This window comes from Passer domesticus, chromosome 1 (assembly GCF_036417665.1).
Source record: "Passer domesticus isolate bPasDom1 chromosome 1, bPasDom1.hap1, whole genome shotgun sequence".
Classification (NCBI taxonomy): domain Eukaryota; kingdom Metazoa; phylum Chordata; class Aves; order Passeriformes; family Passeridae; genus Passer; species Passer domesticus.
Window position 1 is genome coordinate 110,355,990 of NC_087474.1, and position 119,495 is coordinate 110,475,484.

Below are 119,495 nucleotides of genomic sequence, written 5' to 3' on the forward strand. Positions count from 1 at the left end.
GTAACAGTGGTCTAGTTCCTCACTCCATTCTCCATCCTGGCTCCACTGGAGTTTCAGAGTTGCCTCTGCCTAACCTGAAGAACCAGCACCAGAAGAATATTCTGTGCTCGTGGTGGGATGATTTCAGGGTAACTAACTCCTCTTGGAGAAACCAGAAACCCTGGTAGTGGGAGTAGCTAAATAAACCAGTTCTGGTTCTGGGAGCTGGCAGGGGCTAAGTGGTGCTTGTGAGAGGGTGTCCATATCAAGTGGAGGTTCTCCCAATTCTTCATGGAGGATTGATGTTGGTCAGAGGGGCTGCTGGTCACCTTAACCAGGCCTGCTCACCAAGAGTTCAGGCAGACTCTTCTAAGTGGGGAAATTCTAAGTGCTAAATTATTTAGCTCTGTGCTAGGAAGATGCACTAATTATTGGCTGAATAAAAATAACCCACCTACCCGAGGAGGTGTTATCCCATAGTGCTGCAGTTTCTAAATAATTTTGCTTCTGTTCTTGATGTGAAAAATGTTGCATAATTCAGGGAATAATGTCCCACCATATCTCCTCCACTGAGTGTCACTGTGTTCTTCAGGCTTGGCAAGTCAGTCTGTCCTGCTGAAGACTCTGGGGCTTTTTGAGATAATCACAGCACAGTGCAGCTCATCAGCTGGAGTTTTCCTGTCACTCAAACGTGGACTGCTGCTGAGAGATGCTGTCAGCATTATAGATAGGCAAGGTTTGTCCCTTTGTGTGTCCTCCCATGAAAGTGACACCACTCAAGGTTTGCTAAAGCCAAGGCACAAGTCCGGGGCTGCTCTCCAGGAAATCAGAATGAGACTCATTATTTCCCAAATGCAGTTCAGGGTGTTGGTTTCCAGGGCTCTGTCTTTCCCAACTTCTTATTGCTGTTTTCCTTCCAACTATTTAATGGTCCTATTGCTCAAAAATAAAAAAGTCTTTTGTTCGAATATGCATCAGAACCTACTTGTAATACATCTAAGATGCCTGTGCAACATATTTAACTTACATTTTTATGTGTACATTATGAAACAGAGGTGTTGTTTGTCAGAAGCATCCCAGACTAAGAGGAACACAGATAATTTGTGAAGCCAGGGCTTTGTTTTTTGTTTGGAATGTGATTTCCATGACAAACCACAGTGACATTGTAGTAAGAAAACTCCCTCTCAAAAGTCTTCAGTTTTGTCATGGAAATAGCTGTGACAAAATCATGGCCTTTATTGTTCTTCCTCTCATTCATATATGCAAAGTGGATTTTTTTCAGTCCTGACAAGGCAGAGTGCAGAAAATGCAATGAGGAACAACACAATACATGTCTTCTCCCAGAAAACATCAGGAATTGAGGCTATATTTTAAAGAAAAACACACTGAAGCGGCAATCAAGGATTTGTGATAAAAGTTCTTCCAATGTCTTAAGCTGCATAATTTTCTTCCCTGAGCAGAAAATCAAGGAGATTTATGTTCTAAATTGCTAAGCACTTAATATTGCAATTCTTAATAGCTAAAATGTAGGGACTGCTCATCTCCTATTTTAAAGGGGGAATTTTTTCAACCTTAGAATGATATCCTATTCCATTATGGCAGGGCTTGATATTTTTGAGCCAGGTGGGTTCCAACCAGCTCCGTGAGAAAGAGGTACCTGCTGAGCAAAGCCTGTGGGATGAGCCTATCCATTTGCACACAGCTCTTTCTTTCCTCTGCAGGCTAATCCAGACGGATCACAGTGGGAGACAGGAGCAGGAGGAGGATTAGGACAGTACCTGAGTCCATGACATTTTTGTGTGTAAATGTATTCTAAAGTCTTACTGTAGAAATTATAAAACACAATTAAGATATATTAAAAAAACCCAAACCCCAAACAAACCACCTAGAGATTTAAAAGGACAAACCAAAATTTGCTATTTGCTGTTGTTGAAATTTAATAGGATTCACATTTCATAGCCTAACAGCACTCTTCCCTTTTAGTGCAGTATCTGCTTACATTGCTCAGCCAGGCTTGTTCCCATCTAGAGAATCATATAAAACTCAATATCCAAACCACCTTCTTTCTTCTCCTCATTGAGATATCCATCTACTTGCAGCTGCCAAGTACACTGACTTTTTCTTTTTCTAAGTCCTTCTCTCCTCAGATCTCAGACTACCACCCTGGGCTCCCTGGCTGTGTCCCCAGAAGGGGAACATTCTGCCATGCACCTCTTGACCTCCTGCAGCTCTAACCTGCAAGTGGTGGCTGTCAAATCAGGGGCTTGGCTGTCAAATCAGGGGCTTGGCTGCCAAACCAGGGACTTCTGAGGAGCTACTTTGGACCTGTGCAGCCTCAGCCCCAGCTTTGCCTCCAAACACTTGCTCAATATGGAGCATCACCTTTCTTCACGCCAGCTTCAGGATGAAGGTCTGCAATGCCTTTGCTGAGCAGCCCATTGATCCCTCCTTCAATGGTGGAATCCTTCCCAAATCTCCAAGTGCTCTCAGGATTTCTCACATGTTTTTTCGGAGGATGACAATAGTGGCCTCCAGAAAGTGTTGGTATGCCAAAAAAAAGAAGATTGAATAATGACAGAAGTCCTAAATCTGCTCTGATAGGGAATAAAAAATGATTTTCAGCAACAGGTGTTAGTCTTTTATTCTAGAGACATCTATAGCAAGGCAGTAACATATTTCACCCAAATCTGAAGGCACAAAGTCTCATATTCCCACAAAATGGATAAGGGGATGATAACAGGGAAGGGAAGCAGACTTTGCTCAAAGCTATTAAGCCTCTCTGTGAAGCAGGCTGGGCTGTGTGGAGACTGAAGACATTAACTGTCATTTTGTATGAAAATTATATGTACTCAGCAGCTTAATAATATGCCAGCAGGTTACAATGATTTACATATAACAAAGTAAAAACTGGGGAACAGGGAGTGAGAGAGAAATGGGATACCTCAGAGAGATCATGGAGGAGCTTGGGGGTTCAGATACTCAGGAAAGGAAGGGATGAGGGGAAAATTCATACTTTGGGGTAATGTATGGTCATGGAGATTCCCTCTGTGCAGAGGAGGATGTGAAAGGAAAAGGGTAATGGGGTAGGATGGTCCAGGATTGGTCATTTTCCAGGCACTGAGGCACAACACAGGTGAGGTGTTGCCAGGTTGTCCTATTTTGGGTATTTCCTTATGAGCTTGGGTCGGTGAGTTAAGAGGCTGTACACCATTGCCACTGGTATTTTGATATTTATCCACTGGTATTGTCTCCCTGGCCTGCAGAGCAGAGGGCAGCGTGCCATGAGCAGGTGACTGTGAACAGGCAGGAAGTAAAGTGGGAGAAAGGGGGGACTTCTCCTCATGGTACCCACACAGACACAGCAGTGTTGTAACATGAGGGATACCTCATCATCTTGGGGTGCCACAGCCACCTCGAAAGCTGTCTGGACTGGGAGGGATGCCACAGGTCACAGTCCTGCTCCTGATATCATATCAGGTGATATCCCAAGGCCATTGTCTCTGGCACCACAACCCCCTGGGTGAAATCCAGCTATTTCAGCCTTACCAAAAAAAGCTGTGACACATGTATTCACATCTCCTTACACTAACTTGTGTGCTAATCTGTGAGGCTTCTCTTGCCCTGATTATTCATGAGGCAATAATTCAGATCCCCCATAGACACTGAGCTGCAGACTTTCTAAAAAGGCTTTTTATTTTCTCTCAGATTGTAAAAGGACTTCAGATGGACTAGAGACTTGTCATTTGTTTTATGATTTATGTAAGCAATTATGGAGCATGATGGAATAATGTGAAGGTGGGTAGGAATGTCCCAAACCCACCAGTAGCTGTATTGGAAGAGAAAAACCCTGTTGTTTCCAAAGAGCCAGTAGAAACATGGGATATTTCTCGATGTCACTGTATTCACTAATTAGACTAGAAAGAAGATTATGTTTAATTAATGTCGTTCTTTTTAAGATTGCCCACAGAATCTCTATTTGTGCTTAACCGTCTCCTTCTTTCTATTACTTGCTCTCTCACTTTTGTTTCAGTGATTCCTGCTGTTTCAGAAGCACTTTACCTGTCAAACCACAGGCAGCTGCTTATCCTCATGGATCTTCAGGATGGCCAGCAGCTATTTCAGCAAACTGGGGCATCCTTGACTTGGAAGGCAAATACCATCCTCTGGCATCAAAGTAAGAGATTAGTACCCTGAATTTTCTGGTGCATAATTAACAAAAAATTACAGCTGTCACAAGAAACAGAACATAATTTTTACTTGCTGGTTGTCAACATTGCTAATTCATTTGCAACTTGCAATTGCTTCATGAAGGAGAAATAGCTTTTAAGAAAGCAGTAAACTTCACCTTATGCCTGCAAAGTTACTATGAAAACAAACAAGGATTTTTCAGTTGTGGCTTAGTCTTCTCCAATAATCATTGTGACTCTTGTGGTTCAACTTCAAAACACTTTTTGCATGTACTTCTCCTTCCACTCCCAAACCAAAATTAGTGCAACAATTCAGCAATGTGTTGCACGAGGAAGATTTTCAAGCAAACAGGGTGGCCACCACGGACAATTTTAGGTATTCAGACTTGGGGATTACATTTAACTAATGAAAAAGGCTACACTGAGGCTTTGAGACAGCTGGGAAGGCAGCTATCACTAACATGGCTATTGCTGCTCCTCACTGGCACTGGACACCCCTTGCTCTGTGACTGTGACTGTGTCACCAGAGAGCCATCAGAGAGCAGCACTGTTCAGTCACTGCCCATTTGGTAAGTGGCCATTTTTGTATGATGCCCCACAGGTGGACATTTTGACCCCAGGTCAATAGCCACAGCCCTACCTGATATGGGAGTAATCAGAACTAAATTGGCTGAGATTTGGGATACAGGGAGTTTGTTCTTAACCAACAGCTGAATTAAACTTCCTAGAAAGCCGGCTGTGACACAGCAGGACAGGATGTGAAGGGCTTATTTCTTGACAGAGCTAACCAGGAAGGCTTCTAGGGAGCCCAGATGGTGCTCTTCAACAAATGAGCCTCAGAAAACCTCAGCTAAGGAAACAGAATAGGAATGAGCCAGTTCAGCAATGGGATAACTAGTCTGAGCAGTTCTGAGGCTCCAGAGGAAGCACGTGGCCAAACAGATGGTCCCAGGCAAAGTAGCTTGAGAGGTTTCTACCTCTCAGAAGTGTGAACTTTTGGCTGCATTTACTTCTCACTGTTAGCCTTCAGTTTTACGAAAGCCCCGTTTATTGGTCTCTGTGTGTAATGCAAATGGTTCATAAGCTCAGATTAATACTGGACATGTCATATTTCTGGTGCTCCATTTAGCTGGCTGGTTTTCACTCCCATGAGTGAGAAAACAACAAGCCATAGGGCCTCAGAGAAACTAAGAAGATGGGTCCTACAATCCGTGTGAGCAGATGTGGAGTTCAGGGAGGGAATTTAGAAAGCTTCCCATGGTCTGATCCAGTGTTCACAGGAGTCCGTGGAGCACAGCATAATAGTTGGTTTTGCTGTGATTTATATCATATAAGGAAGTTTTTTCTTCCCTTATGAATAAAGGAGGAGCTCAGGGGCTTTTATGTCCCCCAGTTAAATGAACCTGGGAAGTACCATCATAAAAAAAACATTATGAAGCACTCGAGCAGCTTGTAAATACTGAGGGTTTTATTTCCACTTCACATGGTCTCAAACAGACTCTTCAACAAGACCAGTTACAATTTAGTATGCCCAGAGATTTCCATGGTTTTTCCAAAACAAAGGAAGTTCTCAGTAAACACTGTACATAGCCAGTTGAACTGCTAACAATAATTTAAAAACTCTTTTTTGTATAGTCAATGCAAGAATACCAACAATAAAAGTACAGTACAGGTAAATTCACAACAATATTACAGTGAAACAGATCGACTCACATTTATGTGATGGTACAGTAGCAGTATGTACATGCACTAAAGTGCGAGGACCCAGAGGCATGCAAGTCAAGTATTGTAGGTGTATTTTACAGCTAACTCTGTAAGACTTTCTGAGGCATTCTTTTCTTTTTTTTTTACACATTTACTTGTGTTTACCTGTATTCCCCTCCATCTCAATTAATTACTAGTGAACGAGCTTAATGGCTTTCTTCACTACTTAAAAGGTATCGCTTCAGACAGTTGAAGCATCTTTAAGAACCTTACCTTTAAAAACTGATAACACTGACATTAAAATAGAATAAAATTAACTTAAGACCCTAGTTTTACATGAAATTAAAAAAAAATACCAACCCAAAATACCCAAAACCAAAACTGAAAACGTAACAGTGCAAATATAACCAAAAGGCAGTCAGTATTTGGAGAGAGCGCGAGCACGTATTCAAATTCCCTTAAAACTTAATTTACATTTTATTTTAAATCTTACTTTATATCATTTTAACCCCTTTTTTTTGTTGTTTTTGTTAATATACTGTATGTAGAAAAGATGGAGACAAAAATAGTTTTCTCAGCTATGAAAAAAATTAAGTTATTACAGGCACATTAACTGTTTCATTCCAGAAACACCTCTGTTTCCCAGGTTGCACATTCAGCAGCTGTGTCTGAGAACATTCTTTGACCTCTCCAAGGGGGCCTCCCTCCTTCGTGGCAGAGACGGCTGGCGGGCGACCTGGCGGAGGCGAGCAGTGGCCCGCCCTGTTCCTGCGCGGAGTCAGGCCGGCTCGCCGCCCTGGCTGGGGGTCTCTGCCAGCAGCTCCTTGCTTCCGCACTCCTCTGAGGAAGTCAGGTCTCCGGTGGACTGCGACTGTGAGGCAGTAGGGGAATGTGAGGCCCATCGTGACGGTGGGCGCCGGTTCGCTGGTCTCTCTGGCCGGGAGAAGCAGGGTTGGAGGGACGGGGCTAGTGCAGAACAAGGCAGTTCCTTGGCAGCCAAGAGAGCAAAACAGCGGTTAGTGACTTGCGTTAGAGACCGTCGGGATGCGCGAGGAATTAAGAAACAAAACCGCCAAACTAAAGCTAAGCGTGTGTCAAAAGCAAGCAGCGAACACCCGGCTGCGTGAGGGCTCCAGGTATCTGCGTGTGTGCCCATGATTTATGGAACAGGTAAGGAGACAATGAAAGAAAGAGGGTGAGCTGGAGTAGCTGACACACTTTCAACTGCTATTTTTCCTTGTGCTAGAAAGAGAAGAGCTGAAAAGTACATTTGAATAATAATTCAGGAAAATCCACTATTCAACACTTAGTACTCTAAGAGCTGACCTGGCAAAAAAGGCTAGGTTTGGCATTTGCAAGACAGGTGAAATATCAACCACTGTCTCCTTTTTTTCTCCTTCAGAATTCAGACTTGACATGCAGGAGACCAGGGCACAGGATAATGACTGCAGGGGTAGTTATGATCTCCAGCTGGGTTAAAGATGAGGCTTAGCTACAGATTTCATTTTCTGGAACACCACTGTTAACTGCCAGCTGCTGAAGCCTGAATTACAGGATTCAGAAGTACTCTGTGTTAAAGGCAACATTCACAGAAACTGAAAAAATTGGAAATTTTATTCCCTCACCAAATTTCCACTGCTCTGGCTTGGTTAGCTTGCCGTTGCAATTAGAAACAATCGGCAGTTGTGATTTTTCACCCTGTCACTAAGTTGATAATGCCTCTAATATCCATGGACTTTGCTCAAAGTACAGTTGTGCTTCCTGCCTTGCTCTGAATGCTCCCTACATCAAGATGAGTGACTGTGGAACCCAGTCTGTCTCATAGGGCCAAAGCCAAACTTCTGAATTTCACTACATACTTTGAAATTTATAAAAGCAAATCAGAGCAGTTTGCCAACATCTAGCAATGTGTACACCAAGCAGCAGTCACTGGAATGGAGTTAAAAAAAAACAGAGTCAGAATGTAAACCAGTGATAAATGAAGAGAGAGACCAGAAATGATTCAATGCAAAGGAAAAGCTGTGGCACAGTAAGACGCAGGGACACCAAGGCAGCAGGGAAGCCAGGATTCAGCACACTGTTTCTCATGGAAAAGGAGAATAGTCACTAAAGGTGAAGAAAATCGGAGTAGGTAACATGATGTGATTGACAGTGAACAAACAAGGTAATACGACATTGAACTTCCCAATTGCAGTGGAAGACCAAACATGAATGTCATAGAACAGAAGGACCAATTTTGAAGACACAGAGCTGAGGTATGAGAAATGGAGCTGGTGACATCTGTTTTGGAGAGAGTGCATTGTTGGACTTGGGGAAGCCTCGGTGAAGGGTCAACCCAGGTGCTTTTGGGCAGCATGCAGCCAGTGGGGTGATCTAGAGCTGTGCACCAGTGCTTGAGGAAGAGCCATGACCAGCTGCCCTCAGCACTCACAGAGCACCTCAGCCTGCACCCCCTCCTCTCTGCATCCTCACTCCCCACCCCATCGTTGTGCCATTAACTTCACAACCCTTGCTAAAACAGCAGTAAGGCTGAAATGGAAATTGGTGCTAACAAAAAGATTGACTGTGTGTCCTTACTTCACCTTATCCCATAGTGCCTGGGGCAGCATATGGTGTGTGAAAGCTGCCACTAGACTCAGATTTGTTGAGAAATCCATCTGCACAGCAACAGTCATGGGCAGCACAACACATTGAATTGAGGCTATGAGATTTGTGGGTTTTGTCTTAGCCTCTTTCAAAAAGGAGGCTTAAAATGATATCTTTATAGTGCTGCTTGCTCCGGGCTTCTTTATCCTAGTTTCAGAGCAGTAAATCAGAGTTAGGACAGCAATAACAAAATTTATTTCCACTGCTGCCTCCCCATTCAAAAGCCTCTCTCCAGCATGCCTGCAGATGTTGGTCAGCTTTTACCAAACAGAAAGGTTAAGCTCATCTTATCTGTGATGTACACATGCCCAGCAGCACACAAGGCTGTGCTGGTGATGGATGTTGCTCCAGGGCCAAAAGTGACTGGCAGCATAATCTTATAAAGTGCTGGCTGTTGAGTCAGTCACCCCCACCTGCAGCATGGAAATCCAGCCATGACAAGGAAACTCTGCAGAATGGTTTGTGAAAACCCCTCCTCCCTTACTACATGTAGCTGTCATAGCTAGAAATGTTTTTTTTTTCTAAATAAATAACCTGTGGATAATTTAGTTTGGTAGTTGCTCAGGAGTGTGGGTGGATAGGCAGCATTTCTTAGCCTGAGCACTGGAAATGAGAAAGATGATTTCAGCTTCAGTTTCTAGCTATTTCCTAAAACAGGCTGTCAGCCACCATGGCTATGTCTACATTAATAAATAAAGAAAACAATTTTCTCTTCTCTCTGAGGCAGAATGGATGGTCACAGCTTATGTCTGCAGTGTCTTCCCTCTACTGTGACAACTGCACCCACTGGACAGAACTGGGCCCAGAACTGCTTAATGAGCAAAGGTGACTTTAACCTTTATCCCCAGGCTGGTGCTGAAGCCCCTTCCCAGCCCTCTCCACCTGCTGCTGAGCCAGAACTTGAGGGAAGGCATTCTGGGGCAGCCAGAAGCCCTGTGCAGTGCTGTGCATTTGTCAAAAAAAAAAAAAAAAAAGAAAGAAAAAAAAATTAAAAAAATTTTTTTAAAAGTTTGTCACAAATCTGAATCCCTCCCCAGCATTTTTGCATACCTTTGTGTTGGTCTTAAATTTTGCTAATTTTTAAAAGCTTAGCAAAAAATCCCAACAGCACAAATTTTGACTTAAGTCTGTGCTGCTGCAGGACACAGCAGATGAGCTCCTGTCCTGACCTCTTCCTGACTGCCCCATACAAAGAACCCCACAGGGATGTCAGGTGCGTGCCTCTGGATACCTCTGGAGCTGTGGTCATTTATTTCCCTCTGTTAACGCACGTGTTCAAGAATGACCGGTTTCGGAAAGCTCTGGAAACAAGGTAGAAAGGACTTACAGCAGTGAGGCAGGCAGGGTTAGAGTCCCCAGGGGGTAGTTAATAAGACAGTTTGGTTCTGGACAGAACAGACAGAAAAGAAAAAGAGAGCAAGTAGGTTGGAAAGAACTGTTTTAATTGATTATTTGTTTAAAGTGAAGATTTCATGTCAGCAAGGAAGAAGTCTTCTCATGTTACTACTCATTCAGATCATGTTACCAGTGTTATCACAGGGAAACTAATAATCAAAAATAAAAGCCAAGCCACTGGAAGAAAAAGACTTAGAAAGAAAGGAAGCAAACAAACCAACCTTTTATAATCCTAGCACAGTTTCAGAAGTGGACATAGCAATAAACAAATCAAACATTTCTACTCAGCAGAGAAAGATATCTGTTTTTCTTTGCCAACCTTGACTGGGGCTAGGGAAAAACCACATTACTATGAGAGGAATAAAGCTGTATTTTTTTCCCCTTCATTTGATTTCAGGAGAGAGTTTCTGCTTAGGAAATCTTTAACAAGCAAGAAAATGGCTATTATTGTTTGTTGCTTACACTTCTATTGCTCAGGTTTAATGACAACTTTAATGCCTCACCTTTCTCCGTTGTTTCTCTTCAGCGGTGAGGCTGGATGGGAAACTCTAACTTAACCAAAAGCCCTTTAATTCTGTCAATCCCTTCTCTGATTTTCAACATTGCTCCTCCCGTGCTGAATGGTTCAGTGACAAGCCTGTGGCAATTGCTTTGTCCTGGCGAGCAGAGGGTGCAGCACCTGCTCTCTCATCTGTGAGTCTGTGTGGATGGTCCTTTCACAGTGTTGTCTCCAGAAATGAGTCTGACTCCCAGTCCACGAGTGTTGTGTAACCTCCAAGATCTACACCCTTGCTAGTCATAACAACAAAAATGTTCCTAAAGCTCTTATGTTGTTACTTAGGTGATGCTAATGTGCATTTTAAAAAGTAAAATGTATAAATCCTATGATACACACCTAAGATAGGGGTTTAGTGAATTAGCAGGATAAGACACTAGGAGGCCATACTCTGAGGATATGAATTTGCCTGTAAGCAGCTCTGGGCAAGTCAGAAAACACAAAGTTATTGCTGCTCTGTATGCATATACACTGACATGCACATGCACTTGTACATAAATAGATAAATATATGAACTAGATTTCATATTTGCAGCAGGAATATAGAAGGAAATAATGTAACTAAACAATTCAGAAGCTCAAATTGAGGAAAAGTCACCAACAGGTGCTGCATGCAGATTTAAAAGTCATTAATATGCCATGGCTGCAGAACCCAGAAGGCGTTTGGTGGTAAGAAGGGCACTTGTCTTGGCCAGAAACCCACAGGTCAGAGGGAAGCAGAGCAGGGATCTACTGGAGGGTGGAAGCATTGTGTCAGTGCTGCCCCAAGCACAAACCTGCCTCCGTCAAGATCATAATTCCCTGAACAGCTGTGTCTGGCTTTGTACAAAATGTGCTAAGAGAATTTGTACAAAGTGTAATTTGTGTGGTCAGGGTAATCCACAAATAACCCAAGGCACCTGCAGAGTCTAAACTTATTTGTGGGTGTTTTTTTTCAGCAGTAAACCCACACTTCCCTTGAGTACATCTTCCAGAGCACCACCACAGTTAGGAAAAGATAAGCTCATTGTGTGAATGCCCACCAGTTTCCTTTTCGATCCACATTCCTGAGAAATGCCAGGCGCAGCCAAAGAACAAAACCTGTGCATCTAGACTACAGTCATAACAGTCATGTAGGAGGTTCAAGGAGAAACAAGTCTTAGCTCTAAGGCTCATAACTCAAAAAATTAGACAAAAGATACTGAGAATTCACAAAAAGGAGCAATTTTTCTGCCAGTTTGATGGCCAATGGCTTTTTGTTAAATAGCATTGACCCAAATCTCTCTGTGCATCAAACTCAGGTACTGTTGCTAGTTTGTGTTTTGCCAGCAGCAATTTGTGATATCTACCTATATTTGAAACCTACTGAGGCATTTAAAAGATACAGGAGGAAATCAAGAGTTTCCAGGGTTACCTTGAAGGCAAAGCTGAATTGAACTAGTTAGAGTACAACACACTCCCTTATACATACCAGTAGTGTATTCCCAGTATTTCAAATTAAGGACAAAATACAGAAATAGCTGAAAAAAAGTCAAATTAATGAGGCTACTTCCCACCTTTATTCACTCTGAGGTTTGTGCACAAAGACCATTTTCACTCACTGGTATTTATAATGTGCATGTGGTTTCTTTTCTTTTCCTATTTTAATTGAAAAATTTCCCTGGTTATATCTGTTTAAACTGCACATAGGGAATAAATCCTTAGGTTTGGATTGTCTGTCAGGAAAAAAAGATCACATCCTCTGAGCAATAACTACAAAAAAGGAACTGACTGTACATTGAGAACCACCCACTAGGGCAAGGTGAGCTGCAGACCAAAGGTTTCAGCACTCAGGTCCTTCATGCCAAATGTTGAGTTAGAAAACAGGGTTTGAACCTTCCCTGTTGAGGTATCTGAGGCAGGGGTAGTAGGAGTCTGCCCAGTGAAGGCAAGGTGGATGCATGGGGTGTGCAGGGGTGTATGAGGTGTACAGGGGTCACAGAGCTGCTTCCCTGGAGCTAAGACTCACCACCAGGCCAGGATGCTAAAGGGGCAGCAGAGAGGATGAGAAATGCTCACCTCTGCCCTGGGGACTGTCACCAACCCGCAGTCCACACCCCTTTTCATGGCTGCACCAGAAAGGCAACCTATGCATGTAAGAGCTGGGCATAATTCAGCTTTTCTGGGCTTCTTAAGAGTAAGAGTCTCAAGTGCTCTCAAAGGTTCACCAGAAACAGGAGGTTTAAATACTGGTAACTGAAAGCTTTCATCCATCATTACACCTTCTTTTTCTGTTGATTGCTGTTGCACCTGAGACTGACCCCCAACATCTGGGCACACTTGCCGAGACTGGACAAAATATCAGCAAGGAGTTCTTAAACACAAAAGAGGGATGTGTCTAGATTAGTTGATTATATGTGTGTTTTTTGCTTTTTGTTATTTTTGTGAGGCAGCAGCAGTCAGTACCAAACATCATGCCATTCAATCACATTCACAGACCTGAGCCAAACTTAATCAGATACATTCAGAAAAGATATGCTGAAGGCCCTGGAATTTTGCTCCAGGGTACTGTAGAGACTATTTTTCACACAAACTCGTTAAGACCCATTCTTGTGTAGGAGAAAGAATCTGTCTTTCCATCCAGCTTAAAAATTTATTCAAACCTAGTATCCCTAGAGCATCTGTAACATGTTGTGTATTTTGTGACAGAAAACCCTTATCCCAGCCGTTCAGGGAAGAACCATATTTTATCCCATAAAGGATAAAAACTCTTCAGATGGTTTCAAGCCAAATAAGCTGCCAGGATAGAAATTCAATTCTTTCATGCATTCTTCAGGGACTAATCCAAAGTTTCATGACTGGAAATTGCTGGTGGTACCTGGACAGGACTAGGATATTCACTGTAAATACTCAGTAGGACTGCAAGAGATCTCATAATACATTTGCTCAAAGAAGAGTGCACTTAGCTATAGGAGGAAAAACAAGCAAATTCATTACCTCTATGGACCCTGGATCTACTTTGACAATTTCTCCTGTGCTGTTGTCATTGCTAAGATTTGGTGGGCTGTGTGAAGGTAGCCTTCTCTCTTCCTTTAAGGCATGCTCCAAAAGTTTCTTATTCAAGATCCTGGCAGCATTTTCTGCAAGTGTGTACCCTGGAGGAGCAGATAAGTCCTGCCTGATACTTGTCACCTCAGATCCTTCTTCCTTTTGTGTCTCTGTCCCCAGACGGAGAGGACTAGGTGATCTGCCACGGGCATTTGTACATGGCTCCTGCAACGTGCCCAGTTCCGGTCTGGGTTCGGCTGACCTGGACCGGCTGCCAGATCTGGGGCATTTTTGGAAGGTCTCATGAAAGATGGGGCTATGGTCAATGATGTTGAACAAACTGGACAGGCCATCGTTGATAGTGGTGTGGACAGGACTCTCCCGTGTGGTAGTTGATCGAGCCCAAGCGGACTCACTGAATCCTTTCTGAGGTGTGCCAGGCAAAGTCCGGTTATTTGGCTGGTCAGATTTGGGAAGGGCTTTTCTTTGCAGCTTTGGAGAGCCGTATTTGGGGGAGCAGCATGTGCGTTCAAACTTAGCCTGGACCTTTTCAATGACGGGGGTCACCTGCCTGCTTCTGAGGCTTCTGGATGGTGAAGAGACAGGCGTGGACCCCCCCTTTGGTGTCAGACACTTGTGTGGACTGCTGGTGATACTGCGCAGGGTTTCCGTCTGCAAGCCGACGCTGATGGTCTGGGTGGTCTGCGTCCCTGTCGTTCTCATGCCGTTGGTTTGGCACGCCGTGTCCTTGAACTGAGGCTCCGTGGAGTTGGAGCGTATTGCGTTCCGCACAGAGAAAGCGACCTCCTTCATGTCATCACTCATGTTCTTGGACATCTCCAAGCTGTGCAAGGGTGAGGCAAAGCCCACAGTAGTGCAAATAGGACGTTCAATGGGATGAAGACCGTTCTCCAGAAAATCTTTGTGGTGTTTGGCCAGGTCACAAGACCACCTTCCAAACATGTCCGAGGAAGCACCTTTTGTCTCAGTGACATTCCCCATAGCTTTGGTCACAGAAAACAGGAAGTCTGGCTCAGTCTGGTTTTTCCCTTCACTGCCAGCTATCACTGAGTTATCAAACCTACGGACAACGGGTGGGCTGTGAAATACCCGCACTCCCATTTTGTCAGTAACACTGTGACTCCTCGTTGGCTGCTTTTGGCAGTGCTCTGGGCTGGTCATAGTGTTGGTGGTCATAGTGACACTGGTGGTGAGGTACCATGAGGATGCCTGGAATGGATCTGAAGCAGGATCATTGCCGGCTTTTCCAATTTCTGTCCTTTCTGCCCAACCCTCTGCAGGCTTCTCAGTTGCCCCACCATGGTTCCTAGTGTTACTGTAATCCCAGTTTTTGTTGAACTCCTCAATGTATTTCAGATCATCAGGAGACAAGGGAGGTGTTATATCATCTTTGCTGTCAGATGAAGGCAAATTTTTTTCTGGTAGAAATGGAGAAATATCCATCAGGCGCTGAAATTCGGACATGGAAGAAACGGACATTGCCCTGGAGAGAGGAACATAAGAGAGTCACTCATGTGCCTGGAAGTTGTTGCAGAGTAACTTATTTTCACCAGCAAATTCTGGAAACCCAAAAATCACCATCTGTTTACATATAAAACCACTTCAATAATTGAATTGTGGACTGTCCTGAGTTGGAAGGGACCCACAAGGATCATCCAAGTCTTGCTCCTGCACAGGATACCCCAAAAATGACACCATGTGCCTGAAAGAATAGTCCAAACACTTTCTGAACTCTGACAGGCTTGACATCATGACCACTTCCCTGGGGAGCCTGTGCCCAAGTACCCTCTGTGTGAAAAACCTTTTTGTAATTTTCTACAAAGCCCTTTCTTTTATTTAAGTCCCCTTTTATTATCTCTGAAATAGCTGTGAACACAAACATCTGTGATGTGCCATTAAAAGTACCAAATGGTTCAGCAGAGGTTCTTAATTTACTGCTTTCTCATGGATTACTGCTAGGCAAATATCTGTAATGTGGAGCAGTAGGATGCATCTCAGAATTATACCATTCACAAGAAATTAGTGTTTGACAACACAAGCCACCCTGTTCAAAGCAAGTGTAGAGTATTTCTGACCTGCTGGGAAATCATCAAGTCCACCCCCACTCCTGAGACTGCCCAGGCTGCACAGCTGGCGTGCAGTGATGTGGGATATCCAGCAGAAATGCTGCTACATTGAACTGGCTTGGCGAGTTGAGCTCATGCTGAAATTTAACCAAGGGAATCTCTCTAAGTGATAATGCTGAATTCTTGGCTCTCCCACATTTCACTATGTTGTGCAAATCACAGGCATTCAGATGAATTATCCTACTGCTTTATTTTAAGGGAAAAAAATTTTGAATGGGACTAAATAAAAATGCAAGTGAGCGTAGTTATCAGAGTTAGTTAATGAGGTAACTCGTTGAGAAGTCAGCAAGCAGTGGTTTTCATGGATCAGTGATCCAAAGGATACAGCCAAGTCACACTGTGAGTTTTTAATCAAGAGCTCCTGCTGGAGTTTGGGTGTGTCTCTGTTAGGGATTCGGGTGAGTATGGTTTCTAAATGGATCTCCTAGTCACATGCTCTGGTTTGCATCAGGAGGGCAATCTCAGAGAGCACAGGCTTTGTTCCTTTGGGATGAAAATGAGCTGGAAGATGCTCTCCACAAGCACAACTAATGCATTCTAGGGTTAGGTGGGTATTCAACCCATGGGATAAGACCAGAACCAGTCCAAAGCTAAATATCCCTGACATGCAGCAGCATAGCAGGTCCTCAGCACTGAGTGTTTTCCCTTATATATGGATGTCTGCAGTGTGTACTGCACTGCTTGCTAAGGCAGGCATAGATTTCACTGTAAGCTGCAGCTTCATGTACTTTCATAGAGTTTGATCTTTGTGCATGATAGCTGAATGTGGCCCAGGTGAATCAGAGTAGAACTGAAGCATATTGAGACAAATTAATGCCTGGGTGAATCCATTAATCTGGTTTGCAGCTGTTTAGGAGGTGGCATGGCTATGTCCTGGGCTTGTGGCTTGGATGCAGAGTCATACTTCCAGCAAGTATTTGCTGGGCTTTCCCCTGTAAGTTTTACTCACCTTTGAAGATTTCCTTTATGTGTTTCTTCCTCCTGAATGAAAACAGAAACAAGCAGGATAAGTTATTTCTAAAGGTGTTGGTGGCATTAGCTTATGGGTGTTTTGTCATTCACTTCCCATTAGTTGCACCAGGTATGTTTGTCTCTAAAAAGTGTCTGATCTTCTCTCTGATATAGATTCTTAAAGTGCCAGTGGGAATATTCTTCACTTTGTACATAGGCAGGAGAGTGGGCAATCCCATCAGGATAACATACTGCACAGGTAAAGCCTGTATGCAAAATCTACAACAGCTTTGAACTTTTATATTCCCATGCAATCACAAATAGAAGTAGGCCAAAAAAGGCTTTTCCCCCCCAATATTTTGTTTCAGACTATATATTATTGAATGACTTTTTTCTGTGAAGGCAATCTACTTTATGCTAGAGGCATAGCTGTGCTGAAATAAAAGATAAACTGAGTTTCTTTGACATAATATTTCATTATACATTTTCTAGGACCCAACAAGTGTGGCACCAGTTGAAATTCCTTAAGCTTGATATATTGTGTGGGAAGACTTGCTTGTTTCATAGGCAGAATACCTACAGCTTGCTAACAGCATTAAGATGTTTTTATGGCAGTTATTTCCCTGTGACAATTCCCGTAATGAGTTGGGGTTTTAAATAGCTACTTCTGAAGCATTTGCTCTACAGTTATTCTAATATTTACTTATATTTCTAAGTAAACTACAGGGAACACAAAATAGGATTGGGGGAAAAAAAGGGCATTGGTACCATACATATTTTATTTGACCTTGTGAAATCAAGAGCATTACCAAAAGTGCATTTCAAATTGGGACTGTTTAAGAACAGCAGTGCTTAACTCAGCAAATACCTTTCTGGTATTTAGCCCAGGTCAGGGAAAAAAATAGTAGTAAACTGATCCTCCTTGCATTCACTGTGGTAGAATTCTAGAATAGCATTGGTAACTTCAGTGGAGTTTACTGCAGAGTAAATCTGACCTAACTGAATGCATAATCAGGGTGAAGGCTGGATTGACTTCTACTGCAGTTAGTACCAAAAAGAAAATAGAGTGGAAGGTAGAGTCAGCAAGCTGCAGTTGCCTCTGTGCATCCTCAGTTAAGCTACTCATTAAACTACAATCAGTCTCGCTTCAGCAAACCTTCTGAGGGGAAAATTACTTTGCCCAGGTTTCCCCAAAACATGCTTTGAAGGAAAGAAGCTATGCAAATATCACCAAGGACAAATTTTGCTGCCCACCCTTTTGTTAATGGTGGTAATATCTGAAAAACAGAAGAGGGAAGAGAGATTTTCTCTGAAAATCAGACTGAATTTGAAGGAATGGGAAGGGCAATCAAAATTAAGCACAAAACTTAATTCCCTGATAGTGTTACCAACATTCTTCGCTGAGCGCTTGGACATGTAGGAAAAAAAGGCTAAGAAATAATAAATATGGGATCCCACACTGCCAGCAATACACTTATGGCACTGAGGGAAGAAAATCTAACTGGAACACATAGCTACCTACAGCTATGTAACAAGGACAGTCACATTTTTTTCCTCTGTAAATCTTTTTTTCTCTTCTTCCTCTCAAAGAACTTGATTTCTCAATTCTTTAGTTTTTATACCAGCATCTGGGGACAGGGATGCTTGGTTTCATTCAGAAACAATATAAACAAATTGTGAAGATCTGGATTGATGAAACTAAGCCTGCCATGGTGGAGGACACAGACTTCATTCACCATTTCCTGCTGTCATCTTTTAGCGCTGTGTTTCATATCTTTATAGCTTGATGGTGTGACTTCAGGGTAAGTACTTTGCTGATGAATAATATTATTTTTTAAATGTCTCACTTACTCATGCTGGTCTGTTCAGAAGGAACCACAGCAGAACAATCAGAAGTGCCTCTCTACAGCACTTACCGCTTTACTAACAAAGTAAAGCCTATGTTTCTTCATAAATATGTATCTACTTATAACTGGAAAAGATTTAAGACCTTCAAAGCCAATATGTGGTGTCAAATATAGTTCTCATACATAACATAAATGGCCACAAGATGAAGTAATCTTTGGGACCTTCAGGCTGGCTCCCAGTTTCTCAGGTGACTGACGCTGGTCTAATCAGCTTACAAGAAGGAATGAAAACTCGTCCATACCAAATTTACCACTGGGTAACTGTAAGCAGTGTCTGTGACACAGTATCTCACTTCCTACAGCAGGGAAGCTGCACTGATCCTGACAGGAGAGATACCATGACAGCATGATAAAATACAGAAGAGCTCATACTTCTGTTAGTCCAGTCAAGAATTTCTCCCTCTCCAGCTGCCGAGAGCGATGCTCATCAGGCTCGTCGGGGGAGTCGAGGGACAGCGATTCCAGAAAGAGGTTTTCCGTGGCGCTGCACCGGTCGCTCTCCTTCAGCTTGGACAGCGAGCGCTCATCAAACTGAATGGTGTCGGAGTCAGAGTAGGACCTGGACCCCATGGAACGGGGCACGCGGAGGCTCCCCTGCGGCGTAAACGGCCGGCGGCTGCTCTCGCCCTGGTCACACATCAAACCGCCTCCTCTCCGTGGGCTCGCTTCCTTCTGGAGCTGGAGACCAGGCAGATCAAAAGGAACAGCAATTACTTCTGTGGTGTATGGCATTTGGCAGAACTCATCCTTCCCCAGAAGCAAGGCACCCATGCCCTGGGGATTACAGCCCTGCCCCAGGGGTGCACCTCCAAGGGACACTGGCCTTGCTCTACTGGTCATTCCACAAAGGGAGACTTCTCCAGAACTTTGATCCCATTACTCATTGGATTTTGAGTGAGGAAATGTGTATACGCACAGTTTTGCTTATTTACATATGTATGTATACATATATACACACTGAGTATATTCATATATACAAAATAATGCATCTGACTGTAATCTGGTTTTTAAAGAAACAAATCAACACAAACTGTTATTTAAAAGCAATCTCGATAGCAATACAAGTGGAAGCTGATGCAAGGGTGAGTGAATTGCCTTCTCATCAAAACAAAGACATTTTTCTTCTGGTCAGCAACACAAAGATTGTGCTTTTATGTATATCACTTGTTTCCAGAGGTGGAAAATTATGCTTAAAAAACCACAAAAGCTTTATTTTATAAATGCTCTAGCCTGAATGCATGGCTGGAATGCTGAGTACAGAACAACATTGTCAAAGGGATGAATTACGCATGCAGAATATGTTCAAAGAAAATGTGTATTTAGAGAAGGGGCATCAAAGCCATTTACTCTACACTTTTCAAAAACTGGTGAAGAGAGGGTGAACCATTAGTGAAATTGCCAATATTAAAATTAGATTATGTGATCAGATTCCCTTTTAATTATAAATACAACAGGATAGATTAAGTAAGTGAGCATTTCAAACATGATAAATGTCCACAGGAATCTGATAAGAACTCTGATGTTTTGCTAGAGCAGCATGTTAAGATTAGTGACAATAAAATGAAAATGCAAGTCATTCCCTAGGGCCTTGAAAACTGAGAACTACAAAATATATTCATCTTGCTGCTTGTGTTTGGAGAAATAAACAGACATTGTATGGCTTAATTTAGACCAAACCATATTAGGCCCCAAATGATTAAATTTACACTTGAGCTGAAAACAGTGAGATTTTTTCTTGATTTTTTCTTGATTCTACAAAAAGGGAAATGCATCTTCAGTGTTTTGGTCATGATATACAAAACCTGAAAGTTTTATTATAAGGAGGTGTCCTATAAAGGCAGGGGCTGGAAGGTATATATCAAGAAATTATGGAGACCATTCCTGAACATATGAGCAAGATTCAAAGTAAGGAGAAAGAGCAACTACATGCTTTCTTTATAGATAGCTCCAATTACAAGCCCTTCAGAGTTTTAGGGATCCTATAAGGATAACGTTCTGGAAACCTTTATGAGAGAACAGTACTGATACTGTCCTACTCTCTGAACCTCAGAGAGCTGACCGGAGAATTAAAGTGACAAATACTGTCCTAACTTTTTAATAATGGCTAATAATTTTGAGTCCCCATGTGTTTATACCTTTAAATACACAACTTTTCATACAGGTGATCTTGTGGGTTGAAATGTTTGTCAGTGTGCTCTGTGCACAATTAGCTTTAGGAGCACAGGGGAGGGAGATTCTCTAAGGGAAAATGAAGTGACAGAGTACTTAAAAAGAAAAAACAACTGTGAGCTCTGAAGAAAGTAGGTCATCATGTTTTTTTCTATGCGAGCAGTATTCCCATCACCATCCAGAGTAAAGTACTTTATATATTTTATACATTGGTGTGACTTCCCTCTTATCATACATGTATTATTCAGGAGCTGTGTGAAAGCAGACTGGCATAAAGCATTAGAATGAAACGTGGCACACACTCTTCTGCTATCTCTTGGACTTTGTTTCAAACATATACAGTGCTGTAGTCTCCTCATCCTCAGTGTATTGCCATACATGGAATACACACACCAAAACCCTGGAGAGTAGGACTTCAGAGATATACTAATTGTTTCCATATAAAGCAGGGCATGACTGCAATCTGAGAGGATATTCAACTAAAAGCTTGCAAATATTTGGAAGTTTTCTGTCACACAGGGAAATGTTTGATTATAAGCAAAGATGGAGTTATGAAGTTTTGTAGGCAGGTAGCCAAGACTTCAAATGCTTTTTCTCGTCATTTAGTCCTCTGAAGTTAGCTTGATATAATATTTTTTATTTCCTCTATTTGTTGCCAATTCTGTGTACAACTCTGTTGGCACAGTAAATATATAGTTAAAGCCCAGAGGTTTCAGAAACATAACAAAGGAATCAGTTCCAGCACTAGCTAAGAGCTATTTTGTAGGGTCTCCTGGGATGACACTGAGAGGTTATGTTAGGTTTAAGAGAATTAAAAGCTAGGTAACATTAACAGGGATTTCTCTGTGGCTTCCTTCAATGTGCCCCATTCCCAGGGAATGGAAAAAGCAGTCTTTAACCAGTTTAAGTTCCTCAAGCTATTGAGGATATACCTAAAACCCCACAATTAAGGACAGGAAAAGAAACATACAAAGAGATACCAGTGTCTCTCCATTTCTGTCTATGTCCTTAGGATACTGGAAAATTTTCTGAGGGTTATTTAATTCCCATTGTGCATGAAGAATCCATAGGAGGTAGTTTGGCCACTACAACCCAATGGTCAGAAACCAGCCCAGTCAAGCCATGGAGAACTAAGCACCTTCTGCCACTGAACTCTGCAAGTTAGGAACTTGTCATGATGAGCTTTGCTATAAGGCTCACAGGCTCTGATGATTTTAACTTAGGAGATTAACTTAGGTTTTAACTTAGCACTACTGTGTTGCATTATAAAGACTAGCTCAAAAAGCTGCATGAAATACACACAAAACCCCTCAGATATATAGGAGATTAAAAAATCAGAATAGAGTTTGTTGATATTTTGAAATTTAGAAGCTCAAAAATCACCTTTCTTGGTCTATAAAACCTTCATGTTTGACACTGTCTACCCAGGCCTACACTTTTAGCATTGATTTTTGAAATACCCACATGAGCTTTGGATTTTCCTAAGTGCTTCTCTGTGGGTTTAATAGCCACAGCAAGGTTTAGTCTTGTACTCATAATGTTTCCAGCCTAGTCTCTTTTCTTTAACTTCTTGTTGCAGCCCTGACATGGGAACATGAGACGCAGGCAATGAATCCTTTTCAAAAATTGGTCATGAAGTTACACTGGGCTTTCATTGATTTTAACCTGTGAGGCCATTCTGTGCTTTTCTCAAGTATAATGCTCTCTAAAGAGCATGCACAGGTCTGGGGTGGTTCCATTTCTGATGTCCTAAGGACAGAAAGCATTCAGTTAGTTGGGGACCCAGAATTTCAGTTCTTTCTCTAGCTTTTCCTGGAATGCATGACTCAGAGCTGAACAATGTTCAATCAAAAGAGGTGTTTTAACTCCCCCTCATAAAATTTCATTTTTTGTGCTGCTTCCAGACTAATAATAAATTTCTTAGGTATTATTTGTCTCTAGTACTAAGCAGATGAAAATACAGATAGGCATGAAAACAAGAGGGTAGGTATGCTTTTCCAAAATTTGCAAATGATAACATAGGTTTGCACAAAATTCATGTGGCCAATATTCATCTGAATATTTAGTACTGATGACTGTGTTTGTTATCAGTTAGGGCTCTTCAAGTTAACCCCTGTGCTCCTTTGCCAGAGAAAAAGAATCCAGTTAAGACTGAATAGTTGCCGCAGCTGCATCTTTGGTGGCTAAATCGCAGCTGAACAGCCCCCTTCAGCAAGAAGCTGTATACCAAACCCCGAGTAACTCTGTGGGTTGAGTGTTCTAGCACAGGGATGCACTAAAGCTTTCAAACAGAATGTGACCATGCTTGTCCAGGGTAATTGAAATGACCTCTAACCTAGAGCTGATTTCTCATAAGTGGTCTTTTATAGGGATTATGGGCCTTTTCCTTTTACTCCCTTGTGTATATAAATTGTTTCATAACATGAGAAACATTGATGTAGCTGAGGAAGAAAGATCATTCCTGCGCTGCTTCTTAATGCTGTCCCTTGAGCTTGGCCTGAGTGTAGTAATGGTGCAATGGCCTCATTCTTTCAGACAGGCACTGCTCACCCAGGATGACTCCTTACCTGACGGCTCCTTACCTGCTCTATCCGCCTGAGCAGCTCCTTCTTTTGACGGTCCCATTCCCGCCGGTCTCTGTCAAGCCTGTCCAAGAGCTCCACCTTCTCCCGGTTCCAGTTCTTCTCACTGTGCTGGATTTGCCAGCGGAGGTCCATCACCACACTGTGACTGTCAGCCAGAAGCTTCTTGTGCTCCTCTCTTTCCCTTTTAAAAGCTCCCTTTGCATCTGAACTGAGACCTGTTTCTCCAGAGGTGTTCTCACTCTTCCCTTCCAGCTGGCAATAAAGTGAAATGATACTAGGATGTTAAACTTGCTGCAATAAAAACCCATGCCTGACAATAGATTAGAGTCAAAGACCTAACTTTACAAAGGTAATGGCAGAATAATAACAATTATTACATCTTAGGACCTCAATAAATGATCAAATATGTTCAGAGTGGAAAAAGTTTTAAAATCAAGACAGTGAAAACTACAGGACGTAACTTCTCAAGCTCTACCAGTTCATGATCTTAAGGCACCAGTTATGGTCTTTCTGATGGGAATATGGGTACCAGTAATGAAGGAAACATGGAGATAAACTCCAACCTCATCATTATCTCTGAGACAATTTTCAGGACAATGTCCTCAGCTACTGCTCTGCTTTTGTGCTTTTGCTCAGTGCACCTGAATCCTAAGGAGAATGAATTAATCTTCTGAAGAAGCCTATCTCACAACAACCCTCAGCAGTGGTGCTCTTGTATGACTCTCCTGCCTTCCAAAAAGAGAAGTTGCTAGCAGCAGCAGCAGCAGATGCACCAAGATCATCCCCCTCATCTCTGAAGTTCTGGACTCTGAACTGATTTCAAGGGCAATTATCTGATGCCACTTTCCCATCCTTCAATTTCATGGTCAGGGGTTAGCTTAAACAGATCAGAAGAGCTGGCCCAAGGTAATAGATTCATAGGAAAATATAAGCTTCGTGGGGTGTCAGGAAGTCTCTTGTTGAACCCTCTCCTTCCAGCATGGTACACTCTGAGGTCTCAATGGGTTGTACAGGACTTTGTTCAGTTGGAAACTGAAAAACCTCCAAGTGCAGAGATTGTACAACCTCTGTGGTCAAGCTGGGCCAGTGCTGGACTGTCAGAAGGAAAAAGTGCTCAATGGTTTTGTGTAAGTTCAAGTGAGTGAAGAATTTATCCTTGGAATCTGACCTTCTGTTGACAGTTCAGTAGATGTGTGTGTGACTCAGAATGGGATACATCTCCATCCCCTAGCTCTGCAGGTGAAATGGAGTGAAAAGCAGCAAAAACTCATTTCCATCTCTGGAGGATGTTGAGACGTTGTTTTTGAGACGTTGTCCTCAAAAATGAGAGGCAGCAGGTCTGCTGGGAAGCATATTCCTCTAGCAGGAGAGAAGGACAACACCTTCACCTCGCCCTACGTGGAAAATAAGCCCAAACTTTCTGAGCAAAAAAATTTCACACTGAGTTCAGGAGTGATGCTTGACTAGTTTCTGGAACAGCCTCCCCAAACAATTGACTGAGAGATTATTGCCTGAGTTACTTAAATTGTACTGAGCTGCAGAGAACATCCTGTTACACCCACTTGCAGTGACAGGGAAATCTTAAAAACACCAGCATCTTCTACCACTAATTTTCAGAGTCCAGTTGTTTTCTTTGAAATGACCAAACAACCAAACAAGAAAAAAAAAATCAATTTTGAAAGAGGAGCATCCTATTTTAACGAAGTGTACATGATATAATCTTTCTCACACCTGTGTACCACATGATATGATATATGACATAATATATTATATTTCCCCCAGGCATCCTGAAGCTGGACCATTGGTCAGAGTCCTGGTGAGGGACTCCCATATCCTTAATGGGTCCCATGTCCTCAATGCAAATTCTCAAAGCATATGCAGGGCTTGGCCCCTAACACTAACTCCCTAACAAGAAACACCCATTGCCCAGACATTACCTAATGTTGTATATGATTTCCAGTGTAGCAGTGGAGGTAGCAAAGAGCCTCATAAATGCCCCAGAAGGAGGGGTGGAAACCCGTAAGCTGGAGTGGCAGCAGTGTCCTGGTGCCAAACACCAGTCAAAGTGGCAGCCTGGAAGTTTATTGCCCATGCAAAGGCAAAGTAGGAAAGCTTGGCAGTTCTGTGGTCAAAATTTCTCCAAGTTTCACTCTTTGTTGCCATCTTGAGCTTAAGGTAAATCTGTGAGCAAGATTTTTTAGAAGGAGCCAAAAACAGGAACTGATTTTGTTTCCTTTTTCAAGTGATGCAGTGTTCAGAAACACTGGTGCACTGAGAAGCAGTGGAACTAAGAATTTGAATCTTCTGGGGGAAGACTGTACTAAGAATGAAAGCTGCCTCCTTCATTCTGGGAAAGCAGCCCGCAGTACCTGGGCAGGAAAAGCAGTGCTCACATCTCAGCTCTGTGTGTCACAGTGAGTCTCTAAAATTTAGTACATCCTTCTAAATGTAACACCCTTCCAACAGTGAATATTTTTATTATATTTTACTTCTGCAGAGAAGCTCTAGGATTTTTCTCAAGATCTGAATGTACTAATTCTCCCACCCCTTCCCTCTTCAATGTGTAAAATAAGAGCTTTTATGCTGTCAGCTTTGGAAATAAATTCTTGTGGGTTTTTTGCTGATTTCTTTTCATGCTGCTCCAGAGACAGTACATATTCTATGAACTGCCATACATGACACTGAAGCACCTGGCACCAGGTTTTATACAAATACTTCTAACAGTATCCCATGGCAGGTAGCAAGAGCTTTCTCTTCCATCACTAACCAGCAGCTTTGAATGGCTGGTTTTATATCAATATATTGATCTATGACTTCAGTGTTGTTGAATCACTCTTTTCTCTGCTCTAAATCAAATACTGCAGCTGTTACATACCAAGGCACAGTGATGAACTAATTGTGAGCATGCCAACCACAAGACATTTTTCTCTCCAATAAATACAGACACCCACATGTCTCATTACCACAGCTGATACATCACCACCCTACTCTGCTGAGAAAATACAGCAAGAAGTTCAGCTCCTTTGTTCTCACCTACGAGACATGGTGCCCACTGCATGGGCCCTTGTGCTGGGACAACTGGAAATCCAAGAGGTAACTCAAAGGGCAAAGCTTTGATCAGGCTTCAGGGGAGGGCTTTCAGACACCAGGATAAAATGCATGAATGAAGTCCCTTTTCATTTTGTCGTAAATTTCCTGTTTCATCAAGCACCTCAGCTGTTCTTTACAGGTGTTGGACTCAGGGCATGTTACCTGTTGGAGGCGACACTTGAGTTCAGTGACCTCCACCTCCCAGGCTGCCTTGTGCAGGGCGTACTGCTGCTGGAGCCCCTGGCGCTCGCGCTCCTCGTCCCGCAGCTCCGAGCGGAACTCATCCAGCAAACCCTTCAGAGCATTCAGCAGCTTCCGGTTTTCACTTGCCTGACACGACAAAGCAGACAAAATGCTGTCATTGATGCTGACTTTAATCCCCAGTTTCATTTTTAGAACAAAAGATGACTGTGTGTCCACTGCACGGAAGAGAAAGTGCCTGGGTTAACTCTTGCATGAGAAAACTAAGAATAGCAATGTCTTAGCTCTGTCTACAGGCTGCTCAGGAAGTGGTTGAGTCACCATCCCTGGAGGTATTTAAATGATGTGTGGATGTGACACTTTGGTATGTGGTTTAGTGGTGGAATTGGCAGTGTTATGTTTATGGTTGGACTCGATGATCTTGAAGGTCTTTTCCAACATAAAAGATTCTATGATTCTGCTTCTCATTAGCCCTAGTGCTGATGCTTCCTGAAAGCCAAAGGTACTTAAGTTACTCTGAAAAAGGCACTAAGCATCTTTCTGGACTGAGGACATCATTAATAACTTTTTTTTTTAATACTGTAAACCAAAGCTAGAGTATCATTCCTGAGGTTTGTTGGGTAGTTACATGTCTGTCTCACACATACAGTCATTGCTCTGTATCAAATGCCAAATATTTGTAAACTACATAAAAAGAAAGGGGATAACTTTTTAATGCTTTTACATTATCAGATAAAATTGTTTTGGGAAATACAGTGAGGCTTTGAGCTGAGTATCTCTGCTGAGGTGTTTCAGTAGTCTGTACTTCACATTCCTGCTCCACGCCAGGCAGCTGCACCCAGGTTAGCTGTGCAGCAGCACCCTTCTGGGTACCAAAGGCTTGAAGGGCAGGGAGGCCACCTTCCCCCTTGCAGAGGGGATCAAAGAGCAAAGCCCCATTCATGTCTTGTTGAGAGTGTCATGGCCATGCTGAAAATGTCAGAGCTCTTGTGGTAGCCAGAAGTCAAGAGCAGAGCTAAATTGAAAATCTAGTCCAGAGGTGACATCACATATTCTTACTCAAATCTTATTTCTTTTCCCTTACTTTTGGCGTTTTCCTTCTGCACATTCTCTGGGCATTTGCAAAACTTGCCATTTTTATGTCAAATATAAAAAAGCATTTTCTAAATACTCATTTTGGATTAGTAAAAGAAAAGGTTTCCCACAATTTTTTGCAGTTATTGAATCAGAAAACAAAAATATATGATTCATTTGTCCAAAATTTAAATAAAATATTCCCAATGAGCCTCTCAAGCACCAGGGGGTAGCCAGAGATTGTATCTGACAAGTTATCCTAACTAGAAAATACTTTTATGAAAATTATACTTGACTAGCAGACACAGCAAGGGGTAGAAAAATAGGAAAACTTACTCAAAAAATTCAGCATTTAATTACCTGGTTCTCAGGAATGCATTAACTCCATTGGGAAGGCCTAACTCAAATTAGTTGTCTCCATCCTTGCATGATACTCTAATCAATTTTTTTAAAAATTTGTTTTCTCAAGAGAAGGCTTCCTGCATTCCCTCTTATCTGGTATTTAATGAACTAACTACATGGAGGCTTCTTTGAAGACAAGTCAAGTGAACAGAAGTACACAAAAATCTAAATATTTGTCATGTGCTTTTTCCAATGACAACACTTATAAAATTTTATGCAGACAACTAAGCTGACTTCATATGCTCATCAGATTTTTGGCATCACTGAACCCACCTCACCCATTTTTGTAATCACTAATTATACTTGCTAAGGTGCCTTTTTTCTTTAAAAAACAAACAAATGTGGTCTACTTTTTCCAAGACATTTGATGCATCAGCAAAAATATGCTAGATGTAGGGAAATGACTGCAGGTGCTCACTGACTGACCTATCATCTTGGGCTAATGAAAAGTGATGAGGTACAAGATGGGGTTTTGCAAGAAACGCACCCACAGAAGCAGAATTAATTCCATTAACATTTAATGCCAATTAGCAGTTTCCTGCTATCCAGCAGCAGTCTCCATCATGCATATAAGATCACCTACTATTCAATATGCAATGAGATTTTATGTTTCCACTATGCATTTTCATTCTACTACCTAATTAAGGCTAAAGTCTCCAAACATTTCAAGCCCCTTGTGTAATAATCAGAATAAGAACTCCTTTGAAGTTTTGCCCTTAATGTCACAACAGGAGCTGCTGGGTATTGGAGGCATCAAAATCTGGTCTCATACTCTTTGAAAACCCTGACTCTAAATGTCTGTGAAGTGCTTTCGTTCAAGAGCCATGTTCTGTGTTTTCTGGTGTGCTGTACAAACCTTTCTCTGGCAAAGCAGTCAAAAGGCTCCACAAGAGAAATGAGGCAGAAGAGAAACAAAGCCAAATGACACCAATGCAAGTTACAACTCTCATTCCTATGCATACATTTGATAATTTTAGAGTTCTATAAAATTTGCTTTGCAAAGAAAGAAGATAAGGACTAGTACATAAAGTACATAAAGAAAAAAGAGCCTCATTGCAGGTTTGTAGCCTACTGTGTTGAGGGCATTTCTTATTTCTAGAGGCATTACATCAATGTCACTGTTATGGGACAAGTAACCCAGGTGCCCCCTGGCTTGCTGGGATTTTAATTACCTTGCCAATTTAAATCCAATTTTGGTTACATACTTTGGACTCCTGCAGAGAAGTCTCTTCTGCATGACTCTGTATTTATAGTTTGAGAAGTCTGTGAAATTATTTTTTCTGTTTTGCCAAACTGGAGTGGTTTTGGGGAGCAAAGAAAGTACTTTTGAGAGAATGTGCTTTGAAATATAAGGTTTACAACTAGCCATGGTTTAGATTTTGTTTGCAAAAAAGCTTATTTAGAAGACCAAGTCCTGTAAATACACAACAAGTATTGTTATAACCTTCCCCTTCCTTTCAGACATGTTGCACAGCAGAAATTTGGCATGGCTGTGATTCTCTGGACAGTCTTCCATGCAAGGAGGTGGCTCTTTAGCACCTTAGCTGTTTATAAAATTTAAAGCTTAGAGGAATCTCACTGATTTACAACTGATCTAAGACAAGATAATTACAAAGGCTTTACAAAAGTTTAAGGACTTGTATCCACAGCTCTGGATTTATGGGAAAAATAGCTGACAGCAAACAAAACCTTTATGTAGGCTCCAATGCAGGACAATGGAGCATTTACTAAGTTGAGTCAACCACAGAAACAGGAACATCCAGCTCTAGAAAAGTTTTGGTCAAGAGCAGTTTGCAGTTTGGTTCTTCTTTCAATCACAACTCATTTTTCTCTGAGAATTTCCGTTGAGAATTTCACTGAAGACTTTAGCCACAGGCTGGTATTACAAGCAGTTTAGTAGAGCAGTCAATTAAAAACGCAAGGTCAGGAGCCTAAACAGCAAACCAGAACCATGTATTTTTTCTGTCTAATCACAGATCTAGGCAAAAGATAAGCTGGATCTTGGTGCAACACATTTCAGAATATTCAGGGCTTAATGACTATACCTTTGAGTTTTTTTCTTAGCTAAGCTTTGAAAACAAACATTGCATGAATGAAAAGAGATCTAATTGGGGATTTTCTTAAAAAACCTCCCAGCAACAACATCACTGTACTGTTTTTCAATGCTTTTTCTACTGGACCATAGATAAACTCTCTACTCCTTATTCCCATATCGTATACCATCTAACAGGCATCTCACCCTTCATAGTCAAGTGAAACAAAGCTCTTCCTTTATCCACAGGCTGCTCTCCTCTGCTTTGCCACCAGTCCACCTTGTTTATCTCCTAAATACAAACAAACTTCCAGCCTGGCTCTTAACCTTGCCTGACACTTTCTGCTGTGTCCCTCAGCCACCAGCCAAGGGACAATGTCATGCAGGGAAATATGAACAGACCCCTCTCAGACTCCCGATCTACTCTGCCTCTTATCAGTTTTACTTTTTTCTCCCCTTTCTGCTCTGCCTTGCCCAGATCCCTCCACACACTGTCCAAATAAAAATCCCAGACAAGACAGACTTGTGTATATTTCAGCAAGCTGAGTATCTCAAATAATAGCAATACAAAATTAAAAGCTGCATGTTGAAATTATGGCCTTTGGGTTTATAATTCTTCTCAAAACAATTCCACTTTCCAGGCAGGGGAAGAAAGTCAGCAGCAAGAGTGCAGTCTGAAAACACAATCCATTAAATATTAAAATGAAATGTTAAAAATAAATATGGGTAACCTCAGGTTACCATATGCCCTTTCTTTTTTCTGACCTAGTTATCTCAGCCACTCCTAGACTAACTAAAAGTTTCATTCCTGATATGAAGTGTGTGCTGATGCATTTCATCTTGGAGCTTGTCAGGCAGATCCAGCAACTTTGGGTTCTTCTGGGTGGGTGCAAACCTTGGAGACTTCCAGCTGCAGCAGTCATTCCAATTTCCTGTATAAACACTGTTTTTTTCCAGTTGTGGGCTTAAGGAACCTGCAGAAAGCCCCTCAAAACTCAGTATGTTTTTCAGCACAGCAGGGCTTGTGAGAAGATGCCCCAGCATGTGCAAGCAGAACAAATAACAGTGATTAAAATGAGAAATATTTAGCAAACTTATTCATTCTTGCAGTGTCAAAATAACATTTTTTCTGGTTGGGGAGAAAGGAATCTGTTTTATCCTGATAAGTTCATTTGGATATCATGCACTATTTATCATCTTGGGGGGTACCAAGATGTGGTTAGTTCCTATGGATCAATTCTTCAAGCAAGATTAGCTGGAACTGCTGTGATTTATATCAAAATGAATTATAATCAATTTACTGCCCATTTCTGCCACCTTAACTGAGATTAATGTCTAAGCAATGATTATTTCAAAGAGTACATAATTCATTTGAATGTTCTATTTTAAGAGCTCTATATGGAAAGTTATTACATGATGGAGTTTGTAAAGAAACAACATTTTGGTACATATTTATTTTACTAATTCCAGAATAAATCAGTGTACAGATGGAATGCAGTCAGATGGTGTATTCGTGAGCATCTCTTGATCATGCCTCCTACAGCCTTTTACCAGCAAAGAGCTTGCTGAGAGGAAGGCAGTGATGGGTCTGGGTGACCAGCAAGACAGAACCTTTCCAAATGCCAAACCATCAAATGAATACTTGGTAGCACCCTCCACAGAAAATATCATTTTTATAGGATGGGGACTTCCTGCTGCCTGCTGCAACACATAGGCAGTTAGTAAACAGGTTGTCCATAATCATGAGGGTCTGGGGAATTCAATGTGAAGAGCTCAGATGCAAAGAGACACAATCCCCAGGCCTGCAGTGACTCCAGCTAAATATTGTGATCATAGGGAGTACGTGTTTTCCTGGGAGCTGTCACTGTGGAGCAGGCTCCCAAGTCAAAGACAAGGGACATCAGGCTTAAAGACTGAAGACTTTTTTTTCCCCTGAATTTGTTTTTCACATAGAATTCTTGCTCCATTCTATTTAGGATTGAAAATAAATCCATGTAACAGGATGGTCTCATATGAATGGTTTTCATTTAAAAATATACTAAACCTGTCTTCTTCTTCTATTTGTATTGTTACAAATAGATGAGGATAGTTAGTATATTAAATGTACAAAGGAAAAAGCTAGGATATATGGCAGTGCTCTGACACACACTCAGGGCACAGGAGATGCCAGGGAAAAGTTAGTATGATTTGATTTCAGGCTTTTAAAAATAAGTCCAGTGACAGGAAGGAACTTTTACATCATTTTCCCATCATCTCTAAGGGAAACATTAAATACATGTGCTAGTTTCTTAAATTATTTAAAGGAAACAAAATCACATGTTCTTGCTAAAAGCTTGACAGTAGAGTACAATAGATGTGCTCAGACAAGAGGAGCCTGTAAATTCTGTAAACCATCACACACTGATAGATGTTTCTGGGCAAACAGCCACAAGAGGAAATAGGATTTTTCACTGATAGCATCTGTCAACAGAAGAACAGTAATCACGTGGCTCGTGATTAAATTTAAATGTAAATATAATGGATGAAATCCACTGTAATTGCTGTGAAGCTAGAAGTATTTACACAAGGATAATTCTAGGTGATTTAACACAGCAGCACAGAACTCTTTCAGAAAATCCACAGTTTCCATTTCCAGGGCAAGATATATAAATGGTGTAGTACCTGCTTCTGCTGCTGCAGTAATTCTGCAGTCTGCAGCTGTGGTCCATGATCGGTGCTCTCCGTGGTGGGATGCTGGGAGAAATCTGTCAGTGCAAACACAACATCCTCTTCCTCCTCCTCTTGTTCTGCATCATTTGCCTTCTGCTCAGGCTGAATGCTGAAGTCTGGCAGGGCCTCAGGGTGCTCGATCTAGAATGCAAGGAGACAGGAATGCAGGAACACAGGAACACATTTTTGCCATTCACCTCTGGGGCCAGGAATCTACTGAAGGACTAAGGGAAGGGACTGCATCTCTGTGGTGGCATATATTGACTTCAGCTCAGGCTACAGAACTCATCTTTGAGTGACACATCGCATACTGCATGTGTGAACACACCACTATGCAGGCCTGCAACACAGGGGATTTATGCAACTGAGATGGGTCTAATGTCACATGAAGGATATAATCCATCACACATTAATCAAGAACTATACAAAACACTGGTGTATTTTGTGATGAAGTAATGGAGATTAGGAAGTATCCAAATCTATTATTTTATTTTCTGCAAAGCATAAGGAAAACATGGCTCCAATAAATCTGGGCTGGTAATAAATTAAGCAGTTAAAAAATCCAAACAGTTCGGTATTAGAAGATGAGCTAATTTACACAGAAGCAAATTAACACTGCTGAAGTAAAGTAGAAGCTAATTATTTCTAAATAGCTACTCCTCTCTTGTTTCTGACTCATATTACCAGCAGATGAATCTAAAGATGTTAAGCCACTCTTTATCTAAGAAAACAAAACATTGGAGTATTCAGCTTAAGCACACTCTGACCAGACCTGAAAGATTACTTGTACTGCCAAATGCAGCAAACCTTGAAAAACACTAGGCATAAAAGGACGAGAAATACTGAGAAAAATTGCTTTGTTGCTTACCAAATCGCTTCAGAATTGCATGAACCTGCAAAACAAATCTATTGTTCTCAATAATTTAGTGAACAATATCAGAATGGGAAAACACTTTATTTATTTTTTCTTTAGCTAAGAAGAAAATGGTAATCCTGGGTGTGCAATTCAACACTTCCTTCCCAGTGCATGTTGGCTGGCAACCACACCCCTGCTGAGATGTGTCAGCTTGGGGATTCCAGGTTGTTAAGTACTTCTGAAATTCCTGGTCTTGATTTAGCCTCTACTTAGAAAAGCACCATGATGACGACTGATGTACTGCTGCTGACGGTGACAGACGTGTGTGTATAGAGAAGGGGAACAAATAAGGATGATTCACTGTAAGTTCCCACATGAAGCTGTATAATTCTCCTGCCAACACAGAAACAGAGCTTCCCTCCATCTGTATTGCTGAAGGCTTTGTAAGGAACACACTGTGCACTGGATGAGAAAAACAACAGCACTCAATCCATCTAAATAGATTTGACTCCCTCACCTTGCTAATGTGTTTTTTTCCTTTTTTAAAAATTACTCAGGAGTCATATCTTTGAGACCTAATTAATTTTTCATTTACCATGTGAGAGTATTTAGGACCAGCTGTTTGTACTAGTTAAGTGTTTCGCTTTAAAGATGTGTGATCTGTAACATATCATGCAGAATATACTTCAGCACAAGCCAACACCAGCTTTCATGTTTAATTTGAATCCCCTTTCAACATATATGCAATTTGAAAGCTGCTGGTGTCACATCATATTTCAAGTCTACACTTAAAGAAGGGACATCCCAGTACTCATCTGAGTTATTAAGGTGGGACAGTTACCTCTAATGTGTCCTCCCCTTCCTCCTCCATTCGCTTGCCTTGCCGCCAGTGTTTCAGCAGCCACTTCAGTTTGACATACAGGAGAAAGGTGTCCTGCTTGAAATGCCTGAGTTCCTGCTGCAGCAGATTTTTCTCCTGACTCCAGGTCTTCTCCTCCAGTTTGTTCTGCAAAGTCAAGCTCTGCACTTCCAAGTCTTTTCTCCGCAGGGTCTGCATATGCTCCTCCTCCAGCTTAAATGGAATAACAGGCAACATGTCAACAGAGTGGTGTCCTGGGGCAGTCTCCAGGAGTTGTTCTTCACTGGGTGAGACAAACTGAAATCACTAATTTTCATCAGTAGTGAGTTTGGCTCAGTCAGTTCTTCAGCAGTTATGACTGCTGAGGAAATTAGAGGATAGCAGATGATAAACTTTCCTGAGATAACCATATGAAAGTAACCTGCTGTGGAAGTGGATATTTACTTCAATCATGCACAAGATCTCTGAAGCTGGTTAAACATTTTACACCACTCATATTTTCCTCCCTCTCTTGATTGTATCTCTGCAGTAGGTTCCCAGCAGAGCCACCAGCCCACACTGCTGCACATATCACACTATGAAATGCATTTGCAGCCATTTGGACAAGGTGGGACCACAGCTGCCCTTCAGACAACCTGGAATATTTGCCTTGAAACTTCCTCCCACAGGCACAGGTTAAATCTGTCCACAGTTGCTACGTCTCCCTCTGCCTCTGGAAGGGCAACACTTCTGAAGAAAACACTTCCAGTACCTCAGATACCACTACTGGTCCCTCACTTCTTGGAGTTCATACTGAATGATACCACAGTAAATGGTCTCTCATTCTGGCATGATTTTATCTGGGACACAAGCAGGAACTGAAGAGACAGGAACAGATTGCAACTCAGCACTCAATGTGTCTCAGCCTCAGTACTAAAATCACCAAGAAAAGCTCATTCCTTAGAGAAAACGAATAACTACACCTGTTTCAATGCAAGGTCACCTGAAACATCGTTCTTTAAACATGACCTCTCCCTCAATATATAAAAAAAAAACCATGGCATGACTTGCAGCCAACAGAACTTGTACAAATTAGTTGCACAAAGATGAGAAAGTTTTTCCACTTCAACCAAGCTGTGCCTTCTTCATGGATGAAGAAAATGCAGATGGAAAATGAGTACAGAGTCACTGTTTAGAGGTGCCAGTTTTTATTTTCCAGTCTGCAGAACAACAGCCTCTCCTTTTCCTGACCAGCTCCATAGATAAAATCTATGAAAGCCACAGTACACTTACGACCACAACAATCCAAACCATTGGAACACGCCCTGCAACAAACAACGCTCACATAAGAATAAAGAATAATTCAGGGATTAGCACTCCCTAGCAATAAATACTGCTAAGAAATATATGGTTGATTTTCATGGCAACATTCAGATGCTTCTGAAAGAGGGTGCCAGTCCATATGAGATAGTTTCCTAAGGACGTGCCTGCCATCTAAATGATGTGCTCCAGCATAATGCACATTTTTAGCATCTATGCTACTATGACTTAAAAAGTTCACGATTAAATTGAAATTATTTACAGTAGTGGCTATCTTAAATATGTTTAAATGAGTCTTAAAAGTAGTCTGGAACAAAATTAGTCATAATGGCCCAAAAAAACATACACACAACTCCTAATAACACTCAGGGAGATTATACACTGGTGGCACCCATCAATTTGATGTCATTAAACATTCCTAAAAGTAAAAAAGTAAAAGAAGAGCTGATTTTAAATTTAGTTTTTACTAAAACTAAAAGAAAGAAAGAAGTAGATTTGATGTTGATGACCATATTTTCACCAAATAAATTTATGGTTAAATACAGCAAAAATCTGAGTAATTTCCACCAGAAATCCTGGAAAGTGATAAAAAAGGAATATTATCAACAGAACGGGCATAATCTGGAAAAAAAATGAAGAATCCAGAAAATGCTTTTATTCTTCTATTTCTGATGGCTATCAACATGAACAGCTAGCTTTGATTTTGGTGCATTTTTTTATCATTTTGACAAGCTGTTATATTTCAAATCCTTGTGGTCATGAATTTTTGCAGAAGACCCTAGTGGAGGTAGATTCATAGAGTGTTATGCTTTTTCAATGGATAGCAATTGCACAAGAAAAGAACTTTAAGAGATGGACATAGCTTCCAAAAAGCATTCATAGCTGAGGCAACTAGGAAGGAAATCAATTGACTGGTTGCCTTCAAAAACTCCTGTGGAAAGCTCCTGTGGAGATCAACTGGAAATTAAAGCTAGTTATGAAAAAACAGAGAGATACCACTTGGGCATAAAGAGATTCGTTGGCACAAGGAAAAATTCTTTACAGTATGCAACAATTATGCTGAATTTAGTCCATGAAGTAAATTTCAAAAGAAAACTTCAGTTAAGAGCCAAACAGCCTGCAGAAATTAGCAACAGATTTTTTTCGCTCTAGGAACTAGAGATCAGAAAACGATTGACTAATCTGTTCCAGCCTTCAAAAGAGCAGGGGGAGCTCATGTAAAAAAAATATTATTTATTCACTAGCTATTAGTAAGAAGATTGGAAGCACTGAGTACTGAAAAATACAAGAATGAATGTCCTGATTTGTTTCTCAGCTATGTGCACATAACTCCTCTGACTTCAGAGAGGTGCTGGATTTTCTTTTGACTAGGAGGAGTCAGAATGAGATATGGAGTCAAACTGAGCTCCCAGGGATCAAACACACCCTTCCCCAGCTCACAGAGAGCTGAAGGGTGACAGAATTCTCCATGCAGTATTTAATATCTCTACCACAATTTCCCCAGCAGAGGGGAGGACAAAAATTCTCTCCACCAAGCAGAGAAGCCAGATTTACGGTGGTAAAATGGGCTTGAGTTTAGATTTCCTCAAATTCCAGATTCTTCATTTACTCAGATGAGGTCATACATCAGGACACAAGTTCCCACAGTCCTGACAAACAAGGCTCATGTCACACATCATGGTCATGCGTCTCTCCCAGGTGGGTTTTGTATTTACCTGGATGATCCTTTCTGAAAACTTTTCTTGCTCCTCTCGGTGAAGTCTTGTCTCCTGCTCAAGCTGAGCCTGAAGCTCCTGTATCGATACATTCTGTACAGGTAAAACATGGGAATCCCTGAGCTGATCAGCAGGACAAAGGGAAACGTTTAGCAGAAAATGTGTCTTGGAGGTGTGAAAAAAATGAAAAAGAAAAGAGCCGTGGGACAGACATCTGCACAACTCAAGATTATCAATAGTTAAAACCAAAGCACAGTGTGCAAATAAATAACAGTGTCCTAAATCTGTGTGGGAATTTCCTGTGTGCCTTCTTCTGGAAACTAAAACTGGAATGCTGATGTTACACATTGGATATTCTCCTCAGGCCTCTGCTCTGGGTTTGGCCTTGAATAGCTGAGACTCCTGTTTGCAGGATTATGTATTTGGTGGTGCATTTTCTTATAATCAAAGCTGAAAATTTTAACACCTCTGCACAAGATTAATCTAATGCATGCATATTGAACTTAATTATTTATTCATTTGCAGCAGTTTTGGTAGGGCAGTTAATGCGATAGCATTTATTAAACCAAGGATACATAAGATCCCTTTCTTCAGATACAAGACAGTTCTTTGCACAAATCAACTTCATTTTGTGATTTCTACTCAAAATAATTACAACAAAAATGTCACAGTGATAAGCTGTGTGAGCCTGAGATCTGACCAAAATAATTAAGTATCCCCATACAGGTCCCATACTGTTTTAATCTTAATAGCTTCAATTTTATGATCTCATTAAGTTTGGCATCCCATCAACTTTACTCCTGAAAGTTACTTAACTCAAAAATAAAGACCCAAGAAGGCAGAGTCAGATCTCATTATTCACACTACGGTAATTAATCTTGTGGCACTTATATTTCTGACCAGAACTTTCTGTGCCCTTCACTTTGTGTCTCTCACATTGGTGCCAAAACTGATTTATCTGCACAAAAGTGATGCTCAGCTGGATGCCATCCTCTTCACGTGTGCAACCACAGAAAGCAGCACCAAACTCCTACTTCCCAGAGCAAAAATGTACTTAATGACAGGGTTGCTTCAGGCTTCAAAGTGTAAGCCTAAATTCTTATCTGGCCCATGTCCTGTGTGCTCCAGCCTCAGCAGCTGCAAGGACATAACAAAGGTCGTGGGACAGCTCTCCTGGGCTGTGGTGCCATTTCTCCATCTCCATCAGCTCCGGCATCCACCTCCTCACCACTCCTCCCACCTCCCAGAGCAAAACCTCCATCCACCTCCTCACCACTCCTCCCACCTCCCAGAGCAAAACCTCCATCCACCTCCTCACCACTCCTCCCAGAGCAAAGCCAGCAGCTGCTGCTGTTCAGGCCACACAGCCCTTGCTGGAACATTTTGGTTATTCAAAATGTATTTCTCCCTGGAACAGACACCCCTCACCCCTCCTCTAGGGAAAAATGAGATAAGGCAAATGGAAGCATCCCAAAAACTAGCTGCAGGACCACACTCTGCTGAAAACCAAAAGTGGACCTACACAGACTTTCTGGGCCCTATCAGTTCCTTCTTTACTTGAGTCATTTATTGACTTGTGCATGTCTGTTTTGTACCTGAAGAAAAGACACTTCCATCCCTTTGAAAGGTACACATAAAGTGATTAAGAGAACATGACCTGCCTTAGCAATTTAATCTGTCTCTGTAATATGTCTGCAAATATTTTGTAGTGCATAAGGTCAAAATTTGGTTTTGAAAAGAACTGCTTATGATGGGATTTGTGAGTTTGGCACAATCATTTGTAAATTCTTTATTTAATTCTCTCATGCAATAAAGGAAAAATTACTTTCATCAGGAATTTCTGCATTATTTTATTCTGATCAGGCTTCTTTAGGAATATGGCAAACAAAAACCAATGTATCAGTTCATTAATGTATAATTTGAAAAAAAGATGTTATTTCCCTTCATGAATTCAAAATTATTAACCCATCCAATATTTTTATAAATATGTAGCCCATCAAAGCCAAATTTCAGGAAACTTCAGTGCCAGGATTATGTGGGAACTGTTGGAATTACTGAAAATAAGTTAAATATATCATGAAGGCAGATACAGTATTACATGTATGCTAAAATCACATCACAACTGCTTTGCCTCTTAAAGGACAATACATTTTTGTAGGGCCTAAAGCAAATTTAAGTTAGAAAGCAGCTAGTGCATGAATGCAGAGCTGCACACCTTTTCTCTTCCAATGCAACCTGAGAACTCTTCACAGCCCATAATTATATATAATGTTATTTCTAGCAGAGGTGCTGGGATAGCTCCACTGCTCAAATCATGAGAAATAAGGCTTCTTACATACCTAATAGAGTGCTGCTAAACAATCTATTAGGATTGTAAATAAATAAGACTTATAAATGTATAGTGTAATATTTTTGTATGCAGTTCAGGTACCCGATACTGCTCTGATGGATGTCTGGATGCTTACATGTGGAAATCAGTCCCCTATCATGCAACCAGCAGGCTGCAGTCTGTGGCACAACTGTGGTTTTGTTTTGTTTTAAAAAGGAACATTACTACAAAATGGACACAACAGTTGATAACCTGTTATATTCCATTCTTTGTTTCCTTTGTTCTCATTGAGGAGCGTGCTACACGAGGAACAGAAGACACCCCGAATACGACAGCCACTGCACAATGTGCTGACATCACAGGACAGACACACACTCACTACAAGACGTACAAACACAATACCATGGGAGCTACGAGCTACTGCTACTCTACCACAGCACCACGGAAACAGCTGCACTTCATGCACAGCTCAACACCGACCAACAGTGTCCCATTATCCCAGGTATTGCATTACCAGACACACTTCCACTCCTGTCCCCTCAGACAGGCACTGCCAAATCCTTCTGCCCAGTCCTTTTATCTCACCTGTTATCACTCCAGAACAAGCTAATCCATGCTGTTGTCTTTACCTCAAGAGGATGCACAGAGAAAAGTCATCTTGGGGACTTCACCACTGCTCCCTCATTTTACCGACCCCTTTCCTCACCTCTCAGAGTGCTGACAGCTTTTTAGGTTACTTTGCAGCTCACACAATCCCACATATCTGCCATGACTTGTTTTTACAAGATTGCCATCCAAGACAGAGTATGGCTGGGTTTTATTTTTCTGCTTTCTCCATTTTACCGTAGCTAATTGCAACCTCAATTCGCCTGCAAACCTAATAAATTTATATGCAACAACCGTGAACATGAAATTTCATGGAATCTTTCTCATAAGCTTTCCCTCCCACCCCCAGAAATGATCAAACAAATAAGTCCTGAGGAGGCAGGGTAAAATGATGCTTTCTTTCCAGCATTTGCATGCGATTCGAAGTCAAAAGATTATTATTTTATACTGCCCCTCTAAAGCTACATTATAATGCTTTGATATTTGGACCTTACATTTGAACACATAGTTTAAAAATTGCTACTTTTTCACAGACTGACAGCTGGCCATTGCATCTGTCAGAAAGTTCCAGTGCCTTTTGTTATACCTTTTACATGCAATTCACATCTAACTGAATTTGCAAAGGCTGCTTCTGAAGATGTACTCTTCTTCTCACCCCTTAAAAATAGACAACACATATTTCATTTGCTAGTGTAGAATAGGCAGCTGTGTGGTTATTTGTCTCTGCTTATATGAAAAGTCTCTGAGTTTGGGAAAACACAGAACACTTCGAGTCTTTAAAAATCCCTCATTGTATGGATAGTACACAAAGTCTCACCAAGTTCAGTTAGAACTCAAATATCCAGATTTACATCATAAAGGGTCTTTTAAGCCATTACACTGTCAGCCTCTACAGAATCTTACACAGCAAGAAAGAATACAATACATCAAAGTAAATTATTCTTGCATCCCCTAATCTTGGTGGGAAGGAATAATCACAGCAGCAGTTTATCTTTCTCCTTCCCACAGCTTTGCATTGGAGGAATAGTGGACATAAGACATACAACTTTCTATGTAGTCCTTGGTTGTTGTTGTTGGGTTTTTTTGCTTTTTTAACAGAAGAAAAAAAAATCACAATGTGTGAACCGTTCACTGTTTCCTTTCTGGAAAAACAAAACCTTTAACCAGAGAAATGCACGTGTAAATTTTCAGCACATGGCTGGGAACTGCTACAAAAACCATCCAGCTGAAAAACACTCACATGGAGGTATGAAAATTGCACAGAAACAGCACCAGTCAAAAACCAGAACTGTCAAAATATAGATCAAGATTCTCCTCATAGGTCCAAAATGGATCCATACAGAAGTTTTGATACAAAGCAGGTGCCAAATTGACTTACCTAAGTTGCACATCACTGTATCTTGTTGGTCCACATTTAACCCAGTAATTAACTTAGACTTATACATTCCTTATCAGCATGATAAGTAAGGAGAATAGATAAACATATTAAAAGTGGCTTATATGCTATTCCTATTTTATTACTAGACCTTGTGGAAAACTTGTTGTTTAAGACATGCTCTCACCTTCTCCAGCCTAGTTGCTTTTATTTTAAATCTCTGATGACAATTCACTCCTTTTAAATGAATTCCCTTCAGTGGTTCTTTTTCCATAACATATGAGTGTCAGAGAGTTTATGGTAATTTTCTACACAGAAGTAAATGGTAAGTCTTTAAAAGCCATGTATGAAAACAATCAAAATCTGAAATGCAAAGTGTTTTTGCCTTTGATATACACTTGCTCAGGAAAAGGCAGAACTGAGATCCTCTGAAGGAAGAGAACTAGCAGAACAGCTCAAATTTAGAGCATCAGGTATTAAATGGACCAAGCCATATCTGGTCATTTGAAAGAGAGAATTTTTTCTTCTTCTGAATGTCTTCTGACTTCTGAATAAACAGGAAGCAATTGCTTGAGGAGACTGTCTTTTGTTTATGGATATTCCATTGGCAGAAATCACCAGGTGAAAAATTATTTACTGTTTTTCCCATTGCTTTCCATTTATTGCCATAAGATGTTTGCTCCATGCTACCTGTTTTAGTTCTCCTGTTTATTTTAGTCAGGGCAATTCTTACTAGTTCACCTGCTTTTTCCTTGGATAGTAAAGAATGATTTCCCCATCCCACCACAACAGAGCTCTGCTAAAATAATGAATAATGGATGGAACATCCACCCCAATGGGCTCCAGCCTCCCACAACAGCAGCTGAAAGGCTTGTTTCAGCAAGAAAACAAAGCCCTGCTCTTAAGGCAATTTCAAGATATAATTTCCCTTGGACTGGGACTCTAAGCCACCTCTTTAACATGCAAATACATTCTAATAATCCTGTTGCACTAACAACTAAAGTGAAAAGCCCAAACAACAGCACATGTTTATAGTTAGGCCACAGGGTGGTTTCAAGCACATGTCTGTCTGCATTTATTATTTTTAATAAAACAATTAAGCTCCCATGGTGCTCATTTTTAAAAATAGAAGGAATTGCTAAATGGAAGCTGTGTGCCATTGCTTGTAAAAATTTTAATTTAAAATTCAGACAAATAAGCTTGCTTGAATAAAAAGAAAACATTTTCCTCAGTGAAATGAAAGGCCAGTGCATTTATTTTCACTTCTTAAGTCAAAGCAGATAAAGACTCATGTATAGCCATACCCACTGCTGGCATTTGAGTCTCCATTTGAAATTTCTGGGGTAATAAAAAGACACCTTCAGTATTTGAATAGTATTCTTTCCTGCTCATTCACCAGGAACAAAAAAAATTACAGTTTTTGTTAGTGCAGTGTATGAAATTAAAAAAAATTAAAATAAATTGAAATACTTAAAGTGAATAATAAAATTAAATTGAATAACAAAATAATAAAATGATATCTTCCAAAATGATTTTGAGAAATCTTCTGCTTCACTTGACCACTACAGATTTTAATATTTCAAGATTTCAGTGGGCAGCCTTCCCACTGAAAAGTTTTAGCATAAAGCAATATAATATTCTTCTTTGCTTAAGTGATCATGACTATAAAAACACATTAGTCTTCCACATTTTCTTAAGTTAGACTATTTGAGCCCCAGCCTAGGTCATGTTTTGAGCACCTTTGATTATAACTACTGGTTTGGTCCTTGCTAGGCTGTGGTGTGAAAACTTTCCCTTCTCTGTTCAAGTACAGTTTACTGTACATATTTTATACCTCATCCCATCCTGGGAGAGGAAAAAAAAAAGGTATTGTGCAAAAAATAGCCAAATCCCTAATCTAACAGAGGGCATACATATACAGGCCTTAATATAATAACAACACTGATCTAAGATGTAGGAGGAACCAATAAATATGACAGAATTTAAACAGAAATATTGTAATATTTAAATATTGCTGGAGTAATTTTCTGACCCTATCTACCGTAACTGTCAAGCAATATCAGTTTCTGATTGCAAAGGGATCCATGCTGAACAACAAGATTTCTTTACCTCACTGGCCCCTTTCACAGCTGAAGAATTACTTTACTCTTCAGTGAGAAGCTTATGGTGTCCTGGATTTATCAGATATCCTTCCTGAGGTCTATTATCACTGTTACAAGTGAAAAGTTGGAAGGGACGCTGCTGAACAAATTTATTGTTCTAATCCTACCAAAGATCTGTGCTGTTGGGATATTTTAAACCAAACCAAACAAAACCAGCAAAGAATTACCTGTGTTAAGGTGAAGGGCCACTTTCATATCCACATCATCACGCTGTTTGGCTACCAGCTGCCCTGAAGTTTTTATCTTCTTACCCCTGCTTTCTAGGCCTTGCAATTGCTTACTTGCTAACCCAGCTGTCCTAGCCACCTGTCCCCTTTCTCCAGACTGAGTTACGGTTTCAGATCTATTAAGTCTTCTTCATGTGTCTATAGAATTAAAAGCACATTAAAACTCATCCCTCACTAGAAGCTACTCTAACCATCACAGTTTCAAGAACTGGCTTGCTAGTGGCCAGCAGAAAAATTTCTCACTAGTCCAAGCCCACCTTTATGGAGACAGATTTGAAGTTGTTTTCTTCATGACCAGTTGCATTGTCTGGACAATCTGTGTTCATGAGAAAGCAGCTAAGGAGATGTTTACTGAGGCAGATATGGCCTCTGCATGAATGAAGATTTAAATAAAAATGGATTGATGCTTTTGACAAATGGAAAAGTACTCAACAACTGAAACAATGGAGACTTATGCTTTAAATAAGCTTTTTTGGAAGTTGCAGGGTGCTGCATTCCTGCGTGGTGTTGAGAATCACCATGCACATCAGCATCTACTGACAGTCAAAATGCAAAGGATTCTGTCTGTGGACTTTCCAGATTTAAAATATCCACATGCTAAAACCTGGAAGCATGATCAAATATCAGGGATTGCAACCTCTTCTGGAGTTCTTTCATTTCTCTACTCAGTTGTAAAGGGTCCCTGAGCTGTACTTTCCCCCTTGGCAAAGCTACTTGGAGCAGGGTGATGGCTGGAAAGTTAGGACAAATTTGCTTTTCTGAAGCTGCATGGGGCAAATGAGATCAACCACAAATTTCACAACAGGGGTGCCGTGTTTGGTCTAATTTACTCCCCCAACCCTTGGTTTCTGTTACTCATCTCCTGGCTAAGGCAGCAGGAGGCAGTGAGTAAGATGGGCTGCTTTGCTGACCTCTAGACTGAAACAGCCCTTGTCTCCTGGCCTGTAGAGTTTAATGTCTCCATCAGCTCTGCGGTGTGGGTCGGTGGTGGCTCGCTGGTGGCGAATCTCTTGCTCCTCTCCACGATCTTGTCTGAGCTGCCACTCCATCTGATCCCTCAGTTTGGACTGTTAGATGCATGGGCGGTTTATAACAAAAAAACAAAAGGACAGGAGGGAATAAAGAAAACAAAAATGGGTAAGGTAGACGACTGAAAAACTACAAGACAAAGAAAAGCGTGAACAGAAAAAACAACTTAAATACAGTGGCATAAGAAAGTGAAGAGAACAAAACCAAAATGAGGATGAGCAAAATGATGGGCTGAAACATCTGAAAAGCAAAAAAGAGAAAGAGAGGAAAAAAGAATGCAAACACTGGTTATGAGGCGCATGCAATGAGGATGCATGAGTCAAACCAACAGCAAGCAAACAAGTCATGAAGGATATGGGACACAAGGCTCTTCCTTCCTTACTTGTGCGGTGCAGAAAAGCCATATCCAGTGTGGCAGTTGTGGCAGTTTAGACATGCGCCCATGGGCAACGCTTTAGGCAAGGCAGTCCTTCGCTGGCTACAGAGCTTCTCACTCGCTGCTCGGTTAGGGGAGTGAGCTGTAAGCAGGCTTTTCAAAACACATCACTTAGAAAACTGCATTTGGTTGGGTTCTTTTGGCAAGGCTTTTGAGAACATGCCTGACCCTTTTACAAGAGAGCATAATAAAGACCTCCTCACATTTCTTAGCAAGGCTTCTAATTTACATTCACCAGATTTTTTTTTTTTAAATTAATCTCCTTTTTTTCATGGGGAAACACTGCTGTTACAGACAAAAACAAGACAGATCTCTTTAACACCAATGGATTAGCCTTTTTGCCACGAGGAACCGCCTCTGAATCAAAGGAGTTGTGCAAATAAATAAAAGAAAAAAACTATAAAGTGTTTGTTTAACATTACACACTTAATACACTGCGGGTCTGAAATCATAACAAAGCAGCTGTGAGGAAAATTAGCTCTAGGGTAGCAATTGCCAGAAAGAAAGAGAAACGATAAAGAGAAAGAAGGCAAGTAAGAGGCTGACCTACCTGGAAGTCAGTCATCAATTCCTTCCCCAGGTTACCAATGGGAGAGTCTCGGGACATGGAGGTCATTGTGGATAGGAAACTGGAAGACTCTGTGAGATGGGGAAGGGGGGATAGGTCCTCCATCTGCTCCTTAAGGCCCTCTCCAATGTGATCAACCTTTTCCAGGAAGGTCTGAAGCTCCTTCCGGAAAGCTTTCATCCTGGAGTTGACAGTATCCAGAAGCTCTGGCTCATGCTTATCTTCTCCCCTTTCCTCACCACTTCTGAAATCCTGCTCAGGGGATGGGCTGCTGGTTACGTGCACCTTTGCATCATAAATCAAGCTGTCCGTATCGGTGATAAGGCGCTCCACAGTCCTTTCCAGTCGCTCAGCCTCGCGTTTGATGTTAATTAATGACTCGGTGTCCTCTTTCACTCTCATGAGCTCGGTGGAGCACAGGTCGCTGACTTCTGATGGCTTCCCACTCCCAAAACCCGACGTCTTCTCATAGACTTCTTCGGAGTCGCTCTCGCCCCCAATAGGCCCCTCTCTCTTTGGCTGTGGTGGACGACCATCTTCGCTGTCACTCTCTTTTTTCCCGGCATCACTGTCGGCGTCGCTGTCCCTGGGGCTGGAGGTGCGCAGGCCCAGGTGAGAGGCAAGATCGTAACGCTGGACGTTGGACATCAGGACCCTGTTCTCATACTGGAGCTTCATCACTTTCCCACTCAGCTCATTGATTTGTGACCTGGCCGACTTCAGTTCCTCTTGCAAGGTCCCACCACCCTTGGATGCTGCATCATCCAACCAGCCTGGCTCCTGGCCTGGCTCGAACTTGAATTTGTTCAGCTCATTCGTTAGCTGCTTGTTGTGATCCTCAATTTCAGAGATTGACCTCCTCAGCAGCTCTGCTTCCTCTTCCACAAACTGCAGGTGCCTGCGTAGCTCCGTGGCTGACTCCACAGAGTCTCCGTAGGGCGAGGTAGGAATGCTTGAAATGTGGTCCCTGCTGAGACACTCTTTCTCATACTGGCACCTCATATCCTCCATCTCAGCTTTAATCCCCCTGTTCTCCACCTCCAGTTCCACTATTTTTCTGCCCAGTATGTTGGCTTCCTCCTCCACCAGCTTCAAACGAAGCTTCAGCTCAGCCTCCCTGGTGCTGGGTGGGCCCCCTGCTTCCCCAGTAGGCAGGGGACTGTCCACATCTCCATAGATGGACTTGTACTTCTGGAGCTCCTGCTCCAGTTCGTCCTTTTCCCTCCCCAGTTTGGCCATCTTCTTACGCATCAGCGCTGCCTCCTCTTTGGCAAACTGGAGCTGGCACTTCAAATCAGCACTGTCCTCCTGCCAAGAAAAATCACCCCCCCAACCCAAGATGATATTACAATACAAGAACAACCAGCAGCTTATTTTCCAAAATCTCCACCTCCCCATCCTCTGAGCTGTATCTGTTAAGTATGCAAACAATTCACAGACAGAGCTGCGCAAACCACACAGCTGGCACGTTTCATGGCTTGGTCTTGGTTAAATTGGCAAAGCAGCTTGACCAGAATTATGAGGGAGAAAAAAAAAGTGTGCCTGTGCAAGTGTTCAGTGATGCAAGACTGCCAACACAATATTTTTTCTCAAATGCTGAGCAAACTTTGTGGAAAATAATGAGTCAAATGAAAAGGTTCCATGATTTGCTGGCACTTTTTGTTCCATTTACTTTTTGTACCATTTACCTTTAGTGACACACTTGTTCCCCTTAAGCACCATGAAATAAAGACTACTCAGATGAATTTGCTCATCATAATCTCAATTTTTGGGCTCCTTCAGCTAGAAAGCAGAACAAGGGTGTGCTAAACTGCATGGTTGCCTTGAAAAGTGAAGACTTTAATTACTGTGATCTCATAATGCTGTGAAATAGACGAAGTTCCTAACTTGCTTTCCAAATAGGAAACACACTGTTGTCTCTACTGCTGTTATTATTAGGACAGAGCAGATTGTGATCTGTTTCTGGGATGAACAACTGTTCACAAGGGAGATGGGTGAAAACATGTGAAAAAGGGAAGAAAAATTCATTAAATCGTGTTTACATCCAAATCCATCCCATGTGAAAACCTGCATTTTTCAGGAAGTATCAGGGTATTGAATGACTGTTTGGGGTTTTTTGTGTGTGTTGGGCATTAAAAATACTGCATCTCATCTCAAATGAAAACTCCAGTGTGTATTGTGCTGAAATAAGAGACAAGGTTAAGTAAATTCTAAGCCAATGAACAATTTCTTTGCATGAATCACTTTCATGAATTGTCATGGAGATACAGGCACTTGGCCTCAAAAGAGACACATTTATCAGCATTAGCAGTATAATGGAAGGCAGGCTTTGAAAGATGATCTCCTGAGACAGCAGATTTTATCGTTGTTGGTAGGCCATGTGGACATATGTGCAATTATATATGGAAACTTCATTTCGGTCTCCGGAGCACTGTTATCTTTCACGAGCACCATTTTGTTTTAATTCCTAATAATGGAAACCAAATTCAGAGGAAAACATGACTGACTTTAATTGTTCACACAGATCAGGCTATGAAAAATAAAAAAAAATTTACACAACTAATTATGTCTCAGCAATCTGAGGAAATTATTTAATTTGTATAGCACAGATCCTAGCATACTGGTCTTCTATGTTATCTAGATTAATTTTGCCACATTCTATTTGCATAAATACTAATTATTACTTAATTTCAGCTGTTAATGACTGAACAGACACAAAAGTGATTGGTTTTATACTTCTGAACCCAGTTGGCTTTCTGATTGATACTGCCTGCTGCAGGTTGTGACTTTAAAATGCTAAATAGAAAAAAAGCTAACTTGCATATTAAAAACATGATAGAGGTAAAAATTAGTCAAACTTTCTGTTAATATGTGGTTTTAATTGACAACCAAGAGCCAAACACAACTGCAGTCAGCTCATGTGTTGACTAAAATTTTGGTCATCATGTTTCTGGCATCAGAAATACAAGTTTTAAATTAATTCAAGCACTATGATTGATTAGAAGCAGAGCCTCTAGGAGGTGGACTTTCTGTCCTTTCTATTGTCTCCTTGCATACACATTTCTTTTTTTCACATATATATTTATAAATTGCTTTTCTCTTTATAACTTAGAAATGCAAATTAAGAATCAAATTAAAGCCTTGCAAAATCCTATACAGCCTCTATTGCAGTCACTCTGAATTTTGCTTGCTCTGGCTGGATAAGGCTGTATGATTAAAGCGCCATCTTTGTCCAGGGCTGTGCAACACATTACCTCTATTTTTCCTATCATGGTGAATCAGTTTATCCTCAGAGCTCTAGGCTTTGCTTTTAGGGAAATACAAAGATCACAAGGAAAGTTACAGCCAGACTAGTGCTGCACATCAGAACCCACAGGTGGGATGATTACTCCAGGTTATTTATTTATTTGTCTGTTAATAGCTGGTTGGACACTTTCTTTATTCTGTCTTTGTAATCCTGCATTTTTTACCCAACTTCTTGTCTGCCTGTGGCTTCAAGAGCCCAGCTGTCTGTGGCAGTAGCTGTGCCTTGCCCCTCCCCAGCTGCAGGCAGCTGGAGCGATGGCTGAGTGATGCCTGCCCCACTCCTCTGCTCTGCCTGGGAGCACCAGGGGCCCACTGCCACCCTGGGCTCAGAGGGACCTCCAGGCAGACACCCACTGCCCCTCAGACAGTACAAATAACAGCACTTGGGACAACATGCTCAGAGCTTGGGAGCTTTTGAAGAAAAGGGAAAGGCTTTGATGGGTTTAGGGTCAGGGCCCCAATGTTTTTGCTCAGCATCACTGCATGACTCAGTGCATCTCTGGAGTTAGTGTGTTATTACTGCAGGACAAAACCACTTTTAACTCCTTTAATGGAGTTACTTTATTGACAGGTTTTGTCTCGGCCATTTTTTTTAAAAGGATCAAATTTTCCAGTTTCGTTTTTTCGCAAGAGCTGAAACAAGCAAGATTTTTTTCATTAAACAAACACAAGCCTCATACAAAACAACAGAGCTGATGGATGTTAATCTTGCCTACTAAATATGGATCCCATCTGGAAAGGTGAGAAAGCTCTAGATCTTCCTCTCTTCCCTGCCAGAGAACATCCCATTCCCCTGACAGCATTTTTTCCAAAGGAAAAGAATGGTCAGGAGAGATTTATCAGCCAGATCTAAGCATGCCAGAAGGGTAGGACTCCAACCTTCATGCATCTGTCCCTCTGAAACTTTGTGTGCAGAAATATCACTGATTTCTTGATCAGTTGAAACCAAGTAGAAACAGTGAGAGGGTGAGACACCCACACAGGCAAAGCAGAATTTTAACATATAAGGCAAACTAAAGAGAGGCCAAATCACTGAAACTAAGAATAGCTCATTATTAGTTAAATTGTGAATGAAAAGACAGGAGAGGGGAAAAAAGAAAAAAAGAGGGAGAATAGCCTTTCCATGGTTTTGGAGGAACAAGAGGCTCAAATCCCAGGGACTGAATACGGGCAATGGCCTCCTGACTGTATAAAACATCCAGTATGTGGATGCTTTCCTAAAATGTGTACATGGGGCAAATCATAAAGAAAGAAAAGAAACAGCAGTGCAAAGATGTGACAGTCACAGTGCCAGTCATGGACTTTGAGAGATCATTAAGGATAAATGGGAGTTAACGATTACCGATGGTGATAATTTGCATGCGATTGCACTGTGGCTCTGCATGGCACTTCAGAAGGATGTAAATGGATAAAAAAAGCAGAAGAAAAAAACCCAGATTCTTCCCCACATAGTCTGCTGTCTAATGTAGACAGAATGTGGAAATAAAGAAATGAAATGTATAGGAAATAAATTAAGTTAATTATGCAATGTAAATACATAATGTGTGATAGATGTGATGAGAATAAAGAGCTGATCAAAAATTCCCCAATACAATATTTCTTTTCTGGCAAGAAGACACAAAGCTAGATAGAGGCCAACACCATCTCCTCTACCACCACCACCAGCTCAAGGGAACTGCCAGGCAGAAGACTGGTAAGCAATTTTGGGGTTGCAAGTCTGATGACAAGGCAGTACAACCAGCACCCAAGCATCTGGCTGAGTGCCAGCACTCCTACCTTGCGCTGGAGAACCACTTTTCTTTGTGTTTTGCCTGGTGCCTGGTATTTTCCAAGAAGCTCCGTTTTGCAATTCTGCTGAATAAAAACTTTTTTTCTTCAATACTGCTAGAGGTGGGAGAGTGCTGCTACAAATTCTGCTTTACACAACTTCAAGACAATCAACTTCATGGGTGTTATTTGCTCTGTGTGCCCTGTGGTGGGTGTGAAGCTCCAGCTAATTTTCATTATGAGCTCTCAGTAAGTAAAAACACCAGTCTTGCCACATGCTGGGTGTATCTGTACACATGTGGATGCCCAGAATCTAAGTTTGAGGCCTTCTCAGTCACAAAATATATAATGGGTGTTCATTCTAGGTATTTAAGGTATCTGTCCCTGAAGAGCAGCATTTTGAACCTCCTGAGCTGTGTCTGTACCAACCCTTTAGGGCCATGCCCAGGACCTGGCAGCTGTTTGACTAGGTCAGGCATTGATGTCAACCAGCAAATACCTCTGAATGGATGCCTGGGTTTGGAGACAGCTATGGGTAAAATCCTAGAGCAAGGAGAAAGCCAGGACATGTACATATAGGCTGGACTATGTTAGTATATAAGGTTATTTCCCAGTCTTTTTTATCTTAAAGAGTTGGTGAAGAAAACTGAATGGCCACCTTGTAGAGTGCTGATACAATGGTTTTCATTTCCAGCCTCAAGTCCTTTGCTTGCAAGAGTTATGATGTGTGTGTGTAGAGGGTAAAACTTTTCTCCCTGTGTGGCTTCTGGGATCACTTCCCTTTGTTGCAAGTGGTGCTGAGCTCACACTTGGTTACCCAGTTAATTTTGTGAAGTTAATTTTGTTAATTTTGTGAAGTCCTTTTTAAAGCTTTCCAAAACAAACTGAGGCTGCTCTTAATGCCTGGATTTGGGTGGAGGAAGCAAGCACGAGAATCCATTCTCTTTGCACAGTTCTGTATTTCCAGGAATGAGGAAAGGAAGGACAGTGCTGCTCACAAACCCCTATGGATACAATTGTGCCTGCATGTAGCTTCATCTGTAAATTTGCATGTGTGTGGGCATGTGCATATATTTCATCCGTATATTTTACATAGTTGCAGAAAAACAAACTCTGACCTGACTGATGACTTAAATAATTCTCCATAGCAAGTGCCTCATTTTAAGGTATGATTAAGCCATGCTTGTGTCATCTTGGCAGGGACACTCAGTCTGCTGTGTCCTGGGAAAGCAGGCTAAAGTGCCCTGGCCACTGGCCAGTCCCCCAGTATGCCCACTCAGCTGCCTGCCCAACCCCCTCAAGTTCAACATATTGTAGTGATTTATGATGGTTTCCATTACAAATCAATGGATATTAAGCCTAGACAGCCCATAGGTCTCGGCTGTGTCCATGAGCCTGCCGAGGGGGCAGCAGGGGAAGCGCATCCCTTCTCTAATGAACGCACAGTGTCTCTCCTGGCTCCTTTCCCAGCAAGGTGAAATACTATCCCCATCTCCCCGGCTATAAACAGTAACTGTGCGGCTGCTGGGAAAAGCTTTAACTCCTACAGTCAGCACAAAAAGCAGAGGAAACCAGGCAGACTGCTTTCCTGAGAAGGACTGGCCAAAGAGATTCCAGTAAAACCCGCGTCCAGGGAGAGACTGAGTGGGCAGCTTGGGCTCCCTGAGGTACCTCAGCTTTGGGGAGCACAAGTTCCTGCAACAACAGGGAGATCAAAGGAAACACGAGAGCTTGTGAGGTGTCACTGCAGTGCGTGAACTGCATTCCTGCCAAGACACTCATTAGCGCAAAACCTTTGGCACGGTGTATAAATTTAGTTAGTCCATAAGCTGTGATCCAATTATTTTGTGAGGCAAGGTGATTTGCTCCTCTTGTAGCAAACCTGCAGCCTTAACAAGCACAATGAGCCTGAGAAGCTGCACAGTTTAGAGACTGCACTTTTGTCCTAAATTGTTTCTACATTATCTCTGGGAGGTCTCAGTAGATTAAGGCCTAATTGCACTCAAGTTAATATACCTGATGGCCCTGTCAAAACCCATAAAAATAAATTTTGAGTTGTATCATGTGATTTTGCTCAAAGTTGCATGTTCATGGAAACCATACCTGGGTAAATGTCTTTTTTTCTTTGTGGATTTCTCTGCTGCCTCTCCTCTTCAGGGAACTCTGCAACAAAAGCAACTCTGTGTTATTGATAAGCTAAATGCAAAGCCTCCAAGTCTGGCAGGTTTCACCACTATACAATTAATTAAGGAAACAGAAAGAAAGAAAGAATATTCTCCTAAACAGCAGGGGATTTAATTTTTCATAATAATCCTTAAAAGAACAAGATGATCAGGTCCTTGTCAGTGAATCTTTTAATGCCCAAAATTTCCCACCAACACAAGGAATAAAATTAGTTAAAACTTCACAGAGGGAGGAACATTCCACCCTGCCCCCCCCTCATTTTCTTCTATGGACCACCACAATTTTTGGCTAAACTTTCTTTTTGCATGGGACAATGATTCACGTTTGATTAATCCAGGGCAGAAGTCCAATAATCTTACTCACAGTCAATGTGAAACACGTAGTGGAAACCTCAGAGGAAAGCAACCCCCCAAAAAATAGGCAAGGACATGCATGTTTAAGCTATGTGGCATAACATTATTTGTTAATCTGTGCTAGCAAACATGCTGAGGAGCCCAGATAAAGACCAGATAATTCTCCGGTATTTTTGAATTTACTTCATAAACCAGATTTTATAGGTTTTGCAAATGTTTTGCAAATCTTTTATAAGCAAATATTTTTAAGACATGGAAATTATGTCATCATCACTGCTTCACTGAGAAACCTCTCATTTCCCAAGTAGAAAAGCACAGTTTTCCTGAGAAGTGAGAGGTAGAGCATTATCAGGATGTTACCAATGTTTACTTGTGTGTCAAGACTGGTTTCCAAACCAGTGTGAGCTGGGCATATTTTAAAAAAGCATACATTTGACACTTTTCAGGTTGAGGCATTAGAGGGGATCAAAAGGTATCAGAGAAAAAAAGAAAAAAAATCAGAAAGCTGGGAACTGCAGAATTTGAATTCAAAGCAGGCCATGTTGCTCTGTCTGCACCCAGAGCCTGAAGGCCAATAGTTCCCAGATCACCCCGATATTCTGGCCTCTTTTATTTATTACTTCTGTTTATATTTGCTCTGTGGAGGACAATTTTCAGCTGAGGTATAGCCTGGGCTATCTTGGGTTGCCCACAGTTGCAAGATGGGTTGCCCTCCTCCTCTGGTCCATGTGATGGAGCAGCATCCCTGGACCAGAGCCTGCTCCCAGTTCAGGAGGGTAAATCCCAGCCTCTGTAACCCACACTAACCCAGCACTGCAAACCAGGAGTGAAGAGGAAGGGACAGCAGGGAGAGGCATCCTGTTAATTAGCTAAGTCCAGCCTCGTGCCCAGCCATGAGCTGGCAGAAAACACCATGTGAGCTCGGGGACCAGCACACACACCACGCACAAATCTGAACCAAAAGCTTTCCCTGGCTTTGTGGTTTCTGCCTGTTCAGCTATGCAGCTACTGCACATTATAATTATTGCACACTAAGACAAATCTCTCCTTCTACTCTTTGTTATACACAGATAAGTAGTTAAAACCCATTCATACACAGCACCATATGCCCAAGACATACTACTGTTTATTCTTGCTAATCTGCTCTCTACTTTAATCCAGTGATTTCCTATAATTAATGAAGCTCAGTAAGAGAAATGTCTTTTTCTGGGTACTGAAACATTTCAATAAAAAAACCACTTTAGACACTAAAATCATCGTATGAAAACCTGTTACACAAGCTTAGGCAGGATAAACAGTTACTGTTTTCTCTCTTTTTTTTTTTTTTAATGTGGTGTTATTCTAGAAGCAGATATGTAACTGAAAGCAATCACCAGTCAGCAGTATCACTCCCAGGCACACAAGAGGGGTCATTCTGGTTGAAGAGAGATGGGGCATAGCCCTGGTCCTCACATTCACTTCTTTTCCATGTGACTTCAAGCAAGAACAACTTGAGTGAAAGGAGGTTGTCTGGATACTGCATTTAATTTGTGAGCCCTTAGAGTCAGGGATGAGGCTATCAATTTCTGTAGAGGCCCCAATGCCCAGTTATAGCAAATAGCTACTCATCATGCTAGAAATGAAAAGCCTTGTGCCAAATGCTAAAAACCTCTTGCTCTTACCTGTAGGCAAAAGGTTACACTTAAACACATCCAGCTTGAGAAGCTAGGGGATATAAACACATGGACTATGGTGGGCAAGAAAAAGTAATAAAGACTTTGCAGTGTAGTATGGGATAACACTTGGAAAACAAGAGGAAGGGAATTAAAATTAAGGTAGATGACATGGATGACAGGCTGAGAAACAGGTAGGGAGCAATCCGGCTTTGGAAACTGTAAGCTCCACTCCTCACTGAAACAATGAATTTCACAGATCCAGACTAACAGGTTTGTAACATATTGTCCTAGATGAGGCCTCATTTTAAGCATTTTCACACTGTGCTGTTTGGATTTGCATAAGAACAACTTTGTAATCAGTGCTCAGGTGGGAGCTTTGTATTTCCATAAGGCAGAGACTCAACCTTAGGCTGAGTCTGTCCTCGGTGTAAGAAAAAAAAACAGGAACATTTACCTTTGGGGACTGCCAGTGGATTACAGGGAGAAATTTCCCATACCTGTATCAGTGGAGGACTTGAACACAAGCATGGCCATGAGGCACTGCCTGCCCATAGCCCCCTAAGCCCTACATGAAAACAAGGCAATATCTCCATTTCAGCACTATGGGACCAGGCTGCACACATGTGTGAAACACCAACCAACACAGCTGCTGTTTTAGCTGGACTAAGGGCAGAGGCTGCTGCTGCTAAAAGTAGGGGAATGTGCTACAAGCTTAAATTATTTAAAATGCAAAAATGGTCCAATAAATGAGCATTTCTATTTGATGTACAGGAGATTGACATCAGAAGCTGATACAAATTAATGCTAGAAGGAACATTTCTATACTATTTTCTATACTCAAGAGATCAGCCAGGGTTGGCTGTCTACCAAAAAGTCTTTCAATGATGGTTAAACAAGAGTTCATTTGTCCTTTGGTTAAGAGAGTCTCTTAAGAAAGTGGTTACTTGTGCAGACATTTCCTACCTCTACAATTTCACTGTAATTTGTTGATGGACCTCTTTGCTACCAAGGAGAGCTAATGTATGGAGGCCCAGTGTTTTAAAAGTTAAACTTCCCAAAAGATTATTGGGTGTAGGGATTACAGTATTAACAGTGGGAAGAGTCACTATTACTTTTACTTTCCCTAGGAACCTAACAGGGATGGGAAGAGGTAATTTGCATTTTCTGGTGAATTCCATTTTTACCAGGTCAAACTGAGCAGTGAAAGTGAGCAGTGAAACTCATGGTGGGGACAGCAAGCAGGAGTCAATGCACTAGAATTGGAGGTTGAGCAAAATATGGGAATAAAATTTGAGTTAAGCGCAATTGTACATGTAAACATATGATAGACTCCAAATTTTCATACTGAAGCAAGTGCTGAGTAGGATGAGAATAGAGCTGCAAACAGGCGTTTGCAGAGAAGGATTTGGAAAATGAGAGAACCAAGAGTCCCTAAGAGCTGCCATCCTGTCACTTTATTCACTGCTGCTGAGAGGAGCAAGTAATTTGGGTGGCAGTCTGACATCTGCAGGCAAGCGTGGGCTTGCTATCATATGTGCATCAAACTGAACCTGTAAAATCCAGTAGCCAGTCCTGGAATGACAATGTCTGCAACTCAGAAACAGAGAGGCTGCATTAGAAAGTCCAGCCCTGAAGGCAGTTTCTATTACTGTGATGTGCGAGGAATTATACACCAGCATCACTGGCACTTAAGAGCTGTACAAATAATGTTCTGTGCCAACGATGGCTTGCTACTGATTGCTTTGAAATGGATAATCACAATTTTCATTTGCATTCATTAGAAGATACTGCCTGTGAGGGACCTGACAGTATTTTAAAAAATTATGCACAATTGACCGAATCCACTTGCTCCAAATCCAGCAGCAGGTGAAGCAGACCACTTGCAGACTACCAGTAGCTGCAAGGCTAACAGCTTCAGAGCTGCACATTGGCATTCCATAACAAGAGCTAAATTCTTGCTGTGTTCAAGAATATTCTCTCATGTTCAAGGATGAACAAACCATCCAGAGAGACATAATCTCTTCCCCACAGAATGTGACTCATCAAGAGAGCCTGCGAATGGACCGACTTTTTCATAGCACTTACTCTCCAAGAAACACCAGTGGTTTAAATGAAGGTAATTCTGCTTGGCATCTATGAGAATCAGAAGAAAACCAGATCTTCTTGTTAACAGATGGTCAGAGGGTGGATTTATCCCCAAAAGATGTAAACTGGTGCTCATTAAGTGCACCACTAATCAGGAACATTTCACTGCAAGCATTTTCCAGGCACTGTGCAGGACTGCATAAGAAGATTCTGTCATGAGATGAAAAAGGATGAGGATCTCCATGTTCCTTCTCCAGCAAACCCCATCCACGCAAATGAAGCTCTGCTGGCCACTGCATGCTGTTTCCCTCTTAACTTTTTGCAGCTTTGGACTTGCCAGACCCTGATACTGAGGATGTGCATGATTCTCCTTCATCTCATTGTTTTAGAGCTCTCCCCGTTTGTCCAGTCTTGCAGATAAAGGAAGAAACCCTTTGTGCAGAGGTCTGCCACTCTTAAATCAGTGATGAATAAACTCTTCTAAGAAGAAAAAGACGTCCTGGACAATGACCAGAACCTGTTCCTTTAGAAGGAGTCTGATAGATAGTCTAATAGACAGTGCAGTGTGATACATTTCAGCTATCACACTGCACTGTCCTTTACTGTTACCTGCCTGCTTGGGAAAAGGAAGCATTTCCCATTTCTGTAGCAATATCCTTTATTTAAGGTAGGACAGGGCGACTTTCCATCCTTTCTTTAGGCCTGAAGTGTCTCTAAGTCCCAAGTATTCTACTGAAGATTTGCTTTGCTGCCATCCCATTCTTCTCTACTTCAACAGCTGCGCAGTGAAAGTGCAGCTTTTTCATTGTGAACTCTTGTACATATCTACAGGATGGTTAATGGAACTGGAAAGTACAATGAAATTCTAATTGCTTTTCAATTGCTGTAGGCCCTTGAAAAAGATATCTCACCAATGCCTGATAAAGCTGGGCTTGACGCAAGTGATCTCTATCTCCATTCATTCCTGTGTATGTTTCCTTTACTGGAAACCTCTAAATACCGTGATATTTATCATTCACATGACCTAGCGAAGCAAGCTATGTCTGAAATATCATAAGCATTACAGTTCAGGATAAAAGGCGTCCCTTGAGTAAAAGAGCAGCAAAGCACACTAGCTTTCAGCACCAGCTTAAATTTCCCTAACGCTGCATTACTCTATTGTGCTAAGCTTATGAATAGGAGCCTCTTTCTTTTGCCTCTCACAGAACATAGCACACTGTCTGTCTCATGTGGCTTCCTGGTGCCCTTCACATGCAGGCTGTGATATTAGCTGCCTTGGTGTTTACAAATAATGTGGTGTGACAGGTCTGGGAGCATGCTGGGAAGGGAAGCAGCAGGGTTGCACCTGCTGTCTGAAGTCCTGGAAGGTTAGACGGCAGCTCTTGGGAGGATGGGAGACAGCTGGCTCTGTGTTCAGCTCACAACACTTAGGAGCCATTTCACTTAATATTTGGTCAGTGCAGGCTGATATGGGGACCAGAAACCAATATAATCTTTCTTATTAATAAAATAATTACTAAATAATTGCAGAAATAATTGGTAAAAGATATAGCCCAGTGATACAACAATTTCTATGAATATAATAAATCTGCCACAAACAGCTGAGATCCTAACCAACATGTATCGCTGCCTTACACAGTTCTTCTGCCCAAACATTTCCTAGTAACTTGTTAAATTCATTAAAATATATTTTAAAAGTCCCTGTCTGTCCCATTTTGTTAAGATATAATTTTATATACATTTTATTACAATTTTATTACTTTTGTCACAATACATAAAGAAAATTTTAACACACTGAGATCAGACTTCTGTTTCTTAGGGGAGGTCTTATTTCAGGTGAAGAAAAACAGGAAAGAAGCCAGGCAGATGATTGCAGACAGTGCTGTTTTTTCCCCTCCTACTACACTAGTAGAGTGACACTGATGTGCCAGGAGCAAACATCTCTCTGAATGAAGGGTGAATGTTGTCACCCTTCCACTCGTGCAGCTGTTAAATGTGAGTTCTGCACACTGTGCCCGTTCCGTCACCCTGCACCACGAGCACGTGTGCTAGCCCTCTGCCCGGGCACCACCTGAGTCTGAGGAGGAAACCACTGCCACCACATCCCTCACAATCCTGCCAGGCAGGGTGGCATCCATGCCAACCGCAGCAGCAGGCTGCTGCCAGGCCTCTGCTGCTCCACTCCCACCACATTGTGCCTGTAATGCCCATGGTAACCATCGCTAGGATCACCCTCCCCCTCCTCCCCACTGGCACAGGGGGCAGGAGCAGCACCCCAAATTCCTCTTCATCAGCTGAGCTGCAGTGACCAAGCACCAGCCTGCAAAAGGGAGCCATGTCAACCTGCACCCCTTTGGGAAAGAACTTGTGGAAGAGTCAGGCTTAATCCGAGTGGTATGTGCTGTGCTGACACTGCCTGAGCCCTCTAATTACCTCGTTAGTGTAATCCCCTAGCAGACAGCCCGTGAAAAATGTGCTGGGCACTATGTACACACAGAAACATAGAAAGAGACCTGCCTGGAACAACTTGGCAAGAGGAATGGTGCTTATCATCAGCCATGAAACCCCATGGCAAGACACACGCCTGGTGCTCATAGCCCAGGCAAGACTTCAGCGTGCCCAGAGGGAAACAGCATCTCTCACTGTGAGCGCAGGCACCCTGCCAGCCCCTTGGCCAGCACTTTGAGCTCCCTTCTCCACCTCTCTGGACCAAACAACTTGTACAACCATTTTAAACCCTTCTTCTTCTCTCTTGTGATGACTCTTCAGTAGCCTGAGCAAAATAGACAGCTGCCAGAAAAAGCCACACCTGACATACCTGCCCTGCCATCCACCACCCACCTTGCACTGCTTGGCATCACCTGCTCACCCAGTGCTACATGTAAACTGCCTGAAAACAGAGGCTGACTGTCCTTCCCTCCTGTTCTCCATGAAAAAAATGCTTCCCCAGAATGCTTTACTGAATGGGACTGCAGGCCAGGTAGTGCTCAGAGATGGGATTGGGAGTTTGCATTCCCAAAGGAAGACAATGTGAGAGCATCTGTTGCTGGTCACTGCACATCCTGTAGCACAGCTGACCTATTACAAGCATAAATGTTGTTTGTTTGTTTGTTTGTTTGTTGGTTTGTTTTCCAGAAGAAGGGTAAGTAAGCAGTATATACACAGTGAATAGACACCCGCTATCCAGTTGCAGAGGTAGAGTCTACTAATTCTCTGCACCAAGGCCTTTTAGAAAGTAATACTATGTAGCTGGCAGTCCCATTATCAGGACAGTCTTCCTGAGGACCAGAGGAACAAACTGGAGAGTTTGACAGTGAGGGGACAAAGCAGACTTAGACATGATTTGGACAGTGCTGTTAAAGGAGAGGAGAGGAGCTGAGTAATGCTCCAAGCCCATACTAGGTCAGGAGGTTACTGCAACCATTTACAAAACTGGGAGAGGGAGAAAACATACAGCTCTGCAATCTCTGTAGTGTTCAAGGTATGGGCCTAAAGAGCAAATTTCACATAACCTAGAAAAAAGAAGATTTTTGAAAGTCTTTTTGCAGAGAAAGATATTCACACCTGCACAACATCTGTGCTGTCCACACTAATAGATCAGCACTCAAGGGATTGTTCTTTACATTGGGGATGGAAAGGAAAATTTTCCTTGAGCAGACAACTATGAGTACAAACATCTTCAATTTCCCCTGGATTAGAGCAACTTGCTGTTTCTATGAAGTATTAAATGAAATTCTAAAGAAGCAGAGAGATTAAAGGCCAACTTCAATGATCTCCAACAAACATATCCCAGACAGTCTTTGTAATCCTCGGTTGCCCAGCTATTATTTCACAATTTTAAGGACATTGCAGTCTGAAAAAGGGGCTTATAAAAATAGAGCAGAAAGACAGCAAATTTACATTTGGATAGCTGGTGACATTTTTGAACTTTGGATAGCTGCTACCTGCAGTGCACGTTCCTATACATCATTCAATGCACACACTAATTCACTGCCAGGTAATGGGTCACCCCCAAGACATTCGTATTCAGCCAGCCACAGGAGCCACAGTTCAAGCCCAAATAAAGATAGTTCTGCTACAATGAACAAGGCCATCAATTACAGGAATGAAATTCAAGCCAAAGTGTAGCATTTGTAACTAAGAAACAGCGAAACCAGGGCAGGCACAAGAGACAAGAAGGGGACAGAGCTCCTCAGAGCATGTCAGTGCAAAGTCCACCCACTCTCCCAGCACAACCTGTAAAGGAAGAGTTGCCCTCGTGGGAGAAAAGTGCTAGGCTACCTATGTGCCAAACTGCAGCTGGAAATGGACAGGGAGGAAAGAAATTGTTAGGAGAGCACATAATTGCAAATCTGCAGTTCCTTAGTGAAACCAGTCTACAAAGATGTGTCAGCAGTAACCCTGTAAATATCAAATGAAAAGCTCTACATGATTGATATAACTTCACAAAAATGTGCTTAGAAAGGAGTATGACAAGCTCAAGTAGGAACACAGTGTTTCAAGCATAAAAATTAAAAATGCACAGAAAAATTATAAATATTCCATAAATGCTAACAGAGAAATTGTGAAGCATGATTCTGAGGAGACCTCAACCTGTGCAGGTATTTGAGTTATCCTTAACTATTTTGCCTGCTCCTGGGGCTGGACTGTGATTGCCTGGGAATCTCTTCTGACTGCCTATGGGGAGCTGGGGTGGCTGTGTAAGTGTGCAGGGGCTGCACTCTCTCAGGCTATTGCTGCTTTGAAGCCTAAAATGAGCTGCCTCAAGCTCCTTGCTGAGATTCAGGGTCTCTGCTTCTGGATACAGAAGGATGCTCTGACTCTGTGGATAAAAGCAAAAATTAGAGATAAACTGTGCATTACTGGGTGTTATGTGGGGAAGCAAGACCCAGGAGAAGGTGTCAAAGGTCTCAGACCTCTGAGAGATGGGTGAAAGCAGAGCTTGGGATAATGATTCTTGGTTTGTTCTGTAGCTCCTGGGAAGGACAGACAGGTTTTCCATGCCTTGACAGGGGAGCTGACTGCCCTGAGCCTCCCCATTGCACTGCCTCAGTGCTTCAAAGAGCTGGTTTCTGAGGAGACCACGGTGCTCAGCACTTGCATAAAAGGAGAAATTCACATCTTCAGCTTTGTTGCATTTATCCCTCTCTAAATGCATCCTACTGGGGGCCTAAGTTCTGTACTTTGATTTGATACAGATTTGTTACAAATGAAAATGTTTTATCTGTTTTCTTTTCCAGTGCATAACAGAAAGAAAAAGAGGATGACCTATTTATAGTCCCCTAAATGAGGAAAAGAATTTGTTTCCAGACTTATCTGAGAACTTATCCCACTGCTTTCCTCTCTGCCTTGCTAATTTCAAAACAAGCACAAGAAGCCTGAAATAGTAACATGGATGCACTTTAAAAAAACCCCAACTAACCAAACAAAACATTAATCATACCACTTTTGCATGCTCTTGTGTGGGATGAGCTGCAGTCACACAGCCAGGGCTGGTTTCAGGAGCTCCTTCTGGATAAGAACCCTCCAGAAACTGTAGGATCTACCAGAGCAGTGCAAGGTCACCACAGCCATGGTCACCACAGTCCCAAGACAAGGCAGTGAGCAGGAAGGGACCACGTCTGTACTGTTAGGCAGCTCAGGAAACTTGTACCATTTCTCTTCTTTGGAGGGAATGAATATGTAACCCTAATCACACTGCACATGGTAATTTTATTATGAAATTATTATGATAACAAATGAAGACTGACAGCTAATGAGTCCAACCCCAAGTATAGAATAAAATACGAAAAAGGTGAGCAGCACTGTTGACTTCACAACAGTCTCTGAAAAATTATGGCAGTCAGTGTGTCCTTGGTTGTAACCACACACCAAAACACGTGGGAAGAGCTTACGGATCCCTTTGCAGACCTTGCTGTTGTTGCTTCCTAGTAAAGGAATCATCTTTCTGAAGATGATTTTGCAAACCAGCTTCTGAAAAGACATTTTTAGACTGTAACTCCAAAGACCTTCTAATCTCTGTGCACCTCTCATGCTGAAGTACATCAGAGCAGGAACATCCTGATGTGCTTTGTATTTGATTTGCCTACTCCTAAGAACCGCTTCGTATGTGGAAATCTTTGCAAAGCATTCAGGTAGAGCAAAGCAGCTCCTGCTGGGGACTGCAGGCTGGGAAGATAATCAGGGGAAATACCCTTTTTTTATACTTCTTAACCAAAACATAAAGTAGCACTTTGATTTTCTTACTATAAATTAGCAAATGAAGTGCAGGATTTTACCACATACAAATGGGTAAATACCTGATACTAGAGTGGAATTCAATTCTGTGCCAAAATCATACCCATCTCTACTTCTTTAATGCCTTTTTAAAAAAAAGTCTCACATTTTCATTAACTTCAGTAAGGCTTGGAGTAAGGCCTCAGGCAGCATAAGGCTCTCATTGTCCCCACTGAAACAGGAGTTTGTAGGAGACCGGGCATCATTCAGGGGCTGCTGAAGAGAGGTATCTAATTAAAAACAACTAATCCACGATTACTGCTGTTCTGCAGTGATTAAAAGTAAGGCAGCAGGGATGCCTGATGAAAGGAGGCGATCAGGTCACATCCTGAAGCCCTACCAAGGTCTGACAGGCGAGGATACAAATCTAGGATTATTCTACAAAGCCTGAAGAAAAAGCAAGTGCAGATTTGGAGGGGACTTGATAAATCTTCACCTTTTTTCTCTGACTAGCAAAGCAAATCAAAAAGGGAAAAGAAGAAGGAAAACTTCAAACCATGAGCTAAATATTCTTTCTCTACCACTGGTCAATGCAAGAATTCACAAAAAGCTTTTACTCTCCCAGGAGTAACAAAATGGAAATGCCTGGGCTAGATCAGTGAAAGAGCTTTTGAACTGAAACATGGCAGCTAATAGCAGAATAGGCTTTATACCAGCCTGGCTGCAGGAGGATAATGACTATGAATAATATGTATGCATTAGCGTGAATAATGACAGCCCTGAAGAAGGACTGGCAGAGACCAACAATTTTTTTTAGATCATTATTTCTCAGATGACAGAAACTATTACCATGAGGAAATTATTGCACTTTTCATTTTTCTAATTAAAACAAGAAAACTGTTTCTCTCTACCACTCAGTTCATTGCTGGTTCTTTCTTTCTCCCTCTTTGGCCACCTGGTAAAAGCATCTCCTCATAGGTAAGCTTTTTCTTTAGGCTGAGGGCCCAACCTATCTCAAAGGGTACTACCACGTCAATGCTTAAAGTGAGGGCAAAAATAGCCATGTTAAGGATTTCCACAGCAAAACAATTGCGTAATTTGAATTCTCGGTCCTTCTAATGCAGGCATGTTAAGGTCATTACCTGGGTACATGTTCTGCCTACTGACCAAGAAGTAAGGGGAATAAAACTGCTTGTGTGACTGATCTTCCCAAGTGCCTGCTCATTAACAGGGCGAATTTTATGTGATTATAGGTTTTATGGAGGATTTTGATAAAATGTTCATTCCTAGTCTGTTCTTAGAAGTTTCAGTGCGGTGATTTTTTGCTTGTTTGAGAAACATGAAGTCCCTGGATCCTTTTGTAAGCTCTTTTCTAAGATCCTACCAGTCTTGACACCTAAAATATTGGGAGGGACAGACAAAATAAAACCACAGGCAATTAGCATCTGGTCTCAAGCAAGGCATCACTTCCACCACTTCTCCTTCCCTGGCTGCCCTACCCTCCTGAAGGGAGCTCTGAGATAAACAGGAATGGAGAAGCACGCACTTTTTCTCCCTGTAAATCTCTAAAGTGTGGCAAAGCCCAGGAGTCTCTCTCCAAACACTGATTCTCCCCCATCTTTGGCAGTGTTTTGCCTCTAAATGCAAAACAGGGAGAAGAGTATTCTTGTCCTGAGGAGGACACTGGACACTGGTTATCGGGATCAGGGAGTGAGAAGTGAAAGCCCTCAGAGTTCCATGGCATCTCTTCAAAAAAGAGCCCAAAACCAGGAAAAGAAATAGAAGAAGAAGGTAGAAATTAAATGAATGCTACTTGGCTCACCTGTCAATGCAGGAAAAGCTCTTCCTGGCCACACCAAATGCCCTGAATGACACCCAATTTCCTAATCTGGCTTGTTATTTTCTCCTTATTTTGCATATAACTAGAGTATGAATTTTTAACATGTTTTCATTTACATAGGAAAAACTGGAGAAAGCAGTTTGTGTCCCAGAAGGAGACAAAGAAACTTGAAGTAAAGGTAGATCTCGAATTACGTAAAATAAAACTCTAATTGGCATAATTATTGTTAATGACTTGGAACTGAAACTCATTTGGATGAATCCTCTTCAGATTTTGCCTATTAATTTCCCTAACTGTCAATATAAAATGGCAGTTGTTTGTCAATATTTAGCCAAATAGTCTAGGCTTAGAAGAAAATATAATAGAAATGAAAGAAATAGAATGAAAGCTTGTTGCAGCCTTAAATTCTAAGAGGAACAAATTATCACTTTTATTAGAAGGCATATCCTTATTTGAAATCTCCTTCCCACTTTTCAGATAATAAATAATAGAACTACTTACACTTTAAAAATAGCAAATGATTGATTCTGACTGGTGCTTAAAGTAAATACTTCAGGTTTTTAACCTCACTTTCTGCCACTGGGCTCTCTACAGCCCAGTGTACACTATCACTTGTTGCTATGATTGCAGCAGTGCTTGCAGACACTGCAAGATGAAAAAAGTAGTCTCTACATTCCTTCCAAATGGTTTAGCAGGTATTCTCTTTAAAAACAAAACTTCCTGAACACCATTCAGCAACACTGAGACATAAAAAAGGTTCTAGCCAAAATGAGAGAAAGATAATATCAAAATAAAATGAAAAAAACCTGATCTACCCACAACCAAAATTCAGTGCCCATTTCCATTTCTGCAAAGCGAATCTATAGCATTCACTGCAGCTATTAATGCTCCAAAGCTGTGCTGCACTATTGATGTGAGCGGTTCATTATTCCTCGTGCAAGGCATCCCACTGACCTCACCTCTGTAGGAACTGCAGAATCACAGCCCTATTATGGGCAGGCCCAATATTTATGCACACTCGTCAGATTTCACACAGCATCTCTGAATGACATGCTGTCCTCTGGTCCCGCCTGTCTTCTCTTTAGGCTCTTCTTTTTTTCCTCTGCCCTCTAACTTGTGTGTGGCTTTTCACAGTAAGTGTTAATGTAACCAGTAAGCCTCCCCACAAGCTCACACTAAGACTGTTCAGCTCTCACAAGCAGCTCTGGACATATTCATTATGACCCCAGGATGAAATATTCAATAAACCTGTGAGTGAGGCCAGCCAATGCTAAGGAGCTGAGCCCAGGGTAAGAGCTGAGGGAGTGGAAGACTTTTAAAACTTCACAATTACTGTCTGCAAATAGTCTGCAGAAAATACTCCAGGCAACCAATTGATTGTAGTTCCACTAAATATTTTAAAAAGCAGCTTTGACAAGATTTCTTCTGAACCAACTGCTCTTCTTCCTGTTTATTTTCTGGAAACAGTTTTCTCCATAGATGCCGGGGGGCTCTGATTTCCTTAAGAATAACAGGGCTTTAATACCAGAAGCTTGGAGATTAGAAGCAATGCCAGGTGTCCCTGCACGCTGCATGCAGGGAGCAATGCCCCCAGTGCTGCTGTTGCATTAACACATCCCCAGCACAGAACAGCACTTCTGGATATATTTCACAGCAAGAAACTACACAGGGCCTAATGTGGGAATAAGCTCCAAAAGCAGTATTTTCCTTTTGGCTGGATTTTAACAAAGAATGTGAATGCATGTAGGCTTTTATAGTCTGAATGTTTCTGCTCAAATCTTTTGATTCAAAAGCCTTTTTTTCTCAAACACTGATCATGAAAGCAGAATCTAAAACCCAACCAGTCCTTTTCTGAATCAATATTCCGGGTACAACAGCCCAATAATGTCACCTAAGGGGTTACAATTTTTAAGAGCATTGTTAGCTCTTACATTGTTATTTGGTTATTTCAGTCTTTTTAATATGAAAACAAAATAACACAAAAAAATGCAGTTTTGAGGTGTTTCTTAGGATACTGGCTTGATAGTATACAGTCAGATGGCTACACCCACATTAGAGACAGGGTGGTATTTTCAGCTTTTCTGGCAATTTTGTACTGTTTTATTTCCTTATGCTCTTTCTGTTGATTTCTTATCTGTCATTGTTTCACCTCAGAGAGATTAACTGACATTTCAGACTCCCTTAAAGCCTCTTGTCCTCTCCCGCATGACACCAGCTGAATATTGACAAACAAAAAAGGGCAACTAGCAAGAAAGTGGCCCTAGTGCCCACACTGCTGGTGCAAATTTCTTCAAATCATGAGCTTTAAACCATATTACACTTGGATGTTTGTGCAAATGTGCCTGGGTCTTTGTGCACAGTTGTAAAAAGCTGCTAAATGAAGAAAAGTGATATTGATTTTTCTGTCTTTCCCCACAATTAGATATTTATGATGCAAACCACCCCTAAAATATGTAGACTTTCTTGAAGAGCCTTGAAGAGGCTGCACAGTCAGCAGAATCCCAAAGTTCAATTACAAAGGTCAGGCAGACACATAGAAAAAGGAAGAAAAATGTCCTGGGACTACACCCACTTTGGAGACGAACAAGCAGTTTATTCTCCAAGAGAGGTCACAATTTAGATTTCTTTGCAGCCCCCCAGAGCAGCAGATGCAAACACGGATGTGGTAAACAAGAATGCTGAGCTTTTGCCTAACACAAATTTCTGTAGGCTGTAACTTCTAGCGTGCAGTTTGCCCATGTATGTACCTCACAGAATTTTTGCGAGGATTAAATCTTTGCAAGGATTAATCTTTAAATCTGTGTTTTGAAAAGATCTGCATATCATATTTAGAATAACAGCTAGAGTTAAGGTCACTTGATAACTTGCCAGGCAATAGGAATTAAAAGATAAACTGTTGTGTAATTATCTTATGCTGCATTTAGAAAAATTCTCTCTTATTATCCTGGGATAAAACCTGCGTATAATTTGTCATGAATTAAAAAACACGCAAGTATTGAAAATAAATATACCTTAGATAGTTCCACAGTTCCATAAACAACAGTCACAACTTATTCTTTGATTCCACTGATGTTCCACCACACTGCAAACACGTATGTTGTTTTATGTTGTGGCAGCGTGATGGGTGTCCTGGGAATGAGCCAAATTCAGCTTTGGTATTAAGGTGCAACTGGCACAAGCCAGGCATGATGTGCACAGCTGCTGCCACAGGGATGGAGTTCATTGTGTTAAACTGGGAATGTGCCAGGTTTACACCTTTCTGGTCAGTGTGTGCACTTCTGCTCCTCTATGTAATTCGTTACTGCAGTCTTCTTGAAAGTGAACCATTAAATCAAAGAGAAAAGTAAAATGTGGCAGTATAGATAAGAAGTTCGCCACAAAACACTGCTGTTTTACAGCTCTGAGGGGCTACTTCTCAGCTGTGGCTCTGAGGTCAAAACTGCTCAGCTCTCTCTGTTTTAAGCTCTGAAAAAAAACAAGGACCTTCAAAAAAAGCAGTATGTTGAAGGCATTAAAAGAGGCAGGCACTGGTATGAAGACTCAAGCAGAAAAACAGGCATGCTGCAGTGGAAAAGGAGCATGTTCTCACTGGGAACTCTGTGCATCCTTGGTGACCTCCACTTTTTAATGTGAGACTATAAAGGCTGCTTTGGGTGGAGATTTTTTTTTCAAGTCACTTCTTTTAGTTATTACCAGTGGCTTCCCAAGAGCTTGTAGGGTCCAACTCCCAGCGATGGGCTGCAAAGGTTAGGACACCCACAAAAAAAACAGCTCTTCATGCATGGCAAAGGTGTAGCCCAGGAAATAAAAGATCTGCAGTCTGGAAACCCCCATTAGGGAAAACCCCAAGAAGAGATCAGTTGTAAGGCAAAGCTAGTGACAAAAGCAAGAACAACCAGGGGTTTGTGTAAGTGGAAAGAATGGCATGACAGCATGACAGCAGTGAGGACTACTTGGCACTAAGAAAAAATAAACACTTAAACCACATTTATACTTGGAAGTAACACTACCACCAGCCATGGAATCAAGCTGCATCAGAAGTTCAGATTGGACATTAGGAAAAGGTTCTTCATGGAGATAGTGGTTGACCCCTGGAAAAAACTCCCCAGGGAAGTGGTCATGGCACCAAGCCTGTCAGAGATCAAGGAGCATCTGGATGATACTTTTAGTAATAAAATTTAGATTTAGGTGGTCCTGTGAGGAACTGGGAGTAGGACTTGATGATCCTTATGGATTCCTTACAACACAAGATATTCTACGATTCTAACAATTAATGAGGCTAAAGCCTATCCCAGCTGCTGTTGATCTAGTCCATAACTAAATTCACTCTTCCATGTCCTACCAGTTCTTCCAAGCCCCTTCCGGAAAAGTGAGAGAGTGTGTTAGTCAATCACCTCATTTGGTAGGGAAATGCACAGTCCTGTCTGTCTGTAATCTCCACATCACAAGAATAGCAAAACACTCTCTCATCTTATCTGCAGACCAAAGTCTGACATTAGTCCCATGCTGGCCTGGGCCCTCGAAGCTCCCGCTGGATTCCCAGGGGTTTTCTGCCTGAGAGATGATTGATTAATCCCCATCCACCTAACAGAAGGTAACCAGCTCACTCCATGCTCTCCTGAATACTGTGCAATCACAGGATTCAATTTAAAGTTTCTAAGGACAAGAAATTGGCTCCTCAGACACTGATCTACGAAACAGTAGGGTGCTCAGCTACAGAATAAAGGAGAAGCCAGAGAGGGCATTTCAGGAACCTATTGCTAATGAGTGAACCATCTGTCTGTCTTCTTTGTGAAAATTGGCTATTTATTCTGACATTTTCTTTTCCCCAAACAGTTTTTCTGCTGATGACCTTATTATTTTAAAGTAATGTAATCTAATTTTAATGCTAGTACTTGTCAGAATTATTTTAAAAAGCAATAATGATAACTGGAGCTATCTTAGCAAACAGAAAAATAAAAATGTATGATGCCTCTGAGAGAAAAGGCGCAAGTCCCACCACAAACAAGCTTCACTGGTGATAATTATACTCATTATTCAGAATGAAAACCATGGCCAGCTGTGAAATGAGTGACCAACACTGAATTTTTCGTATGGGATCATTCTTCCATCACAAATGAAAAAAGATGATGAATACAAAAAAGACTGTTGGCAAAAGCTTAACATAAATACATAAGCTAAGATGGACTCTCCCTGGTCTGCCTTACCCAATTTATGTCTCCCGGAGGAAAGTGTCCATTTCAGGACTGCAGACTGTCCTTGAATGCCTCTAAAGGTGAACACCATTTTAGCAGAAATGTAAGAAGAGGATACAGAGACTAATCAAATTGTCCGTCCATCTTCCCGTATCACATCTCTGCTGCAGACACCACCAGCTGTTTCACAGAAATGGGCAAAAAGCCTGATGGTAAGTTAATAGGGATAGTCTTCCAAGCCAGGAAGTCTCCTCCTTATTCTTACCAGCTATAGATTTGTTTCAGACCTCAATTATGAAACTGTGTGGCCCTTTCAGGACTTTCCTTCACAGTAGTTTTTTGGGGCCCTTTGGCCTGTTTTCAAGCAGTGCCATTGCAACCCTAAATCTGAGCAGCTAGGCATTGCCTAGGCACTTCTAATAAACAAGAGTATTCTAGAATGTAAAACAGCCTGAGTATACCAAATTTTAAAATGACATCTGAGCTCATGTGAGTAGTTATTCTCCCTTTTATCTCTTGTCTCAAATCAGCAAGCATGGGCTGATTAAGACCTCAAAAATGAAGTCACAGGGAAGGCAGTTTCTTTGTATGGGCAGGTAGCACTTGATAGTATCTCTCCAACCACTTTTTGATATTAATTTTAATCTCAGCTGAGCCTGTATTTCTTTGTGCATGGTTTTATGCCAGGTGAAGAACACCACATTTGGACTCATATTTTGACTTTTGGTGAGGCAAGCATTTACCCCAAATGAACACTTTCCTAAGGAGCTTTGTCAGCAGCAGCATTTTCTGATATTTAAACTGAAGTTTGCCAGACTTAGGGAGTGAAAGGAGAGATTTATTGAGAAAGAAGTGATACTGCCATGAAGGTCTTGCAAGAACACACAACTCATGATTACATGTGACCCCGCTTTCTTCAGCCTGATGCCATTCCCATCAGCCTTTGAGATGCCTCTGACATACAACAAAAAGAGGGATAATGAGCCCTGAGCTAGTACTAACCTAACATCTTTGGGGTGCACACCAGCCACCAGAGATCAGCAGCAGAATAACAGAATAACTAAATAACAGCAGACTGTAAAAATCAAAGTGATACAAGATCTATATCTCTTTTAATAATTTCTCTTTAATGAGTGTCATTCTAAGAGGAGGAAGCTGATCATGTCTGGCTTGTACAATGTGCTAAAGCACTGCATAAAGGTAACAGTAAGCAAAATCTTTCTTAAATCAATCAACAAAAGCCATACAAAAAAGGAACTCTTAAGGCAAATCAAACTGGAATAAACTTCTCTTCTGATGGTAGAGATTGAGTGATTCCTGCTTATCTGGTGATTTATCTAAAGCACCTTGAGTATGTCCACTGGTCTCTAAAGGCACTGTGGACAAACAGCTCCAAGCAAAGCTGCTTCACTAAAACGGGACTTCAAAAATCATGTTGTTAGCTTTCATCTGTTCCTCATTACTCCAAGACAATATTAAATCTGAACAGATCTGGAAAATTGTACCTCCTACACAGACATTTTTCCCTCCTTATTGTCTTTCCAAGTCCTGAAAATGCAGCTGAAGGCATGAACAGCTGCAATACTGGAAGCTATGAATATGCTGCTTATACAGTAGTGATGCTGGAATAACCAGAGCATGGTGCTACACTTTTTTCAAGAGGAAGAATTTCAAGAGTGAACTGGTAAAGCAGATTTTCCTGCTCTTCTAAGAAAAGGGACTGCTCCAGGGCCATGCGTTCATCAACAGGACACATATTTCTGGTTTTACCATCTAGTAGAAGATGCTGAAGGCCTAAAACCTCCAGAGCATGTCTCAATATCTCTATTCTGAGTTTTTTTCCTTCTAGGAACATTAAAAACATGATAATTTGGTTTCTTTTTATTTGCATTAAGTCATGAACCCAAGTATAGTTGATAATGTGACATGGGAAGGAAGACTTAAGAGAGTCTACTGGCATCCACTGCCAGTTTGCTCATTTTGTTTGGTCTGAGAGTGACTGACTTGGGAATATAAATGCTATTGTGATAAAAAAGCTACAGCTAAAAAAATGAAAAAAAAAAAAGGGACAAAAAGTAAGGGTACAAGGTTGTCTGATGAAAGGCTTTATCACAATAAGCATAGAGACCTGGAGAGGATCAGAGAAATTACAAAGGGTGGAGGAACCCCAGTGACCAAATCAGTGAAATCAGAGCATGACAAAGGATGTTATTAAACTGCTCTCCCTAGAGTGAAATCCATGAAGAGCTGGGGGGAAGAAACTTTCTTCTTGGACTTCCAAGCAGAATATGAGGGTTACTGGCTAAAGGGACATAGGACTAACTGTGAAATGTATGAGGAAGCAAATTTGGGAATGGTGTAAAACTTATCCAGTTGGCAGTTTGTCACTGTAGGAAATGCTGCATTTTGCAGATCTGGTTAAAGTGGCCAGAGAAATAAAATTAGGGAGAGAGATGGTGCAATGAGACAGCCCTTACACTTATTTTCTTTTTCTAGTTGGCACGGTTTATGTATCTTCATGCATGTGCCCACAAAGTCATAAAGTACATAATGGCTGTATGTCCTATATACAATACACTTGCATATTTTATTTATAAGGCTGAATAAAGCAGCACAGATGCTTTTACTTATTGATTACAGTCTTTACTAGCTGTGTTCAATTTCACTTCAGCATCTCTTTTTGACATTAATGGGCTGTAGTCAGCCTCACCTATTCCATGCTCACATTGAGCAAAAGACCCCACCATGTAGGTTTCCAGGAATAAGAATTTGTTCAGAGAAAAAGGATGAATGTGAATTGCATGCCTCTTTCCAAAACTGGAAATCCCATTCTGAAGCTTCTGACATTCTGGACAGGAACCCAACAAAATCTAAGGTTACTTTAAGCCACAAATGTCAGTGAATCAAGAATTGTTCCAACGGTATAGAAAATACACAGCTTCAAAGGATTAACTGAATCCCTCTTCATATAATTCACCAGTAAACTCGGAACATGAAAATCACAGGAACTTAACCCATTCTGGCTTGAAATTACCCTTTCAATGCAGAGCACCAGGTGCAAATGGAAAATGTCTGGAACAACCTCTACCAGAATGTAAAAAGCAACTGAACAGAAGACAAAAAACATGTTTTTTTCTTTTTATATCTCATTACCCCTGTGCAGGAGGTCAGCATGAAAGCTCTTGGTTTGCAGAGGTATATCTTAGTCACTAAATTAAGAGATTCTTAAGGAGAACAATTCTGCAGCCATGTTACAGGAGAAAACTGGAAGTGAAGAGACTGCAAACGTTGCTTGTCTTTTCACAGGTGGCAATATCTTCTCCTGACTCATGCATATGGAGGAGACCTGCCCACAGTCTAAGTCTATGCAGGAGCTTCTCAGTAAGACTTTATTACAATCTCTTTCAGTGCATGCCCATAAACAAGTTTGTCTTCCTGGCATAAGTCTTTTACATTATATTTATGCTCCACTGTATGCCTCAGGAAAACACTAGAGGGTTTATCAGTGCTAAAATTTCAGATATACTACAGCCAATGATTCAGAAAATTACTCATTATCTTGTGAAAGTGTTAATGTAAGCCTCACTTTTAAACTGTACATTCTTTATGACAGAGAACTTGTCTTCTGCCTTTTCTGTGAAGTATTTGGGATATTTTTGGGCCTCATAAAATTATAATAACACCCTCACAATCAAGGTAATGAAACTTGGCATTTTATAATGGTGTCTCTTATTGAAAACAGGTTTCAGAAAAGTTTGGACATACCTGCCTCTAACTAGAAGTTTTAATTATAATAAAAAAATGTTTCTAGTTTGACACCTCTTGATTTCACCCCTTTCTACTTTTAAACAAGTTTTCACTTCAAATCAGATTTTCAGAGGGAAAAATTGCTTCAAGTTTAAATCTTCTAAGTCTTTGCTTTCAATTCTCCCTTATGACAAAAATACCATGGAAATAATGCAAATGTCAGCCTCCTTGCCATAGGTCAGAACCAGAAAAATGTGAAAGTCTTCAGTTTTTATATAATACTCCTTCTGTCTGCTACATACATTAACATTTACGATGGAAAATGCTGAAGACCTCCCACCTCCAGTTGTTCAAGAATTTCTTGTTTAGTATCCATGGCAGACTATAAGAGATTTGCTGGAATACCCCTCTGCATCCTCAGATGAATGCTCTGTGTGTTTGCAAAGGTCTATGAGATGGGCATGCCAGAAAGCCAAGATTGTTAGCAGCTCCAGACAGCTCTCCCTGGAGTTTCTGTGTGCCTCTAATACACATCTCAGTATTTGCCCAGAGAAGACCACATGTAACCTCTTTGCACACAGCCAGAATCTATCTGTGCAGTGGACCAAAAGAGCCTTGTTGTTGATATCGGTAATTTCCTGCTATTCCATATTCTTGAATATTGGCTCAAAAGAATAGCCTTCAAGGAAGTTCAAACCTTCAATTTTTCTGCCTTTCCCAACATTTTGGTACAAAACTCTTCATATCACCTTTTGCATCTACTAGTTCAATTCCTGCAGAACACAATGATCATGAGTCAGAAGCACACACACAAAGCATACCAAATTCCTGAGGAACAACAAAATCGCATCTCACCACTAACCTGATGAATCTTTGCAAATCAGTGATTAAACCCTCTTTGTCTGACTAGACTCAAATGGATGTGTGTGATGGGAGGGACATACTTTCTTCTCAGGTCGATTTCACCTTCCAGATCATTCATGGCATCACCTATCCTGTGACATGTGCGAGGGTTTCTAAATCAGTCCTGTCTCCAGAGAAGGCCACAAGGCTAATTTCAAGGCTGCCATTGTTCCCAAGTCCCCATGTAGTACTAAGAGAAGTGGTTCCTGCCTGGGCTTGGGGCTGGTTTGGGTGCAAGCAGCAATTCTGCTCCAAGCCTGGTGCTGCTAGGCTAACAGAGCAATCCTTCAGCAAGGGCAGCATTAGAAGGACACGATGGATGCCACCTTTGCAGGGATGGGAGCATAGATGCTTCCCAGGGGTACCACACAGCTTGGGATCAGGGGTGTATTGGTTCATGTAAAAGGGGGACCAATAGATTTTATATGACTCCTGTCCAAAGGATGTGAAATCTTGGAGGACATTTTAAAATATGTTTCAGTGAGCAAAGAAAAGAACTATACAAATTCCTGCATGGAGCTTGACCCTTGCTAAATTCACCTTCTCCAATCCCAGCACAAAAAGCAATGCCCAATGGGCTGTGCTGAGCTCTGCCCCACCGTGTCCCTCCCTTCATGCCCTGGAGAAGGAGGCTGCCTGAGTCTGGCATGGAGTGGCAGCTCTTCCCCTGCAAACCCAGAGCCCAAATCCCGCAATAATGCTGCAGCCCACAAGTGACTACAGATCTGTTATGCAGCTGTTCCTCTCACATACCGACCCACACAAATCCTGGTGCTCCAACTTTGTTGGGAAGACACAGAGCACCACTAAATCCTGTTTTATTACAGTCAGAATTAAGTTTACTTATCCATGATGGCACTGTAAACCTTGCTAAAAGGACTTCTTAAAACCATGCACCATCTAAAAACTGGACTCTCAGGTTTCTTAGAAAATCTGTAATATTTTCTTTGCTTGCCTTTGGGAGAAAATATTAAAAGTAAAGGCCTTTCAGTTGAATTACTGAGTAGATGTTGATCTGGCAATTTCCATTTAAAAATTCCATAAGTAAGCAGCAAGATGATATAGCCTACTGTAATTTATTTTGTCAGAGAAAAATTGCACAAGCAACTGCATTATTACAATGGACTATTTTTAATTAAAGTTCCTGAGGAGAAGATAGGCATCAACTAAGAAAAGCCACCCATGTCTGGAAGCTATATTGAGAATAAAAAAATGAAAAGCCAAAACACATAGAGAAATGGACATTTGACATTTGAATGAGGATTTTTAATAGCTCAGAGGAAGGAAGAATATGAAACTGGAGTTTCAATTTAGGGCCAATTCAGATATAATCCCTTCTGTTAGGGATTTGGGGCTGTGAAGCTTCTCAGCTTCAACGAGTATGCTTTTAGCATAGTTATGCATGTCAGACTGACAGACACCTGCATGTTCCCTTTGGGAAGCAAGCTGGGGATGATCATTGAAAGTGCCTGAAAGAAGAAGGTTTTGCAGGAAATCTCTTCAAGCTAATGGGACCCCAGGTAAATCTCAAATTAAAAGCGTACTTAAATTCTAAATCAAGTGTTGCCTTCATTCCTAAAACTGGTGGTAGTATTTGCACTTGTATGACAGGTCTGGTTGCTCACTTTATACAGATGCATGCCTAGTCTCCTTTGAGTCTTCCTAAATCCTTGCCCTTCAGTGATAACCATGCTGCAGTGAGATTCACAGACTGGTGACTTGTTTACGCTGTCTACCCAACAAGTTATTCTGTAATAGCTTCTGCCTCGGGCAACTCTCTGTGCCAGTATAAAAGTCACTTTGTCTTAGACTGGGGAAGCAAAGTCAGCAGCCAAAACACTTTTCCTACAGTAAACACCAAGGAGAAATGATGGGGGTTTAAAGATTGCTGTTAAGAGCTGTGATTTGGAGGGCAGCCAGTGAAAGGATACCCAACACAGACAGTAACTCTTTAGGCACACACATATATTTCCATTCTAATCAGAAAAACAAAATAAAACCAAAACAAAACAGAGCTGCTTTCAAACATATTCCTGAAAATACTACTGTCGGAGCAGTTAAAGAATAAGAATTTATTGTAGTTAGGCCTTGAAGCCCAATGGCCATCCCTACTCAAGACATCAGGAATAAACAGACAAAAGATAGTATATGTTTTAAACTATCCTGTGCCTCACTTTCTCCCATCAGTAGACCTGGAGTAAATCACACAGATAAAATAACTCCATGATGTAATTTCCTGAAATTACAGTGAGGGTCTCTGACTAAAAACATTTAGATGGCCCCAAACACATTACTAAATGTCAGTAAACACTCTGAAACACCTTCTTTTCATTTTTGTGATTATGAGAGAGATACTAGTACTTGAAGCAGTTACACTGGCTAAAAATTTGTTTAAGATTACTCAAAATCCCTGTACATACAACAGCACTGCACATTCATGATTTTTTTTCTCATGGACTGTTTTCTATCTTGTATCTATAATAGTAACCAGTGATACTTTAAATAAATTTTTAGCACAGTTTTTATTTATTTATCATTTCTCACTACTGTTTAAATCCCCCTGGAACTCAGTGGAAACAGTCCTCAAGCTCGATGGCATTAGCAGCGAATCTGCCTCGCCTGAAAGTCTCAGGCTGGCATTAGATAGGGCTCCCTGGATGTGGCTCACCAGCAGTTTGCATGTGGCTACTCCCTGCCACACCCAAACATGAAAACAAGGCATCAGTCACTGTTTACAACACTGCAAGAAATGCTGTAAACATAATGAGATCATCACAGGAAATTCACGTGGTTAAAAACCAGGGAATTAATAATACAAACAGAGGAATGCTTCCAAGCAAATGGACTTAATGCAAAATAAAAAAAAGAAGGACAGTGTTTTCCAACCTCTGCTGCACCAAAGAAGAAACCCCAAGTGCAAATTAAAATCAGAGTGCTTGTATTTCATTAAGGTTAGAAAGGAAATTCTGTCTACCCTCCGATAACTGTTTGTGCCAGCCAAAAGTGAATTTATGGCATAATTGAAATTACATTCTTTTTCTGCTACTCACTTGCTTCTGATGAACATCATTATGCTGAAGCAATTTATCATGCTTTATATCTGAAAGAGCTGTTCTCTTTCCACAATCCTACCCTTTGTACCATCACTCTCTAAAAATCTGGGCATTATAATTTCCTTCCTCCTTCTGCTTCCCTTTCATGAAAACTCTGCTGACAATAGTGAGACAAAATACAGAGCATGCACACAGTCTCAGATAACTATTAAATCTTCTGAGAATTAAGACATACTTTCCCTGCCACAGGTGAATTTTCACTTTGAGTCTTTAGCTCCAGCGTCCCTCATCCAGCAAATGCTCCAAAGAAGAGCAGAAGAGAGACAGCCACCTGCAGCTGGTGTATCTGTAAGCAGGCAAGCAGCTGCCCCAGGTGCACAGCAGATCAGGTGACTGCTCTGCAGGAGGAATATTTGTACACTAGAACTAATTTTTTTTAATCATGGCCATAGCTTGGCAAAGAAAGGAAAGGAGACGTGTTCTTTTCCATTCCTCCTGGCAGATGAACGAATTATCCCCTACCAAAGGCAGAAGCTGGTGGGTTGGCTGGTGCCCTCAGATGTGCAGTTGCAGGAGGCTACCTCTGCTTATCATAGCAGAGAGCAGCCAACCCATGCCAAGGAATACAGTCTGTCAGCAGAACCTTCTTGTGACTGCTGTTTACAAACAAACCTTATTCCATGTTGAGATTTCAGCACTGGCAATCAAAGGTACACTAAACAGGTTTACCTTGGAGGTCTGCTTGACCCAACAGCAAGCCCCAGATGCTGCTTTAAACACTATTTGCAAGAATAGAAATACCTTTTGAACTTTTAACTGCTCAACCTCACCTAGTCCAGACTTTAGTTCATTACCTGTTGCCACAATGTTGAACTGGACCTGACAACATGCTACTACATCAGGGGAAAAGGGATGGTGTGGTTGCTGGATCCCACACCGTATGGGCAGGAACAGGCACTCCAGCACGAGACTCTAATCAAAGGATTTTTTACTAACTTTTGAGAGTACCCACTATTGCAAAATATAGAAGCCTTCAAATTTTATTTGGCTGCAGCCAAAACACTTCATTAAACCTCAGGCACTTGTTTGCTGGAGGACATCAAACCAAAATATTGGGTGCTTTGATGTATACGTATTAGTCTAAAGGATTAATTAGGTCTGCAAGAATAATCAACAATTTGAGGCAGAAAAAAATCTCTTTGCTTGGAAGTCTGCCTCTGGAGATAGCCACTCCAGTGTTACCTGTGAAGGCTTGACTTGACCTCACCACACAGCCAGCTTCTCTTTAAAAACTGCACACAGAAATCAGACCTTTGACTCCTTTCAAGGTCCAATTCCCCTACCTCCAATGCCTTGTAAATATCTAAGTACTGTCATCAGTTTCTCCCATATTTAAAAATTCCCTTTTAGAGGAATTCCTACGTACTGAAAGGTAAATTCCTAGAAAGCTTAACATGGACATATTTTTTCCTACCTAGACAGTAATGGGATATTTTAATTTTCGTTTCATCATCTCACTCCCCAAGGCTGTGTTTGTAACACAAACTCGGCCATGATGAAAAAAACCCAGTTCTAATTAAAGAATGAAAACAAAGTAAAAAGCCAAATTATTACTCCACTAAGTTAAAAAAAAAAAAGGAAAGAAACACAGGTAGTTAAGTTCATTATAACATTTTTATATCTGCTCACTTCTGGTCAAATTCTCCTATCACAGAGGAAAAGATAAGTTGTCACTGCTATGCATGTCATACTGGGAGAGACTGACTACCTGGCTATAACAGTTAGGAGTGCTGTCAAAAAAATCCCTCAATGCACAGTCACTAATGATTTCATTGTGGTACATCTTTCATTTGAAAATAATAGTCAGTACTTTAATGGAGAAAATAGAAGCTCAATAAATCCTTAATGATGCCGAGTCTCTTTTATGCTAGCAGTTTTACATGGCAAAAACAATTCTTGGAAATGTCAACCTGCCAATCTGGTTTAAGGTTTTAAACCTTTATTATGAATTTCAGAGGTAGACTAGAAATATTTCTGTTAATGGCTTTGTTTGAAATGTCTTGACTATGGATAATCAGGTATGAGCAGTAGAGTCTTGCAACACAAGAAGCCCCTGAATAGAAAATTAAAGTTAAATCAACATTATCCCAAGGCTTTCTATTCCTCATTCCCCATCACAAGGTTCCAAGTGGTTACTGCCACATCCTCCTCACCCAGCAGGTCTTCATACGAAACAGAAGTAAAATGAGCCTTTGCTGGTGGGAGATTTATCCAAACTATTTCCTCTCCTAAATGCCCAAGAGGAAATCTCATATTCTTCCCCTTCTCCTCTCTGAGCTGCCAAGAAAAACCCAACTCCAGGACCTCAGAGGAAGAGCTAGAGAGTCCAAGTGAGAAACCAAATCAGTTGCAGACCAGGAAAGGGAAGAAAAGATGGCTTAGATTTTAAAGCCCAGATTATAACATGACAAGAAAACAACCTGTGCATTTAATTAGTGCTCTTGTCCCCTTCAATTATGTCAGCTGATGACCTGGAGTAAAGGTGCTAGGATCCAATCAACACCCACATTTAAAACCAGTTAACAGACTGTCAGGTTTAGTTGTGAAAATGCCTTTATTAATAAAGATTTGGTTTATTGGTTTTAGCAAATTATGGAAAGCACTGTCAGTCTTTATACACTGAGAATTACATGCTGGTTGCTTGAGGAAACTGAAGCCTTCAGAAAGGGTTTCTTTTTTCCCTCTCTCCTGATTTGTACTCACAGTGAAAAATCATGTAGTAGCATGACAAAGATCTTTCTTTCAATACCAGACTCTTTGAAGAGGTGTGGTACTTCTTGTGGAGCATTACATTGTGGATACCTGTGGTATATTGTGTCCAAAGCCTTCCTCCTGCTCTTACTTTTAAGAAAAGTAAGAAAAAAAGAGCTCCCTCTTCCTTCCCTTTGACTAAGAAAATTACTGTCAAATTTTCTCCTGATCATCTTGCAGCAGAGAAACAACAATGCCAAAGCTCTCCACAATGTTTATTCATACCAGCTCAGAAGGACAGAAATTAATGCAATGATTCTGTTTTTTCCAACAACCTGATAGCACAAAACCATGTTCAATGAAAGGCAGCTGCAGGAGTGCCAATGGCTCATCTTCCTGTTCTTCCTGCGCAGAACCACAATAAATCTTTCTATTTTTTACATTCTCCCCTCAAAAGAATACACAATTTCTTACATATGGTTATTTTTGTAAGAGTTGAGTCCAAAAGAAGCAAGAGACATCTCTGAATTTGTGTTATTTAAATTACAGTCTCCTCTACGGCTGTGTGAACTGGTGGGCTATTCACTCAAACAAAACTGAACAGATGCAAAACTTTACCCAAGAGTGAAATCAACACTGTAGGATAAAAAACACCCTGACTTTAATATTCACTGACATATTGTTTTGCATTTTGTTTGGTTTTTTGCACTTACTACAGTCAGGCCCAGAATGGAAGTGACAAATTATCCCACCATGGGAATGTTCTCACAGTATTTTCGGAGAGATTGAGAGCAGGTGGAACCATAAATAGCAGAAAAAGCTTCCTGTTTAAAGATTTTTTTTCCTTGCCTGAAGTCCTGAGCTAGGGGAGCAGCTTTTGGCAGCAGTTGTAAAGTAACTTTCCAAATAGTGTAGCTCAGCCCTCAGCACAAGAAACTGCTGTCCCAAGGTGTGTCTGAAGTCCTGCACATCTCAGCTGCCCCTAACCTGGAGGGCTGGTTTGCATATACTGGAGAATTTAGCGTTCAGCTCAGCATCCGTATTTGAAAAATGCTGAGGAAAAACCTAAAGTGAAGAAGAAAAGGAAGGAACAAAAGGTGAGAGAATCCCACCAAGGAGGAACCTGTAGAAGGGGAGAGAGGAAAGCTGATCTGTTTGCCTTCAGAGGAGATGGAGGGCACCAAAAGGGATTTTTTTTTTTTTTAAGGAAACCAACCCTAACTGCTTTTTCCTTTCTCTTGTGAAGGTAATCCAGAACTGTAGCCTCACATGTAGTCTCACACAACAGTGGAGATCACAGTAGCTATCATTCTATAATTTTGATTCATGATGGTCAAGGTACAGCAATCAGTGGTTTTAATACAATGGTCAAGGAAGCTCCTTCCAACAAGTGATTCCCACCCTTTCACATCCTTATAAGTAATGTAGGACCTACATTTCAGTTCTCCCCCTAAACTATTATGGGAACCTTCATCTGTAATTGCCCATAGTTTATGATACCTGTGGCAGAATGCACTACAATTTCTGGTTTGGGAATAATAAACAAATTAGTAAATTCATCTTAAAAGACACATGAGCATGGCAGTGGAAAAGCAGAAGGATTTCTATAGAAAGGAGGACTTTGGGAACGACCAACCTGTCCGCTTCATCTGTGTGCCTGGGAAGAGCATGGAACAGATCCTCCCAGAAGCTGTGCAAAGGCACATGGAGGACAGGGAAGCAATTTGAGACATCCAGCACGGCTTCACCAAGAGCAAGTCCTGCCTGAGCAACCTGATGGTCTTCTACTGACTCCATAAGTGGGCAAGGGAGGGGTTAGCCCTGATTATACCATGGCAAGAATGATAAACTGAGCATTTTCTCCAAGCAAATTTTTCCTGAACTGGTGGGGGGAGAGGGGCTGCTTGAATTTGCTTTCCAGAGGGAACCCATTTGGAAGTTTCCTCCCAAATTTGCCCTAAACCAGGACACCCAGAGAGGTGGTAGATGCCCCATTCCTAGAAACATTCAAGGTCAGACTGGGGCTCTGAATAAGCAGATCTAGTTGAAGATGTCCCTGTTCATTGAAGGTGGGTTGGACTAGATGACATTTAAAGATCCCTCTATGCTATGAAGGACCAGACCCTTGAAAACTGAAAGAAGAGATGAACAAAAAAAAAAAAAATCCCCAATTATTTTAATTGAAAAATATATGAAAAACATTAATGAGGAAAACAATTTAAAGGTTTGCAGATTTGCATCTGCTTTAGAATTGTTTTATCATATTATTTAACAACTTTATTCCCTCCTCCATCCCTTCAAAGTCTTTTGTTTTGACAGAGGATGGGAATTTATCCTGAACTCCGCACACAGTAACAATGAGGTGAGCTGCCTTTACCAATCTCTGCGCAAGACCCACTTTCTCTTGGCACAGCTGACTGAGGCAAGAGCACGCTGAAGATTGGACTGTAACTATTTTGGAGTGATCCCTGAGAAAGAGGCCTTAAATAGACCAATACGTACATCTGCCAGTCTCAGATGGATCGTTGTGCTTCTTCTGCCCACGTAGGCATTATGCTGATGTCCCTAAATATCAGCACAGATTACCCTCCCCAGCTCTGGCTACTACTTATGGAGCAAGACCTACAATATGGATAGGAATATCTTGTAATTTTTGTATTGATTTCAGCTAGAGCTTCCATCTTGTGACAAAATATACAGTACAGAGAAAAGGAAACAGAGAAATCACAAGCAGTGTACACATTAGGGGCAGACTGTGTCATTTTTCTAGAATGAAGGAACCACCATGATGGGCACTTAAAGAAAATTCAGGCTTTCTCACACCAAGGAATATGAAACCCATACCCAAATCAAGTTAAGGCTTTGCCATGCCTCCTCCCACAGAACAGATACTGTCTCCTCAGCAGGCATTTTTCAGCAGGCTGAGTGTAGGAACAGGGTGAAAAAACATCTTAACCTTTCAGCAAGCTCCCAGCTGATATAACTGCTAGCAAAACCAATGGGGATGTGGGGATCACTCCTGTGGGGATGAGAAAGAGGCTGAAATACTGCACACATTGCCACTCTGGCATGGATTAGGTTTGCAAGAAGAGCCAGACAGGTGAAAGTCCCCTCATTTGTGGCCCAAAGAAACAGGTTATTTACTGAGAACAGCAAAATGTGCTGATTACAAATTGCTTGAAGGGTCACAACTGCGTAATTCCACCTCTTTACCACTTAAACCCCTTTCCTGACCTACTTGCACCAGCTGACTCCATTTTTCCCTTTCAGAGGAACGGAGAACTTCTTGACAGATCCAGGCAATGTGTGGCACTCTGCCGAGCTGAGCTGCATTTCAGCCAGCAAGGCTTTGGGCAGAGGAGCCAGGCTTACCTGCACAGTGCCAGGCATAGAGAAGAAGGAAAGTCCAGTGCCGTGGCATGTGGCAATGGAAAACTTGCCAAGATGGTCAGATCTCTGCCCCTCATTCATTCTCTGACAGCTTGAGTAGTGCAATGTTAATAATTCATAAGTTATCTCTGCAATAACTTACGTTCTGCTTTTAAAAATAGAGCTAGAGAAGCAAGTCTAAATAATTAATTTCAGAAGAAAAATAATCAAGCAACCCTTTCAAAGAAGGACAAAAATCAATAGCTCTGGCTTTTTTTCACCTTGCTAAGCATTTCCGGAAAATACCGTCCCCATGGATGACAATGCCCCAGTGTGACACATATTCCTAAGTGCAGCATCATCACAACAAAAACCACAGGCAATCTGCAAAATTTGTTTAGAATCTATGCATCTCACAAAGCTCGCCTTCTCACCCTGACAGACTGTCTCTCCCTCTTTTCCATCCTGCTACCCTGCGCTCCAGATGCTGGGATGAAATTACCGGTGATGTGAGATGAAAGCAGCTGGCGCCCGCTCACCGGGAGCCAGCCAAAGGGCAGGGAAGCTGTGCCTCCCTGGAGTGGTGGCCCTGAGCTGGCCACCAATGCCAGCTCTGCACTGAGCACCAAATGTAGCTTCTTTACAGGTTTGCACACCGTTTCTCCTTCAGCTGGAGCTCCCTGATATACACAAGGCTACATTCACTTGGGATCTGTGCTGGCTCCTCTGAGCCCTGGGAGGAAAGCAGGGAGGGCAGGGCATGAGATATCTCTGAAACTACAGTGCCCTGGTATCCACCTCCCCCCAAACACTGCATGACACTTCCCACAGGGACAGTTGTCAGATGGTTGCTGATCTGAATTAGTTTCGCTGGAGAGTGGAATGGCGAGGGTTATACCTAATCAACTTCAGCATGCATTTAGCTGTGGATATTCCAGCTTTAAATCACAGATTCTGTTCAGAGAAACAGCAGCACGCTGTGACAGTTTATTTCTCCTGAAACAAAGTCTAATCCACACCTTAGAAAGGAAAACAAAGGGTACTGTCTTCACCTAGGACTTATGCCCCAGCTGAAACACAATTTAGAATATGGAGAGCATGCACTTATTTTTCCCCCCAGAACAGCACTTGAAGGATTTGCTACCAATATTTTGCAAGGGTTTTATGAAGAAAACCTTTAAATATGTTAGGATATATTAAGGGAAGGAATTAAAAGAAAAGAAGGTATTTTTCAAATTAAAATGTCACAGAGACTACAGTTTGTTTGCACTGTCACTGCTGAAGCCCATGTGACAGACAGCAGGATTATTTTTGGTAACTGGGTGGAGGATGGGGAGACTGATACACTATTTGAACTTCTCCATAGCCAGTCTCTGCTATTGAAAAAGTTACCAAAAAGCTTCTGCTATGTAGTAAGAAAAATTAATTATAATGGAGCACAGAGAAATTTAATTTATCATACAAAGAAGGTTTCCTTATAACTAACTGGTTTCTAGACAGTCATGCAGCTATGGCAGGTCATTTTTCCTGCTGTAAATGCCGTCATCCAAACATAATTTCTTCATATGCAAAGGCCAGTTGTGGTTCTTCAAAGTATTTGGGAGTAATGAAGGGGGTGAGTCAGCAGAAGCCCATGCCTGGAATGAGAAACTCAGGCTGAGTAACAGAAGACATTTTGCATGAGACAGATCTCTGGATCTGATCAGCAGAATCACTGTCACTTTATCTCAAAATCACTCACTTCAAAAATTATAATAGGATTTGGAAGTAGTGTCAGATGATTGCTGGCCAGTCTGGACAAATAGCAAATACCTAGAAAATAAAGACTAATGAAGCTTTGTGGAAACTTATTTGTTAAATCATAAATCTTAATTTGAGATATAGATACTGCTCAGGGAGGGCATTTATAACATAAAAGAGTAGCACAAAATATTTGGAAAATGTGAGGGGTCCTTCGGTTTAAATATTTTTTTTTAATTTCTAAAAATAAATAGGGATAGTGCATTAGAAGATGTATAATACAATATCTTAAAAAAAAATCATGCTACTTAGTTTGCTTCCTAACTGCTGTGGTTTTTGAGTCCAGAGAGATCCATTCCCATGCATGGCCTCCTACTAAGAAGGAGCATTTCACTCTCTGTACAGTTCCTGAAATGCCATAGCAAGTATAAATCATTCACTGTGGGTAGGTACCAATTTATTATTTATCACAGTGAAAAAAAAGATACTGGAGACAAAATGGTGCTGTGGTAAAACTTTCATTCAGTTAATGGGTTTAGTTATGATTATTGCATAGGACTTCATTACTCAAAACTGTCACAAGCACTAAATTCTAAACAGGGTTATTGAGTCAACATATTGTTCTTGCTTAGTCCTTTTAGTGTTACTTGAATCCTGTCCTGTTTCTCATAAATTTCCCTTCAGGTAAACTCACTGATAGCTAAGACAAGGTAATGTATTACAAAAATTAAGGAATTTTCATAGTATATCCCTACTTCTGTGAGTAAATTTCTTTTGAAAAATGTCTGAAAAACATTATGTGCCAGTTTAATAAATATGTATAAATTCCTAGCTAATGAAAACATAGGGTAATGTTTTATGCAAACAAGTGTTTTTTCACCAAAAATAATTTCTTTAGCACTTGTGTACCACTTCGCACCAGATCTGTATTTATATCAGAGCAAAAAGACAGAAATGTGATTTCAGCTTGGAATAATCACACTTTACACACATGCAGCATGTGTTTTGCCCTACTTACGAGGTTCATGGCAATGAAACTCACTGTCACACTCAGCTCCAGATTTCACACACAGCAGCCTCCAGATTTCATTTTGCTATGTAATTCTTATAGAGCTGAATTCTTCCATGAGCAAAATGCACTCCACCTCTATTGATGAGTTGAACAGAGTACTGCACTTGCACTTTGGAGCAAAACTTGTCTCAAAATAATATGTCTGAAAGACTTTTCAACTTATCTTGTATATTTCTATCATTTTCATAAGGTTCTGAATGTAGGTTTTCACTCTGTTATACAAATACACAAATATTTTAACAGAAGATTTTCTTTTACTGTTAAAAGCAGCAGTTCTTGAACAGTGCCTCAAAAATCAGGTGCTGCAGAGGAGGAGCAGGGAATAAGCTTAGGTATTACACCATCCAAAACAAGAAAAGCTCTTGGATAAAAGAGCATTTAGAGAAGTCACTGTCCTAAAAAGCCCACAGGTAACCTAGGAAAGCCCATTTACAGTAGGTGCTGGTTCTCATCTCAGTCTGTGTCCTGAAGAGACACATTGGAGGCATTACTATGGGCCAGAGGACTTGTACTTCTTCCCTCTTCAGCAGAAATGAATGGAAACAGGATTTCTTGCCTTTTGCCTCTACTCTTATTTGTAAAAACACTACTGAATGTGATCTGCAGCCATAGCCCTCCATCAGCTGGAAGTGGTTTCCTGAGTGAAGATGCCCAGGGAACAGCACTTGGGTCTCTGACAGTCCCAACAACCTGAAGGGCTTGAAGCATTTCAGCTGAAGTTAGGAGCTGGCCAAGAAAACTTCAGCGTCACATGGGAGGCTGCTGCTACAGCAGAGGTCCTTGCAAGACAGAAAGCCACACTTCCAACTGCTCCCCCTCTGGTCCTGCTGCTTTCAGTGGCCACAATAAAGACTGTCACCTGCTCAGTATGGCCAACACACAACCAGTAAATTTCTTCCCAGTAAACCCCTGTCTTCCCAGTTACACAATTCTCATTCATTTCTTGCTAGCCCATTTCACAGTACTCACATCAAATCTTCCAGCAGCTGCTGCCCCTGACCTTATTCCTCCCCTTTCTTTGTCTGCTCTGACGGGGCTGCCCATCCCCAGCAGTGTCAGTGCTGCCACAGCTCTGCCTCATTCTCTACCCTGGCTCACCCCAACAAACCCAGACAAAAGGAAAATATACATTTAGCAGCTGCAAACAAGCAACCAAGCAACTCACTCTCCTCAGGGGGAACAGGAGCTGGTCCCGTGCCATCTCAGTGATTTTCTTCAATAAGCATGGTTTGTTCTTCCCCAGGTATGGAGCTTTCAGAGACAGGATTACTCTGAAAGGTGCTGCTTGCAGGGGAATTAATGATCACTGTACATAAAGGCACCCAACACTTGCCAAGCATGATCTCCTAGCTGTTTATAGTTAGACTAAAACCAGAAAATCCTTTTGTGAAGTATCTTTCCTGAGAAAGTATAAGGAAGAAGTTCCTTAAAGATGCTCTTGTGCCTCCAAAGAAATTAAGTTTGGGGTGAATTAGATGTCAAGTGGAGATGTTGAGTTCTCAAAGAAAATCCACTTGCTATTTTCAAGTCTTTGACAGAAGTTCTGTAGATGCTCAGAAGAGAATTGGTAAGGGCTTTGCACTGCTGCAAATGAAAGTAAACTTTGAGGAAAAAAAAAGTGTTCTGAATGCTTTCTGGTTGATTGATAGAGAAAAATTCTTAATACACATCAAAATTTCTCATGAGGTGCATTAGGATATTAGGAAGGGGGAAATGACAGCTGCAGGGATGTTGCTGAGGTAATTTGTTAGTGATGGAGTCATTTTTTTTCTGTCCTGGCAGCCTGCTGACTCAAATGGCAATGTTAATAACCCAGACAACACGAGGAAAAGGCAAGCAAGCCTTGGCAGGGATATGTGTTCTTATCAAATCTGTGAGGGCACACTGCCTTTGCTTCCAGAGCTGTAAGGAGGAAGCAGCTTTGTTAAGTCACAGAAAATCCTAGCAAATTCCTAGAAGGGACAGTTCTCATAAACATCCCAGGATATGCTACAAAGAAGTGTTCACAGCAGTAGGAAATCTCTGCAGCTCTGATAGAGAATGCCACAGAAAAAGGTATCAAAGGGTAGTGCAAAACCAATTGAAATGTTCACAGTAAAAAGGATAGAAAGGGAAGATTTGAAAAATGAAAACTGAAAAAGTAGGTGAGTGTAATCATGGATAAAATCAATGAACCATAGTGCTTCAGAAGATAGAGAAGACTGACACAAAAAAAAAAAGATCTTGCTGCAGTCAGTAAAGTTAAAAAACATTCTGTGAGAAAACATTATTAACCAGTGAAAGAAGTATCATCAAAAGAATCAGTGACAGTATTTCAGGCAAGAGTAGCAGATGATGAACAGTTATAAACAAGTAAAATCTGAAAAAAATGAGGAAGTATTATGGGAAAGGAAAGAACTATATTATCTTTTGGCTAAGAGAACTGAAAGCAAAAAAGGAAGTACAGTGGCATGAGTAAGCAAAGTGAATGCCAGGATACTGATGAAGACATTCAGAGCAGAATGATGTCTAACTGGAAGACATAGGAATTGGACGAAATTCACAAACATTCATTAAATATCTTTATCAACTCATATCTTAGCTCAAAACACAGGAAATGCAGCAAAAGGCTGTTGGGATGGAGCACATTTATGAAAAAAGAAAAAGACAAAGGGAAAGAAGGAGGTGGAATCCTAAAAACCTACAGGGGACTCACCAGTTATCTGAGAGCTCCACAATGAAACAATCAGTGAAAATTGGACTATTTTGTCCGTGGGGAGCTTTTGGCAGATACTAGAACAGAAAAAGGGCCTAGCTTCTGAAAGTGTGTCATGGAATGGGAATCCAGAAGCACCTGGGACTGGGGAGGGAAGTGCATTAGCAGCAATTCACAGGGAGAGAGGAGAGGAGAGGAGAGGAGAGGAGAGGAGAGGAGAGGAGAGGAGAGGAGAGGAGAGGAGAGGAGAGGAGAGGAGAGGAGAGGAGAGGAGAGGAGAGGAGAGGAGAGGAGAGGAGAGGAGAGGAGAGGAGAGGAGAGGAGAGGAGAGGAGAGGAGAGGAGAGGAGAGGAGAGGAGAGGAGAGGAGAGGAGAGGAGAGGAGAGGAGAGGAGAGGAGAGGAGAGGAGAGGAGAGGAGAGGAGCATGAAGGATTATTTTCACAGTTAGACACAGTGAGAAATATTTTTTAGTGACAAGAGAGGAAAGTCTCTCTCATATGCACTTAATAAAACAAATTGAAATTACATGGTCAGTAGAAGGCAAAAAAATTTGCCAGTTGAAACTGTAAGGCTTTTTTCTTAAGGAAATAAACATTTTATTTAGATAGAACAAGCCCATATACCCAAGAAGTCCTGTTGAAAATATCACAGGAGATCAAAACAGGTATTTGTGCAAAAAAACCCAAAAAAACAACAAAAGCCAGCACTAAACATAATAAATGTTAGAAATTCTTCAAAAGATTATGATAAACACCAAAGGTGGCTTTAAAGAAAGAGTGCTTTCAGAGACATGTACAATTCCTAAAGGTATTTCAGCATGCAAAATACATTAAAGATAATCAACATATATGCCATCTACTGCAGTGAGAAATGGGAGCCGAGGGAATTGCACGGCACACCAAAGCAGAAGTGAGCACTGAATTAAGCAATAAACATGAACATAGATGGGAGAAGCCTTTCTGTTGATCCAGTGATAGAGAACAGTCAAGGATATTACAGAGAATGAGCATATGGTTGCAGGAAGCTATATCAGAGAGTGAACACTGTCTAACTGGGTCTCAGGCAACGCTCCAGGAGCAGATAGGAAAACGCTCCTTGTAACTGTCAGCCCTTAGAGAGACAAGATGCAGAGTCAGGGTGGACTGGGAAGAAGCTATATGGCTTTGGGGTCACTTTTGTCCTGATATACAAAGCACCAGCTTTCCCACTGGCACGTCTATAATACACTCCCTGCACACATTAAATGTTCCTAAGGAGGTGCCACTTCTGGCAGTTATTTGAACACATCTTGAGTGAAGAATAATTGTTCTTTTAGCAATGTCAACAACACTGCAAACACACTTATGTGACACATGCGTAGCTGTGTTTCTCCAGTTTTTGGCTCATCTGTCCTTGTGTGACCTGCCAAGGACTCCAACCTCATCTTCTCACCTCCAGTGACCTTGTGAAATTGTGACTGCCAGAGAAACCACAACTCATGGCATGCAAAACCAGACTGTCTCTACTACTACTACTACTACGACTACTACATCTCATGATCCCTCTTATGCCCTGCTTTATCTCCAGATCAGCATGAATGCATCCCATCATTCTACCTATCTCTCCTTTTCCCTAGCTCCCCTCCAGCTTTTGCCTCTTACGGGCAAGGAATGCATACAAAGTAAGGGTGCATTCACCTCATCTTGCAATCCAGCAGAGAGACAGCTGACTTAGCAGCACTTCCCAGCACAGCCAGGCTGCAGCAATCTAAGCAGCAAGGTAAATTCAGCCTGGTTAGAACTAGCTTGAGCCTTCAGCACTGCTGGACCATTTTTTCCCTCACTTCTCACCCACAATTTACTTTCTGCTTGAACCCCAAGACTATTAAGCAGTACCCAGTGGGCCTGCATGTTAATCAACAACAAGCAATAAATTAGGTACTGTTGATGAGATGGCATTTTTTTACAGAGCAGAGACTGCAGACCCTGTAACATGGTATCATGTCCACTTAGCACAGCATTCACAAATAACATTGAGAAAGGAGAAGAATAGCTAAAACCATGCAGACTTTATCTTTTATGTCAGGTTCACAAGTAACCTAAGCAACACTGATTTGTGTACCAGCTGATGATCTGTTCTGTTAGGTACAAACACTCCAAATCTCCTGCACTGGACTACTCATAACTCAAATGCACAGAGAAATTAAATCGGAGCTGTCCTTATAAAACTGAGCCAGGCTTTGTGCCAGTTGACTCACAAGTAATGTTGGAAAGATTAAAATAACACATAATTGCACCAGCTCTCTAAATCTGACCAGGCTCAGAGGATAAATGTCTTACCTCATTACTTTTAAATGCTCTATCTCAATCTGGTTTAAAACAGAGCAGGGGCTGTGAACTGCCAATCTGCTGTACTGTTAAGGGAACAGAAATACCACTGCAGATTGGGATGTAGGCTCCAGCAAAGAGCTGTGCTTAGTATTTGGCTTCCCTTTACGGTCCCCTGCTCCTCAGCTCACTTGCTTCCAAGGATCATCACTTCCCCCAGTATGACTGTGCGTCAGCACCAATTGAAATGATCCCTTTTCTCAAGAGACAGCATTTAGGTGTCTGAAGTGCAATGTTATTTATACATTACAGACCGTTCTGGCTGCCCAGCTCATGCTGATGGCTCCACCACCACCACTGAGGAGCACCAGCCAAAACAGCGGCTTGCCTATCTGAACCCTGTTCCCAGAGACAAGTCATGCACACTTCATTTGACTTTCAAGTAGGTGGAAGCCCCAGTCTGTGTAAAGAACAGCCAGAGCTAGCTGGAGTCAAATCAGAAAGGGTTTTGCTCCAGCAGGAAGAGAGTTGTTAAGGAGACAGTTTAAAATGGGACAGAAGCCCTGTGAGAAGCCCCAGACAAAAAGTGGAGCATCATTCATCTACATCTCTATTGATTCTAAATTACCAATGACTTATCTGGGACATGTAACAAAGGAGACCTTTGGGGCAATTGTACAAACAATATTAGCAAGCATTTCATGTAAGAGTCAGTCTAAGACACCTCTTTGCAAAATTTCCATTCTAACCTCATGCTCTGCATGGTTTTTCTGACAATTGCTTACCTCTTTTAACTTGTCCAGCTCATTTTGCAGCGTCTGCTTGGATACTTCCACCTCAATGATTTGCTGCCGAAGGACTTCATTTTCATCTTCTGCTTTAACTCGCTTCTCCTCCACACTCTCCAGCTCATGGTGCAGTCTGACAGAAACATCTTTGGCTACCTGGTCAAAAGAGCACAAATGCATGAAGATCATCCACGAGCAGCAACAGCTATGGTATGTCTCCTACAGTAAGAAGTATATCACAGCCCTAGACAGCCAAGAGATTTTTAATTCAATTATGACACTGTTGAAGGAACACTCCAAGCCTTCCAAGTACCAAAATGAATATTCATTTCTAATAAAGGAATCCAGAATGAAAATATATTTGATTACCCATCTCCAGCTCCCTCTCCACATGAAGCAAAGGCAATGTCATGAGCAGCAGGAGGAAACAAGCAGGCACCAAAGCTGCCCATCAAAGTCCCAGCACATCACACAGATAAAGCCAAAGACAAGGAATTGTGCTGTAAAGCTGATGGGCCATCAATCAAAGCAGTGTGTGCAGCAGTCACAGCCACACAAACTTGCTGCTCTAGCAGAATCACAGTTAGGCAAGAGTGATAGGAAAGCACAGAAATACATGCTAGCTTAGGTTTTCTGAGCCCAGCCTAACTAGAATAGATATTTACTCCAAAAATATTTGTAAAGGTGATACATCATACAACACAAAGAATTATGGAATTACAAGAAGTCAGTAATAAAAACACTCAATATCTCTTTCATTGAAATCTAGGCACAAGATTTTTACTGAGTAATGTATCATTGCTATTGTTATAAGGTTATAATTCGGTTTCCATCATAACAGAAAAAATTAGATCTGACATTTTAAAAGGTTTGATGACTTGATATGTTACTCTCATTTCCACTGCTGACAACAAATCATTCTGCTTTCAGAAGGTTTTATGTTTTGCATTTTTAAGAACAATATTCTTAATCATTCTAGTTGCAAGCAGTCCCTCTCTACAGAAAATATTTTAAAAACAGCTACAAGATAGCAATAGTAAGAAAGATAAGTAAAGCTAGATAAACATAATGTCTACACAAAGATTTACTTGGTCTTGATGGAAGCATTTCTGAAAGATACAAAAACTGTTTCAGTATGAAGATAATTTTGACAGGTTTTTGTGTTTGTAGGGAATGAGCATTTTGAATCCCTATCTGCCCTGCAAAAATATTATAACACTATTCCTGTTACAAGTAACTCACTAGACACTAAGAAATGCAACTTAAGACTATTTTTTTTCCCAGTTACTTTGCATAAGCAAGAATTGAAAAGGAAGGAAACAGCATGAACTGGGGAAAGCATATCCGGTTTTGTTTACACAGTATTGCAAAGCTAAGGTTTTCAGTAAAACCAGTAAATCAAGACCCTTTAAATATTTCAAATGCAGAAATGTAACTTGACTGTATTTCTTTCATTTTGAATCCGAACACATGTTTTTCTACTCACTGACACATCTTTTTATGGCAATGAGCTGAATATTTGTTCTCCACCACAGCAGAAGGAAATTGGTTGTGACGTTTGGAGAACTACTGCTTGTTTCATGTGTCACCCTCACTTCCATTGCAGAGAGCCACATCACAGTCTGCTCTCTTTTGCTGTGAATATGAATCTCTCAACCCACCTTTAAATCTTGTTCCAGGCTCCTAATGAGCTCTCCATCCACATGGCCTGTTTGTGCAACTTTCAAGCTTTTCTGTTCAGCTTTCCTGAGACGATATTGCAGAATGCGGCAATTCTTGTTCGCCCGGTCCAGCTCTCGCCGGAGCTCCTGCAGCTGGTAAACATCTTCCTCTAAATAGCTGTCACGCATTTCTTCCATTTCAGCCCGAAGTTCATCCAGCTCATCCTGTGAGAAGTCAAAACAGTGCTCCATCATACCTCTAAATCTCACCCATGGGAGCAAAATAGGAAACATGCTCGCTAGGATACCACATTAATGAAATGGTACAGACTGCAACACGCAGCTCCACAAGCCACAGGAACAGAAGTTTTAACCCAACACTGAGTAATTATGCTGAACTAAATTAATGAATACTTGTCATATTTCCTTCAACTGCTTTGATAATTAAAAACAAACCAGATGCTCATGTCTCCTGAAACTGGTAACCTTCATTTTACCATCTCAAGTTAAAAGTAAAACTGCACATACTTTACCACCATTTAAACTGATTCCTTGCTTTTCTTAGACAACAGTAAACCTACTTAACCAAGCACCTCAACATCTCTGCGTAGTGCACCTTTTTAACAACCAACACCTCCTAAACATGAATTTTTTAGGAAAAAAAAAAGTCCCCTACATGAAAGACTGAAATGCTGCCTATGGAAATGCTGCCTATGGAAATGCTGCCTATGGAAATGCTGTCCCATCTGAGCCTAACACTGTGCACTGGCTAAATGACACGTGGATTGTGTGCAGGAGAAAGTGAGGTTTTGTTGTGTGCACACACATCTCAATAACAGGACCACAGCAACAAAACAAAACCTGTGCCCATGGGAATAACCTGCTTGTTCTTTTCTGGGCATCATGAACTGTCCCAGTTCCATGTTGTACCATGTGTAGCACTTTGCTCTCTAAAGTCAGATTAAAGATTTAGGGCTGAACAGGATAAGCTCTATCATTGCCATAGGTTTAATACCTGCATGACTGAAGCTCCAAAGCTAGAACTGTTGTAAAGGTCTTCCAGGCAGAGGGGTACAAAGTATTAAACTATTGCATGAGAGAACAAAAAAGATCCTACAAACTGAACAAAACTGAGAGGAAAAACATCAAGAAAAATAGGCAGGAAAAGAATATTTGAAATTAACTAATTATTTTTTAATTGGTTTCCCTAAAATTGTATTCAGTAGTATGGAAACCAAATTTTCTGTGGAAAACTTTGCTTAAATAATATTCCAGGAGAACTTGTACTGGGACTAGCTGTGCTGTGACCCCACTTCAGATCTGTAAATCATTCTAGAAATACCAAGGATGGCTGGAGATTATTTCACACTTGAAATTCCAAGGGTGGCCAGAGAATATTTCACACTTGTCTCAGGTGGAGAGGGCACTGCTATGAAGTCAGTACCCTTGACAAATTCCCCCCTGCCCCTGGCTGAACCATCCCTGTCCAGTCCCTGCAAGAACACATCTGCCCATACTCTCCTGGCAGTCCTCTCGACCATTCCCCTTTCCATGGCATAACCAGACTGACATACTAATCTTGCTTCATTGGAGCTTTGACAACAAATGCAGGGCAGATCTTGTCCCTGAGCTCAGTCCTGACCAAAGGAAAGTGAGTTTTTGGGTTCTTTAGCCTTCTCAGTTATATTAGAATTACAGCAATATTCTTACCAAAATCCCATCCACGTATAAAAACTCCAGTATTTACACAGTTATGGTTTAATTTCAATTAGTTGAGCCAGCATAAATTTTGGGTACACACAAGGCTTGTTATTTCCAAAATTACAGCTCTGGGCTCACCAGTGAGGCTTTGCTCCACCAGTACAGCCCGCTCAGGACCCTACACAGTTCTCCCTAAATGCTCTGAAAGGACTGAAAGTACGTTCTCAATATATTCAGATTTCTGCTGCAGGAGCATCCAGTCCCACAGTCTCTCTGGGACAGGGGCAGGATCAGGATATTTGTGTGGATGGATAAACTCAAGGGTTACACTGTCTGGAAAGGAGTAGTGCGAGCACAGTCATTGAGGTTACCCTTGCAGCAATAACATCCTCAGAAGTTCCAAATGCATTAATTAAGCACAAACAGCTGACTTCAACGAAGCAAATGAGCTCTGCAGACCAAACCCAGCAGGACTATTTCAAAACAATTTAGGATCCAGGCTCTATCTACTCCTCCTCAGGACACAGCCAAATACTCTGGCCAGTTTACAGCCGACACACTGGTGAAGTTTTGATAAATGATGTATATTTTTAAAAAGAAAAGCATAGCAAGGCATGCTTGGTTGGATTGGGAACGAGACCTGCTTTTCTTTCCTGTGTACACACTTATCACTACGCTTCACATTTATAGACACTTCCAAGAGGTAAAGTAAAAGTTTACCCAGTGAAGATAAGAGATTCACAAAAAAATGTCAAGGTTTTAGAAACTGCTTAGAGAGTAGTAGTGGCTTTTGAAACTAAGAAAAGGAGTACACTTGTGCATTATCAGCTTATTAGTGAGGTATTTTGGCTAAGGTACTCATACCAAAAGTAGAGTCTTTACCTGTCAGAGCTAACACAGCTCTGTGAAATGAACAGGACCAGAGTTATTTCTTAAGGGTTGTCTGCAGACTCAGGTGCTGAATTTACCTCAACTAGATTTAAGTTCAATTAACTTTTTAATGTCATCTTCAGAATGCTAATGTTAGATTAGTAATTTGGTTGTAAATTAAAATTTTGAAGCACAACTCCACAATAAAGAAAAACAACTGTCATCAACAAATTAATGGGATCTGGTTTATAATCTGCTGTTTACATTTATGAACTAAGCAATGGCTTTCATGTATAAAGTAGCCTTCAATTATAATGTCATTGCTCATCTCTTAAACTTCCTTCTTATCTTTATCAGGTTTTCTTGGTAGTAAATTTGGTTGGTTTCTAAAGACAAATAATAAACAATATTTGATTTCAAAGCATTTATTGCAACCAAATTTGGAAAGTGAACCTCACATAATTTTAAACAACCCAATCCCTGAAACACTCATCCCGTTGAAATGGAATATTTCCAAATGCCATCTGTGGGCATGGGAATTCTCCCAGCCGTAAAAGTCACTCTGTCTCTGTTGGAGACTTCAATCCAATGTCTTTCCTCACAACAAAGAAGTTCCTCAAAGAGTTGCAAGCATTGACATGAGCTATGTTTCAGGACATAGAACTGTCTTTAACTTTCTGGTAAACCAAAGTTTTCTCAATCTCCATTATCAGCACAACTATGACTTTGTAAGGCAGTGTTGTGAGTTTTTATTTTGTTTGTTTGGTTGTATTTCTGTTTTGGTTTTTTTCTTTGTGGTATTTTTTGTTTATTTGGGGATTTTTTGTGTTATGCTTGCCTCTGGTTTTGGTTATAAACAGGTAGTTTGCTTTTCTTTAGTGTAATTTTGCAGATAAATTAAAATTTAAAATACAACTAAGGAAATTGTACTTTAAAATCTCACGCATTTCTCCTCTCTGATATTTTTTGACTGACACTATTTCTTTTCTACAATTAATTTCTTTTCTACTCCCAAAATTTTCACATAGAAATCAAACTGTGTCCTGACTTCTTGTATTTAGAGACACAGCACCCTTTGGATGAGCCTTAAAACAAGGCAACATGAGGCTACAAACAGTTTTGACTGTATTAGGAACAGAAGCCTCACTGCACAGGCTGCATGCAGCATCAGACCATATTCTGCTCTATTGCTGCAGTGCTTGGGGCTTGAACCTATGTAGTCTGTCCAGCCCCCAGAGAGGAAAAGAACCAGATTAAATCAAACATTAAATCTTTTTGAATAGCAACATGAAGTCCTATTTTTATATAATAAATATATAGAGAGGATCATGTCACCTCTGGAAAATCTGGCTCAGATTTTGTATGTCAGTCAGCACATGATTATAGATACTGGGATAACCTTAAACTAAACCATAAAAGTTTAACTTTAGTTACAATAAAGACACAATCTTGTTTTCAATACAGGCCACAAGGCCAGTGACAAGGGTGTCGATGCTTTCATTTCCTAACACTTCATTCTCCTTGGCAAGTACTTGTGGTTCTGCTGTGGACACTGAAACTGTATGGTGAGAGATCCTAAGTCACAACGGTAACAATTGCACCTGGAAAATCAGAATAGCTTTAACTCCTCTTCTAAAGTGATCCATGCACAGACAATGAAGGAAGCTAAGTTAAAGACCCATGGAAGGGGAAATTACAACTGAAACTATGATGGTCCTACTTACTAAACTGGCAAACTACTGCTTTGAAAGAAAACATGTCAATCATTTGTGAAATCAAAGGTAAATGCAACAAAGCCAAAATTCTCAGCGTGGTGGTTTGAAAAAAGGGATGCTCTGGCTGCAAGGCAGATGGAAATAACAGATAAGCCAAACCCTTGAGTTTATTAAAACCTATTGTTCTTACTACTCTTATTATCGTGAGTTAGAATTAAAGCTCTTTCTCCCAGGAAGTATTGAGCTTCATACCGTAGACTTTAATATTGTAAAACTGAAGAAAGAGATCAAAATAAGCACTTAAAAGTAATTAAAACAAACAGGCAAGAAAGCAGCCATCCCTCTTTGTCCATCTACAAATGGAGAGCTGCTCCCTTCCTTAAACAGGGAGGACCTGCTCCAGCACTCCAAAGTGGCAATTGAAATTGGGAGGTTAAGTGCTGGCATCAGAAGCTTCACTTTGCTCTGCATTCCTGAAGGGGATGAAAGCCTCCTCCTGATCCCTTTTAATTTAATGGTAATTATGCTATTGCTTTCAGTAAGAACAGCATGAGGCAGAGAGTCCTGCAAGAAGGAATATTGTTTAGGAAAAGTTAACTGCTTTTCTTTCCCTATGTCACTCTGGTCATCAGAAAAAATGAATGGAGGTGTGTTTTCTAACTGGCAGCTCTTTCCAAATTTGCAGTAGAAATCCAAGATGCACCAGCTCCTGAGCCATTCAGCTTATGGTTTCACTTGTTCCAAATGAGTTCCTAAGGGCCAGCTCTTTGGGGTCTAACAGGAGCTACCCGTTTGAGAGTCACAGGGTGGCTGTATGGACTCAGGGCCACATTCAAACAGCCTCTCTGTCTGCAGGAGTCCCCGAGACTGCAGTGCAAAAGAAACAGAATCAGGATTCCCCGTTTGCCTGTCAGTGTGCCAAGCCAATGTGAACTGGCTGAGAAGGGGAAAGCCTTGTGTGCAGCTTCCATCACTGTGTAGCCCAAACACATACTGATAGGTCATTTTCTGTCTGTACTGTGCAAATTAAACACTTGTCTGTCAGAAGAGAAGCCATTATCTCATTAATACCTTTACTGATGTCATGCTTGTTTATTATTGATTTAATTACAATGAAGTATGATTAAGAACAAATTATAGGAATATGCCTTGTTTATGATTCTTAAAAAAAAAAAAAAAAAGGAGAGAGGGAGAGAGAAAGAGAGAGAAAAGGCCAGGCCATGCAGCTATTACACTGAGTAACCCATACTCATCTGAGTCATTCCCACTGAAATGACCAGGAATACTTGCATAACTTATGGGCTCTGTCCACCCAGCCGGTCTGGTTATGATCTGTAACAAGGTTTGAAAATGAATTTTCCAATCATCTCCACCAACTGCACACTCATTCTGTCCACAGAGCAAGCAAGAAACAGATTCCTTCCAAAATAAAACAGAGATCTACACTCCAAGTGTGCCTCAAATGCCATTACTTGAGTCCTCCAGACAGATTTAAAACATATGCATGATGGGGATGCTTTGTTCAAGGGGCCAGACTAAATGCAGTCCAAAGCAAGACCACTAACCTGCATATAAATACAGAGGAAGGGTCATCTTCACCACTTGCATTTAGGTCAGCCTGCTGATCTACCTTCACTGAGATGAATTACTGCCTAAAATAAAAAAGCTCTTTTCTCAGAGCCACTAAATAGTGGAACACAACCATGAGTCAAAGAAAACTTGGAAATTATTATTAGGGAGAAATTACATGCAAAAAAAACAGCATAAAAGACACATGAATATTGAATTCATTACTCTGTGAATACAGTTATACACACTGGCAAAGTGTTTAGGTTCCAGTGAGTTAAAACACATCTGTATCCAGAAGTGATATATTAAGTTGAAAATACCTGCAAACTACGAAGACAAAAACACACAAAATCAATACATTGTATAGTATTTAAGAAAATGCAAATTAATCAGGAAATTCACTTGTGTATGTAAAAAATATGCTTATTAATTTACCCAATAGTCATATTTATAGATTTTTTTCAGTACCCTTTTCTAAATAGAATGTTATTTAATATAAATTAAATCAAATGAGGGGGGAGTGGGGAGGGGAGGAAGAGTGGCTACAGGGGGTAGCTGCTATTGCACTGGTGAATCCAGAGCTTCTAGAAAATCCTTGATAAATCTAAGATCCATTAACTGTGATTTTACATAATCTCTGTTTTCATGTTTTAAATATCTCAAACTGTCTATATGTAGGAGATGATGCTGCTGCTGCTAAGGAATATACACATCCCCCACGGCATTTCACAGCAGAACTGCAGCAGGGATAAATATGTTCTGAAAGGCTTTGATTGGGAAGAAAGCAACAACCATTATTTTTGCCTCATGCAAAATATGTTAATGAACCCGAAGTCCCTGGGCCCCTGATGTTGTTATTTAGCTCTCAAATCAGACTACTTTACAAGTCATGCACCAATCCAACGTGGTCTGAAGCTTGTGCACAAACCAAGATGTGAACTGAAAAGTCACAGGACCGTGAACACCTGTTGACTCCAGGGCTGGTTTAACTTCGCAGGATCTGAGGGCAGCACCTGGCAGCTTTTCTGCTTCATTCAAGCATTAGCTACAGTATTGTTCCGACACCTATCCTTGACTGGGGCTGATGAAGCTCTTGGAGCACTCAACAATGGCATCATCGACAGCATTTCGAGGCAAACCATTGCCCGGTGCACCACGGAGCTCATCCCCTCCAGGCAGGGAGGGGGCTGCCAGGGACTCAGCTGGAGCTAGCAAGGCACATGGCCTCGCTCTTCTTGCCCCAGATGACATCCTGGTGGGCAGCCGAGCGTCCCCGGCTGAGCCCGGCCAGCTGGGGTTTGTGCCCCGGGCACGGCTGTCTCCTTCCATTCTCCGCGGGGCCGCCGCTCTCCAGGTGGGAAAAGCAGTGCGTCAAGCAGGGATGCGCGATGAGCTTTGTTTTGCTAACCCTGGTAACCCTCACTAAACGGAAAAAAAGCTGGTGCCGTCACTGTGCATCGTTTTTGCTCTGCAAAACCCTTTGACATCCGCAAATCCCTGCAGGTTAATAAAGAAGTGGTGGAATTACTCCCCCTGAGTTCAGCGCGAGGCTGCAACTCGAAGAAATACAGTTTCAAGTGAGTAAAGAAATACAATGTAACCTCATACGACACACATTGTGATTTTAAACAAAAATGAACGTAGTTTAGATGCATCTGAGTGGAATACAGGGCCTGGAGATGTTCCTTAGTCAATTTATACCCAGAATATGTCACAGTTACAAATGAATACAGAAAGCAAAAAAAAAGACAAAGCAAGACAAAAAAGACAGTTATCTAATAAATCCAATATAGTATATTTTCTGTGCTAATCCACACTGCAGCAGCATTTCCAGCATATTGAACTTGTACCAACACAGGCACAAAGAGAAGAAGGGCAGGTAAAGAAGAGCACAGCAAGCACCAGTTTTATTTTAAGGGCTGTAGGAAGTGTCACATCCCGTGTAGGAGGCTGCTTTCACATTAGGGCCATGAAGGGTGCAAAGAGAAAAGGGGCGTGTGTTGTGACTAAAACACCACTGCTGTTTCTGCTAGCACATTTATTTAATTAACACAGTCTAAATTAAAGTTGGGCTGAGGCAAAGGAAAAACATGTCTAATTGCAAAAATTTGGGCCCTCTTCCTTAAGATTCCTCACCGTTCAGAGGGCTCTACACCACAAAGGGCTTTTTCCAAGTTTCCCAAGGACTCACATGGTGAATGACACTTCTCCGTGTGCTGGACACTTTAAAGCAAGCTTGAAAATCAACCATTTGTGTGGGCAGTGTTTTGCTACTACTACCAGGACTGACAAGCAATAACTAAAACTTTATCTACTACCAGCAGTTACCAAGGATCTCCTGGTCCTGCAGAGCCAGGCACCATGACAAAACTTCTCCTTTTAGATATCAACAACTAAGTCTATATTTCAAAATGCTGCTGTAGTATTACAGCCTTCCCCCACAGGTAGCTGAAATAAGGTCATGCAAGGAATACATGAAACTGAAATCAAGGATGAAACTTCACAGAAGTAGTAGAAGAGAGGTTTCTCAATGTAAACACGTCTCCTCGTGCACTTCACCTACAGGCTGAGCTTTGCAGCTAGTTAGCTATGGCTAGAGCCAAATTCTTATCTAGGGTAAAGTCCTGGAAATACATAAGGTGGAAAGTTGATACCAAGTTAAAATCTGGCTCAGGGTATAAGAAGTCTGAGATGTTTGCAGAAACAGCAGCTTGCTCTGCTGCATTCTGGGAGACTTTCTAGTACTTAGTGTGTAGAAACAAAAACAAATGATTGGGTTTGTTTTAGTTTTTTCTTTCTGATAACACTTTAATCTCTAGTAATCTTTAGCACTAAGTCTCTGTGTGTGTATGTGTATCTTCTATAACCTGTTACAGACTCATGAAAGATACTTGAAAGACTTTCCTATGATAAAGATAAAATTCCCTGAAAAAGACTTTATTATGTGCACTTAGGGCTGCACTCCAGCTGCAGGGAGGGATAAGGAGGAGTGAAACCCACAAAATTTGGCTTGTGGCCATGCTCAGGAAATTAACAGTTTCTTCTGGGATTTGTCTAATCATTTGTCTATTTACAGTTGACAGCATCCCTGTTATCCCTTAGCCCCCTCTGGAGAAACACAGCTCACTCCAATGCCAACCAAGAGAACTGCTTTGTAAAAAACACATGGAACAAACCCACAAGTAAGAAATTCAGATAATGATGTGGTTTTAATTTGCAGACTCTTTAGTAGGTTTTCCTAGGAAAGGCGAATGAGGTTTGGGAATTCTCCTGATAATTTTTGCACCACTGGGCTGTTTCCAGCCATTTTGAGAGAGGAGCAGAACTAAGACCTCACACACCAAGGTGTTGTCAAACCAAGGTGGCCAAGAAAAGCAGGCAATGTACTCATTTCCTTCAGAAGAAGAGGCAATGGTGTTAGTTCATGGCTTTCCAGGCACCAGGACATGCCCACCAAAGAAACCAGTCTCTACTATCCTTCCAGACTCAGAAATAATTTTAACATGAAAAAGTCACAATCTGAAACAAAAAAAGTGTAAGGAAACAACTGCTGTAGATGATGAAGAAATCAAGGTGAAAGATCTGAAGACATTGCACAGGGTGAAAAATTTGGAATGAAGCAGAATGAAGTTATTCACCTAAGACTTGCCATTGTCAACTAGATCCCATGATCACAGGGTTCCTCAGGTGGGACACACTAACAGGGGTCTGTCCTAGACAAATCAAACTCACTCTTTTTTCCCCTCAGTTTCTCATAGTTAAAAATAATTTTCAATATAAGGAAAGAGAGCTTGACACACACTTTGTAATGGGTTTAAGTATATAATACTCATATACTTGTTCAAATCCTGTAATGCAAAGAAATGCTCTTGGACTTCATGACTTCTAATGGCAGTGCCAGTTAGCTACTCCTAAAGCAATTCCCATTATCAATTCTGATTTCACTACATTTCCTCCTGCTTCTAGGCTGTCAAATAAAACAGAAGCTTGTGATAAAGCTTCTCTGTGCTGCTCATCTTTTTATAGACTATTACATTTCCCTACCACACTCTAGTTTCCCATCCAATGAGTGCTATAAAAGCTTTGCTACAAGCCAATAATTTTTATTGGTCTGGTTTTGTATTATCCTTTTCGAGATGACCAACAGTGCCCACAGTATTTCAGGTACACTCACTGACCTCTGTAACAGATACAGTTCTATAAAATAATGCCAGATTTTCTTTGTCTCTGTTCAGTTCCCACTGTAATATAACAATGTTTGCAGATTTTCATTTTTCCCTCTCTCATGATGCTCTCAAGTTAACACTTAAACAGAAAAGTGCATACTTATTCCCTCCAAGTATTTAAGATTTTGACTATTAATATTTATTTACCATCCTCTGCTTTCATTTTTCACATGTTCCTCAGGTGTTAACTTTATGATTAAGTTCTGTCTGATCTTGCCAGACTTGACTTAAGCTAGAAAAACTTAATGTCATCTGAAAATTTTGCTGTATCATTGCTCGTTCCTTTTTCCAGTTCACTAAGCAGCACCAGACCTGGCAAAGAACCTTGCAGCACCCCTGCTGCTACCCTTTTGCTATGCTGAATATTGTTTCATGCACCTTAGCCAAAATCCCTTAACGAGCCTAGCCTGTATCTTTATCACTCTTGTTTCCCAAGGTTACACACAAAACTGCAGTTCTTGTTCGAGTAAGAATCCTAGATTTACATGGATTTCCATGGTTATTTTGCTTGACAACAGCCAGTTCCAAATATCAGGGAACAAAGATTGTTTTCACCAGAGGCAGAGTCAAACAGTGGCTGTGGTTACAGGATTATCTCAGTTTATCTTATTTATAGATCTTTATGGATGTAGCTTCTTTGCTCTGCCAAAAGATCAGATTGTAAGTACAAGTCCAACTAAAGGTTCCCACAGGTCAACCCAGCTCAGAGCTCGCCTGAATTTAGCTTTCCTGTTTCTCCGAGGATGTATTCATACCGATATACTTTTCTACCTGTACGAGGATGCAATAACACTTATTTCTTGCTGCTCTTGTTATTCTGTTAGTACTTCACAGCGAGTGGCTCCACTTTCCAGTGATAAAGTAACACAATAATCAGAGCACATAATGCTGTCATCCTTTCTACATCAAATGAGGGAACCTGCTCCTTCGGCTTTTCCTAAAGGGTGATACTGAGGAGAACAGTTCCTGGAAAGCAAAGTTCTGCTAACCAGTAGCGTGTTTGCGGTGCTTTAGAAAGAATCGGGGTTTGCTGAGCGACCACCACGTCAACCAAACGCAACATTGCCACGGTACATGTTGCATCGGACTGACGTTCATCCAGCGCCCACAAATCGGGCTTTGCAGGGAGCCGCGATCATACGCTGAAGTCCCTAAACTGTCCTTAAGCCGCGCATCGGTCCCGCTTCGTGGGGCGGGGGAGGAGGGGGCCGAGGCGCCCGGCTGGTGCTCCCTGCCCCTATTTCTCTCCTGCGGGTAAAATTTGGCATTTGGTCCAGCGGGGGCGGGGGTCCCACGGGAGGTGACTCCCGGCAGCGGGAATATTCTTCCCCCCCGTTCCAAGCGCGCTCCCCGCATTCCCGGGCAGGAGGGGGCCGCGTTCCTCCCGCTGCCGCCTCCCGCCCTTCCCTTCCCCGCCGAGGCCGGGCTCCGCGGGCGATGCTCACCTTGAGGTACTCGTTCTCCGAGCGCAGCTCCTCCACCTCCCGCTGCAGCTCCTCGGGGGCTGCCGGCGGCGGCTCCCCGCGGCTCGGGGCTCTCCCCCCGCCCGTGGCCGCGGGCAGCGCATCCCCGCGGGAGCCGAGGGCCGGCGGAGCTCCGCGCCCGGGGCCGGGGCCGGTGCGGGGCTGCTCGGCGGCGGGATGAGCGGCAGGATGAGCGGCGGGATGAGCGGCGGGCGCCTCCCGCTCCCGGTCGCTGGAGCCGGTGCCGGACTCGGCGTCGCTGCTGGCGGCCGGGGCCAGGCGCTGCTCGTCGGAGAGCGGCTCGGAGGGGCAGTCGGAGAGGTCGGAGCTGCTGTCCGTGTGGCCGACGCGGGCCAGCGCCGCCGCCGCATGGCCGCTGCCCGCCGCCGCTCCCCGCTTCGCCTTCCTGCCCTTGCCGGGCGGCGGGGCCGCCTCCCCGCCGGGCTGCCGCCCCGCTCCCCGGCCGCCGGGCCCCGGCTCCGGCCCGCGGGCTGCCCGCTTGGCGCAGGGGGCGGCCTTGGCGCCCGCCCTGCCGGCGGCGGTGACGGCGGCGGCGGCCGCTGCCTTGCCCCCCGGGGCGGCGGGGCGGCGGGAGAGGCGGCCCGGCGCCGCCAGGAGCCCCGCGGAGGGCTGGTGGACGCCCGGGTGCGGCGACGAGGGCGCCCGGGCGGGGAGGCCGGGGGACTTGGGGGGCGCGGGCGGAGGCTTGGCGGCGGCGCGGGCGTGCAGGTCCTTGAGGAAGGGTCTGGCGGGCGACGGGGCGCGGTGCAGCCGCTTCTTCTCGGCGTGCGGGTGGTGGTGGCCGGGCGAAGGCGGCGGCGGCCGCAGCGCGTCGCCGGGCCCCGGGCCGGGGCCGTTCAGCGCCTCCATGGCGCGGGCCGGGGGCGGCGGGGCGGCCGCGGGGGCGCCCGGCGGCGGCAGGAGCGGCGGTCCCCGCGGGGCGCGGCGACAGGACGGGCAGCCTCCTCCAGCCTCCCCGCTCGCTCTCTCATCACTTCTGTTTCGCCCAGCCACAGCCCTCACACTTTTCTTTCTCGATCCCCCTCTTCCTGCCCCCCCCACCCCCACCTTCTCCTCCTCCTCCTCGCCGCTCTCTCCCGAGCACTGATTTGTTTCAATAAATCGAGCCCAAATCCCCCGGTGGCAGCCGTCTCCTCCTCCTCCTCCTTCTTCTCCTCCTTCTTTTTCCCCTCCCGCTCCCCTCTCCGCCTGGCTCAGCTTGATGCTGCTCAAGTTGTGATGCAGCCCAAAAAACCGATCCTTTTCCCCCTCAATCCGCGGCAAAGGCGTGTTTCCCCGGCCGCCTTCGCCTCCGCTCGCAAGCCCCCCGCTCAGCCCACCGGCGCCGCTAACCCATCACTGCCCCGGCTCCAGCCGCCGCCTCCGCCCGGCTCCTGAAATAGCCCCGCGGCTGCCGGGGCCGCTCCGGCTCGGCGCTGCCCGCCCGTGCGCAGGATCCGCCCCCTCTGTCAACCAGCCAGGCAGCTCTCCTCCGCCCGGCAAAGTACTTTCCTCGCACGCTTTATGATAGGGACGCCTCTGCCAGCCTCTTCCTATCAGAAAGCCTCGTTTAGGGAGAAATTTCGATTTCCCCGTCATGAGCGTTTCCCGTTTTGGTTGTTTTGGTTTTTTATCCCCCAAGCTAAGACTTCATGGAAACGGTCTCTCCAGGGACTGGCAGCAGCAAAACAACAGCCACCGCATTATCTCCCTGCTCAAGGCAGATAGAGGTTCACCTAGAGGCAGAGCCGAGTATCCGAGGATATCAGCAAGTTCCTGGCTCCGGCTGAGCTACAAAAGGCACGGACCCGTCCTTTTGGAGCACGGGGATATGAAATTGCAGCCCTTACATTTGCAAAGCACCCGGAGAGCAAATGAAAGGGAGGAGAGGCTCGGGCGTGGGAAAGAGGCACAGCCCTAATGGGGAGAGCAGAGCAGCCCCAGCCGGGATGTTTCCGATTCTTCCCCTGGGACACAGCGGACCTTGGAGTAGCCGCGGTGGCTGCCTTATCTGTCAGACGAAAGTAAATGCGTGCTTAGATTCTGAAGTCCTTGGGAGGCGCGGATCATCCACGTCTGGATGTCAGGGACTGGCCGGAGGACAGTCCCGGACGTTTTGGGGGGCATGGGAGGGTGGGCAGCACCTGCGGCGCTCCAGGACCCCGCTCCGCTCATCTGGCTCAAGGCATTGCCCCTAAAGGCAAAAGCCCAAGGTCTGCCCAAGGAGCCTGAGGGCAGCGGGCACCTCGGCCAAGGCGAGACCGGGCAGCTGCTTCTGGCAGTGCCAGGCCGGGCCGGGGCCAGGCCACGTTGCCCGGGGAAGAGACAGGACCGCTCGGGCATCCCCGGGTCCTTTCTCCCGGTAAACGAGGGGAACGCTGATTTATCCTGCGGAATAGCGCTGCGCATGAGCATGCAACAGGTAGTCCTTATTTTGTAAAGGCTGTAGAGGTGGAAAAAAAAATAAAAATCATTCAAATCAGAGCTGCATTTACAGGTCTCCAGGAATGGGGAGCAGCTCCACGACAGCGCCCCGGGCAGCCGGCGTGGGCAGCGCCAGCCGGGAGAGCAGTGAAGGGCGGGATGCCGGCGGGGCAGGGGGCGAGGGCGGCTCCAGCCCCGGGAAAGAGCCGGGGCTTGGAGCGGCGGCGGAGGGGGAGGAGGAGGCCAGGTCCTCTCGACAGGGCGCTGTGGTCCTTCCGCGAGTGGGCAGGCGATGAAGGCGCTGCTCCGGGGCACCCAGCGGTGATGGCATGCTGTGTTGGGTGGTTTTTTAATCTCTTGAAAATTCCACTTCTGTTAGTGCTCTTTATTTTCCACCCGCTGGCCTTGCTGCCAGATGGCAGCGTGTTCCCGCATCCAAATATTCCTTCCAGGTCACACGGCAAAGCACCTATTGTGGCAAAGATGGCACTGGCCGGTATGTCCAGCTACTACAGCTACCGGCAGGGCTTCGAGGGGCCAAGCCCTTTAAAAAATACAGAAAACACTTCGAGGAGGGTCAAACACAACAAACCCACTCGCAGGTGTAAGTCCCCTTATTCTCCTCGGTGTAAAACATTAGTAATTTACTTGTTTGGGTGAGACAATCAGTTCATAGAAGCATACGAAGTGGCTCAGTTGATCTAGAAAAATGGCTTATAAAATACAAACTACTGTTACATTTTAATGACATTGCTTTTCTATCAGGCCATCACATATTATCAGTGTTCTCTACAGAGCTGTTGTGCTCCTAGTTGTTGGGGTTTTTAAAAATTATTATTTTAATTTTTTTGTCAGTACACTGTTGAGCAGTTCAAGGACTTCTTTATTGGCATATGTAAGAGAGTGAAAGAAAGTGAAAGAGATGGCAAGTGCTATATTTCATGAGGAATAGTAATTATTATGGAAACACTAAATACTATAGATGTTGCCCCACATGGGAGATATCAGAACGATTGTTTTGCACTACTATGTCATCCTTCTCACTTGGTTTTGGCTATAAATTCCAAGAATAGATGGGAATTCCAGCTTCACCCACTAGATTTGCAAAGTGTTTATGCCTGTGATGAAAGGGGAACTGCTCTGTGATAATTTATGAGTGCCCTGTTTTGACTTTGCCCCATGAACAGAATGGTTCAATTCAGAAGGAAAATGAAAGGAAAAGTATGGCTCAAGATAAGCCACTTTTCTACAAACAATAGCTGAGGGACACTGCCAGGCTTCTTTGCACTGGAGGGGAAAAGAATTAGGGATGTGAAAAAAGGAGCACATTCACAAAAGGCTGGGAATTGTCTGGGAGAATTAATCTGAGACACTTAAGTGCCTGACAGAGTCCAGTTTCCTGTGGTTACCTTGTAAATTTTACATTGCAAATACAAGAATAAATATATCCTTTTTCTATCTTACTTATCTTTTTCTCCCTCACTAAGTACTTTGTTTCAAGTGCTAAATGTTAAAATTGTTTTTTGTATTGCTGTGCATCACCGACCACAAGCTCCTGCAGGCAAAGAGGACTAAAACTCACCCTGATTTCTGAGGAGGCGCCCTTGACAAACAGAGACTGAGAGTAATGAAAAGCCCATGACAAGGCAGGGTGACCTCAGATCAGAAAGGAGACTGGGGAGCAGATACCTCTGTAAACTCTGTGTATCTTTGCATTCTGTGCTCCTTCTTTGCATTGAAAGATACAGTAATGTTCACTGTCCCGGGCAGCACCAGTGCAACCAGACACCTTAATAAAGTGATTTATTGGCATTAATGCTCAAACAAAGCCGGGCTGTGCCCCTGAAAAGGTGCTGCAGCAGTACACGTTAGAGGGAGACGCCTGATCAGCCACACCAAGATCCCTTTTTGCTGTGCTGGCAGTGTAAGGCATTTAATAACAACGAAATGCAGCCCCTCTAGTCCTCCCTGGGCATGTGCCTGGCTGGGGGCAGATGGCAGATTTGTGTGGTATGAGGCCAGCTGTAGGATTTTGGCTGTGTTCCTCTGTCCTCTGCTGTCGTGCAATGCCTATTGGAGACCCCTAGGAGAATGGTGTGAATGAGGATAAGACCCTAATATGAAAGCTAAGTACATACCACAGAAATCTCCACTGGGCTAGGCAAATGCCTAGTAAGAATTACTGGTATTATATTACTTATTTATTTATATCAAAACATTTTTTTCCCCTTTACTTAAAACTCATTATTGGGTCTTATAGGAAAACACAGTCACAGACTACCATGAACCCCTAATTCTCCTCTCTCTTTCTTTTTATTTGCTTGTAATGTCCAATTGTATTCTCTTATTGTAAATTAGTCATGCACTCCCTCCTGGTGGAATGGCTGCTTATATGCTTGTGTAGCTCTTAACATAATAGGACATCTGGGTGTTGGTTGAATAATACAAATAATCAGACACAACACTTTTACAACATGTTTATTTTGGCAATGCTGATATCCTTTGTCTGATTAATGCTGACATTTGATAACTGAGCTGTATTTGCACAAATAATTATGAAAAGTGGATGCTAAGCCTGACTACTTAGATTAGCTATCACACATCTTACAAAGCATAAGACAGTTTTTGGCAGTGCAAGACTGCCTAAATTCTTTTCTTGGGCTGAGGCATGAGAGAGTTTACAATTACTTAGAGAAGATGTGAAGAGGCTCAATCTAAATGTAAATTTGCCCCTCAGCCAGCCCAGCTTACAGTAGCCTAAGTCTAAGCTGTTATTTTCTCCTATTTCAAATCCCTATTTGAGATCTTCTTCAATGACACCACAAGAGCAGCCAACTTCTAATGGCCAGGCTCAGAGTTATGAGGGAGCACTGGTGTTTACAGAGCTAAATCAAAATAGTAAATGAAGACACAAATGCATCCATACAGGCCATATGTATGGATAACCCAGCATAAATCCAGTTGAGTCTGTTATTATTCTCCCTTTATATGTTGCAGATCATGAGCTGTAATTTCTTTGTGGCCACATTGTGCTCTGTGATTATACCATCCCAGAGGAATCCTAATCAGGGCCAGCAGGTGTTACAGTGACATGTTAACAACAGCAATGAGACATGAGACATAGCTTCAACAGAAAAGTGCATGACATTTTCAAGTTCACAAATTCACAAATCCTTTTTTTTTCTTTTTTTCTTTTTTTTTTTTTTTTGCAAGCTCTCCCTCAACTGCTCTTTCTCCCTGAGGGGATTGATTCAAAGCCCCAAAGACCTTTTTTAAAAGATTTATTCCTGCTCCCAGGAGTTACATCTAGACTGTCTAGCTCTTTATTTGTACAAAACCTGATTATTAGAGGTCTCAGTTCTTCACTGGAGCTTCTGTCCTACAGTAATGACATTACTAATTGCCATAACTCAATCAGGGAATGGAAATAATTGCATGACCAGCTCCTGTAAGGGACTTTAGCAGTAGAAGAAGAGCATGAGATGTTAGGCACATTCATCCAAAACCGTGATCCTTCAAAACCCATTCAGCCAACATCACACTCTACTAACTCCCTTGGTATACTTCATTTTAGCCATAAAACTCCATGGATGACCAGAGATTTTTCCTTGTCCATGCTTGTCCATTCAGAGCCAGCAGTGGAGCCCCTGGGCATTGTTCAGTTATCACCAATGCTTTCTAAAGGGATTTTTGGGGTCCACACCAACCACAGAGGCAATCAGCTTGGAGGAGAGAGCAGCCGCACCTCACCTCTTGCAGAGGTGGCCATGTGTCAGGGCAGCAAGTGAGAAGTCTGACTTTGAAGCTTCCTCAGACTGCAGGGATTAAGGACCAGACCCTTAAACACCAAGGGGCTGACGGGGCTCACTGGCTGCTGTCAGTGATTCCTGCTGTTGCTGAGCTTTTGTGAGTGCATGTGAGAAACCTCCTGGGATGAGGCTGGGAAGCGAACATGGCTCTTGCACCCTTGCTGGGAGGAGCTTGTGGCTCCCTCTGCAAGCAGCAGGTGGTTCCCATAGGTGAAGCCTCTTCCCAAACATGGAGCTACCTCCTGTCCCAGTTCCTCCAGCCCTGGGTTAGTCAGTGTTGCCCAGGCTGAAATCTACAACCCTGTTACATGTGGGTGTTCCCAAGTGTGCACTGCTCCTCCTTCAGTATCCAAGGAAATGTCAAAGAGACAGAATGTAAAGTCCTTTATGTTCAGCACCACAAAGGCAGAGTTTTTCCAGTCTGGTGCCCGCTTGAGAGTCACAAAAGTTCATGCTGAGGACTGACTTGGTCTGTTACCCATGGTACCATCTCTGCAGAGTACAGCCAACTGTCATTTCCAGTGGGAAAATAACCTCCAAAATTATATATCATGCTATTGTACCAAGGAGTATACACCCTGCTGTTAGAGTTATTGCCTCTTTTAGAACTAAACAAAGAAATTGTGGTTTCCAATATTAATAAATTTGTACTTTTTCTCCTTACAAACTACCTGTGATGTCAATAAACACCCACATGCACACTTAAAGATTTATCATCTGCTTCCCATTGTGGGCACAAGTACTTGGGATCTGCTATTGTCTGTAGCACACCACTGTGTGCCACTCATTTTCCAGCTCCCTAACTTCCAAAGGATCACTTGTGTTTGATGAGATGCAATATTTGGGAGAGACCAAATAAGTCAAGAATCATTGAGAATCAAAGGCTGTCTCTAATCATAGACACCAGAAGAGGAACAGCTCATTTTGGGTCTTCCTCCATAGACAGGGTGCAGCTGGCACAGAAAGGTAGCATAAATTTATCAGGTGCTCAATGAGAAAAAAGAAAGATGGGTCATATACTTGTTACTTACTGAAGATGGATGCTTTTCACAGTTTCTGGCTGTTGAAATTGATATGCATTACTGGATGCATTGTTTGTAAGATGCAGTCTGATAGAATCTCAACGCCAGAAATATTTCACAGAATTATGAGACATTTTAAAAGCCAAGGAGCCAGACTAATAAGATGCCTGTTGGTTGGCACTATGATTAGTTTGGATATCCTGCAAGAAAAGTGTCACCTTACACTGGGCAAAACATCAGTTTTAGAATATTACAAATTATCCATTTCTAATGGTACAGTTGGCTGAAGAAAGTTACAGAAAATATAATTCTGCACCCACACATACCTCTGATAAGTAACCAATACCCCAATATAGCAAACATTCAGTAGGATCAACTTCCTAGATATATCTGTGCCAAATATAGCAATTAGAGCCAGTATTTTTCCACAGTGCTTCATTCCCACTGTATTATTTCCTACCCTTAGCAGCTCTTCAACAATTTTTTTCTGACCATGACTAAGGAGGCTCTTCCCAGAAGAAAACAACCCCCAAATTTTTATTCATTCACACTTAAATTTGTCTTAAGATGCATGGGCAGACATGCTGTATTTTTTGTTTTACCCTTTTTTAGTAATTTCTATAAATCTACCTCCATTTTATCCCAAACATTTAGGACCTCCAGCTTTAGTTCCAGGTCCTTTCAAAGCTTTAGCCATTTTGATTTAAGATTGTTTTTTGAGACAGCTGTTCCTTAGTTTTTTTCCTGCCTCTGAAAATCCCAAACAATTACTTCTTACAAATATTCTGACTGTGATGGTTTAGGAGTTCCTTTGTCCTCAGTGCACCTGCTGTTCTGCTAGGTTTCAGAAAAGCTGATTGCCAAAGTCTGCTTCACAATTCCTGTGTTTCCACAAGGAATTTCCTCTCCAACGCTCCCATCCAAATCTGGGGCATGTCATTGCTTTCCCACATGACACACAAGCTCAGTTTCGCAGCACCTTTGGTGCAAGCACAGAGTTAGCTCCTGCAGTTTAGACTAGCAGAGAAGGCTCTACAATGAGTTGAGGAATCAGGGCTTTGTAAGGAACATGCAAACAGTGTTTAAGGACCAAAATTAAAGGCTCGGAAGAAGCAGAGCCAATGAGCAGGAATGCATTATTCTGACACAAAGAGAAGTATTAGCAAGTAAGACTGATTTCCATGCACTGGAGGAATGTTTGGAAGATGGACCACCGATTGTGGGAAACGTGGAAGAATACAATACCTACAACCTCAGCACAATATAACTCACCAAGAATGGTATTAGGGGTATTATCAGGGTTCAATGTTCTTTTAGTGTGTAAGTCATTGACTATAATTTTTTAATTTAATTTCTAGCACCTCCTATTCAGAAGTCAAAGAAGCAACTTTGCTTACTTTCTTGTCTTGTAAGGTATTACAGTTTGTTTCTTATCGGTAGCAGAATGGAGAATGGCGTTTCCCTTCACCAGAAGTAACAGAAAGTTCAACAATAAAAATGTTCACTAAAGCATGGAATTAATATTCACAGAAAAATATTTTTAGATCAGCAGACACCTGTCGCACATCAAAGAGGTGTCCTTAGCACTGAATTATTAGAATTTCAAAAGAGGCTAAAAACTTTGCCATGTATCTTTAAAACACTTTAGGAGTTTTCTTTTTTGAGGCTAGATGAAAGCAGTGCTTTATATAATTTAGTATTATAAATGATGGTGTTTTATAAAGAATAAGATACAACCTGATAACTAATTGATTTACTGTAATTCAGGTTGTAGAGTTGAGCCCTGAATGGAGTTGAAGTTTCTTGACAGGGCAGGAAAAACAAGGAAGAAAAAAAGTTTTCTAGTTATGTTGTAAAAAAGCTTAGAATCTGTACTCCAGTTTCTGAGGGAAGAAATATCTCTTTGTCACCTTCTTACCTGGCAATGGAATTACAGCTCTGCTAATCTTTATTTAAAATTGTGAGCTGACAGCATGGTGCTAGCACTGACCAGCCTTGTGATGTTAAATGTATTTAAATGCCTCACCTATGTAATAATTAGTCCAATAGTCATATGAAGATCTTTTTATATTAAAGAAAAGATAACCCAAAGCCTCAGTTTATTGGATATGTGTCTTGGTCTGGGAGTGATTACAAGTTCACACTGCTGTCCTTACACTGCTGCTGCAACTTCGTAAATTAATTTTATCCTGACCCTTGTTCAGAACAGGCACTTGTTGGAGGGATGCCACAGCAGTGGGTGTCTCAGGAGTGTTCTCACATCTGAGCCCAGCCCCTCAGCCTGTGCTGAGAGGAGATGGGACCTGGGTTTGGTTTTCCACCCTTTCTCCCATCTGTGCTGCTGTGGGCTTGGCTGTCTGTCCCAAGGGCTCGTGCCTTCCATCCCCAGGGAGGGGCTGGAGCTGCGTGGTTTGGAGTGTGGGCTGGAGCCCTGCACGTGCTGCCTCTGCTGCTCGTTTCCCTGGAGAAAGCTAAATCCACTGACTATGGCAGCACAGCTTGTGACTGCTTGGGTAAGACTAGATTAAGCCCAGAGGAAAAAAAAAGAGTAGGAAGATATGCCTTCCAAAAGGGGATGTCAGCACAGAAGTGAAATCACAAACCAGCTGCCGCTCTGTGTGAGTGCGGAAGATGATTCAGCATTGGATGCAGCATAGCCATTAATTAAAAGTAATAAAATGAAGCCATTCCATAATAAATCTAAGAGTCTTCTAAACACCAAGAGCTTATGAAGTGCACAATAAACCCCTTAGTTAAAAATTTTCTGAAGAGTTTTGATAAAATCTGACTTCAGAGGTTCTTGACAGTTCATCTTGCAGTGAGGTAACAATTTGCTGCAATGTGGAAAGTATGAAGGGATAACTGGAAAAAATGCAAAACTGTTAATGATTGAACTTGACAAGGAATATCACAATACAATTGGCATTTTCACCCTGTTTATTAGCAATTTAGAAAAGAAAGGGCACATCTTAATTCACCAAATTTGCTCATAGCAAAACACTATTCCGGTGGCTCAAGACTGTGACAGACTCTAGGAAAACCTTAATTAAATTACATAATAGAAAATTTTATGGTCAACTAAATTTAGACCCATGCAAGACTGGGAATTAGACATGAGCAAATAATTCTTTCTAAAATGCATTCAGCATATATAGCTTTTGTATGTGTTTGAGAAATGCTGAAGACATTTATGTGAATATGATAGAGGTTTCCAAAAATTTAGAATTCACTGAATTGAGTGACGTGAAAAAGAAATGTACATTAGAGTTGAAAATGTGACAGTTGAACACAGAATGGGGATGAGCTTTTCTTCACCAGTTTTGTTTATAAGAGAGAACTCTGCAGGATTTTTTAAATACAAGCGAAACCACGTATTCTGCATCATAGCTTATCAGCAATAAGAAAAACTAAGCTAACAAATATAAAATAAAGTTTAGAATAACAATAGGAGTAAATACAGAATGGAGGAGAAAAATTGTATTTTGAAGGAAAATGATAGAAGGTCAGTAGAGAAGCTCAGAGAGTTTGTAGATCCAAAATGATCAGTTGATTATCACAGGAACATATTTAATGTTTTCTCTTTATTGGGACAGTCAAGAAATATTTCAGTAGTTAAAGACATAACTTTTGTTTGCTTGGAAAAGGATTTACTCTGCGGGTTGAAAGTAAGAAATGTGTTGGCCAAAATTATCTGAAGCCCCAGCCAGCGGGCATTGTAGCTGTGTGTGCTGAGAACAACTCAGAGATGAGAACTAGATTAACCTTTCATCATTTTATGAAGATCTGTGCTGAGCCTGTTTTGGCACACCTTACAGACAACTAGCATCAGATTGTAAGTTACATTGCACACACAGAATTCTGCAAATTTATCATCATCACAAAGCAAAGTGGAAAATTTGGGGGGAAGGAGACAAAATATGTATGAGGAGAAAAAGAAAAGCAAGGCTACAGATAAAATTACCTTCCTACCATAATAAAATGCCCCTAGGTCTAGGGGCATTTTATTATGGTAGGAAGGTAATTTTATATATACTTCCTGTTACAGTATATTTGGAAAACTACCCCAGTGCAGCCTGACAATGACTTGTACCTCCCTCTCTTTCACTTGCCACACACCCTTTCCTAGTGAATGAAGAATATGGAATATGGGGAGGGGAAGGGACTGGTGGAGGCTCCATGAGACACCGTGGCTGTGCACAACACCTGCTGGCTGTGCCTCCCTCCAACAGATCCACCACACACACACAGAGCTTCCTTGCACGAGGATGTCCCTCAGTTTTCTGTGTTCAGTTGTGCAGAAGCCTTTCGCCCCTCCAAAGGGGAGCAGCTTTGCTCTGAGGAGTCTCAGCATAACGTGGCAATTCATGAGGAACACAGCAGTGCAATTCCATTTCAACAACAATGAGTTTATGTTTGTGCCACCTCTCATTTTTAATTCATGAATACATTAATTTTGTATCATTTGCATCATAACTAGAGCCTTTCCGGCAAAGGAACACTAAGGATTCATTATTTTTGTCTTTTTTCCCTGATATTCTGCTTTGCTCTTAGTCACCTGCTCTATGTGAATCAATATTACTTTTTCCAAAAAACAGGCATGTGGGATTTATTCAGGCAAAGTGCTGGTATTAAAACTGGGACAATTCCCTTTAGCAATAAACAGTGAACAATAATGTAAAACATTATGGCATGACAGCCATCACCTGCATGAAGAATACACACCTGACTCATCCTTTTTGCTGTCTGTCAACAACAATTCATTTTGATGTGGCAGTGCCTCTATAAGCCACACAACAGGTTGCCTTCTCATTTCTTTTGGACTTTTGTACTAAAAATCTGTTTTCTCCACATTCCAGAGATGTTTATCTGTTTTCATAAAATCCCTTCACTGAAGGCCAAGAAGGATTTATAATACCTATTAAACTGGCAATTGTTGCTGATTATTTTTAAGTTTATCACATTTTGTAACTTTAAAGCTCTCTTTAGTTGCTTGAATTTTTGGGTCAGTACACCATCCTTTTTCCATTCAAGACAGGAGTTCACTATTTCAGGAGGCAAAGCCACGCACTATTTTAACAGACTCCTGAAGAAATGAAAAAGTTATCAATGGATCTTGTGGTCTAGATGAATATCTATTGTGCTGATGTGACTGTATGAAACACAAAAAGAGGATAAAAAGAGAGGTTCACTTTTGGCATTTAGATTCTCTTTCTTTACTACACTTTCCCTGAAGCATATCCCTGCCTTTGTTTATCTCCATCTCCTCCTTTCTCTTCTCCTCTAACTCCTGCCCATTCAGAGTATTAAAATCCCCTCTGTCCTTTGAGCCTCTCGTCAAATTTCTCCTCTCGTCAAATCCTTGTTGCCTGCAGCATAATGTTTAAAGGTCTTATCCTCCCATCTTCACGGGGCTACCAGTGCTTCATGCTTTTTCCAAGCATAAAATATAATCAGGGTAAGAAAGATGCCAGAGGCTTTCAGAGTTTGAAACCATTGTGTTTAAGTCTGGCAGTAGGTCAAGGGAGAGATGCAGCTGCAGAGCTGCATTTTGGTGGTTTTTTTAATGTCTCATCTGTAGTAGAGGTGAGCTGTGTAAACTACCTGTTGAAACCTTTGTGTGATGGAAAGTCAGAGTGCCAGTATGTGATGACCAAAAAGAGAACAGGGAAGGAGAGGGAAAAAGAGAAAAGCTGCTCAGTGAACTCATTACCTCACTATGGGATGAAAGGTGACCAGGAAAACCTATGGGTACTTGGCAGTGCTTTCCTGCCTCACCTCCTCAAGAGCAAGTAACACCCATCCACTGCAG

At 41.9% G+C, this 119,495-nt stretch overlaps 1 protein-coding gene across 6 annotated transcripts; it reads right to left on the bottom strand.

Annotated features, from left to right (window-relative positions):
* Window positions 1–5,616: 5,616 nt before the first annotated feature.
* MTCL1 (microtubule crosslinking factor 1) lies at window positions 5,617–107,464 on the bottom strand. Of its 6 annotated transcripts, XM_064433859.1 has the most exons (16): window positions 106,414–107,464; window positions 94,888–95,112; window positions 93,224–93,382; window positions 53,377–53,436; window positions 46,183–47,508; window positions 45,079–45,234; window positions 37,469–37,561; window positions 34,437–34,667; window positions 32,692–32,880; window positions 26,484–26,651; window positions 23,229–23,483; window positions 18,850–19,155; window positions 16,569–16,600; window positions 13,422–14,976; window positions 9,844–9,901; window positions 5,617–6,858 (listed from the first exon to the last, which is right to left on the bottom strand). In XM_064433859.1, the coding sequence occupies exons 1-15, from the start codon at window positions 107,299–107,301 to the stop codon at window positions 9,863–9,865; spliced, it is 5,682 nt and encodes a 1,893-aa protein (XP_064289929.1). In that variant the 5' UTR covers window positions 107,302–107,464; the 3' UTR covers window positions 5,617–6,858; window positions 9,844–9,862. The 6 variants fall into 6 exon arrangements, with proteins under 6 accessions (XP_064289929.1, XP_064289948.1, XP_064289907.1 ...); XM_064433878.1 differs by lacking the exon at window positions 37,469–37,561; XM_064433837.1 differs by lacking the exon at window positions 9,844–9,901.
* Window positions 107,465–119,495: the final 12,031 nt, after the last annotated feature.

Excerpts from the sequence above, each read along its gene's own strand:
- MTCL1 (XM_064433837.1), bottom strand. The coding sequence starts at position 107,301 with ATGGAGGCGCTGAACGGCCCCGGCCCGGGGCCCGGCGACGCGCTGCGG. Across the intron at positions 53,437-93,223 it reads AGCTGGACAAGTTAAAAGAG|AGTTCCCTGAAGAGGAGAGG; the intron begins GTAAGCAATTGT and ends CTTTTGTTGCAG. Across the intron at positions 45,235-46,182 it reads AATTGATGACTGACTTCCAG|TCCAAACTGAGGGATCAGAT; the intron begins GTAGGTCAGCCT and ends TGCATCTAACAG.